Here is a 120,118-nt window from a genome sequence, read left to right as displayed (position 1 = left end):
GAGAGGAGAGGAGAGGAGAGGAGAGGAGAGGAGAGGAGAGGAGAGGCCAAAACAGTGTACCAAAAAAAAAATAAAAGGAATAAGGTATTTAAGCCAGCCACTTATGTGATATCCAGTTAGGACTAAGCATAAAAGGAATGGGATAAAGGAAACTCTGACTTCCAGTTAACAATTCTGCTGCAGCAGTTTTAACTTCTTGTAATTGTAACCGAATAGTTTCCTGGAAACTCGTAGCGGAAACACATTCAGCCTATTGAAAGGCAAGCTTTTCAAGCCAGCCTTTACATACAGCTAAAGTGAACTAAAAACTTGAGTTTATTCCATATTTTTTTCCTAGTGTATTTCATTGGGTTTTATAGAGCTATACTGAACTAAGCAGAATGGTTACAGTACTTGCAACTGTTAGCTTAAAAATAAACAAATTCTTCAATCAGAAGAAAATATATAGAGACATCATTTTCTTTCGGGAAGAAGTAGCGTGTCACCTTGTCCTTCAGAAATTAACAATTCCCTGCCCAAAAGTCTATATGACTTCAGAAAAGAATGGATAACTCTGATATAATGAGCAGTACAAGTAAGTGTCCCAGAAAACTGAGACTCTGCCTTTTTGCTCAAAAGAGTATTTTGTTCTATCAACCAGAGGAACCACAGAACACAACAGTCAGCTCCCTGAATTTGGGTATAAGGGCTGCTCCTGGTGCTGCCCCATCTCAGCATCATACCCACCAGCTCTCCCTGGAAGCTGCTGACTGACATGCCACTTTCAGTCTCTGTAGCCATTGCACAGGTTAAGTTTCCCTTAAGCTGCGCCTTGTTTCAGCTCCAGCTGTGGTATAAAACTCTAGCAGTGTATAAAGCTCTAGTGTAGAAAAGTTGATCAGGGCTGCAGCACCCCATGGAAGGGGCAGTATATTGTACTAGAAGTAATAAACTGATGCAAAATGTTAAGGAAAAGCCCACTGTAATGACTGGACATTGGAGAATCTGAACTTCAGGTAGTAGCTTCTACCACAGCCAGAAATAGCTATGAGGAGCTGTTGACACACCAGAGAGATGGGAAGCCATTCAGAGGGACCTAGATAGGCTTTGAGCAGTGTGCCCAGGAGAACCTCATGAGGTTCAACAAATCCAAATTCAAGGTCTTGCACCTGGGTTGAGGTGACCCCCATTACCAATACAAACTGGGGGATAAAAGGATTGAGTGCAGCCCTGCCAAAAAAGACCTGGGAGTACTGGTGGATGGCAAAGTGGACATGAGCCAGCAGTGTGCCCTCACAGCCCAGAAAGCCAACCATGTCCTGGGCTGCATCAAAAGCAGCATGGCCAGCAAGGTGAGGGAGGTGGTCCTGCCCCTCTGCTCTGTTCTGGTGAGGCCTCACCTGGAGCACTGCATCCAGATGTGGAGTCATCAGTACAGGAGAGACATAGGCCTGTTGGAGAATGTCCAGAGGAGGGCCACAAAAATGATCCAAGGGATGGAACAATTCTCCTGTGAGGACAGGCTGAGAGAGCTGGGGCTGTTCAGCATGGAGAAGAGAAGGTTGTGGGGTGACCAGATAGCAGCCTTTCAGTATCTAAAGGGGAGCTACAGGAAAGAAGGGGTCAGACTCTTTAGCAGGATGTATAGTGTTACATTATTAGAACAGCTAGCAGAGTTGGTGTAGACTTCACAGTAAATATATTTCCAAATTTAAAATGAATTAATTGTTCAAGCAATAATTTGCTGTCAGGTGATGTGCTGTTGGTGCCAGTCACCCATATATACAGGATGGGCAAAAATATATGTGTTTTCATTAAGTTGTTGGAGATTTTGTGAGTGGATTTTGTAAAAAATAATTACTTTCCACATGATGGCTCTTAGTGCAGTGGACACTGGCACAGAATTTCTGAGGACATCTGCTGTGATGAGAGCAGCTACTACCAGAGCTGGAAAACTGTTTAGTGTAAGCTAAGTCGTATAAGAAGTCAAGTATGTGTTTCCTGTGTGAAGATCATTTCCTCCAATACTTGAAGGGAGAGTATAAACAGGAGGGGGAATTACTATTTACAAGGGTGGATCGTGACAGGACAAGGTGAAGTGGTTTTAAACTGAGACAGGGGAGGTTTTAGGTTGGAAATTAGGAGGAAGTTTTTCACACAGAGGGTGGTGATGCAATGGAACATGTTGCCCAAGGAGGCTTTGGATGCTCCATCCCTGGAAGCATTCAAGGCCAGGCTGGATGTGGCTCTGGGCAGCCTGGGCTGGTGGCTGGTGACCCTGCACATAGCAGGGGGGTTGAAAATGGGTGATCACTGTGGTCCTTTTCAACCCAGGCCATTCTATAATTCTGTGATTCTATGATTTTAAGCTGAGTCTTTGCTTACACCTTTAATCAGGTTTTAATGCTGATCCTGTCCTTCTAATTTTTAATCCTGGCCTTCTCAGTAGCATTCTTCCTTTTGAAAGTCTGCATCACCAAGATATATGTTTCAGTTCTCATTGATTCAGCAGCTGTTAGGGCTGCCATAGACTGTCAGGGTTGCCATAACTGTGGCAGTTCAATTACTTTATTTCCTGCCTGCCATTTCCTTTTCGTATTAGAGCTGCATATGCAGCTTTAAGAAGGAGCTTTTGCAGCATACTCTACCATAGCACTCAGAGGTATGAATGAAATAGCTGACAATGTTGATAGTCCCTGTGAAAGCTTTGCATTGATGTTTGGAAGACTCTAGTGGTTTCCTATTTGTCACTGTTTGCGCATCAGTGTTGCAATTGGATCTTTAAAGCGCTATGTGGTCTGGATGGTATCTATTTACAATGCTACTTCCATCCCAGAGACATCTGAGATAATCACATCAGCTTTGGTTTGCACCTCAGATACTATTAGGAGACTAAAATAGTAAAAAGAAAGGGGTAAAAAGGCTAGAAAAGCCCACCTTCATGCTGGTGTCATGTCCTTGACCCTGTCAGCAGTTCATCCAATGGAGTCCAAGGACATGTCACGGACATGAAAATAACCATGCTTTAAGATGTTTGCTGTCATATTTGAGACAGCATGAGTTTCACCAGGGCTTTATCACTAAAGCAATTATTTTGTGTCAGGCAGCGCTAGGGTGGGACCTGGGGCTGACCACATCCACATCCAGAGGTGGTCAGGAAAAAAGAAATTGCTTTGTTTTTCTTGCAAGAACTGTGGTCATTTTAAAAGCTCTCTGCACAGATACCATTACTGGGTGCAAGTGAAGTCAACAGGAGCATCAGCTGAGATTGATATCCCCACCCTAAATAATAGAAATGCATAGAGCAGGCAGGAATCACCTTCTAGCTTCCTATGCAGTGATGGAACTGCAGGAACCTATGGCACCATAGGTAAGAAATAGGATTGTCGGTTTTGTGTGGGTGCCTCTTCTCATAACCATTACTTTTTTTCTCTGTTAAAAAGAAATGTTAGCAGGATCGTTCTGTTCTTCCAGGTAACATAATTATCTAATGGCTTGGAGCTGAGTAACAGATAATGTATGTAAGGACTGCAAGTTGTTTCCTAAATGCTGCTCAAAGCCCATAAAAAGGCTTTGCTAAGGAATGAAGTCTGTTAAGTGGGTTATCATGGATAACTACCCAAAGCTTCTCCTTTTCTTCTATGAATTCTGGCATATCCTTTAAATGACTTTTCTTCTATCCCAGCTGGAGATTGTTACAGTCAAACAAGAATTCTTCCTTTTCCGGGGTGAATCGAAGCTTCAGAAAGTAAGACGTCAACATGCACTGAAATTGAGTTTGGTCAGCTGAGTGCTGTGGGATGGAGAGCCAGTCAGTGGCTATAGGCACCTGCAGCACCTATATGGATCAGGCAGGCAATGCACACACAAGGCTGGGTAAATGTAGTGTTGGGGGTATGGCTTGTATACAGTTTATCCATTTTAGGTGCATAGGCATGTTCGATGAACACAGGAAAATCCACGTCTAGCCTAGGACAGTGGCTGAGGTCCTCCAAAGTACGCAGCAATCTTAGCCTTGGCTGAGCAGCCTCACATTGAGTTTGCAGTTTCTGTAGCCTCCCGGTCCTTTACAAAGGCATCTTTCTCCTGGCAGGTTTTTCTACATTCCCCTCTCTCTGCAGGTAATGCTGTAGTTTCCCCATTTTGGATTCAGTCCCTACATGTCAGCCCTCCCTTCCCGCCCCCAGCTTTGCTGATGTGTCAGCTTCCACGGCCATCTGCAGCTGGGAAATATTTCTCTCTAGGAATCTGTGACCAGAGCCTCACTCAAGTGACTCTGAACTCATCCCTTCAACTAACTAGACTGTCCAACTCACCTAGAGACACAGCGATGAGAAAAAACAGAAAGACGTGCCATTATTCTCCTGCCTGAAGGGCTTTAGTCTTTGCCGTCCTTGTTGCACAAACAGGGACTTCAGATTCCCTGCAGCCCTCCCTCGGTCCTGCCTCATCCTCCGCCACATGACTTTCCGTAAGGAAGTTCACCTCCTTTACTGGCCATCAGCCAAGCCAGATTTCCCCTTGCCAAGGCTTTATTGCTGCAGATTTCCCTAAGTACGGTGTCATTGCCTTTGGCATCGCAGCGGCTCGAACACCTGAGAGCAAATTCTTCGTTTGTTTTCAGAACAATGCTTCATTCTCCCCCTATCTTGTTTCTCTGGCTCATTCGGTCCCTGTTGTGCCGGAGCCATTCTTTGACAAAGAATTCCTCGGAGCGGGGTAGGGCTGTTGTCATTCCCTCTGAGCCTGCTGTGCACAACCTGCTACTGCTGGCAAACTCTGCGCGAGTGATGTCATCCTTTTCAGACCTTACACCACCATTCAGAGGCCAGACATTGTGTTGGCTTGTGTTGTTTGTGTAGAGCTCCTTCATTTATTTTTTTAAAGGATTTGAAATTTGATCCACGCTTGTCTTTCTGCTTCTGGTCCTTTCAGTCTGAGAGCCCCGAGATCCCCTCGTTGGCCTCTGCAAGACCATTGTCCTTCCTATTTAAGTTCCAGCTGGCCTAGGTAACTTCCTTTGTTTCACAAATTCTCCTTGTTTTGTTAACATTTAACCCGTCTTCCAGCTTTCCATCTCGGAATCTTTTGTTCGAAATCCAAGTAGCCTCGCCTCTTTCAATTGCTCCAAACAGTAAGACTGGATATTCAGCTCCAGACCGGCCAGCCGGTTCCAGCTATTTCACTCCCTTTAGTTACCTACTGATTGAAACATCTTCCTTAAATACGCTTCGATTTACTTTAACGTTTTTCACATTCTGTAATATTCTTCCATAATTCATCTGCCTGGTTTCAAAGGTATTAAGTGATTTGGCTCCTAGCCAGAAACAAAACTATTACCTGGCCACTTTCCATTTTGCTGCAGTTGTAGTATTGCTGTAGTCCTGTCTAAGTACATAAGGCAAAAAGAACTTTGTAACTAGGCAAGATGTCTTTCCTTATCCTGTACTGGCTCTTGTCTTCATTGCTTCTCACAGACACGGATCAAAAACTCCTCCACTTCTCTACATTTGCAGGGGTCTCCAGCGTTAGTGGAATAAAGTACAGCTCCGCTATTCTGCTCAGATGTTTTCTCAGCTTCTTCTGTTCGTGACAGTGTTTGCTCAGCAATGACTCAGAAAGAGAAGTGTGAAAGAGGTCAACCTATTTCAGGTCCACAGCCTGGAAAGGGTGCAGTTATCCACCCCAACAGGAAATACAGGACTTCCTTCAGAATGGATGATATTGAGGGACAGAGGTTATAATAGCCACAGAGCCTTGGGCTAGCACGTATGAAAAGCGACTTGGCTTAAATTAATTAAATTAATTTAGTGAAGGTAAGAATCTTCCTTGAACTGAATATTCTGAGAAGAAAAAGCATATACAGGCTGCCCTAGGAGTGATCTGAAAAGGATTTCTTCCTTTTCTGGTAACTTAAAAGCCACTGCATTGGTGGCAATAGCCTGCCAATAGGAACTGGGGCAGGAATCCTCTTGCTAGCTGCATGCTAACCTGTAATAAGTGATTTGCTGTAAAAGGTGATTTGCTCAGGCTCTAGGTGGATTAATAACTTCAGATGTATGGTTTATATATTGCTGAATGAGAGAATATAAGCCAGTCACGTAACACCTGTAAAACCACAGATACTCCAGCTGTACTCATAACGCAATTCACATGAGAGGTCTGAACACTGAGGAGGGCTGAGGAGCTGTAAAGGAATCTTCCTCTTCCATCTGAGTGCATTAGGTTTGTTTAACTTCCAAAGAACAGTCACTGAGAACTATGAATACCTGTTTCCTCGCCTACTTCTGAATAGGATATGAGTAATGATGTGAGGAAAATTTATATTTCGGACTCCTTTTCTCAGGTGACAAGTGATAGGATTTGAGGAAATGGTCTTAAGTTGTGCTAGGGGTGAATCAGACTGAATGTTATGAAAAACTTCTTCATTGAGAAGTGGTCAAGCATTGGAAGGGGCTGCTCAGGGAAGTGGTGGAGGCCTCATTCCTGGGGGCACTTAAGAGACATATGGATGTGGCACTAAGGGATGTGACTTAGTGATGGGACTCAGCTCAGGCTGATGGTTGAATTTACTGATCCTGAATATATTTGCCAACCTAGAAGATTCTATGATTCTATACCGCCTATATGTAATATTCATAGGTACTAGAGTCATACCTTAAGCATTCCAGGTGCTTTGTCAATTCTATTAATAAATCATTACTTGTCTCTTGTTGAGTGACTGCACTTTAGTGAGGAAAAGGTGGGGTACTTTGCTTACAGTAACAGGAGTCATTGGTGGAATGAAGATTACAACACAGGATTTCCTGCTTCCCCAAATACACTCTGGTTCTTCCAGATGAGGCTGCCACCTAAGCAGGTAATTACACCTATATCAGTCACACCTTTTATAATTTTCTTATCTTCATTCATGAGCTGTGATTCTCCTACTTAACTCGGTTGCGCTCCAAGTATTAATTAGCTTTGCTTTACAAAACAAAACAAAAATCAGAGGAATTTTACATTTGCGTTCTCCTGAAGTCTGTGCCAAGAAAGTTGTTAACCAAAACTCCCACAAGGCCAGTCAAAAGAGAAAAAAGCTCTGTTATAATATACTTAAATGGTGCTTAGCTCTTTGCAGACCAAAAATGGAAAAGCTGTTTAATCATCCACAACTATGAGGGCAAATTAGTCACAAGAAAATTATAGGTGCGTATATTGTGTGTGTTCAGGCAGGAGAGCTGCATGCTTAAGCAAAAGTAACTTAAACACGGTTAAAATAAGCCCATTTTCTAAGTGAGCTGCTTTTACGTGAGGCGTTAAGTAGAAGCTGTATTTGTGCTCAGTTGTGGAGGAAAAACAAGCCTGAACCTCAACTGCAAAAAAGTATTTCAGCTCAAGGGATGCATCCAGATATCAAAGGGGATGCCAGCCATGTGCACCAAGGCAATGGCTTAGATAATATTCTTCAAACTATCTAGAGATGTAAGCATGAAGTCTGAGCTTAGAGTTCCTGTGTGCTCTCAGCTGTTTTGAATGTGTATCGGCATAACGCGTTTCTTAAAATCAGTCACTTTCTCATCAGGCCTCTTCTGATCTTCACGAAGAGCTGTGTTAACAGGATCACCAGGAGGCCGGCACAGAACATTCAAGACTGGTGCTGTGCCACAAGTGTCACTGGTATGAACCAGTGGGCAGAGTGCATTACTAAATAAAGACAGTGATGCGTTATAGATGTTTTATAGATACGTGTGGTTGCATAGATTGAAGTAGGGCAGAGGGTATAGCGCAGCTAATTCAATTTCTCAAAAAACATGAGTCAGCCTCCCCAGATAATAAAGCTGGTTTGTGGACATCTCAGAAGCACCTTCTTTAATCTTTAGTCTTTTCTTTCTGAACCTCTGTGGCAAACTTGCATCATGCTTCTCACATCGTCTTGGTAATGTTAAAAAATTGCCTTAGGAAAAAACCTAAGCAGGGAGCCTCAGAAAACCTCAAATTTTCAGTTCTTATTTTTAAAAGGAGACTACAAAAGATATTAAGTCGCACAGTAGAATTATGTGATGCTGTAATACATCTCTGCTATTTTCTCATCATGCAATCTCTGCAGTGCTGAGACAGAACGACAAAGGCTGGTGCTGAAAAATGACTGTTGCTGGCCTGTTTGCACTTGCATTGCAGACACGTAATTCCATGCTCCAGGGCTGTAAGTCATGATGAGCAAAATATATGCATGTGTATATGTATTATACATTTGAATCTGAATTGGAGTTCATATGAATGTGAAAGGAGACTCAAACCTTTATGTTTGCATAATTTTTGACTACTTGTCTACACAGAGTCAAAACTGAAAAGGGAGAGGAGAGGAAAGGAGAGGAGAGGAGAGGAGAGGAGAGGGAGGAAGAAAAAGAAAGAGAAAGAACAAAGAAGTGGAGTCAGCACATAACAACGTGGTTTACAGGCAGGGGAAAATTCTGATTGTCATCTAACTGTTGACCTACAGTACAGAAAGAGTCCCTGCTGATCCCAGCAGTCATAGGTCAGGTGTTGCTCATGTCTGTGTGAGTGAGATGAAACAGCGGAGCTCCATGATCTCAGAGTCATAGCACTGGCCCACAGTCCTTGGGAAGGAAACAGTGAGGGTAACAGTGGTGTATATGAGTGAGCACTGCAGCCCCTCTGGACAAATCCCCAGCTAGAAATGGACATCTGATTCTCACTTGTGAATCTGAACTTTGGAGCAGTCTTTTTACCATCACTTATCTGTAAAGCTTATTATCAGCTTGTTCCTGTGATTGGAGCAGAGATGTTCAGATAGTTTCTTTTGTTGCTTGTGGCTGCAGCACAGCAGTGGCTGGTATCCATATCTTCAGATTCTCTAGCTTTCCTTTTTTTATAATTCCAGCTGTCTGGGATTCTCGTACTGTTTCTCTTCTAAGGAAGAATTCTTGCAAACAGTGGTCATTGCGGATCCCCTTTTATAATCTGATAGAACACCAAAGCCCCAGTTAATGTAAGGCCTCAAAATCCTTCCTAAAATGGTTGTGACCAGCCAGAGAGAATCCCGATTCATTCACTCTTGTGTTTATTTTTTTCCTGGATCCCTGTGTAAACCCTTCTCTTTTCATGAGCAGCCTAGTAAATTATAAACCTTTGTGTAAGGCTGGTCTTGCACCACTCTGCATCCATTATAATTAGGTTTGACAGCAAGTCACTAAACTAAATATTTCTGGTTGGTAAACAGAAGTTATGAAAAATTCCACCAAACCTGTTTTCACAAAGGAAAAGCCTGAAATAACCACTGCTAGAAAGTTGCTGTGTACAAAATGATGGCTTAGACACCCATGCTGAGGTTTTGTATGTATTCTGTGTAAGATTATGTTAACCTCAAGACAGCTTCTCTTGCAAAACAGGGAAGTCTGCGTAGAGGGAAGTTATAGAATAGTTATTAAACTCTATATGTGTCCCATACCTGTGACACAAGAGCTTCCCCATGGAGACAAGCCTTAGGTCACTTGACATAGGAAGTTGAGGCATTTGGCCGCTGGCACTTTTGTCACACAGTATATGAGGCCAGATCTCGATTTACAGTCTTTGGAAACTACATCATTTAATCATTTAACCATTAAATCATTAAGTCATTTAATTGTTAACCATTTAATCATTTAATTAGGCTCCTCTCCTGCCATAAAGTAGCGTGACCGGTTGACAGATTAAATATCCATGCAAAGAAATTATGGCACATCCACAGCAGCAGCCAGGTCCTTCATGCTTGGGAAATGGGAATATGCAGAGTAAGTCAACTAAATTATGAGCACCCTCACAGCAAGGAAGAGACAAAATAATCCCTTCTGGGTCAGGAGACAGCTTGGTTATGCAAGGAGTTCATCTGTCAGCAAACATTCCTAGGCACAGAACTGATCTAACAGATAGATTGCCCTGTATTTCTATCATACTGTAAATAAAATCCCAAACACTCATTTGTATGCTGCGATTTAAGGGAAAAGGGTCAGTTGTCAGTAAACCTTTCTAGGAGACAAGAACAGCTGTTGTTTAATCACCCCTTAAATAGGCCAACATCTAGAATCCCATCCAAACGTACTTACATTTGTTCTGCTTGATAAAATCATTATTTGTAAACATATTCAAATGCCCTTAATTGCAAGGGTCCTTGGGAAAGTCAGACAGGATGCTGATAGCGGGATCATAATTACTGCTTTCTCATCAAGGCCATATCAGTACCTGAGTTTTCATAATACCGTCAGTTGGTTTCTCACACTTACTGACTTTCCTGTAGGATTTGACAGCACATAAAAAGAGCACCTCACTTGCACCTTTATCTCTGCCCACTGTGAAAAGCTTTCTGATTTTTCCCACACTCTGATTAAATTCCTGAAGGTCTTCATTCAGCGGTGAGTAATCGAATTTCTGTTCGCATCTCGGTTCCGCTCTTAAAGGTCTAAAACACTCTTCTCTTGAATCCAGGCCAATGCCTTATTAATTATGCCTGTGTCTGAGAAGATCATCTCGGTTGTGGCTGTATCAGCCAGACAAAATGAAGAAATACAGTACGTGATGAAAGACACTCCCTTTATAATTTCCCACCGTGGTGAGGTGTTTCTCAGGCCTCACCCTGCATTCATGCCAGAGGTGGTTACGTGATTTCATTTGAATCCAATGATCCTCTGATTGATTTTCTTCCTTGAGTGTCTTTCAGAGGAGGGAGAAGTCAGGTTGCATAGTCTGAGTATTTAGAAAGCATCGGCCTTATATTTGCAAAGAACTTTGATACTTCCTTAAGATTGCTTATAGTAATCGCCGTTCTGGTGACTTATCAACTTTCAGTTCAAAGTGTATGTAATTCAATTTTGAATTATATTAGGATTAGCTCCGACAGCACAGTTAGATCTGCTCCCATGTTCTGCTTCTAACAGGTAGGGGTTCATTCTATTGGGCTGAAGCTGCTGATTTGGCTTTTTTTGCATATATCATTACTTCTGTTTACTATATGACTTCTGTTTAGCCATATAATCATCAGCCCAGATTTCCATTAAGCACTTTCTACCACAGAAGCACCAGTAATAGTCAATTATTATTTTTTTTAAAAATTTTTTGTACAGCAACCTCTTCAGCTCACTTCCAAACACCTCCTTGGTTTCGCCCACAGGCTGAGTCATCAAAGGCAGATTGGGTCAGTTATGGCTATGGATGTGCACGTACACGGTATTAATTGACAAGCATTCTCCAAGAAAATCTACTTCTCTGCCCATTAGGGCATGTGTTGCCCACACATGTGCACACAAACTCAGAAGGTCCTGTACAATTAAGATTTTGCAGAGGTTCATTATTGTACCTTTCCACAAGGGTACTGATGATACAGGACAGCCTCGCCTGGTAGCACAGATCATTTAGTTGCATGAACTTACAGGAAAAGACCGTGGACACAACATACAAGGCAGCAGGAATTCTTGAGGATCATTCACCGACTATTCTTTTGCTATTTTTCTTTATCCCATTTCCTCTGTTTTTTAGTTACTGTTCCACTGTGTGCACACCAGCTGGCCTAGATCCCACTGGTGTTATCATTTTTGCCAACCACTCTTGCCGTGTCTCATCCTCTGAGCTTTTTATGGGTTCTTCTTCTGCCAGTAACACATTCAAGGCCTGACAAGTTGTGTAACTCCAACTGTGCTCTGTTTTTCCCCTCATCTCTTGCTCCACCCCATGCTAATTCCTCACATTCCACCCAGCCTTCTATCACCACTCCCTTCTCTCTCTCTTTTTTTTCCCCCAGTTAATATCTTCTTTCATGCTATTACCATACACGCAGAGCAAACACAGCCTCCCACTTCATGTTAACTACGTATCCCCCCCCCACATTCCTGTTTCAAAACAAACCAAAAATGCTGCAGAGCCCATCTGTGCCGTGAATCATCCCAACTATAATGAGCACTTTCCATCTGCCTCAGTTTAGCCTTGCACTAGTTGCAGTTTTAAAGTTCAGAGTGCACCAGACTCCACAGAAATCAATGGGACTCTTTTGAATCAAGAAAGCCGTGACACACAGCCATGGCCTCCTCAGGGTGCGCCGCCATGTTGTTCCCCAGTGACACACAGCTATGGCTGCTTCAGGCTGCCCTGATGTGTCCCCCACTCAGCTTCAGTCAAGGAGTTGGACTTTACGGTCCTTGTGGGTCCCTTCCAATTTGGGATATTCCATGTTACCAAATGGTTAGGGCAAACTCGCTCTTTTTTACTTCTTATTTATTTATTTATTCATTTATATTCCTTTTAATTTATAGGGCTATTTACTGATCTTAAGTGCAAGTACTTGAGTATTAATCCCCAAATTCCCGTGGCATTTGCTCCAAAGGGGTTCTTTACCTAGACATACTTTTTATCTTTTGATGCTGTGACCCACAGGCAAAATAGTTTACCTGGAAGGAAACATGTATTTTCTGGGCTTTGTATGACATCCAAGTACAGCCTAGGAGGCAAATGATTAATTTTTACCCACACATTGCCAGCAAGATCCCTGATACAGAATTCAGCCCCTGAGCTGCTTTTCCTGTGCATATAAAAACATGGGTTCTCACTCACACTGACTGGATAACGTGTTGAAATTGTTACCTATTGAGACCCCAACTGTGCTGTTGTAGAAGGACAGAACTGCACTGAATCTGGGGATCAAAGCCATAGGTAAGCGGCTGAAAACACCTTCTTCTCAAGATACTCTCAGATACAAAATGAATCAAAGCATCTTGTCTAATGCTCGTGTTTGTGCTGGAACACTCCCTGACAAGCGAGCATCTTCCCAAGAGATGAGGTGTGAAACCAGTGCTCTGTGGACTGCAGACAGGACATCAACATGTCTGCAAGACTCCACTGCCCAGACATTGCAGGTTTTTGCTTCCAAAATCATGACAGCTTGAAATTCAGCACTTGTTTCTCCGGTTTAACATCCCGGTAAATTCTTTCACTGTGGCTTACTGTAAAATCTCCTTCCTTTTATTTATTTTTGTGGATAATAAGAAGAAAATAGTATCATCTCCCCCTCGTGGTGTGGGGAGAGGTCTCAGGGAGAAGAGAAAAAGTCCAAAAGGGAAACATGCTGAGGGCAGGCCTAGGAAGGCCCCTGCACCAGGAAGGCCTGCTTTGCCCAGAGGTGATGCCTGCTGCAGCTGCCTCCCCAGCAGCAGAGCTCTCTGTGATGGCACCACCACTTCAGACTATATTTCGCAATTTAATTACTTCTATATTTCAGGTTAAGACGAGATCTAATCCCCAGTATAAGACATCTCACTAGCTACCAGAGCAGGAAACAGAAAATAGTCCATGCAGGGACATGTGTAATGTATCAGCAAGAAGAACTGTAATCATGTTTATAACAGCTCTGCTGAATTTAGATGTGATTTATCAATTAACTGTTGTTTAGGTTTTGTGTTTTTGTGTTTTGATTTGGTTTTTTTTGTTTTTTTTTTTCCTGGTCGCAATTTAAAGGCTCTAGCTGGGCAAAATATGATGCTTTGTGTGAAACAGGTTTCTTTTGCATCCAATTTGGCCACTGTTAACATTTTAAGAGAAATTAAATAAATAAATGAAAAAAAAACCTCCCGGAATGCCTCTATCCTGAAGGCACACTGACTTCTATTGCAAATATCATGCAAGTACATTTCTGGGGTGAACATTCATTAACTTTGTGCAAGTTCTTCTGAGGGATCATTGTATTCCAATGAAATCACATGAATGAATGCAAGTATCTTTGGAATGGGTAATTATAGCCGAGGGGGAAAAGATGTATGATTCCTTCATGTGCAAATAGAAGTAAATGCATACAAAGCAATGCTACTGGGGAGAAGAACTTCCGAAGGCTTTATCATTTCTTTGGAAGCTACCGGCCTGATAAAATCATGATGTGGGTGGCCACGTGTTCTCTTAAACACAGATTTGCCTCTGAGTGTAAACATGGGAGATTAATAACCTTTACACCATGTGGTGAAACACAGATTGCACTACGATGTGGAGTGAGAGGAGGAGGATGTCTGGGAAATATGGATAGGTATCAGGGAGGGAAAAAAATCCTTAACAAACACTCCTCTAAGTGGCTTTGGCTTTTTTAAATCTACTTTTTACTAACAGTCAGTTTCAACACAGCCACACCGACATGCAGGAATGTAAGTTGTCTTCTGCATTTTAAAGGCTTAAATCTTTTGCAATCCCTGTTAGGTGTTTTGGGTAATTAAGCAACATACTCCAGATCACAAAGGTACTACTTGGCATAAATTCAATCTGAAAAAGATGGCTTATGCATGAACTCTAGTGTGCATCATGGGGTATAGATATGCAAAGTGTGTTGCTATACTTACCATGTATGCTATACAGTGCTACACATAATATTTTGCCCTTCTAATGGATTCCTTCATTAAGTATCATGTGCACTATGCTTAAATCTAATCATTTCCCTGATGCTTACTGATCTGTCCTGATTTCACACAGAATGACCCGGGTTGGAAGGGACCTCAAGGATCATGTAGTTCCAACCCCCCTGCCTATCAGGGCCACCAAACATACACCTTTACTAGATCAGGTTGCCCAGGGCCCTGTCCAACCTGATCTTGAACACCTCCAAGGATGGGGCATCCACAACCTCCCTGGGCAGCCTGTTCCAGGGACTAACTACTCTCCTAGTGAAGATTTTCCTTGTAGCAAATTAATGTCCTTCAGTTGAGTGAGCTAAAATCCAGTGAGCTGCTCAGCCAAAGACAGTTGGAAGTGTGTATTTGTAATACAAGCATGAAGTCTTGCCTAAGTCAAATAAAACACTAACATAGAACATTAAACATAAAAGCTGAGATCAGTGTCATCAATTAAGAAATATCAGAATCAATTTGCCTAATTCCCTTTTAATATGTTTGCATTAGGATCTAGTTCTGGGTTATGCTACCTACCATATGCTCTTGTTTTTCACAGGATCCCGGCCTTCTTTGAAATAAATAACCTGGCTCCTGTGACAGAGAATGTAAGGAGGACAAACCTGAGGGAGTGTTTTACTGATGTTCAAAGACAAAGCTGCCGATCAAATGCTTGGTGCTGCCCCTGAGTAGGTACGGGAATGCAGAGATGCCAACACCTGGCTTCACTTATGTTCAGTGCTTAGGAGTTGATGGGCAACTGTTAAAACAGAAGTGATGATTAAGAGTCAGCCTAAAACTATCAGTAGGTACATTCAGTCCACAGAGATAAAATGTGAGGAAGAAATCAAAGTTGCCTCTACATCTCCAGGTAGGCACTTTTTCTCAACTTTTATTTATTCACTTATTCATTTTTGTGCCTCCTGTGTGCACATCCTGCAGGATGTACTGCCATTGCTGTTCTCTTGTCTGCATTTGGAAGGGCACAGCATAAACCTACGAGGAAGCAGATGCAACACATTTCTGGTGATTTGCTGGGATAAAATAGGGGTAATTGTTGGAAAGCAGCTGGGGATGGAAGTGAGCAATGCAAGGAGTGGGAGGTTGTGACTGCCGGTGACCACCAGCTGGTGACTTGGCTCTGCTCCGAGTAAGCCAAATCCCTTAAGCACTTTGTACTGTGACTGCATCCCATTCTGGGGTCCTAGGTGGAAAACAGGAAGGTGATGTTTGAATTATGTTTGAGTTATCGAAAGAATAGTTATCCACATATTACTATTATTACACATCCATGTGGAGCTCAAGTTCATTCCTGTATTTGCAGAACGACTCATTCAAGTGCCTAAATCCTTAACAGGTAGAAAACATCTGAGCATTCTTTAAGTTGTTCATAATAGTATGATGTCACTATCAGAGGGGAAAAAAACAATATTCATTCACTTCCAAGGGACTGAGAGAAATTCTGCAGTCTCAGAAGGGCACAGGATCAATTAGGCTGTTTTCAGCTCACTGTATCTCTCTACCTTCTTCCCATCCTCCTCCTCTCACATCTCCTCCACAGAGTATGTATGGTGTACAGCTTTCTTCTTTACATTCTTCTGCAGCTGAAGACAAGGGTTGGGAACTGTTAGTTATTGAAGAAGTTATTGAAATCATTCAGTTTAACATTAACCTATTTCCAGGCATAATATTTCCAGTAGCTGTAATAGCTGCATATGCTGTACTATGAAAGCCACAGAAACCTCAGACATGAGGGACCATCGCCCATGAACCTGCCGAACTCTGATAGCACTGAGTTAAGACAGCAGATTCCTGTGTGAGGTGTTGCATTTCCATCCTGTTCTGCTCTGCCGCTACCCTTCATTCTTCATGGCAGGGGAGCACCTGACTCTTGGAGATTAATTAGTAATTAAGAGTTGGTTTAAAAACACCATGGGTTCAAAGAAGAAATAAATCCAATCATATTTGATGAGAGAAATATAATTCCTGGTCTCCTGGGATTTGATTTGATTTTGAGCAGTGTATCTAAAGAAGTTTATTTTGAACATACCAAACTGACCTCGCTAACTAGATGTAAAAAACAAATGCAGATATTTAAGCTGACATTTGAGCAGTGTCAAAGCCTTCTAAGCTTGTTCTGAGTAGATTAGCAGATAAGTGCTAGCTTTCCTATTCTGGGATATGTTCCAAGGCGAGCACGAGGACTGACAATTTCATTTAACTCCAAAGTGGACAACACTTCATATTTAACTAATGCAAATCATTTACATAATTCACAGAATCACAGAATTATCAAGGTTGGAAAAGACCTAGAAGATCATCTAGTCCAACCATCACCAATACTTCCCAGCTAAATCATATTCATCAACACAACATCCAAACATTTCTTGAACGCTCCCATGGTTGGTGACTCCACCAACTCCCTGGGCAGTGCATTCCAATGCCTGACTACCCTTTCCGAGAAGTAATACTTCCTAATGTCCAGCCTGAATCTCCCCTGGCACAGCTTGAAACCATTCCCTCTAGTTCTATCACCGATTACACGAGAGGCCAACCCCCAGCTCATTACAACCTCCCTTCAGGAAGTTATAGAGAGCAATGAGGTCTCCTCATAAGGTACTGAGTACATAATCACAGAATCACAGAATCACAGAATGACCTGGGTTGGAAGGGACCTCAAGGATCATGTAGTTCCAACCCCCTGCCTGGCAGGGCCACCAAACATACACATTTACTAGATCAGGTTGCCCAGGGCCCCGTCCAACCTGGTCTTGAACACCTCCAAGGACGGGGTATCCACAACCTCCCTGGGCAGCCTGTTCCAGGGCCTAACCACTCTCCTAGTGAAGAACTTCCCCCTAACATCCAACCTAAATCTTCCCTCTTTTAACTTAAAACCATTTCCCCTAGTCCTGCTATTATCAGCCCTTTCGAAGAGTTTACTCCCCTCCTGGGAGTAAGTTCCCTTCAGGTACTGAAAGGCTGCAATGAGGTCACCCCGCAACCTTCTCTTCTCTAGGCTGAACAAACCCAACTCCCTCAGCCTGTTCTTATAGGGGAGGTGCTCCAGCCCCCTAATTCTCCCAGTATCCCAGCTGTATTGATAAATCTGCAAGAGTGTGTTATGGTATGATGCTGTACGATACTCATTCAGTATCTGTTTGTGACAGCAAGTCCACAGAGCTGCTTTCAAAAGAGAACTTCATTGTCTGCCCAAACTCAACCTTATTCAGCAGAATATGCATTTAAGACTCTTGGATGATTAATGACTCCAATCTCCATCCATTACCAGTGCTGAACAACATAAATCAAGGGAAAACATCAAACTTGAGGCTCATGGTCCAATGTGGCGCAAGTGGTAGGAACGCCGCTTTGCAACACCAGGGCCCTGGGTTCGAATCCCCCCTGTGGCGCAAGTGGTACAAGTGCCGCTCTGCTACACAGAGGCTCGAATCCCGGGGGTTGGACTCGATGATCTCTAAGGTCCCTTCCAACCCGCACCAGACTATGAGACTATGATACTATGAGACTATGATACTATGATAAATGGGGCTCTCCAGTGCGCCCCCTCCCGGCTTCTCGCCCCCTCCTCCCGCTGTCCCTCCCCCGGAGCCCGGTAGGGTGCGCTGCCCGCTCGCTGGCGGCGGCGTTTGTCCCGTCGCGGCCGCCTTACCCGCTCGTCCCCGGGCCCACCGCGGGGTTCTCCCGGCCTCCGGGGGTTCCGCTAGCGGCTCCGGCCGCGGGCTGTGTTCCGCCGGGCCGCCGCCATGTTCACCAGCACCGGCTCCAACGGGCTCTGTGAGTAGCGGAAGGGACCGGGGGCGGGCGGCGGCGACGACGAGGGGTGTGACTATGTCGGGGGACGGGATGGGGCCGCGCTGCCACCGTGACCTCCGCGTTGAGCGGGTCCTGCCTGTGTGACTGACCGGGGGATGGGGGAGGGCTGGTAATGCTGTTAACGCCGTGCTGAAGTCACGGCTCCCGGTGAGCGGTTGTTTCCGTGCCGTAGAACTGCCCTTTAGAGGTGCCAGACGATGTGTAAAGCTGTGAGAATGAACGTGGCGTGAGAAGGTGCCTGGTTTGGCAGAGTGAGTGGGAAGAAGCGGTCAGAGCTTTGAGGCTTCTCAAAGGGGTCTGTCCGTAGGGTGTGTTGAGGACTGTGGGCATCGGGAACATCCGTGCTGGGAGAGGGGCCCGGAGGAGATGCTGCTGTGCTGGTACAGTGTACAGAGTTCAACCTCCTTGTGCTTTCCTCCACTAAACTGGTACAAAGTGCGATCCTAACTAACTCAGCCCAGATAAGACAACCAGACACCAGTCAGAATGCAGCATAAATGAGCGTGGCAGGTCAGGCCGAGGGCTCCCATAGGCCAGGATGTCACCTCTGGGTGCCTTTATAACACCTGTTGTGTTCAGTTTGAGCCGTTTAATGGTACAGTGTGGGAAATTTTTATTTATTTATTTCTTCCCAATCATATATCATAGATTCACAGAATGGCCTGGGTTGAAAAGGACCACAATGCTCATCTAGTTTCAGCGCCCCTGCTATGTGCAGGGTCACCAACCAGCAGACCAGGCTGCACATCCAGCCTGGCCTTGAATGCGTATCGTAGGTCATTTAAAAACTGGCCTAGCTGTTGGTTTTATCTGTCTCAGAGGAAGGGTTTTAATGTCTTCTCACATGTCAGCAATGCCAGTGGCTCCTGCATTCTGTCCCATTGCCTTGTTGTCATGCCTTCCAGCAGAGCTCTCATCATTAGCCATGTCAAAATGAACAACCAGTGATCCCAGAGCTCCACTGGGTGTCGGTAACGTGAGTCTGAATGGGCTCCTTAGGCAAAGTGTTCAAAGATCAAATTCAGGATCAGCTTCCTGTAAAGCCTGTCTCCTTTCAGCTGATACTCCATCACTTTTCCCCTTCTGGCATCCCATCTTGTGGTGTTTTGAGGTTCATGTTTTGCTGGACACTAAACTCTTTTAAACTATAGGGAGACTCAGACATGATTAGGATGCTTTCAGATTGCTTCACAGAATCACAGAATGACCCGGGTTGGAAGGGACCTCAAGGATCATGTAGTTCCAACCCCCCTGCCTGGCAGGGCCACCAAACATACACATTTACTAGATCAGGTTGCCCAGGGCCCCGTCCAACCTGGTCTTGAACACCTCCAAGGACGGGGCATCCACAACCTCCCTGGGCAGCCTGTTCCAGGGCCTAACCACTCTCCTAGTGAAGAACTTCCCCCTAACATCCAACCTAAATCTACCCTCTTTTAACTTAAAACCATTTCCCCTTGTCCTGCTATTGTCATACTTATATCCCGTAGCTGTCCTGATATTTGCTATTCTCCATTCAGGGTAAGGCAGTCATTGCATTATTGAGAGTCAACTGTTAAAATGGTCCTAAAAAATATCATCTCTATCTAGGCACAGACGGAGCCTCTTTTTGTTACTCAGTCTGCTCTGGAGTTGATAGCCAACTTTTATTTGTGTTAATGTACAGCTGCTATGCTGAACAAACAATATTTTTCAAGCTTGCTAGTAAGTGCAAACTGTTTCTGTGTTATTTGCCCCGAGATAACTTTATGGATGATCCCTGTGCTATGGGTGCCAGCAGATGCTGCGCTATGGTAGGTGGCCATGCAGAGAAGTTCCTTTCATGGCCTGGCTCTGTAGTTCAGTGAAGAGTACAGTCAACATTGAAAGAACATTCCAAACTTGTAAGTACTTCATCACAGATTCAGCCTCAGATATTACACCTGAGCTTGATCACTTTTGATCAACTTTGACTTTCTCATAAATAATGCTTGAATAGTTGGACCTGTGGAACGAACTCCTCCATCTTATCCATGTGTTTTCTATGGAGCTGTCTGGTGACTTTGAGCAGTGTGGTTTAAATTAGTTCTTATGTAGAGTATTTCTCACAGCTCAGTGCTTTTTAAAATCGTGTGTGCAGATAGAGAGGTACTTGAAAAATGAACAGAAAGAGACATGGATAAAAGCAAGACCCAGCAGCAAACAAGCGATTCAATCCCAGATGCCTGCAAGCCAGTTCAAACAAGTAGGAACTTTGCTAGGAGTGATATGCTGAATGCCTACCAGGCTGTATCAGGTAAGACTGTGTTGGGATCTGATAGCACACCTACTAGTGCATGACATGTGATTTTGCTGGTGGAGGTGTAAAAAATAAACACACCTGGTAGGTGTTACAGCTGCAAGGGATGGAAATCAGGGGAAAAGGGAGAACACTGTTTAAAAGGACAAAGATTGTTTGCACACAGTAGCAGAAACTTTCTATTATCTGGAGTATCGGAAGGATTGGTATAGCCCTGGGAAACAAAAAAGCTCATATAGAAAGCCCTACACAGACATACAGGAATGGCTCAGCAGGACAGCATCCTGTCTGGAGCTGAGCTCACTTCTAATGGACCCTTGTGCTGTGTTTCAGAAGCATGTTATGACACATGGCCTTCACAGCTGGGCTGTGGTGCTAGACTTGGGCTGGCTTCATCTTTATGGTTTTAAACTGGAAGAAGGTAGATTTAGACTAGATATTAGAAAGAAATTCTTCACTTTGAGGGTGGTGGGATGCTGGAACTGGTTGCCCAGAGAGGTTGTGGATGACCCCTCCCTGGTGGCATTCAAGGCCAGGCTGGATGGAGCTTTGAGCATCCTGCTTTAGAGGGAAGTGTCCCTGCCTATACCAGGGGGTTGGAACTGGATGATCTTAAAGGTCCCTTCCAATCCAAACTATTCTATGATTCTACCCGTCACATTTTGCCAGATGCTCACGTCCCATAAATAATGATACTGAAACACTGCAGTGGCTCAGCAGAGGTCAGCATGAGTGTATCAGGAATGGTGTGAGGCTCGCTGCTCCTTGCTGTAGTTCTGCTGTGTTCAGTGTTGTCCATGGGTGTGCATAGTAGAAGAGTCAGCTGGAGCTCATCTTTGGTTTTAAGGTAAAACCAAAGTCTAAGTTTAAAGCATGTCCACTTTCTACACCTGAAAATCGTTTGACTACTTTACCTACTGTGCACAGAGTATTCAGTGCAGCAGCAGGAAGGCGAGCTCTTTGAACTTACATGTAAGGGTTTCCTCTAACACAACTTGGGCATTTACCTCTCTGTGAACTTTGTGGTGCAGTGCTCACAGTTGGTTGAATATCCCCAAAGCAGAAGCACAGCGATGTGCTCTTCAGCTTGCATAACCTGAAGTGTGCTGCGTGCAGGCATTAGGAAAATGATTAAGGTACGTAAGCTGATGCTCTGTGATGTGACTAAAAGAAAAATGGAGTATCTATTCAATATTGGCTTGTGTGCATGAGTTTTAGGCAGTCTAGTGGTATCTGGGAAAACAATTTAGCTTGTACAACAACATGCTAGAGTGCAACACGGTGCAAACATGAGCTTGAGTCTGAGAACTGTGCAGCCACAGGAGCTCAATTAGCCAGTCTTTGCATGCTGTGCAAATATGGCTGTAACAGTTCTGCCACAGAGCTCGCTCATTTCAGACCACCTTGGGGATCTGTGCAGCACAGCGCTGTAGCTGTACCTGATGTCTCCGGCGTTGTGTATTAATAATAGTAGGGTAATACGCTCTGTGGCTGGGAGGAAGAAGAGACTGCTCAGATAGATAAGCACCGTTTCACTTTCTGTCTTTTCAAATGTTCCATTTAAAACAAAGATTTTCTTTCCCTCTTTGTAGCTGCTGTAGTTTGTGACTTTCTTCCTGCCAAATGTGTTTCTGCTGTAGGACTGAAATGGTTTTAAGTTAAAAGAGGGAAGATTTAGGTTGGATGTTAGGGGGAAGTTCTTCACTAGGAGAGTGGTTAGGCCCTGGAACAGGCTGCCCAGGGAGGTTGTGGATGCCCCGTCCTTGGAGGTGTTCAAGACCAGGTTGGACGGGGCCCTGGGCAACCTGATCTAGTAAAGGTGTATGTTTGGTGGCCCTGCCAGGCAGGGGGGTTGGAACTACATGATCCTTGAGGTCCCTTCCAACCCGGGTCATTCTGTGATTCTGTGACTGAAATCCTTTGGTCTTTTGGAGCGTAAGACCAAGCCAGGTCTTGCCATGTATAGTGGATGTTTTCTTGCTATGTATAGTGTATGTATGTTAAGGTTCTGCACTAAGTTCGTAAGCTTCTGGTGCAAATCCATTCCTTCTGTGGCACTCTGATGCCTGCATTCACTTTCAGACATCATGATGATTAACCACCAGAGTACGCCGTGACTTGGCAATCTGCGCAGAGCATCCCCTTCTTGTGCCTGAGCTGTGTGCCCAGGGGCAGGAGTTGCTTTTGTGAGCCAGGATATTTCATTCAGTCATATCATCCTTGCTGGCAGCAGTAACTTCAGTATTTCTGCAGGGTCTTCTCGTGTTCTATTCCGAAGGATGAGGCACTGGAGGGATAATTACAGTGGATCAGCTGACCTAAAAAGTGATCACTTGGGAATGTTCAGTCCTCACAGCTGGTGTGCTGTCTTGTGACATCTTCCATCTTCCTCCGACAGTATTATACGTATCAGTATCTTGCATTGTCCTCCCTCCATAGCATGCTCTGGTTTGCTCTCAGCTGCTGTTCAGGGCTCAGTCATGGTGATAGCAAAGACAGGCTTTACTCTTCAGATCTGATACGATTTCTCCAGTCTCCCAGAAGCACGTGGTGTCTGGTAAACAATTGCCATCGTCATGATCCCCCAGCAGTTAGTTTGTATGGAAGTGATGTGGCTGCCTCAAGCAGCTCGTTTGGGGAAGTTTCCAGATGACAGTTGAAAAAGCCATTACACATCATGTTTCTTCTGCAGCTCTGGTGTGTGTTCACTTGGGATCTGCAGAGAAATGTCCTGAGCTAACCTGAGCTTCTGCAGCCACGGCTCATCAGCTGGTGTTGGCAATGAGGTCCTCTCAAAGCCAGCACTTGAGTCTTGGGCCCAGAAGGGGTGAAGCTGTTCCCTGAAAAGCCATTCTGGAACTGCAGCTTAGTCTTGCTGCCTCTTTTGGTATTCTCAGCTGCTGCATCACCTCACCAATGAGTGCTGAACAAGCAGGGAACAGAAAAACATCTCAAAAACTCTGTTACTGCTACTACAGCTGTCATGTTTTTAATGCAGTGGCGGCTCCTGAAGCTGCGACAACGTGTGCCATCAGCTTCCCCCTCTGTGGCAGATCACAGAATCCTTAGGGTTAGAAGGGACCTTTAGAGGCTGTCTAGTTCAACTCCCTTGCAATGAGCAGGGACATCACAGCTAGATTGGGTAGCCCAGGGCCTGATCCAGCCTCACATTAAATGTCTCCAGGAACACCTCTTGTTCCTTAGCTCAGTCCTTTGAAAGTGGCAATGTCAGACAAGAAAGTGGTAGGCTGTGATGCTTGCGTGAGGGATTACAAGGGTAAGACCAGAATTTTACTTCTTAAGTGTTACCTTTCCATTCTAATCAAGGCATTTAATTTGGATGTCAGAACGCTTAGTTGCGCTGCATCCGGCCTCTTGAGTCGTTTTTAGTCTTGCAGGTTGAGGCAGGTGGCACTGGCGGTTCTCTCACTCACTGGTGACCTCACAGCAACAGTTCTTGGTAAGGATCTGTGTGGTGCTGAGTGGTAAAGCAAACTACTGGCTTATACCCAAAGATGCTTGAAAAAAATATGTTGGAAGTTGTGTTGCTTATCTGGAAGAGTTCATCTTTCTTCATTTAACTGGACAGGAATACACTTCTCAAACAGGATGATGTTTTGAGAAGCTTAAGAGTAGAAGTTTCCATTACTCATGTGACTTTCCCTGTGGGGGGCTGTCACAGTAATGGCTTGTGGTTTTTCACCTGGTGGTGTGCTGAAAAAGTTAAATACTGTCCTCTTATAATAGGGTTTCAAGTGTCTCATCTGAAACCTGAAGGGAGGCTGTGGTAAAATAATGTTTTTGCACTTTTTGATAGGGTTCTGTGATTGATTTTTAAACACATGTGAGTTAAAAATGAACTCGATATGATAATGTATTGTAACTGTCTATTAACTGTGATGTAATGTTAGGCACTGGAACAGGCTGCCCAGGGAGGTGGTGGAGTCACTGACCCTGGAAGTGTTCAAGAAACACTGAGATGTTGTACTGACGTGGCTTAGTGGGCAACACTGGTGGTAGGTACACAGTTGGACTGGGTGATCTTGGAGGTTTCTTCCAACCTTGGGGGTTCTATGATTCTAATAATGATCTGATGGCATGGAAAATTACAGTGAAATCTAAAAGCAGGTATAAAGCCTGTGTAGGAATATAAAGCCATGGAGGGATATCTAGTGATTTGTTTACTGTGTTTTTTGTGGTAGCGGGACTGTTATGCGTTATGTGATGGGATTGGTGAGTTCTTGTAAAATGTATTTAAACTCATTCAATAATGTGAAATGCCAAATGTTATCAAATTTTGGTTCAGGAATGTCTACCACTGTGACTACTCTAATGGGTCTGATTAGTCTTGGCTTTCAACTTGTTGTTGTATTCTGGTTGTAAAACTGACCTTCGCACATTAAGAAGTATTATCTAAGTTACATTTACTAGTGGATCCTGCTTCAATTTTTCAGTAATAACCTATTTTTGATGCTAGTGAGATTGTGCTATGATTAAAATCTTGGCTTTGGTGCCTATTACCATCTTTTTCTAGCGGTTCAGTCTTCTGGTATGTGTCAGGTGTTGTTGACTGTATCTGTTCAGTTCTCCCTCAGCTCCTGCTCTTTACCTCCCTTTAGTAGTTTTAAAGCAATTGTGTTATTCCTTTTGTTATCTAAGAATAGTGACAGCTGAGCTGCATGTTTTGTGGTAATACCCTGCAAAAAAAAAGCAGATGTCTGCAGATCAGCAGGTTCTGTGCTATAAGTGGGGTGTTGGGAAAGAAGAAAATACGATAAAAATTACATCTGTGAAAACGGTAGAAGTCATAGAATGGTATTTCAGAGATTTTATTCTGGCTTGAATGCCTGTATCAGTTGCCTGATTTTTTGCAACAGCTACACCAAGTTCTTAGAATAAATTGCTGCATATACTTGAATAGTTGTAACTTGAATATTTACAGTGTTTGAATAGAAGGAGGATGAATGTTGTGTAAGCTAACTTAAGCCTTCTTCCTTGAATGGTGGATTCAAACATGGTGAAGAGAAAGGATATTTATTCGCTGCATTTATTTGTAGCCTCGAGAATAAAGGTTAATGTCGAACACAAAAGAAACAACTGTTTGAACTCCATTTACATGACTGTTTTGCTAGCAAAAACAAGTAATTCATTGAGTGTTAGGGGAGCTGTGTGGGAGAGCTGATCTCCATAGGTATGGAGAGCTTTGAATAATTGTTACCAAACAATTAATTTCATGAGAGAAGGTTGAAGACAAAATGTCTGATGAATATTTAATTGTCATTAATATCTCCCAAGACTTCCTTGGGTTGGGGTGTTTTTACTATGTATTCGCAAGGGAAGTTGATCAGATAAAACTGAGATGATGCACTATTGTTTTGTAATCACCTGTCTAAATATGACACTTAAATGGAAGAGATTTTTCCTCTAAAGTTTTTTTTTTTTTTTTTCTGTTTATTTTCTCTTTAAGATAAAGCACCTTTGTCAAAGAGTCTGTTATTAGTCCCAAGTGCCATCTCGATTCTGTTAACTCTGCTCTTCCAACATTATCAGAAGTTCTTTACGTATAACCTACAAGCGATAAAAGAGGATTATCAGGTAAGGATCAGTTAATTTTCTGTGGAAAGAGACTGCAAAGTACTCTCTTCTGTGTATTTTTTCCTTTCTTTTTCTCTTCTGCTTCTTTACCTTTGTTTACTGCTGTAGACCAACTTGTTCTTAGCTTTTAAGTTACCCCAGTAGGCAACAGAGTGTAGCAGACCATTACCTGCTTTTTGTTTGAAGTGAGATCTGAAACTGTCAACATAAGCCTTTCACTTCTTTCTTTTGTCTGAGAAACGAATGTTTGTGTCATCTTTCCTTGCAGCCTGTAGTTGGGAAGCTCGCTTTGAGTGAAGAGTGACTTAAGCCAAATAGCGATGGAGGTATTTTGATATGAATGTCAGTATCCTCTTGTGCTTGGCTTTTTTTTGAGGCTGGAGAGGACTACTGTGATCAGCTGTTCTTGATAACCTGCCATTTATTTTAGTGATGGAGGACATAACTTTTACACTGCAACTTCTGCTATAGTGAATTATGAGAAACTGATTTTTTTTCTGTTCAAGGGAAGTGGTGTTTCTCATCTACAAGCCTTAAAAATCATGAGACCTAGCTGGTGATTCTGCATGTTTGCCTTTAGAAGAGTCTTCTTCTTCCATTTCTCTTTGCTGCTGAAAAACTAAAGTAGCTGTGTCTTAGTCAAAGAAACCACCTTTATTGTGTTGTAAGCATAAACATCTGTGAGTACAGAAGCTACTTTTATGGCGATGCTTTTGTGAAGTTGTATGAATGATTTTTTCTTTCCTTAAATTACTGTTTCATTGACTGGCATGGTAAACTGTCTAATAATTGTATGTCTCCAAGATGACGGAGAAAATACCATTTAACTCCTACCTGATGCTCATATTCACATAAGAACACTGAAAGAAAGTTTGTCTTAGAATAAATTCATCCATAGAAATGCGTTTAATGGAATGAAATCTTTCCGGCAGCCAAACAGGCTTTTTTGATATTATTGCAGCTGATAGAGAGGACAGGAAGTAAAGCATGCAGTGTAGGTGTATTTAATTTGGAAGGCAAAACATGTATTATTGAAAACTAGGAGATCTTTGTTTCCATAAAGTTCATGGTGTTTGCTACAGATCATCTGATGATAAAGTATATGAGAGCTTTAGACAATTGAAAGATGCCTTACATTTTCAGACCCTGGCTCTCATGGAGCACTTTAACTATCCTGATATGTGCTGGGGGGGCAATACAGCAGAGTGTAAGCAATCCAGGAGGTTTCTGAAATGCATTGGCATTAATTTCCTAGCTCAGATATTCAAGGAGGTGATGAGGGAAGATGTTTTGACTGGATCTCTATTAAAACCAGAGAAGATCTGTTGTGGATATGAAGAATAGGTGCAGCCTTAGTTGCAGTGACCATGAGATGATAAAATTCAGGGTCTTGAGAGAAGAGAAAAAGGCAAGTTGCAGGGCTGCAACCCTGGACTGCAGGAAAGCAAATTTGGAAGACACCTATGGAGTATAATATCCGTCCCAAGGAGTTTGAGTGGGATTCCCCTCCTACTCAGCCCTGGTGAAGCCATATCTGGAGAGCTGTCCTTTGTTTTAGGTTTGTGATTGTAAGATTGAACTGGGTACATCCAGTCAGGAGCTGGATCATTCGACATACAAGGAGAGGCTGGGATTGCTTAACCTGATGAAGAAGAATCTTAGGGTAGATTTTCCAGTGTGTGTGAATACCTAATGGGAGAAGGACAGTGACGAGGGTGCCAGACTCTTTGCAGTGCTGTTTATTTACAACAAGAGATGATTCGTTGAAATACAATGAATTTCACTTAAAGAGAAATATATTTTACGGTAAGTCTGATAGAATGGAGGAACAGGTTTCCCAAGTAAGTTGCATAGTCTCCATCCTTGGAGGTACTCAGAACCTGGAGATGGCCAGTTAACACCCCCCTTTAGCTGACTTTGCTTTGAACAAATATGTTAAAGTGGACAGTCTCACCTCCACCCTTCTCTGTTTCTATGAAACAGTGCCTGACCAAGTGATTACTTTTTTTCTATGAGGCAAGTGGTACTGTAAGTAAGGAGAAATCAATGGATTTTGTATACCTTGACTTTAGCAAGGCTTTTAACCCTGTCTTCCATTGTGTCCTGGAAGCAAAATCGGTGAGGTATGTACTGAATAACTGGTGGAAAATTGGTGTTGTGGTTACTGGTACAAAGTCCACCTGGCAGATAGTAATTAGGGGAGGGCTCCTCAGGGTTCATTACTGGAACCAGTACTGTTTAGTGTCTTCATTAACCACCTGGATGATGGGAAGGACTACACTCTAAGCAAACTAGTGGGTGACCCCAAGTTTGGGGTGTGAACAATATGCTCTAAGACAGGGCTGCTGTTGAGAAGGACCATGGAAAACTGAAGAAATGGGATCTTTGTAAAGTAGAAAGTCCTTCTTCTGGGGCAGAATAACTCCAGGCAGTAAGAGTGAAGACTGGAGAGCAAGTGCTTGGGAATAGCTCTGTAGAGGAGACCTACAGATCAGGTACAGGTGGTTACTCTTGTCCTACAGGTGGACGAGAAGTTATAGGAGTAACCAGTGTGCTCATGCATCCAAGAACACCAGCCAGATCCTGGGCTGTGTTAGTGAGAGTGTGGCAGCAGATCCAGGCAAGTGATCCTTCCCTGCTAGCTGACACAGTATTCCGGATGTGGTCTTGCAAGTACCCTGTTCTGGGATCATCAGTGCAAGAAACACAGGAACCCACTGGAGTGGGTCCACCAAGAATGACAGAGGGCTGGAGCATATGATGTACAAGGAGGGAACCTGGTGAAAAGCCTTGAGAAAAGATGGCAGAGAAGAGATACCTTAATCCTGTATGCAAAGTACCTGATAAAAAGCTATAGAGGAGCTGAAGCTGGATTCTGCATGGAAGTGCACTTTGATTAGAATGAGAAGTAACGAACACAAGTTGGAACTTGGGAAATTCTGCCTAGATAAAAAAAAATACTTGGTTTATTTTTCTTAACTGTGAAATTGGCCAAGTACTGCAATAAGTTGCCTAGGGAGGTTGTGGAGCTTCCGTTTTTGTGGCTGTTCAAGTCTTGATTGGACATGGTTTCAAGCAGACTGAACTGATTAAACCTACTTTGAGCAGTACAATGGATTAGATGATCTCTGGAGATCACTTAAAAATAATTTACAAAGTTTTACATTTTTATTTGTAAATGTGAGCTAAGATTGTGAAAATTGGGGGTTGGCTTGATTTAAATTGTAGATCTGTTTTAGTAGATAGACTTGATGTTTGAAAACATTCTTTCAACAGTGTTCTTGAAATCTCTATAGCATCCTAGTTCTTTATTTCCCTCGTTTAATGCTCTACTGCTTTCCTGCTGTCTGACTTTAGTCTTATACTCCTTCACTCTGAGCACAAATTCTCTGAAGAATTTCTGTGAGGGTAGAGACTTAATGTAACAATCATTAACCTTCTAGATTTGGAGACTTGTATGTGGGAGAGTGATATGCCTCGATCTGAAAGACACCTTCTGCAGCAGTCTGCTCATTTACAACTTTAGAATATTTGAAAGAAGATACGGCAGCAGGAAATTTTCAGTAAGTGCTGGAGTTGCTTTTTTCCTTTTATCAGAAATTGCTTTCTACACTGTTTCGAATCTTGTAGTCTTGGATTAATTCTGTAGTTTTTATTACTAATATTCCACATACAAATACACATTTAAGAATTTTGAAGTTAAATGGGTTTCCATAAGTCAGAATTTAACTTCATCTTGCAATCGGTGGATTATTCTAAGTTTGCATCTGTATCAGTTGAAAGTTACTGTACCCACAATTTATTTTTGGTAACAAATCAAACTCTTTTTCATTCTTCAGTATCTGAACGTTTACACCTGAATTTAGGCTGTGCTAAATATTATATTTGTCTTGGCTGATTTATTGTAGTGATTTTCTTCTTTATTAATAGATATATTAAAATCTTGTTTTTAAACAATTACATTAATTCAAACTAAACTTTCTCTTTCTAGTCCTTTTTACTGGGTGCTTGGACGCTGTCAGCTTTGTTTGATCTTCTCCTTGTAGAAGCTGCCCAGTATGTATTTGGCATCACCATCAACAGCTTGCCTTCTGGTTTGTAAGTAGCTTCTAGTGGATTGGTTCTTCTAGATAGGATTTTGAGGGAATATTTTGTCTAGGTTTGAATTTAAAAGCCTTTCTTCATGTAACCTTTTAAATTAAGTATAATCCTTTTGAACTCCAATGTAAATGTTTTGTGGTAGAAATATTTTCTAACACTCATTTCCTAATTGTGATCTGAGGTTAAGGTATTTCAGTTTTACCCATCTGACGATGATTTTCCTTTCTGTTAGCACCAGATCTATTGTTGGCATAACTGAGAAGTGGCTTATAGTGCACAAATTAGCACTGTATTTATTCAATAAACCTGTTCTATTCAATAAACCTGTAAACTGAAATCAGGTTGGTGCTGATTTCTGTCTTAAATATCAAAGATAGCTTAACTCTAATTTGTATATTTATGTTCACTTTTAAATGACTATGCAGTTATATGCGTTTCATTCCGGTATTTCTTACATGTATGTTTCAAAAAATGGAGCATATTATTTAATTCAGAGTTTGCATTTGAAGTTCTTAAAGTTTTAAGGTATTTAGTGGTTGAGTTTTGCGTGACCTGTATATGATGTTTCTGCCATTAATAACAGGAGGTTTATCTGCTATGGTAGAACCGTAGAGCTTGCAGAGCCTTTGTGGCTAAGAGGCATGAGCCTCATATAGACTTGAGTTTCCATGTGTCACATGCTCTGAGGTAGTAATGAAAGGTCTTGAGGCAAGACTTGAAATGCTGAGCTTGATGCTAAGATTACGGAGTTCTACTATTTTGGTATATCTCTTGAAAGTACCAAAAGGCTGATCTAATAGCAAAGATAAAGCATGTGTGAAGTTACAAAAATACATTTCTTGTGATGTGTAAGTATTCAAAAGAAGTCTTTAAGTCATACTCATATTGGTTAGGAGAGAATGAAGCTGATTTTAGAAGTGTGGGATATACAGTAGTTTAAGATTGTGAGGCTGTGCAAATATAAACAACAGATGATACCTCGCATCACGTTTTTTCAGTGTTAGTGCTTTATTACACTAATGGTTATTTCTTGTCTGGCAATATTTACAGTTTGTTAAGGTGACAAAAGTGGTGGGCAGTTTAACACTGATGCTAAGTTTTAGTTCATTTCAGATTAACAACGACTTGAGCAAACGTGAAGAGGTGCCATTATCATTGTACGTCTCTCATAGTTACACTGCAACAAACACCTGTTAATTCTGGGCATAGAACGTTTTCCAATGTAGCCAAAATTCTGGAATCTGGAAGGATAATCACTTGTTTGCATTAGAGAATCCCTCTAATGTTTTTACTCTTTTTTTTTATATCATTTCGCTGTTGATATTATTGAGTGATCTTACACTTGCAGTTCGAAAACTCTTCCTGCGCACACTTCGGAGGTAATTGCGATAAAGGATGACACTGATGACTCTAGCCTGAAATTGTTTAGAAACAATATAGTACAGTATAACATCCAAGCAAGTGCTGAGGTTCATGAGAAAGGTGGTAAAGGCGGCCCATGGATTGTAATTTGTACCTTCATTCAACATCATGAGGGCGAAGCAAATGTGGAAGGGTACAAAGCACACAAGTACTTGAGCAACCAAAGTAACTATGATTCTTATGGATCTCTCCTTGGCCTTAGGCTTCAACTTGGAAGTCTTGCCGTGGATAAAGTTGTAAATAATTACTAGGTAGCACCCCATCATAATAAGCAAGGGAATCAAAAAGAAAAATATCAAGCGAGAAAAGTTCAACATATTTACTTCCTTTAAATGGATGATATCGAGCATTTTCATGCAGGTGGTGAAATTGCAGGCTTTGTCTGGATCAGAACGTAGAAAGAGCAATGGGGAAGTTGTTGCAAGGGTCATTATCCAGATCCCTGTACAAGCCAGAAGAGCCTTTTTTGTGTTTTTCAGTTCTTTGACATGTTTGGGCTGCACAATAGCCATAAATCTGTCTACACTTATGAAAGCAAGCAACCACAGAGCAATGGCTGGATAAAATACAGTGAAAGCACCGATAATCCGACAGAATATATCTCCAAAAGGCCATGTTTCTTTCGCATGGTAGATTATCCGAAAAGGCAAGGAAAGTATAAAAGTTATGTCAAGTAATGCCACGTTCATCATGTATATCGTTATAGTGGTTCTCTTCTTGGTGGTGCAGCTGAAAACCCATAGTGCTGTGGCATTCACTACCAGTCCTACGGTGAATACAAAACCGTAGAAGACCAGTGATGAAATCCTGTATTCTTCAGGGTAGTGGTTCTCAGGCATCGTATCGTAATTGGTTTTAGGAATAGTTGTTGCACCCCATTAAAACCCTGAAAATGGATGAGATAGGAAAATTATTCTCCTTCAAGTAAAAATTTTCTTCAAAAAAAAATTGAGAATTTTTATAGAATGAGGCTTAACAATGAGATTGCAGTGTCTGGTGGGAAGAATTGTGCTACTTTTGTTGCATTTTCTGACTATGAATACTTACTGCGCCATAAGGAAGTGTGTGCTGTCAGACTTATGAGAAATAGTTTTGATAAGGTATATTAATTAAATACAGAATTACTTAAGAGGAATGAGAAAGTCAGGATTGCTCAACTATCGTTGAATGTGTTCCAGTAGCTGGTAATTAAATAGAAATGGCTCTAATTGAAGTAGGAGAACTATTTTCTAAAGAAAATATTTCTTCAGCTTGTCCCTATTGAAAAGATTAATGACTAGTTATTAAAAGGAAGAAGTGAGCGTGACATGTAGTGACATTTGGACATACTAAGTGATGTATTTATATTGCATTTTAATTGTGTGGAAACTACATAGATCTCAAAAGGATATGGGCATGCATGCTGTTGCTCTTAGAAGACATTAAAAATCTACCTTAATAGCTCTGCAGGTTGAATAAAGTCTTTATTCCCAGAGCTTCAGAATGAACCATCCTGTGTTCCTTCTTTCAGCTGGGAGTCTGAAATCTCAAATTTCAGACTCAACTGATAAGATTGTCCCCCATCTTACTCTGGAGCCACTTGAGGAAGGCAGGTGTTATCTGATACTTGCAGGGGTGTTTTTGTGAGCCCACCCTTCCCCCTCTTTCCTGGCTCTCTGACTTTGCACAGGGTTGCTTCTCTGGTTTGGCCTTTTACCCAACCCTGTGGCAACTTTCTGAAGAGGAGGAGGAAAGAATGAGTTAGTTGTTTGACTGATCTTCCTATTTGTGACAAGCATCTGAATAACTCCAGCTGCGTAATTTCACAGAATCACAGAATGATGTGGGTTAGAAGGGACCTCAAAGCCCACCCAGCCCCAGCACTCCTGCCATGGGCAGGGTTGCCCCCCACCAGCTCAGGCTGCCCAGGGCCCATCCAACCTGGCCTTGAGCCCCTCCAGGGATGGGGCACCACAGATTTCTCTGGGCAGCTGTGCCAGCGCCTTATCACCCTTTCAGTAAAGAATTTCCTCCTAACATCTAACCTGAATCTCCCCACTTTTAGTTTAAAGCCATTCCCCCTTGTCCTGAGGCAGCAGAACCTTCTCAAGAGAAGAGGGATGCCGAATTCCTGTGTGCTTATCCCCCAAAGTGCAGAATGCATTGAAGTAACAATTCTTTAGTTCAGCTTCACTATTTTATGCCTTTGTTGTGATGCATACCAGGCACTTTTTACAGTGGTATAGAAACTTCCCTACTGGATTGAAACAGTGTCTATTCTGGGTAGATGGCATATGTGTGACAGAAAATATTGTAGCACTTGCTTGTAGCACATCTGAAATAATACTGTACTGTCCCAGTTTTATTACTGTTGCATAAATTTATCCACATTTTGCTAGAAAAAAATCCCACACATTTAGATAAGTTCTTTTTGTGTTGTTGGAAATGATTCAGAAACAGTTTTTCAGCGAAGCTCTGTGACTGTGTGCACTCATGCTAATGTTTAATGTTAAAAATATTCTTACAGTTGTGGAATTCAAGTCCTCATAAGCTTTAATTTAAAAAAAAAAATCTTTTTTTTTCCCCTTGTATTTTCTGTTGCTGATAGTTGTTTATGACATGGTTAATTACTACCAATATCCAGATCCTGAATGCTTTGTAAACTGGATACTAACATATAAGACAGGTAAAAGAATGCAGTTTTTGTATATGAATGCTGGTAAGTGACACGAGTTTTGGTTTTGCTCCCCCCTTTGGACTTGCGGTCATTGTAGGCATTTCCAGTCAGGACTTGTTTCTGTAATAACTCGCATGTTGATGGGAAGAGAGGAAGCTGAATCTGGTTTGAGCTTGTAACAGGAAAACTGGGGCTGCGTGGCTTATTTGCAGGTTATTTCGAAGTAGTGCCATTTGTTTCAGAGAATGGATGTACTCTAAGAGAAAGTGTTTTGATACTTTTTAATTTAGCTTACTTGCTGAAGCCAGTGTTGCCAAATATTGCATGCTGAAGTGCATGTCAGCATTGTTGTTAGGTATTTATTGGAAATTTACTTCTTAAGACTCCAAAATTTGACAGTTACATAGTTGAGAATCAATTATGTTTGGGGGAAAAAAGAGCCTCTCTGTGTCTGTACACAAGTACAGTGATTCAGTTGTTCTTGTGTTTTTCTCCCATCAGTACTTGTCTGCCTGGATTTCAGGTTGACGTCTCACAGGTCAGCCCAAGTAGGTACTCATGTATCTCTGGTTGGACAATTTTGCTTGGGTTGCTGTACTTCATAGTGGGAGTATTTAATTATTTCTGTTTATAAAAAGCGCTTCAAATCATGGAATCATTTGAGTTGAAAAGGACCCTTAAAGGTCATCCGGTCCAGCTCCCCTGCAATGAACAGGGACATGCACATCTAGATTAGGTTGCTCAGAAGCCTTATCCTTGAATGTTTCCAAGGATGGGGCATCCACCACCTCTCTGGGCAGCCTGTTCCAGTGCCTCACTACCCTCATTGTAAAAAACTTCTTCCTTATACCCAATCTAAATCTCCCCTCTTTTATTCTGAAACTATTTCCCTTGTACTATCACAGCAGACCTTGCTAAAGAGTCTGTCCCTTTCTTTCTTATTACCCTCCTTTGCTGAGCAGCCACTCTCAGGTCCCCCCAGAGCCTTCTCTTCTCCAGGCTGAACACTTGCTGAACAGCTCCTGGAATTACTGGTTTCCTGTCTGTGCTAATCTTGAATTATTGACCTGACATCAGTCCATATGCTATGTCAACATGTTTTATACTTTAATTATGACTGAGGTTTGTAGTAACTAATAAGAATTGTAAAGCCTATCTAGATTCTATGAGCATGAACAGAGACTTTCAGGGCAAAACTAGAATTAATTATTTTTCTTCAGAGTTTTACTATAAGTAAATCTCATTTAAAGGATTTTCTGTATGTCTATCTTCCCAAACCCTCATTTCTCCCCCTGCTTTTTTTGTCTTTTTCTTTCCCTTACATTTCCTCACATTTCATCAAGGAGGACATGACCTTCAGTAGAGAGATCAAACAACAAGGTAGTTTTGTGTTCTTCATTTAATGAAAGTGACTACTTTTTTTCTTTAGTGGTAACACACTTATTGTTTTAGTTATTATATATTTTTAAATTCACTGTAAAAATCCTGAACAACAATGATAGTGGGACTATTTCTTTATACAGATACATTCATTTTACTTTGAACAGTATTTAGAGAATGCTGCTTATAGTTCAAAGGCATTAAGTGCACTAAAGAATTACATTCCAGTTTGTTAGTCCCAGAATATATACCTGTGTTCAGCTTCTGAAGACAGAAGTAAATCTTAACACTACACATATACATCCAGGTAACGTTACTGATGCAAAATAATGGTTTGTGACTTACGTTTTGCTCAGTACAAAGTGTCTGCTGCAGTGCTTGTTTCATAGTCCCTCATCTGTCGAAGCTTTGGACTTCCTCTTTTCTGCTCAGCCTCACTATGCTATAAAATAGCTCTTCACAGCAGGAAACAGTGACGCAATCTAGATAGTTTTGAGCTTGCTATTGGTCATACTTTAAAGTGTCTCGTCAATATTTTGTACGCATACAAGTTAACTTGTAGGATCTGTGACCTGGTAGTTCTCATACCTTATATAATATTTTTAGTGTGCCCAAGCTGGGCAATTATACTATAGATCATTTTAAAATACACTTTGAGTCATTTGTGATAAAGGCCAGGCTGGATAGGGCTTTGAGCAGCCTGGTCTAGAGGGAGGTGTTGGAACTAGATGATCTTAAAGGTCCTTTCCAACCCAAAACATTCTTCGATTCTATTGTAAAGAAGCCTGCTTTGGGTTGATGTTTTTACACAAGGATAAGGGCAGGAATACACATTTTTGTTGTGAAAAGTTTCTAATTAGCACAATGCTGAAGTATTCTCTTTAGACTGCAGCCGTTTTCATGGAAATCCCCATCCCATTTAGATTGGCTGGGGTAGTATTCAGCCTGAAAGTGACAGGAGCTCACTGTGTTTGAAGTGAGAAGTTTGATTCGCTGGCAGACATTGCTTGGTTTATATCTGCACTGACTGTAATTTACTAATGCCACAGCAGTGCCTTGCAGTCTGAAAAATAATAGCTCTCCTATTTAACAGCTTTGGAGAAAAAGGCTTTGTAAAGAGTGTTTAGCCATTATCGGAATGGAATAAACTCTATCAGCTGTGTCCCAACAGACACCTGTGGTGGGATGGAAATACTATCAGTAGCTAATAGCTAAAGGCTGCAGAGTGGTCATCAGTGACAGTTCTCAGACTGCCATTAGGACATCGAATTAGCCCACAGAGAGCTTGTTACTTCTGTTTGCCTCCATTTTTTCCCCTGCAAATGAAGTGACAAGAGATACGTGTTGAGGGATGGAACAGTGGTATTTTGACCTCCTCCTGACATGCAGTCTAGAATTTGCCAGGATTGCAGATTGGTTCCAGGAGCAACCAAGTCCTACATCTCAGATGGAGCCAAAATCAGGTTTGTTTGTAGGATCACCCTTTTTCACTGACTTTAAGTGTAATGTCAGCAGGTGACCCCACCTAGCGCTAAAAGTAACTTCTGTGAAGAATAGAATCATAGAATCATAGAATTACCCAGGTTGGAAAAGACCTTGAAGATCGTCAAGTCCAACCGCAGCCTATATGCTCTGTCCCACGGTCTCGCAATCTATCTCTGTTCAGTGGGCTTGTGGTAGTGCATAGATATTTGCGCACGTCGGTGACAGATGACCTAACCACAAGGTGGGGTTTGATATAGTTTCCAATATGTAGATTGGTGGTATCTTTAAACATCTGGACTTCCCTTTTCAGATGGACTGATAATTAAGTTTTGTAATCATTTCAAAGATCTCTCAGGTGCAACGAGCTATAAATCCTGCTCAGTCCATCCTATAGAAATACCATTAGTTAAGCACTGCTTAATATTTTTGGGTTAAAGACTATCTTAAAAAGATGCATTTTACCAAAGAATGTGTGAAAGACTAAATAATGTTGAAAACTGAGTGGCTTTATCCTTAGCATAACAACTCTGGAGCATGCTACACAAGAGTGAGTCACTCATGCTGTTTTCAGGTTTAGTGACAGGTCCTTGAAATCCAGTGACACAGATATTGTTGAAAGGCTTAAAAAAAAGAGCTTGCAGCTCCTGAAAAAGAATACCCGGCCTTTTCAGCTCCTGTAGACAAGAGCATTTTCTTTTATAGTAACCAATCCACAAAACTCCTGAGGTACTTTCAACCTAAGCTGTGCTATGGGCGTAGTTGAATAAGCAAATGGGGAGACACTGTTCCCCATAGCTAAAGAGAGAGCACAACGTTAATTCTGGGTGCATGCTGGGTGTGAACATTTGCACTGGCTGTGGTTTGGGAGAGGTAGCTGGTCTCTCTGCTGTGCTGCGTTCCCCTGGTGCTGCAGCTCCTGTTGTAGGAAGCACCTGCTGCTCTTTCTGTTTGCCTCTTGTTCTGCACTGTTCTGTCAGCTAGAGATGAGTGTCTCACAGTGGTTTTGCTCGGAAGGGAGTGTTTACTGAAATGAATGCTCAGTTCCATCCAGGGCTGGTGTTTTGTTTTGTTCTGATGTTCAGGGAGAATGCAAGCTTCTGTTAAAGCCACCTTTGAATAGTTCAAAGCCAAGCCACTGTGCTTCATGTCTGAGAGTAAGGCAGGGTGCATGTGTGGTCTGCTGCCCTGACTTCACTAGCAGCTGCTAAAAGAAGTCAGTCTGATCACTTGCAACGACTTCAAAGCGCATCACTGAGGGGATTGTCTTTATGCTGTTGTTCTTGCAGGAGGCAGGTAGTGTTTGGTTTTCTTTCTCGGTGGTTTACTCATAATACAGCAGAGTGTATTTTGCCTGTCTGCTTACCACATCATGTAAGCAGAAGTTCTGCACTGAAGGGGCAGAATAATTACCCTCTGCTTTGGCTTGAGCTTGTGTTCTCCGTTTCTTTCTAAACTTGGCATCGTTTGGACTGGTTGCAAAGAACGAACTGAAGCTACTTGCACAGCCAGTGGTACAGGAAGCAGCTGTCCCCATGAGCCAGCCTGTTCACTTACCAGCCTGCTGTTGTGGGTGAGTTCACAAATGCAATTTTGGGTTCCAGTTCTCAATCATGATGAAACCGTGCCTCGTTTTTTATATCTGTATTGTGTTGTGCCATGGTGAAGGTCATGAATGAGAATAGACCACCAGTTAAGCATTGTGGTGGCAATAAATGCATAAATTTCTTGCAGGTTTTTTTTTCCAGCTTTGGCATGTGCGTGTTGCTTAGAGGCTGGGTTCTGGCATAGCTCTCCCTCTCCTCTTGTGCAATGACATGGAGTAAATATAAATGCTGTGTGCAGCAGAGCTGATGGGATGGGAAACAGAGCAGCTGAAGGGGGCTGCAGCACAGCTAGCCATACCTGGCATGTTCTGCTTGCTGTCGTGTATTGCTTTCATTCTGGGTTTAGCTAAAATTCGGCATAGTTTGAGGAAGGAGTTCTGGTTTTCCCTTTTGTGGAATATACCAATAGTGAAACTGCCATTCTATATTTCTCCTAAGGTTTTGTTTGTTTCTGTGCAGCCAGGACACATCCCATGTCACTGAATACCTTAAAAGTACGCGGTGCATCAGATTGACTGTTCTTCTCGGAGGCATCAGCCCTTGAAAGAAGCACTATTTCAAAAACTTACTGAGATGTATTGACATTTGCAGCTCTGAGATGTCTGGTAGTGGACTAGAGACAGCAGTTTGTTACACTGCAGCATTCTCACCGTCTATGTAGTTGCGTATGGTTGATACTCCTTCCCTGGAGACTTCCAAGGTGAGGCTGAATTAGGCCCTGAGCTACCTGATCTACATGAATGTCTCTGTTCATTGCAGGGGAGCTGGACGAGGTGGCCTTTAAAGGTCCCTTCCTACTCTAAGGATTCTATGATATTACCCCATGCCAGATACCAAAACAGCTCCATGCTTGTTGATGAAGTCCACGTTGCCTTCTGAACTGATTATGCAGCATGTAATATTTTTACTGTTGAAGTGCTCAGGTGCGTAGGAGCAGTGTTTCAAAACTCAGTATGCCTCCCAGGCCTGGAGTTAGTGTTCCAAAAGAAGTTTCATTATTGAGAGCTGTTATATTCAAGACTTTCGATGATGTCTGGTGCAGAAGGTAGGGAAAATCATTTTGACTCCTCCAGAGCTCAGGAGCTCGGACAACCTCTGCTCACTTACCAGCTGGAGGGTATATAATTATGAATTAAATAATTAAAAAGGGCTCCATATGCTTTAGCACTTCAGTGAAGTGCCAGTAATCAGAGTGAGCTGCAGAATTAGAACAAGCAATGTTCTTTAAGTTCAAGGACACCTTTCCCTGTGTGGCATGCCTGTGCATGGTGCCCAGCCCTGGCAGGTAGCTTGCTGTCATGAAGTGACAGTCTTCTGTCACTCCTGTGCTATTCCATCCGTGCCACCTGTCTCTGGCACAGATTAATGAATACAGAGATGTGTTGAGGTCACAAAGCTTGGTTTGCTGCAGTGGGTGAGGGTGAGCTGATAGGAAAAAAAGAGGTATTCAAGAGAGGAGGGGTTGTTGCTAACCATATGGACAGGCCAAAGCAGCTCAGGTCCTGCCATGGAGCAGTGGGTCTCTGCAGAGCAGGGTTGCTTGGTGTGTCCTCAGCACTGTTCTTGGAAAGGAGTGGGGGATAAGGTGAGTGCAATGCTCGGGGCATAGAACAAGCACCTGGGTGCTGGGACAGGTCCAGCTGATGCTGAGAGCTGGCAAAGCAAGACAGCAGAGTTGGCTGATGGCAAGTGGTTTCAGAGAAGTCACTGTCTTTGCACCTGACATGCAGACGTGCCATTCTGTCTGTCCCTTTTTGCTGTTAATGCTATGTGAAAAGTGCCAGTGGAGGTACGCTACTTAAATGCATGATGAATGCTGATTATTTCTGTGCCATTCTTTTTTGCACTTCGAAATGAACTTCTGCTTTAGGCAAGAAATGAAGGCTCTTAACACCTCTTCCATCATATCCCAAGTCTGTATCTGCCCCGTTAGTGAGCTCTATTCTTTCTTACCAAGTATTCATTAACAGATCTGAGAGAGAGAGAAAGAGGTGAAACTCCTGAGGTTTATTGCAGCAAGGAGCCTAGCAGAATAAGGCAGGACGTGGATTTTAAGTTCAATAATGTAAGCACTGAGTTTCTTTGTGAAACCGTTGTATTAGTAAAGATGGCAATAAGAAAAGAAAGACGGGTAAAGCAAGCTTGTGTAGCTGTCCTTTTCTGAACACATTCATCCTATGCATTTTCATTTTTGTCACAGAACATGTGGTATATTGTTAAACAGAAAATCCTGAGTTGTCAAACGGAGGGCTGCCAAAGCAGTCAGAGAACTGGAACATCTATTAAACCAGCTGAGAGGGCTGGAACTGCCCAGCCTGGAGAAGAGGAGGCTCAGGGAGATCTCAGATGTCTATAAACACCTGGAGGGAGGTGCACAAAGAACAGAGACAGTCTGTTCAGTGGTGCCCAGTGCCAGGACAGGAGGCCGTGGGCACAGACTGTATCCCAGGAGGCTCCCCCTGCACACCAGGAGCAGCGCTGCGCTGTGCGGTGCCGGAGCACTGGCACAGGCTGCCCAGAGGCTGTGGGCTCTCCTCCCTGCAGCTCTACAGAAGCCACCTGGCTATGGGCCTGGGCACCCTGCTCTGGGTGCTGCTGCTGGAGCAGGTGGGTCCAGAGCTCCCTGCCAGCCTCAGCCATCGTGTGAGTCTGTGGTTGTTTTCACTTGTTTGTAACTAAGCCCTGAACCGTGTGATGGTGGGGTTCAAACGACACTGCAGCAGAAACAAGGGAAAGTGTAAGGCTCTATTTTGAATTAGACACAGTGAAGGAAGGAAGAAAGGGCAATAAAGGTGAAGAGATGTGGAATGTCTCTCAGTTCCTTCTTCTTTCTGATTAGACAGCATGTGTAGGTAATCAAGAAATAAACCAGTTGCCTATAGTGCTTAATATTAACTAATGATGTATTTTATTTCCAAAATGATAGTGTCACAATTTCTTGGCTATTTAATACAGTACCTTCTGGTAGTGGTGTTGAATCTGTTTCTCTTTACTGCCATGCAATTCATGGCTTGATGCTTATATTGCCTGGTGCTAATATATTAGACAGTTGGAAACAGCATCCAGTAAGAGGCGGTGTGAAATGCATTTTGACATACAGTGTGGTGATGATTAATTACTGTGTCAATGCTGCCATCTATGGATCTTAAGCTAGTGTAGCAACAGATCTTTGGCACAGCAGAAAACAGGTATAACTAGGTCATTCCTTTAAGCACCTCCAGTATTTAGCCAGTTATGCAGGAAAACCAATTATAAAGACTGAAAACCATTTTGACCCTTCTGGGGAAGCGAGCTACCTCCTTATTTGTAAGCTTAGAATTTGCAGTTGTGAAATTGCAGATTCTTTTACTGTTCAAAGAGTTGTATTTCTCATCCTGCTGCAAGTCACTTTCTTGCATTTCTTCATTTTTGAACAATAACATACAGTCCTGGGAATGAATTGTAGGTGAATACATTTGTACTTACAGTCTGATTTTACCTTGTAGAAGTGGAGAATTAGAAGATGCTTTGTTGAGGAAGGGGAATAGAAAGGGAAACAGTGTCATTCTTCTGGGGTTATTATGTAACATAAGGGAAAAGATTAATAAATTAAACAACCTTGAGCTTTTAAAGCCAGTCACCCACAGGTTTTGTTTTATTTTGTTCAATCTGATGAGTCTCTATCAAAATTAGATGTGGTAACAATGACTTTCTTACTGCAGCACATTGTTATCCTGGAAGACCGAGTGTTTGCATTCTAAACACTTAAATTGTATTATGAAAAGGAATTATACTTTCTTTCTTACTGATGGAAATAGGAGGCCTCCTTTTTAGCTATGTAGCTGATTCTTAAAGGTTAGTTTCAGTCTACCTGGGGGTAGTTCTAAGCTTTTCTTTCTTTTCTTACTGTCAGCATGGTGTTCTTTATTGACTTTTTTTTTTTTTTTCTTTTTTTTTTTACCTCTTCTCTTCCTCTTTCGGGAAGCAGCAGCACCTTGTTTGTTCCTGATGTTCAACCCCAATGAAGGAAGACAGGAAAGTGGAAGTCCCTTTGGAATTCAGAAGGAAATCCTGTAGCTAATTGTAGATGTCTGTGCCAAACAATTCTGAACAAATGATCATTTGGGCTATTGTTTGTAACTTGGCTTACTGATGGTAGTGCCCCACGTCACTTTCAAAACAGTCTTGTAGTAGTCATTGTGCTCTAAAAATACCAGTTGTCTGGTACTGGTACAAGTTCTGCTATGAGCTTGGATTGCTAGAATGTTTCTGTATTAAGGATCTAGTATCCTCTTGTAAAATAGGTAAAATGCCCCTCACCATTCCAAAATGAACTGCTTTCATTCAGATGATGAGCTTTGACTCTTCCTTGATTCTCCTCTGATCCGGAGGGCAGTTATTTGATTGGGGTATCTAATTATTTGATTGGTGTAGGGGAAGGAAGGAGAGGAAGAATGGGTAATTCGTCAAAGCAGTTGGAGATGTTATTGGTGTTAGGGAATGCTGTGTTGTGAAGATAGGCTTTAGGAGCTGGGGTTGTTCAGCCTGCAGAAAAGAAGGCTGTGGAGCAACCTCACTGCAACCTTTCAGTATCTAAAGGGAACCTATAAACAGGGGAGGCAACTCTTTGAAAGGGTAGATAACAGGACAAGGGGAAATGGTTTTAAGTTGGATATCAGGGGAAGTCCTTTACTATGAGAGTGGTGAGGTGCTGGAACAGGCTGCCCAGAGAGGCTGTGGATGCCCCGTCCCTGTAAGTGTTCAAGGCCAGGTTGGATGGGGCCCTGGGCAGCCCGGTCTAGTATTAAATGTGGAGGTTGGTGGCGCTGCCTGTAGCAGGGGGTTGGAGATTGATGATCCTTGAAGTCCCTTCCAACCTGAGCCATTGTGTGATTCTGTATTACATGTTTTTGTAACAATAAAGTGTATATGTTTGCTGTCTTAGCGCAGAGAGGGCGATTGAGTAACTTCATGAAGGAGGTCTTGTATGGGTGGATTCTTTAGAACTCCTCTTGATATGCCAAATAAGTTGATTCACTAAGATCAGTGGTTTTCTGAGAAGGCACAGTTGTATTATTGAGTCTTTAACAAATAAATAGGCATAAGGAAAGAGAGTGTATATAGGTGTAATAAGAAAACTACTGTGGTTGCTCCACTGAGGTATTAAGAAACTAGAATGTGTCTTTTTCAGAATTAAAGGACTTTGCAGATCCTATGTGCAGAGAACAAGAATTTTCACTGTGCCTTTATTTCAAAATGTCCTCCTTGCTTTTATTTTATGCTTACTAAATGTATTAGTTGTGTGTAGTCATCGCTTTTGCTGCAGACACCTGGGTCTGTAGTTGGGAAAAGAAAAAAAAAAAAAAAAAAAAAGATGATTGTTTGGTGGTCTTAATGGGGAAGTATTTTTGCGAAGAAATCACTTCTTTGCCACAGCTTTTCTATTTTGTTTCTGTTTTGTCATGAACCAGCTAAATAGTTTCCTGCCAGCAACTTGGGCCTTAGAATATCCAAAGCTGTCTGTGTAAAAAGAAAACATGAACTTCTGGTCAGGGACCAGAACTAAGTGTGAAAGGACTTAACAACAACAACAAAAAACCCACCAGACAAAACTGACAACAACAAAACCACCCCAAAAATGTGGGAAACACTGATTTTCATGTACGGTGGAACAATCAAACTGTGTAAGATGAACATTAAGGACTAGTAAAAAGAGGTTTGAAAAAATGTTATGGTATCTGTTACAATGTTCTGATTATAATGTGGTAAGTTATGAGAGGAGATTTGATTTCTGGCCTCAAGTTGCACCAGGGTAAGTTTAGGTTGGATATCAGGAAACTCTTCTTTACAGAAAGGGTTGTTAAGTACTGGAATAGGCTCCCCAGGGAGGTGGTTGAATCACTATCCCTGGATGTGTTTAAAATCCATTTGGATGTGGTGCTCAGGGACGTGATTTAGCGGAGGGTTGTTAGTTAGGGTAGTATGGTTAGGTTGTGGTTGGACTCCATGATTTTTAAGGTGTTTTCTAGCCTGAGTGATTCTATATGATTTTCTATATCTAAAAGTCTCACCCAAGAAATGATGAATTATGTTTTCTGTGAAAGGTAATCAAGGAGTAGCCAATTACTGTGCTGTTCTACAGAATTACACTCAAAAACTTGAACAGAAGACGTATGCATCATGTCTCGGAAGTTAGCTCCAACGTATTGCTTCCATGAGAATGTGCCATAAGAAGCAATACAGAAGTAGCTTCTGCGCTTGGCAGCGTGGTCATCATGATGTACTGTCCTTTGTGGCTCTGCTCTACCCAAGCTTTATGCTAAATACGGAATCTGGTGAAATGTCGTTGTTTAGTGCTGAACTTGGTGGGGAGTTGGGAATATAGACCCTCTTCAGCTTATCATGTAGCTGAATGTTCCCTTGCTTTGCTTGGCTGTGGACTAGGTGATGTGTTGGCTGGATGGAATCGGGAGAGTGCAGAGAACTGGTGTGTCTGTGCTGCAATGCAAGGCCTGGAAGCGCAGTAATGGGTCAGGTGTCAGAGGCTGGAAGGGAAGTCCATAGTTCTCATTTATTTGTGATGCCCACCCCCCCATCTAGCTCACACAGCTGTCAAACTTACCTGTGCAAATAGTTACCCTATGCCTCTTTCTGCCCTTCTGTTATGATAAACACAGAACAGGTGAACTTACGGGAGAATCAAGTCCCTCTCCTAGCTCTGATCCTCATAGAAACAGGATTTTGACTGTTACCAGGTTATACTTTCTACTTTCTACTTTCTTCTTTCCCCTCCCCCCCCCCAGACTTGGAGGACATTTTTACTCATTTTTACTTCTTGTAGGAATCATTCTGCTCTGCCTGAAGTTTCTGAACCTTCTCACTTGTGGATGGATGAATGCCAGGACCAAAGCAAGGAAAGCAACGGAGCTTGTAGCTGGAGGGCAGAGGAGGGACTTTGTCCCTCTGTGGCTGTACCACGAGATTCATGTTTGATTGATGGGTTGCTTGTTGTTAAAGCACTGGTTGCTGTAGTGCCAGTAACCTTTGCCAGAGGAGGGAGACTGATGAGGAAGAATCCTATAGCCTGTCTGACAGGGTTCTACACGTTTTGTCAATACAAGCCCTGTACTTAAGAGTAATAAGAGACCGAATTACTGTTATCAGCCAAAATCTCTGCCCTATGCAAAACTGTGCTGTCTGAGATGTTAAGTTTACTTCTGTGTTGCTGATACCAAGCTTCTCAGATGGACACGTGCACACACACAAAATAGATAGTTGGATAATGTTATTTCAGAGAAAGGAAGTTGGAGGGGATATTTTGACAAAGAAAGTGTTGCAAATGGTTGAATAAATCTGGAAACAAGGCAGTACACCTTTGAAAGGTTTTTCCTTTTGTTTGGAAATGACCTTTGATGTCATCAAGTCCAACCATCTGCCAGACCTACTGAGCAACATCACTAAATGATGTCCTGTAGTGCCACATCCCCAGGTCTCTTCAGTGCTTCCAGGCATGGGACCTCCATCACTTCCCTGAGCAGCCTGTCCCAAAGCTTGAGGAAATGCAAAGAAATTCCTTGTAATAATATTCAATCAAATCCAAATCCTACCCTGACACAACAGCATTTCCTTGCATCCTGTCATTTGTCACGTGAGAAAAGAAATTGACACGCCCCTCACCACAGCTTCCTTTCAGGTAGTTGTAGAGTGCAGTAATGTCTCCTCTCAAGCTCCTTTTCTCCACTCTAAATTACCCCGGTTCCTGCAGCCTCTCCTTACAAGTCGTGTCCAGTCCCTTGACCGGCTTCAATACCCTTGCACACACTGTAGCAACTCAGTATGGTTCTTGTAGTGAGGGGCCCAAAACTGAATACAGCACTCAAAGTGCAGTCTCGCCAGTGCTGTGTACAAAGGGACAGTCACTTCCCTGGTACTTTTGGCTGTCATTTCTGATGCTGGCAGACGCAAGCTGAGAGTATTAAGTGGCGTTTGTATCTGCAGGCAGGCACTTAGAAAAGTAGGTGTCACCACTTCCACACTTACCTTATTTGTTACTTCTATCAGTCACAAGTGACAAGGATGTTATAATTAGAGCTCTGTGAAGTAAGTGTGATTATTCAAGTTGGAAATATTTTTAAGGGGAGAGAAACTGGCTTGCGCTGCAGGAGGTTTAATTGCTGCAGTCAGCATTCTGTAAGTAGCTTATGGAGGTAAATGTTACGTGAGCCTTGCCAGCTTAGTTAAATATTGGCAGCTATCTTAACTCTTTCTAAAAATAAATGAGTTGTAGCTGGATTTATGTACTAGATAGTTTTAAACAAAGATAATTAGAAGAACCAATAATTGTTAAAAAGGAACTGCACCACGTGTACTGTTCTGAGACTGCTTACATCTCTGAATGGTTTAGTACTTGTCTATCAGAATCAGAGCAGCAGATAGAGAGGAGTATGGGATTGAGAAAAAAGAGCAAAAATAAATGGATGGTTACTGTATTTTATATTTCTACTCAACTTTCTGAAGTGAAAATGGATACTTTCTCTAAAAGTGTTAAGAAGTTGCTATATTTCTGCATATTTGTTGGCCGTCCTTATCACCCTAAAAGATGGGAGTATTCATAACAATCAGATACTATACTTTTGTTTTCTTACAACCATTGCTTCATCCCAGTTCCTCTGCTTGAAACTCTCTCAAATCTTAGGATAGCTCACTGTCACGCTCTCCATGACCAGCAATTTGCTTGCATTTTTTTCCTATATTCTCTTACAGCGTTATCATTAGCGGTCCCACTTTGGTTCTATTTTCAACAGAGATTTATTCCTTTAATTTTTTAACCTAGTCACTTTGGTCTTTTTGAAAGAACCCCTTTTCTTTTTGGAGGGAAGGAATTGTAATCATCTTAATCATTCTGGTGTTACAGTTATAAAAGCAATAAATGAAATACCAAGTATTTTGCCTCAAGGAGGGGCTGCTTCCTTCTGCTTCCTTGTAAGGAAGGCACAAACACCTAAAAGCAAGCAGCTATTTATTACTAGCCAAGAAAAGATAATAACAAGTAGTGAAACCTTATGTCTCTTCTGATGCTGAGATCCCTGAGTTGATAAAAGCATCGGGTGGACCTTTGGTCAGAGCCTTTCTGTGTGAGGTTCACCATCTCTGAGATAACCAGTGTTTCTGCACAGTCTTTCTCATGGTGCAAACTCTGCCATCACTGGTAGCAGGCAAGTCTTGAGTGATGACTTAGCTTTTCAGACTCCCTTGGTTGATATGCTCTATTATTCTTGTCTCGTTAGTAAAGCTACAGTCTTAGAACAAATATGCATAGTCTGAATTTCATATGGAGGAGACAATACGTTATACCTGTGCTTATGATTAAATATGCATTGACTACATGTACACTGATGAGTTATGCATTGCCCATGGTTAATTAACATTGGTTAATTATGCTATTAATTGGGTACACCTTGATTGAGTTCCATGGTGTCTATGAGGCATACACCTGGATTAGTGATTGTGTGGCTCACTCACTCTTTATGGAACAGTTGTCTACTGCTGGCTTCTATCACAATGAAACAAATAATAATTGGTGAAGTTACTTCTGCAATTTGATTCAAAGTTCTGCTCATGTTTTGATATCTTATGGATCAGAGAAGTGTTGCTCTTCAGGCAGAGGTCACTTAAGACCCTAACCTTCTTAACTGCTCTGCAATTTTTGGTGCGTCTTACTGATACACCCCAATGTTTTTCCCCTCTTTGCAACTGCTGTCATTATTATCTGCATGGAAGAGTTTGCTGCAAGTAAGTGAATTAGATGAAGCATAAATCATAGTTCTTATTTTGAGCTGTTTTATTGGTTTGTTTTGATTTTTGCGATGCTGGAAAATTCTAAAGTGAGTACCAAAAATTTCTTCCGCCCAAGCGTGTCTGTGGCCAATGAGGTGCACTTGTTTCCTGTTTTTGCTTGGAAATAGAAAGTGACACCTTGTGAAAGAGGATTAGAATCAGATTTCTGAGAAGAGAGTTCAGAGTTCAAACCCCATCATTTTGCCCTGACATTCACGTCTCTTTTGACAGAGGAAATAAGGTAATAGTAAACGTTGCTCTCTCTTAGAAAACTGCTTCAAACTGTAAAGGCAAACACCACTTAAAAAGGAAGTTCTTCAGAACTGATCTTAGGCTGCATGCTGAAGAAGCTTCATCTGTTGTTAAAAGCACAGAATCTGAGAAAGGCTTGGATTGGAAGGGACCTTAAAGCCCGCTCAGTCCCAACCCGCTGCTGTGGGTGGAGCTGCCTCCTGCTGTATCATGGCCCATCCAACCTGGCCTTGAGCACCTCCAGGGGTGGGGCATGCACAGCTTCTCAGGGCAGCCTGTTTCAGTGCAAAATACATTGTGTTACTAACTCTTCATTGATTTCTGCTCCAAAAATATTTTAATGGACATTGTTATTACGATTCTAATCATGAGTCATTTGATTTAAGTGTGAATTTGCATGCTGTGGCACAAAAAATACTGCAGGGGGTTATAGGATGGTGGTGATGCTCGTCTCCTTGAATGGAGATGCTCATCTGTACAATAAGTGCCCACTCATCACCAGCAATGAATTAACTCTATTGGGAATGCAGAACTGCAGCCAGAGGAATGGATTTTTTCCAAATTCAACTTCCACACACAGCAGAAGACTGGAGGCAATGTATAGAGTCCTTTAAAGAAGGCAGTAAAATGAGTTTGGGCAACAGGAGGCATTTCCCTGACCTTAAGCTCGCTATCTGTGATGGTCCATGGAGTCTGTCTAGCTGTGTAGGTTTGCTTAGCTGTGGGCAGCTTCCCTAGTGCTCACGTGTACGCAGAAGCTGCTTGTGGCCAAAGGCATGGGTTGAAGGCACTGGCTGGATGACTTTACTGGTGCAGGGGGAAAGCAGAAGATGATGAAGAGATATCCTACCTTTGCCCGGAGGTTAAATCTGCTCATTTTGTAGTCATTGCTAGTGTTAGTGGTCACTAGTTCCACTGCTGCTGATGGTATCAGAGCATGTTGTTTCTCATTCTGCTGTAGCTTGTGGGTTAAGGAGGAGTTAAAGATGAAAGATCCTTTGGTGCTGTTATACAAACATAATCTGTTATGCCAACAGATTCAGATGGCTTGATATTTTTTTTTTTTCTCCACAGAACTGAGATACTTTGTTCCAGGCCACATTTTTGTTAGTGATACACAGTATGTTGTGTTCTTAGAGACCTCTAGCCAAATGTCATCTGATAAATTACATTGTTTTTTTGTCTAGAGCAAAGCCATGAGGAGAGATAATGAGATGTTGTCAAGAATCTGAGATATACAAACAGAAACCGAATCACAGAATCACAGAATGACCCGGGTTGGAAGGGACCTCAAGGATCATGTAGTTCCAACCCCCCTGCCTGGCAGGGCCACCAAACATACACATTTACTAGATCAGGTTGCCCAGGGCCCCGTCCAACCTGGTCTTGAACACCTCCAAGGACGGGGCATCCACAACCTCCCTGGGCAGCCTGTTCCAGGGCCTAACCACTCTCATCATTTAGGTTTGACAACTCTTATATCCAGTCCAACCATCCACGCAAAGACCGAGTCCACTACTAAGCCATGTTCCTAAGCACCATCTCCTTAACGTGTTTAAACGTAACAACAGAAAAGTACTTCAGAAAAATACATATATTTATAAGCACAAAGAACAGAATCATATAAAAACGATTATAGATGGAGAGACAGAAGGCAGACTTTCTGTTTGTTTGACCAGAAAACATTGCTCAAACAAATGGTATCTCTCCAGGCTCTAAATTGGATTTTCAACTTTGAGCTCTTGTGGAGTTTTAAGTGGTGATTTAGGACAAAACCCAAATAATGGAATCATCCCGTACTTTATCTAAACTAATATGACTATGGGGCACAGGGATCCATGTTGTTCTTACAACTAGACAGAATTATTGTAACCTTCCATACTTATAAATTGCAGTATGAAGGTTTCACCGGCTTCTTAGCTGCTGCCAAAACATTATCTGACTGCTTAGTAGCCTCGTAAGTTGAGAATAAACAGTTTTCAGCATCTCTATATTTAAAGTAGGCTGCATCGATGTGCCTTCTGCTAACTAACCACAACTTCCCTCGAAAGTTACATGCCACAGGAAGGATGAAACTGCTATGTCTAGCTTATTAGAGTGAGGAACATATTTCTCCTTGCGCTTGGTATAAAACTGCATACTTTTCTGGAGAGGGTAGGATAACCACAAATGTTGCTGCGTTCAGCACAGGTGCAAAGCTTGCTTTTTTAGTTTAGCACTTTGCACAACATCTGTCACAAGTGAGGAAAAGAAAAGAGGAAGAGGAGAAACTCATGTTTTTGCACTGAGGAAAAAAAAAATGAATGCTGCCTTTTGGAAATAAATCTAAGCCGTGTCTTGACCATTTAGGAGGATAGCAGTGACAATGAGCTTAGTGGATAACACAAGGCAATGTTTTCAGTCATTATTTGCTAGTTTTACCCCAAGAACAGTGAGTTTCACAGTACTCCAAATATGGTCTCACACGTACTGAACAGAGAAGGATTTCTTCCCTTGATGTTTGTTCTAGCATGGTCCAGTATGTATTTGGTTAAGAGGCCCCAGTACTGACTCCTTTTGAACTTACTGTCACCAAGACCCCAAGCCCTGTTTGCCAAGCTGCCCTGTATCCAGTCAGTGTCCAACCTGCTGTGTTGTTGGATTGCATGTCAGGTGCAGGACTTCTCATTTGACTTCTCTGATTTGTTGAAATTCTTTTTAGCTTGTTTCTCCAAACATTTGAGGTCTGGTTCTTCTCTATTTGACCTGATTGAGCAAAGTGATCCAAATTTGGCAGTAATGGGTTGGCGTCTCATTTCTGTGAGTCACCTATGTGCTGCTGTGCTAGGGAAAATAAGATGGTGCACTCTTGGTTTCCTTTGTGTAGAGATACCCTGCTCTCCTCTGCCACCAGCCCTAACACATTCAGATTTGCATTTTTTTCTGTTTTGGCTTTCTTTCCTTCAGTCTGTAGTTTGTATGAAGTGACCAATAGCTTGGGATTCATAGGAAAAGAGATTAGATGACTCGAAGGAAAGAGTTTAATTGCATGTCTGAAATCATGAGGGATGTGGGTGGGGTGAACGTGGATTCAACATGTTCATTCATTTCCAGTATGGCAAATGGGGGACTTCAAATGAAACTTGCAGGTGCTGCAGGCAAAACGAATTGGCCCTAGACAGCATGCACGGAGTGGAACTTCTTGTTTCAAGATGCTACAGATCTTAACATCTTATGTGAGTTCAAAAAGGGGGCAGACAAACTGATGGAAGAAAGATTGATTGTGGACTGTTGTATGCAAAGAGAAGATATCTGCCTCAAGAGGTCCAAAGTTAGACATTGCAGGAAACCAAGGCAGAATTCTGAGAGGAAAGAAAAAAAAAAAAGAGGAAATATGTTTGAACATTTATTACAGAAACTCTAGTTTTTCTTCAGAGAAGAACTGCAGCTTAGTTGTGTTCATTTTGTACCGTAGCCTTAGTCTGCAGTTGGGACTAGGAGATATTCCTCTAATATTAATCTGATATTTTTCAGGATTCTTGATGTCCCTTCACCTGAGGCAGCATAGAGAGATACTGCTAAAATACAAACTGTTGAGCTTTGTCTTGAGCTCTACTTCTGCTCTGTATCACAGGCCTCCAGGCAGAAGAGACAGACTACATCCATGCTTTTCTGGTCCTCCGAAACTCCAAAACAATAAGGCAGAGTTTCCTCATTCTCTTCAGCTGTGCCATGTTCATTTTCACTTTATTAGAGGTTCATAGTTTCCATGGAGTCTATGCAATCCTTGCTTACCTGAAAGCTTTTGAATTTCAGAACTAGATTAGTCTTTACTGCAACCTTTTTATTCTAATAAGCTGGCTGGTAAAAGAGGAGTCATTAAGGAGCTTCAGGATCTGTGCAGTTTGTGGTAGCATGTTTACTATTTCACACAGCTGCTGCTACTGGCTTTCGCTAAGAGATGAGCGTAGCTGGCAAGTTCCTCATCTGTGTATCTTTCAGGACAATAATTGGTTGCTTTTTAAGTTTTCTCCCATTAGCCTTTACTAAGATCTTTCTAATATCTTTGTTTCTGTCCAAACTGAATGTCAGTTTGTCTCCAGACAAGATTCCAAAAAGCCACTTAGTATTCAGATATCATGGGTAGGTCCTCCTTGCAGGAATCTCCCCTAATGGTGACCAGATGCTTATGTGTTGCTTGTTTTTTTATTCTCACCTATGACACTGTCTTTGTCAACTTGCAAGTCCTTTTCTTGGAGTTGTTGTCTGTCCCCATACTGATAATGAAATCCACGAGTGGATGGAAACACCCAAACAGTGTTTGAGGGGAGTTTGAATGTGGAGGATAACTGCAGCTCTGTCCATTTAGTCAGTGAGCATGCTAACATAGCTTCCACAGATGAAGTTTGTATATCAATGTCTTAGAGCAGGGCTTCCATATAGGTCTGTACGGTGGCTTGATGCTGTCCAGCAGTTAAACAACTGCACTGCTGCTGGCTCATTCTTTCCTCCCAGATGGATAGTGAAGACAATAGAGTAAAAGCGAGAAAACTCATGGGTGGAGGTTAAGACTTGAATAAGTGAGAAAAAAACAAGCAGTGCAAAAGCAGTTACTCACCGCCTACCCCAAGCAGACTGATGTCCAGCCAGTCTCTGAACAGACACCTTGGAAGGCAAAACACCCTGCCTTTCTCTTGCCCTGCTTTTTCAGTTTTGTTGTTTAGAGACCATTACTGTGTTGTGTATCAACAGACTGCATAATATGAGATCATCTCAGTCCTGAAAGGAAATGGTGCCTATTTGGAGATAATTGTGTCCCTTCTGTATCTTGCACTAATGCATCTGTCTTGTTAGAAAAGAATTCTGCTTTACTTTAAGACAGCGTTCCATGATATCTCAAACGAGAAGTACTTAAGTAGTTTAAAGTTCCTACATGTGAGGAACACTGGCAGCCAATATTTTCTGGACACCTACTAGTCCAGTAATGTTTGCTAAATGTTATGTGCTACCTTTGGAATTACTGTCTACCAATCTTCATTTTGCTCCTGGAATTTGCTGGTGTGAACTTCCTCAGTGTTAATGGCCAACCTTCTTTCAAAGGAAGAAGTCAGGATACTTACTTTTAATTGTTCTGTTTCAACAGTCTGTTTATGTGTTCAGAGCCCTTTCGCTTCCTACTTTCTCAGCATGTTATATACTCAGTGTTGGAGAGCAGAAGAGATACCAGATACAGTTTTACTCCCTTTATTCACGTGTGTGAGGTATGCAGGAGGAGAGGGACCTGAGGTGTGCTTCGTTGGGTAAAGATTCTGTTCTAAAAACATTCCAACAAAGAATACCAGTGGAAGGGTGCCCGCAGAATGAGTGGGAAAAGGCTTCTTGAAGAAAATCAGTCATTTGGGAAGAGCCGCAGTCTTTTAGAATTACTGGCCTCCCTTGCTCCCATGCAGCAGCTTCTTACCACCACCCTGGTGACGGCACCACAGCACAACTGGTAGAAGAAAGACAGCTCCTTTGAAACAGTCGTAGGCCAGCTGAAACCACCACTGCTACCTTTGGCAGTTTCAGATTTCATATATAACAGTCTCACTGATATAGATTAGTGTGATCTGTTAAGTACTGATGAGCATTGAGGGGAAGCATCAGCTACCTCAGCTGTAAATTGTCACTTTGTCTGTAAGACTTTTGTCAGGAAGCTGAGCTTAACTTTTAAGTTTTTATTATTGTTATATTATTATTTTTGTTTTTTTAATTGTTGTTTTGTTCAGTATCTGAGAAATATTAAAATAAGGAGAACAAAAGGTTTTTTTTTGAACCAGTATCCAGCCAGGTCAATGCTCTGAGGCTTATTTGAGCAAAAGCAGTATTTTTGTATGAAGTTAGCTGTTTGTTTTTAAAATCACATCAACATTCTCAAAGTCTGGACTTGAAAATAATGGAACTGCTAACATGAGGAAGCAGAGGCAGAGAAACTGGCATTATCAGTACTTCATTTCTGCTTAAAAGTGAGTAAATGTGTGTATTATGTGACGTGATGCTGTGATATATACTTGAGTTATGGTTTACAGATTTCTAGCCTTAAAGGCTTTTTGACAGTAGATACATGCCAGAAGTAAAAAAAAATAACAACAAACCAACAGACATTAGTAAAAAGAGTTTGTAGTGCTATGGTGTTAATACATATAGTTTATTTTTACAACTTCTAGGCAATCATGAGTAGTCTCTGGTTTTACCGAGTTATCATTTATTGACTCCTACAGCAACAAATTCTTAAATAGTTTATTAAAAAACACTGGCAAGAACAGAACTGCTGTAATATACAGAATTAAGTGAACTTCTCATGTTAAAAACAAATTCTCGTATTCCACTTTACTGTGGCAACCAACATAGTGTCTTCTGGAACTGGAGATTAAATTTTGACAGTCTAAGTGGTATTTGCTTTTTCTTTCCCATTATAAAGGTATTAGTAATTAATTTTTCCATACTGCTGTTCAGCTGCAACCCTTCTGTGTTTGCAGGTAGGCAGAGGTCAACAAGCGAGGAAGGAAGAAATTGCAATGATGGCAAATATAACTGTTTATTTGGTGACTTTTCAGAACAGTCTAAATGCTGGAGAGATATAGCTGCAATAAATAACATTTATTCTGACATCTGGCCTACCTTTTGCCAGTAATTATCAGGCATTCTTTAAATTTCTTTTTTCATCACATGGTGCAATTACCAAGCTGTGTTGGCAAGTGAAGGTATATTAATAAGGCAGAAGACAAAAGAAAAGACATGGGGTCCAGAAATAAAGCAGGGAAGGAAATTGACACGTTACGGAAGGGCATGACTGCAGGAACCCAAGACCCACATCCTGGATGTATGTTGGTAGTCAGCCAATTCCAGTAGGATGTGTTTATGTCATTTGGTCTCTTCAGGCACCATTTCAGTGTACCCAAATGCATTCCAGATGTGATCTGTGAAGGCACAGTGAAAAAGTTTGTTCTTTCCCAGACAATCCCGCTGAACCCATTTGTCGATTATAGAATCATAGAATATCCCAAACCAGAAGGGACCCATAAGGATCATCAAGTCCAACTCCCAGCTTCACACAGGACCACACAAAAATGAGGCCCTTTGTCTGAGAGCAGCATCCAGATGCTCCATGAACTCCAGCACTCAGGGCCGTGCCCACAGCCCTGTGCAGCTCATTCCATGCCCACCGCCCTGTGGTGCAGACCCTGTCCCTGACCCCCAGCTGCCCCTCCCCTGACAGCTCCATGCCGTTCCCTGTCGCTGTCACACAGAGCAGAGCTCAGCGCTGCCCTCCGCTCCCTGTGAGGAGCTGCAGCCGCCATCAGGCCTCCATCAGCTCCTCTGCTCTGGGATGAGCACACACAGGGACCTCAGCCACTCCTCACGCATCTTCTTCTACAGACCCTTTATCATCATTGTAGCCCTCTCAGGTAAACAGTGCTCATCCCATTAAAGATAATCTGTTGAATTACTTTTTGGTAGCTTCAACAGTGAACTTTTATTCCTGTTTCTAAAACATCTGTCTTGTGTCTGAGACTCAGACCTCTGCAGAAGAACTGAAGAAGAAACCTGTATCCATGTTCTTTTAACCAGAACAGTGCACTTTTTGTGTTTCAGTCTCTAGCATGAACTTATTTCTGCATTCATAAATAATTTATATACAACTTACAGTCTCTATAATACATACTGGAACATACTGGAAAGAAAAGTTCTCCCTTAGAAGAAGGATTCAAGGGTAACGCACCTTGAAAAGACTGATTGAATGTATGGAGTACAGTCAGTATTGGGAGAAATTGAAGAGTTCATTAGATTTTCATCTGTTATATTTGACAAAAATATCCCTGTGAATTTTCCAGTAAGACATACGTAATCTATATAGTACTCTATAATCTATAAGTACTATAAAATGCACTTTTAACTCCAAGTGACTATAATCGAAGCACTTGCAGTAGTCAAACTGTGCATAAAAGCTGTCCATTTTATTTAAAAATTTGATTGCTTGACTTGTGTGATTGAGATAATAAACACATGGATACTCTTGTAGCTCAGAAGGAGCTCTTGTAATTTTCAGGTGTGCTAGTTGTTGTGACTCTGAGTTACAAGCTATTTTTGGTGCATCCAGTTAAACTGAGTCAAGCCTTTTCTTGAGTTAATGACATCCAGGAGTATGTATGTATGTGCAGCATGGAAATCAGACGTTCACAATGGTGTGCATTTCCTGGAAAAAGTAATGACATCAGTCAAAATGATGTAGGTAGGAAGTTGTAATTTTGAGTCTTCCTGCTGTCCTGTGATAGTTCTTTTTCGGTCGAACATCAGTCCTTGATTTCCTGACATCCTGAGAAACAGAATCTTCCTGAAGCTACTGTACAGGGAATGCTAAGAATTGTTACTGTGGACCCAGGATTTTTAAGCCCACTTCACTGCAGTATATTACAGACTTGATTTTTCGGGTAATTTTCCATTGGAAGATTTTGCAAGTACCATCATTTGTGTTTCTCCCACATCGCGTGAGCTTTCTTCATGGTGTGATCTGGCAGCACTTGAAATTGATACGCTCACTTGTCGCCTCAGAATTTTAAGTACAGTCCTTTTGTATCCTTTGCATGCAAAGAAATAGATGAAAGGATCTAGACAGCAATTAAAATTCATCAAAAACACGGTATAATGGAGTGACTTCTGGAAAATTTGGTTTTCATTGCATAATGGTTGATACTGAAGCTTCTTAATCATGTGTTGTATGATTGCAACATGATAAGGGGTAAAGCAGATGATGAACACTATAATTACAAATAGGATTGTGTTGATAGCTTTTCTGTTTATCCCAGATTTTTCAGTCAGTGGATTTTCCTTGGCCGTTTGAAAAAGTTTGCAGCTAATTTGAGAATAACAAAACAGTATAATTCCAAGGGGAATAACGTATCCTACTAAACAGGCGGCAAGAAGTATAAATGGTAAATGGGCTATTTTTTCAAAGTTTGGGTATTCCATACATGTAGTCCTTTCATTTTCTTCATGTGTCATGGGCTGTATAAGCAGTGGGAAAGTTTGGCTGAATACAAGAAACCAGATAAATACACAAATGCCCTTGGCATATTTAATCCTTCTGATCTTGTATCGGAATGGATGGACGACGGCGAAAAATCTGTCGATACTCAGACACGTCATGAAGTTCACACCTGCGTAAGTGTTAATGTAAAACAAGAGAGCAGTTATTCGACATAATGCTTCTCCGAACGGCCAGTGGAATCCCATGGCATAGTAGGCTATCCTTGTAGGCAGGGCAATACAGAACAGTAGGTCTGAGAGGACGAGGTTTGTTGAATAGAGGGTAGTAGAGTTTATCTTCTTTCTGTTTTTAAAAATGACAGTGAGGGCAATCGTGTTTCCGAGTACTCCAAGAACTAAGATGAGGCTGTAGAACACAGATAGGATTATCCTTGCTGTATCCTTATGTTCATACAAGTCACAGGTAGAACTGTTTGTCTGAGAAGTTGTGAAAGTGTCCATTTCTGCAACTGGTGTTTCTGCAGGAAGCTCAGTGGACCTTACGTGGAAAAAACAAAAGGGGACATTTTGTAATAAATGTAGATAAACTACTTCTGCATAGCAGTGGCCAACCTATATTAGAAAAAAGCAAGAATCTAAAAAGCTGAAATGAAACTTCAGTATGGTGAAATACTTTTTAAAGCCTGCTTCCAAAAACAAACGAAAAAATGACTTTCCCTGGCTTTTATATTTTGATTGCAACCCTTTTACTACCAAAAAAGCAACAGACAGTGGGCAAAATAATATTCCAGAGACATCATAGAAACATAGGGAGGTTTGGGTTGAAAAGGACCTCAAAGATCAATCATCCAGAGCCACATCTAGCCTGGCCTCGAAAGCTTCCAGGGATGGGGGACATCCACAACCTCCTTGGGCAACCTGTTCCAGTGTGTCACCACCCTCTGTGTGAAAACCTTCCTCCTAATATCCAACATAAACCTCCCCTGTAATTCCCCGTGTACTTGGAAGTGAAGCTAACAGACAATCAGGAGGTAGACAACTAGTGAAACCAGTCTGAGAGGAAAAAGGAGTCTGAGGAAATCACATGATAAATGATTATATGAAGTTCCCAAGGGTCAGATATAAAAACAAAATCTTATAATGTATTACAGTTTATTTTTAGGCAGTTTTTTGTTCCTAAGGATTCACTTTGCAATGGTTTACATTGTTTGGGGAAACTAATTTTTTTCAGTGTTGTGCTTATCATACTGGCGTTAATAATAGAATCGTAGAATCCTTAGAGTTGGAAGGGACCTCTGAAGGCTATCTAGTCCAACTCCCCTGCAATGAACAAGGACATTCATAGGTAGATCAGGTTGCCCACGGCCTGATCCAGCCTCACCTTGAAAGTCTTTGGGGATGGGAAATCAACTACATCTTTAGGAAACCTGTTCCAGTGCCTCACCACCCTCACTGAAAAAAACTTTTTCCTTATATCTAACCTGAATCTACCCTCTTTGAGCTTGAAGCCATTTCCCCTTGTTCTGTCACCACAGACCTTGCTAAAGGGTCTGCCCCTTTAGAGACTGAAAGGCCACCATCAGGTCACCTCACAGTGTTCTCTATGCTGAACAGCTCCAATTCCTTCAGCTTGAAAATTATGTGATTATAATTATATGATTATAATCATAGAGTCATTAAAGACTTGGAAAAGACCTCTACAATCATGACGTCCAGCTGTCAGCCCATCCTGCCATACCACTAACCCATGTCCCTCAGTGCCACATCTCCATGTTTCTTGAACACCTCCAGGGATGGTGACTCCACCACATCCCTGGACAGCCTGTTCCAATGCTTGAATAATAATTCAGACTATTTAATACTAGATCTAAGAACTGACTTTGGAAATCTAATTCAGATATTGTTTATATACATAAATTCCTAAGACTGCTACTTCAGTCTCCTTTCAGTGGTGCTGCAAAAGAGATATAACTGATCTGAAGTATATTGCATACGTTGCAATTTAGTAGATTTTAGAAATTGCTTAATCTGCATAGTCAGAAATGAAATGTGTTGGGGTACTAAGTTGTCGTTGTAAGGATTTATGAGTGCGTACAGTAGTTCTGAGTAGATGGAGTGTTCTAGAATAGCTGAGTTAGGCCTGTAGGTTAAGAGTTGGTGGGCGGGGGGTTTAGGTAGATGTGTGTACAGGTTCTCTCGTGTGCATTGGGTTTTGCATAGCGGGTGTACACGTCTGCGTGGGATTTAGGATGGTATATAGGGAGTGTGACACAGCAATAAATTGAGAGAAGACATCATGGCATCCATGTTTATGTCTCTTCCCAGGACTGTAGGGGTCCCGGGATAAGTCGGGTTAATTGGCGGTTACATCATGAAATGGAAGATCTGCAAAGTGGCGGTGACTTGAGGAACTTAAAATATTAAAAATCTGATTTAACAGAATTTCAGAAGTGGAAAGGACCCTGTCCTGTTGATGTTGCTTCCAGCGCAGAATGCTTTGCACAGCGCAAGTGTCAGAAAGGATGGGGGGCATCTGATGTTACTCCTTGAGCAGCTGTTCTGCAATGTATTACCTAAAGTCTGAAGAATTTAGCTAATAAATCAAAGTGAGAAATGTATTGTTGATTGGTACAATCCTTAAGGTATCTGTCACTGTCATGGTATTCCTTCTTAGTTGGCCTTCACTCTAATTGTCACCTACATATTTGAGCACAGTGAGTTTTTAAAGAAAATGCATTTTAAAGAAAATGCAGAGAATATTCATGTAGAAGTCTCTCAACACTGTTGAAAGCACCATAACTTCAGAATTATATGATGCTCTATTCATGTACTTAAAAAGAAAGAAAAAAAACCCTGAAGAAGTTATTCTTATGTGTACTCTTAGGCATGCTCCCAGCAATGTTGCTAGCTAGTCCCTTTCAGATTAATTCAGGCTGCTTGTGTTGTTATGACTGTAATGGAGAGAGGTAGCTACGTTTCTAGAGATAGTAAATATTAATGCTAGTTGTGATATCAGACATCTTTTCCATCTGAGTGACTCATACAAACTGTCAGCCTGCTTATCTGCAGTTATATGGGTTAAAATAGGAGACATGATTGCTCCTACTTTAATGCAGAACATTATCTGGAGATAAGAGCTGTTTAAACTGAATTTTAAATCCATCTGAAATCTTTAATTAAAGTATCTGGATTATTTCTGAAGGATTTCCCTTTCAACAGTCAGTATTTATGAACAGCTACAACGTTCTGTACCTTGAAGAAGACTTCCAGTAAAATATGTCTCTGTTTTTTGGGTTTTAATCTACACCTTTTATGAAGTATTCATTACCTTTTTATTAACTTGTGGAAGCATTAAAAGCTTTGTATCTTCTTTCAAGTTTGGTCAGAATTTGGCTTAGACTGGCAGAGGCAAGGAAGGTCCTCTGTACAGAGTAAACCTGCAGATAGCTGGTGATGGATCTCAGGTTCCTGATCGCAGTGGACTCAATGTAGTAAGATACATGAGTAAGTTACGTTACATGTGGTAGGAAGAAATGCAGCATGCAGATACTCTTATCAAACATATACATGCACAGGCTGTAGGATAGACAGGTGAGAGGTTTCTGATGGATAAATTAATGATGTTCTGATTCTTAAACATCTCAAGGAAATAAATAGCACGTCAAGAAGCATGAATTGAACACTCCTTTCAGGGTGGGAAGTCAAATCTGAACTGGGAGTATTGTGACTTGAAAAAAGAAATTGAATTGCTAATTATCAGCTCTGTGACTGCTGTTCAGATTTAAGAATATCTCAAGTACCTTAGTGTGTCTCTTACAGGAGCACGTAGCATGGCTTGGTTTACTAAAGTATAACAGGCTGCTTTTCGTAGAAAGTCATTTGGGTTTGTGTAGGCATCTGGATAAGAATCAGTGAGGTAGTTCAGCTTGTTCTGTTTCTCTTATTTGAATGCTTCTGATCACTTGTTCAGGTTCCCAACACGTCTATTTTCTACTCACCTCCCTTGATATTTAGGTAAAATAATTTCTTACACAGCTTCTCTTTGCATATGCCTAAGGTGTGTGATAATCTGTTTTATTGCTGATGTGCCTCCCAGATGCACACATTGGTGCTCCTTAAAGGAGAATGTCAGCAGGTTCTTCTGCTGGCTGTGGGTGTCAGCCCTGGGCAGGGGATCCATTTGATCTTCCGCTATCCCCAAAATATTTTGTATATTAATGTAGCGCATGCATTTTACAGTACTCTAGGTGAGTAATAGTGTTCTGTTTGTATGTAGGTATTTATGGACATTTTTGAGCAGTCACCATAATGTCTAAGTGCTGCATTTCCTGATACACTTAATATTTCTTATATATCCATCTTGGAGCTCAAGCAGATGATAAAGTTGCAGCCCTCTGAAGATTTAATATACATCAGCTGAGCTTCTTTGTACAGCTGAGCTCTCACTGTTGTTAGGTCAACTCTATTGTTGTCAGCAAGTTTTTCAGCTTTGCTTGTCAATCTTGAACAGGGCTGCACTTAAAACAATTCCTTCATAAAGAGTGCCTGGACTATTAAGTAAAATGAAGTTATTTTGAGGCTCATGTTTTCTACCAGTATCAATATTTTTTTGCAGCCATCCTTTGTGATCTGTTACATTTACAGAACATACGCTGTCTTGCACAGAATGTATCTGGAAAAATCCAGCACTGGCCCCAGTTTGGGTGGTACTTGTGTTCTGAGATTTTTAGAGCAAAACTGGAGAGTGTGACCTCCTCATTGCTGCAAATCTCACACCAGCAGATCAGTGCATTGACTTGATTCTTAGTGGCATTACTGAGTTACACGCCCTAGTAATACTTTATGAGTATGTGAGTTAATTTACTTTTACCAATTTAATAACTTTGTAAGATATTGCCATGTTTGTTTGTTTTTTTTTCATAGGGGTACATGATTGGAATGCATTAAGTATTTAAAATTCTTGTCTCATTATCAGTACCTCTGTCAGTATTGTTTGTAGAGAAAGTTGTCTAGGTTTGTACCCTTTTCTTCTGAACTCTGCAGCTATGCAGGGTTCAGTGACACTGATAAAGCTCTAGTGCAGAAAGACTTACTCACCGATATCACAAGAGGTCAGTGCTAATGTTTAGTTATTTGTGTATAGATCCCACTAGCTATTCACTTAAAGCATATTTTCCGTGAGGATGTTTGGTCTTGATTTGGAGGATTGGAGAGAAGGAGAATTAGCCCTTTGTACTGCAGCAGTGTTTAGTCAATCTCCCCACTAAATCGTGGTCATCTCTTATTTAAATTTCTCCAGAAGCATTTTGCAGTTGCTGCTTTTGTTAAGCCTTTCCTCTTGGAATAAAGACTGCCTTATTAGTCCCTGTCCACCCCCAGGAGTGTTTACTCAGTCTCACTGTTTTGACAATTCAAGGTGAGCTTCTCAAATGTCTCACAGCGAGGCAGAATAATCTTGAGACTTGTGCCCCCACTCCAATTCAGTTCCAGTAAGGGAGAATGGGGTTCCAGATGGCTCTCACCTTCCACCAAACATTCTCACTACCGTGACCCCACTTTTTCTGCTCAGTGGACTGTGTGTCTGAAGCAGAGTCGGGCAGCATTTACTAGAGAGCTTACGACATGATCTACCTGTGATCTTCAGAGCTTCCTGGATTCAGTGGGTCCTGGGATAACTGCAGTCTATGGCATGGCCCTTGTTCTCTGCTTCTACCTGGGGGGAACGTGTACCTGGGAGAGTATAAAATTAATATTATGCCCAGGCCTCCAACCAGTGCCATTTTTTCCTTGCTGTTCTGTTACTTGTCCTCTTACAGTTTTAGTGTTGCATTTGCTTTCTGATAACGAGTGGAAAATTGTTGAAATACAATTTTCAGTGTGGTTTTTTCTGTAGCCAGTGACTCGATGAGATTTGTTAGATAGTTTACTTTTAACCTGTCCTATGTGGTTGATGAGTATTTTATAGTAATAATAACCACTGGGAAGCAGGTTGTGCTCCTTATAAAATTTCAAATGTGTTACATCTGTGCAGGTTCCTTCAGCAGCCAGATAGGTAATCCCATAGAAGAAGGAAATTAGTTTTTCTAGGAGATTGTTTTATTTGTGAATATTCATTATTCATATGTTTCATGTTTATAGTGCAGTCTGCAAGGGCCCAGCTCAGAGTAGATTCCCCACTGTGAAGGCTGTGGCTCCAGCCTGGATGCGCATCGCCCCAAGCCTGGCTTCCTTCAGATGTTTACCTGTGATGGCCCTTAAACATAGAATACTGTGTTGCATTTACTGAACTATGGAAGTGGTAAACCTAAGATATAAGCGTACAATTGTAGTGTTACAGACTTAGATTACATGGTTTAAATTATGCACAAGCAGTGATAAAAGCTCTCTCCATGAGCTAAATGAGTTTTCTCCTTGCTTTCATCTCCTCCTTTTGGTAGAGGAGCACCATCTGTGGGATTTTTTTGTTTGCATTTTTGTTTTATCTTGGGTTTTTGTTTTTTGCACTGTGGGAAATACTGTAAAAGGCTTTAACTGTGTGTTGTAATCTAATGTGTGATTTGTCTTTCTGTCTCTTTAATAATTTTTACTCGTTGAGGTAAATCCCCAGTCCATCTGTCCACTATCTAGTGTAAGAGGGATATAATTATCTCCTTGGTGAGGCATGGCAGATCATGGATCTGTCCTTGCTCTGCACATAACATGGTTCCATCACTTTGAGATGGACGAGTATTATTTCTTTAACAAACTGTATCGAGGGATAAAATTTTGGGGTATGCATAAATGATTTAGGAGAAATGGTTGGGAAACAGACTTCTTCTGTTTCCTTGAATTGCCTAACTTGAAGACTTTACTGAGCTCTACAGCCCTCTATGGATCAAAGTTGTATAAGCTTTAGAGAGCTTAAAAGCAGCAGAAGATGGGAAATACACAATGCTGTGGTAGTGTGTTTAATTTTTTCCTTAATTTCTAAAAGTAATTGTTTTCTTTTGACCAGTAATATTTTCTGTCTGTATTTCTTATTTATCATTGCTGTGATCCTCATTGTATTATGTGTTTCACATATTTGAGAAATGAGTTTTTTTCCAACTGTGTTACATATATTAAAAAGCATGCATGTCAAATTGCATAGCCAGATGCTTTGTTAATATGGGAAGATACATGGATCTGAGAAGGTGGCATTTGTCTAGGCTTGGGACTACACGTGTCTTCATAAAAGCTGAGAGAGGAGACAGGCGTTTCCTAAAGCTTCCTGTTTCTTTCTAGTGCTGAAATTCTCATTTCTTTTAGTACATTATTTTCAAAGCCGTTGGGTTTCATGTCCAACCTCACAGGTAAGCCTGATGACTGGAGCCTCAGGTCACTACCTGTGGCTGATTTTAGTGGGATAGTTCCAGTCTAGTACTTTTTTCTTAGTATAAATCCAAATTAGTTGGTATACTAAAGCAAAAATAAACCAGACTATGGAGAATCCGAAGTGTTGCATGAGTAAAATTCTCTTACTGCTGGGTAAGAAGAATTAAAATATTCTTTAAGTGAATTCTGTAGCAGAATTTTTGGCTGCACGCTGTATGAAATCTTTATGGTTCAGCTTTTATCCTTTTATCTATTATTACCTGCTTTACCAAACTGCATAACAACTGCATTTTGTATTCTAAAATAATAACAGTTACAGTAAAATAAGTGGAATGGAAATGAAAGAGTTGAAATGCTACATAAATAGTTAAAGGCAAAGTAGAGGACATGTATGTGTCTAGCTCGTATCTGGATCTTTCTTTCCAAATGCGATAACTATGAAAAGTGTAAGAATTATCTGACCTAAATCATATTGACCAAAGACACATGTTAATTTTTACAGCAGTGCTGGTGCTGAGATTAACCTCCCTCCAGTTCACCTGCCTAAGTCTACTCAGTGTGAAAAGCACAGGGTCTGAAACATGCCATATAAATAAAAGCCACTAACAATTGCACTCCTGCAAGTAAAAGAGGAAAAAACGTTCTAATGAGATACAGACTTCATATCTTAGAAACTAGAAAAATGCAAACCTTGAATTATGTATGTATTTATGTATATATGTATTCTGAAGAAGTGATATATGAAGCTGAGCAGGTGCTGGCTTTAATCAATCTCAGAGATTAAAACTTTATAACTGTAAGTTAAATTTATTATTCATTGTGTGTATCCATACTCCTCAGTCTAAGAACAAAGAGGGTCAAGACTTGAGCTGTTAAGGATGAGTGGCCAGCTCAGTTTTCAGTACCTTTATCTCTGTTTTGGAGGAGCCATGTTAATCTCAGACCTCTTCTGTTCTGTGTCCAAGGGCATGCATACATCTATTTTTTTCCTGGTAAATTCACTCTTACTTAACAGCCTGCCTAGTTTTACCAGTATAACATGTAAAAGTATCATATTTAACAAGAGGGTGTTAAGTCACATTGCTTGTAATATTTATTTAGTTTTGTGGCATGAAGATCAATAATAAGGGGAGAGCTATGATTCAGAAAAAGAATGCCTCCTGAAAACTTTGAAAGAAAGGGTAGAAGAGGAATTAGCTCCTAACATTTTGGATTCATACAGTGCTACAATATTCAGACATGGGAAGAGTGACAGAGGAGCTCTTGAGCTGACTAAGTAGAGGCAAGGAGCACATACGAATGGGAAAGCTGCGGATTCATTACCACGGCACAGATTTATTTTAAGGCACAAACCTAATATTAAAGTATTCTGCAGGGTTCGGCGAATGACTTGAGAACTTCAGAGTCCCACTTGCTCCTTCAACAGCAGTTCTTTTGCATTAGTGTAATTTAAATTACTTACACTAAACAAAACCCTGAGATAATATAGTATCAAATATTTCTTTCTGATTGCCAAATTAATTAGAAATATTCTGAAGAGAAATTGGTATTATAAGAAAGCATTAGAAATAACTTGATGTTGTGGATCATCTGTCTTTAAATGAGAACTAGCAAGAAGCATATTAAGATAGAAATATAAAATCTGACAGATTTTCCTCCGCAAGGCTTGTCTCTCCTGCCACATGAAAATGTTCATTATAAGGCAAAAAGAAAGCATCTTTCTGGAGCTGTTTGCTGGCATGAAGAAAAAAAAGATATATATCATTTCTGTACTTACATATCTGCAGCTTCTTAGATCCTGTCAGCAGTTAGTTATGGGCATTAGCAGGATAGCCTGACTGTGAAAGTTTACCCTTGCACATTGTTTTCAAGAGTGATTACGTGAATCCCTTTTGTGGGAGGAGTAGATTTTTTTTTTCATGGGCTTCAAAAAAAAACTTGTTTGTGTGCTGGTCTTGATTTGCTGGCTACTGTCGTATGGGATGTGAAAGTGTCTATTTTTAATTCTTGTACAATTAGTCTGTTCAAAGAGAGTAATTGGGAGCACCTCCCCCTGACCCACAAGTTGCTCATTACTGACTGACATAGAAGGGACTTTACCCAGAAGTTTGCTTGACCGACTAAAAAATCCTGAGTGAAAAAACCTTGTTTGTATGACGTCTGCATTAATAAAAAAGAAGGCTTACGTTTCTCCTGGAGTAGAGTCGTATGATCAGTACACACTTTCATGCTGGTCACTTCAGATAAGATCTGACAGCCCAGGAAAACCTCAGACTTGAAACATATTATATCTCGATTAAAAGAAGGCTTAAAGTTAGTTTGGGGTAAACAGCTGGATCATCAGTATGCACTTTCAAATGAATCCCTCTTGATGAGATCTGACACAGCGCGAAAAAGTCGAACTAGGCGTATTGATAGGCTGTGTAAAAACAGACGTCTCAACAACCCGCGTACATTCCCAGCACTGTTTTAGTATCGTAATGATGAGGCTTTACGGAAATGCCCTTTAGAAATACAAGAGGGAGCTGAAGAACTTGGGTGGTTCTAGAGATTAGTGAGGCTGTGTGCCTGAGTAACTTGATTGCATTCTGAGCAAGGTTACGGATAATCATGGTAGTAATACACAAGTAAGGCAAATGCATTAAAATAAATAAACGGCTTTTAAAACGCAGATCTGATTCTGATAAAAATATATTGATGCATAGAGATGGGAATGGGGAGAGGAATGGAAGGCCAAGTTGTGAGGTAACATGTTGGTACCTGGAAGAACTTTGTTTCTGGATGTGGAGCCCTGATCTGTCAGTGAAATGGCATGTTAGCTAAGAGGCTGAGATAGATCAGAGATGATAGATGGAAACCCCTGCCCTTTGCTGTTAGAAGCAGTGGCTGGGAGTTACCTGGGATTTTCCCCACAAACTCTTGCTGATCATTCGTGACTGCAAAAGACAGTTTGTGTTTCAGGTGGCCTCGTTTAGCATCCTGGTTCTCAAAAATGAGCAAGCGGGCACGATGATGCTGGCGTTGGTGGCTCCAGCCAATGAAGAGATGGAACGTTGCTTTGGGAAGGCTCAGCTGTGCTCGCAAGACAAACTGCTGCTGCTGCTGCCGTGCTAGAGATGTGCAGAGATCAGATCTCCAGTAATGTATCCGTCTCATCAGGAAGTCTTAAGTAACTGCAGATTTAGTGACGAAGTCAAACCTTTTAAACATACCTTTTTAAATATATTTTAAATTTTAAATATTTATATTTTAAATATTAAAATACCATTTTAAATATTATCTTCATCACAGAGTAAAATCTCTTTAAATGAAGCAATGAGAATCAACTAATGATTCAAGCACAACCACATAGGGAACTTGCTCCTTACGTCATAAAATAATGCCACAATGCGGTTCTCTGTCCAGCAGCAAAAAGTTATGGTAGAAGTGAGAAATTTCTTGAGACATCTTTGCTCAAGGACGGATATTAATAACACAACTTCACATTAAGGGAAATGTTTATCTCATAGTAGCTTTAGCATTATAAAAATAATACTAATACGTGCTTCCTGTTTTGATCAGATAAAATTAAATGCTACGTTTTTTTCATTAAGATGCATTACTGGATTGTGCCCACGGAGCCACACATGTACATTAGCCACCATCCGGCCTTATGGGATGTTAATTGCTTGGGCAGAATGGCACAGATTGCATCCTTCCACTCCATCCAACTGTTCCAGAATGTGAAAATCTAAACCAAAAAGTGTCAAAAAGTGTGATTTGTTTGTTCTTTTGCCATTGGAATGCACAAGTTTACTGGCATGCAGGGAAAGTAACATTAACATTAATACACTAAGATGATACTTTCAGAGATGGATACATTAAAGCACTGCAGTTTGTATTTTGACCGCTGTGTTATGATGCTTACGATAATTCATTTTTTGGTCTCCTTGCTTAGTCCGTGCCTTGTTTTAGCTGTTTACAAAAGATACTGGATTTATTATTCTGTATCTAGACAGGTACTATGCAAGGTCAGAAGTGACTTTTGAAATTACACAATTTGTTCATGGATCAACCAGAAAATGAACCCACCCAGCCTGAGTCCCAGTTCAGTTTCTTTACTGAAAAACTGCCTCTCCTTCCAAAATTAACATCTTTTTCGAGGCAGGTTCAGGTGTCTCATGATGTGAAGCTGAATCCTGTCCTTTTGTGGACAGACAGTGTTTCTTAAGTGACTTGAGTTTGAGGAACAGCAAGTGATGACTTCTTGATGAGTCATGGTCTTACTTGCTGTCTGCTCTCCAGACGCCAAAGAACATGTTTTAGACTAAACTGGATAAAGAAGACGTAGTTAAAACACCCAAGCGAAATGAACTTGTGACACAAAAAATTTCAGTATAGTTATTTGTCCATAGTTCTTCAACAGAATAGCCATCTGAACCCCTTTGGTGTTTTCTTATGCCTCCATATGTCTTCTGCCTAGCTCCAGTTTATGTGCCAGACTCAAGTGAGGGGTTCACTGGGAGTGCCTGCCTTTTAGGCTACAGCCTCCTCTTGCTTGCTGAACTCAAACTTGGGTTAATGCAGTCAGTCACAAAAGCAGAGCTGCCTGGTAAACTGTCACTACCAGCCACTTGATGCAGATGTCTAACGCAGAGCAGCAGCTGTCAGTGAGTAGGAGGAGGTAGCTGACTATATATCATCTAGTTGACGTCGTTACCAGGGATCATAGTTGTTGCTGCGATACTGTCCTTAGTTGGGACGCATGGTTTGGCCAGCTGTTCTTGTACCTCTCAGTTTCATTGACGTTCCACAAGACTGGTTGGTTTTGTGAATGTCTGCATGCTAATAATATTAAAGAAAGAACAGGGATTATTATTTTTTTAAATCATTATAGTACCATAAGCTGAACAAGTGTTCGGTGTTCTGCAAAAATTGCTTGCACGAGGGCTGCATACTAAGAATGCCTAACTGAAGGATTTTTATGTTAATATATTGTAGCAGACTGGTATAGAGACAGTCTCTAGGTCAGCCTGCAGATACTAACAGGGATGCAGAAGGGTTTTGTGAAAGAGTAGTAGATAATATCTTGAGCTTTGCACAACAAAGGTTGGGGGGAAGTATCACTAACTGACATTTGTAGAAAGCGATAAGGGACAATGGTCACATCTTATTAATGATAAATAAAACTGAAATCAGAAGAAAGTCTTTTGCCAGCAGAAGAGGAAAGTACTTTATTAATCATCTTGCTGATGGTAAGGGAGAGAAAAGAAAACGTTACTGGTTTTAAATGGAACCAAGCAGCTTATGGAATAAATTGATTCATAGTCTTTTAAATCTAAAGCTTTTCTTAGGAGCAGTAGATGCCTGAATTCCGTTGGTTCATTGTTTAGTGAAGCCAAAGTTGCAGTTATTTTGCTGAGATATCACTGAGAGCTGCAAGCTCTCTTTCCCCCTCAAGATGTGTGACTTCACTTAATGTTTTTGTTTGATTGTCTTGTTTGGGGTATATTTTTCCCCTCCATTTCCCTGCATTCCTACAAAATATTGGCAGTCAGATACAGAATTGGGTAACATAACCTACTGGTTTTCTCATGTGTGGCAGGAAGTTTGTGTGCAATAGAAGGCGCTTATCGTTCTGGGCTCCATCACTGAGAGGACCACAGCTGTCAGGGGCTGTCATATATCAGGGAGCTACCCAGTTTTAAGGAATGTTATCAAGAAAGATTCACATTTTCAGAATAGAGGCTTCTACCTTATGCATAGTTTGGCAGTGCCTGGACAGCCTGTAGGAATATAAAGCACTCAACAAACTTGGTAACTTGAGTTACTGATAAAGCACTCTGTTTTACTCTCTCTGTATTACGTGCCGCCGTTTTTAGAGCTGATATTTTCAGTCTCCCAAAAGAACTACACGGTTGTGGGTTTGTCAGGCAAATGTTTTTGTAAAGAACTTAAATAATGTGAACTAAAGAAAAATACGGTACCACAGTTAGTAAATGGAGTGAGTCATTCTCAGTAAAATAACAGGTTGTTTCTGCAAATCTGAATCCCACAGAACTTCCATTGACAACAGCAGATATTTTTGCAGAAGTAACATGTAGCTCGCTACCCGTCTGTTCTTTATGGCTTAGAACCATTGTTTCCTATGCATTGTTCACAGACTTACTAATATTAAATGTTTTAATCTGCTTTTAATATTCACCCTCTGAGTAACCCATTTCTCTCAGTGATGAATCCTTATCCTTGTGTCTTTGTCAGAAATCTCTACACTAATGGATATGGGTGTTTTTCTTCCAACCTTATTGTTTCTTCATTTTTTTTCCTCCATGAAAAAGTTCCCTTCTGTTCTGCTGTGTTGTTTTTTGTCTCTGCACATGTTGAAATCTAACATGCTACAAAATGAGGATATAATCATTCCAGAGCCTACAATAGGCCTTTGAGGTGGACACCCAAAGTGTTCAGACTTGAGAATTTAATCTTTTGGGGCTTAGGGTATTTTGTTCTGTTTGAAGATGTTATTTTGTAACCCACGTGACTGAAACTAATTTGCTAAACATGAGGTGGGCATAAAGTGAGGTTAGAGTCAGCATATGTTTGCGTCTGTGTCTTTTCTTTGCACGTGAATATCTCAAGTTTCTAGTAGAAGCTAATTGGCAGGGCGTTAATTAACCATGTTGTTCTTGATATTGTTTTAAGAATAAGGAGCAAAAGGCTGAGGCCGGGATCCCTGAAAGTAAAGAGGAAAGGAAGAGAAAGGAGGTTAGAAGAGATTAAGAGAAAAGCAAAGAGAAGAGGAAAGTGAAGGAGCAGAAAGGACTAAAATAGTCCTTCAAAAGAGTAGATACCAAATCTGACCATACGTTGCTGAACAGTTAATTAACTCAATGAAAGTAGTTAAGTAACAGCCCTTAGATTTACAGCAAGTGTGGTGGGTCAGCTTTGGCTGGTCAGCAGGTGCCCACCATGCTGGTCTCTCACCCTGCGTCTTCAGTAGGATGGTGGGGATAATAAGATGGAAAACTGTGCAGGACAGGGAAGTCACTCATCAGTTACCATACAGTTACAGGCAAAACAAACTCAGTTTGAGGAAGATTAATTTATTAGCAATTAGAAATAATATATAACAAAAGCAAAATTAAAAGCACCTGCCCTGAACCCTCTTCTTCCCAGGCTCAGCTTCTTTACTGGCTCTTCTACTTCCCCCAAGCAGCACAGGGGGACCAGGAGCAGTTTGCAGTCCTTCCCTATCTCTGCTGCTTCTCCATGGTCACTCTCTGCCCCTGCTTCACATGAGGATCCTCCCACAATGCTGTCCTTCTAGAACTGATCCTGTGTGAGCTTCCCACAGGCTGCAGCTCTCCAAGCACTGCTCCAACACAGCTCCATACTGTGGGGCCCACCCTTCAGATGGCAGTTCCCCCAGCCCTGGTGTCCCTCTGTGGGCTGCTCTCTTTGGGCTGCAGCTCCAGACCAGGCTGCTTCTGTAGGGCTATCTGTGGGCTCTGAGCTCCTTCAGGTCCAATCCACTCCTGCCCCATGGGTTCCTCCATGGCTGCACATGGATATCTGCTCTGTGTGGTGTTCATGGGCTGCAGGAGAGCCTGCTCCTCCGTAGGCCTCTCCTGGGCTGCAGGGAGCTGTTGCTCTGTGTCTGGAGCACCTCCTGGATGGAGGTGCACTGACCTGGATGGCTGCAGGGCTATTCTCTCACATTTCTCACTCCTCTCTCCCAGCTGCTGTTGTGCAGTTTTTCCCTTCCTTCAGTCTTCTCTCCCAGAGCACACCCAGTGCTGTTCATGGCTCTGCTCTGACCTGGGGCAATGCTGGGCTCTGCTCACAGAAGCCACCACTGCAGCCCCCCATTACCAGTCCTGCTATGCAAACCCAATACAGATCTCTCCAGTATTTAAGAGCATCGTGAGAAAGGCTTTGGTTATTCACAGAATCATGGAGTTGTTTAGACTAATGCTAAATAATACCTCTGGCAGTCATTTAGTTCAATCTCATGTCTGGAGTGTGTGCAACTGGAACAGGTTACAAAGGTCTGTGTTCATTTGAGTCTTGAATATCTCTGAGGATGTTGTCCTAACGACCTGGTAAAGTACTGAACTATCATTACCCTCTGCTGGACTTGATCCAGTACATCAATGCCTTTCTTGTAGTGAAGAGCCCAAAAGTGAGCGCAGTGCTTAAGGCTACTTTGAAGTCTTGAACTGGATCTGATAACTACACACTTGCTATTACAACCCAAGGCCATCTCTGCAAGGGTGAGATCCTGACTAATAATTATTTTCCAGCTTCTTTTGTGAATATTTGCTGTCTAGAAATTTTATGCTGCTGTACAGGGTTATTCCAACCCTAGCAGAAGATTTCACACTTGCTTTTGTTGAAATCTGTATGATTCTTGTCAGCCCGTTTCTCTGTCAAGATGTACCTGAATGTAGCCTTGTGTTCCAATGCGCTGACTGCTGTCCATAATGCCAGTCATTTCATCATAGAAACTGATCAGATTGATCAGACATGGGTTGACCTTGGTAAATCAACATGGGCTATCAGTTTGTCCTTCACATGTCTGGAAATGGCTGCAAAGAATATTGCTCTGTAACTTCTCTGGGGACTGAGATGAGGTGTGTAGCTTCCTGAATCATCTTCCTTCCCTTGTTGAAGATGGTGACAGCATTTGCATTTTTCCACCATGACATTTCAGGGGTAATGAGAACAACTGGCAGTAACACTGACCGTCTCCCTCTGTGCTTGTGGGGTACCTGGACGGGTATTTGTAACACCCATTTATAACAGATGAGAACTCTTTCTAAAAATCTCAAGATTATTAGGTATGGAGCTGTATCAAATACTGGACTTTGAGTTACTCAGATCACTACCCTGATCTGAGATGGTGCTTTCTATGTTTTCTGCTGAAATTAATGGTGAATATTAAGACAGAGGGAACCTTTAAACATTTTGTAATCTCTTTCTAGAATGCAATTCTAGGCATGAGAAGTTCCCTTTTGTGCTTTCCCGTGCTATGATCGAGTGCACTCTTGCGTGCAGAATCTCTTAATCTGAGTCACTATTTATCACAAGAAGAATAAAACCTGAAAAGCGCGCCATGATTTTGGTACTCCTTCAGGTAATTAGGTAAGAAAAGAAAGAATCACATTCTGTAGACAGAAATAATTTATCCTGACTTTTCTAAGAGCAGAAAAGTTCTCTTTGTTTTTCTTCTCTCTTTGCTTATAAATCCTAATTTTCTTTGGCGAATTTTGTCAGCAATGGAAGCAGTTCAAATGAAGAGTTATTTTTTATGTGACAATCGTGTAGCTGTATCTATCAACCCTACAGCTTAAATAATGTGGATGCATTTTAAGAATGTGCTATGTGTGTTTGTACAGGTGCTCTCAGTTTATGTAAGGGGGATCCTCTGTACATTGTACATCCTTCAGTAGTTCCTGAGTTTGTGTCCTTCATACATCCACATGTACCTGACTTTATCTGAAACTAATGATACTGAAAATGTTTCTATTGTCCTTTATCTAAACAAAATTTAAGTCCTCAGAGGGTGAGGTTTTCAGCAAGCTGAATTTCAAATACAGCAATCAAAATGATAACAAATTATTCTTAAGCCGCTGCCCATTAAATGAGATATTTGAAATGTCTACTTAATCATTAGGCTTTCTTCGTAGCTGAGGGTGTTGTATTTGTCAGTTATCCAGGAAATGAAAGTTTTAATATTCAGACCATCATTTCACATAGCATTATGCCTATTGCTAGCTCCCCTGGAAGGGAAATGGATTTCTGAGCGAACACTTCAAGTTTTTTGTATCCTGATTTATGCCGTGTGCGGAAATCCCATAGAGAGTAATAAGATCCCTGTCCTGTAAAGGTCTTTGGAAACTGTAAGTCTTGAAGCTTTTGATAAACTGGTAATTGATGTAAAATTCTGCTTTGATCCTGGTTGTGTCGGTGAGGAGCCAGCTGGGATGGACGTGTGCTTTGCAGAGCCCCTCAGCCCAGCTGTTGGCTGGAGCTCGATGCCTGTGGATGCACCAGGGAACATTACCAGGACTGCTCAGATATGAGGGGATGGGGGGACTTCAAGTGGACAGGATCTTTGTTTTCAGGATGTAGTAACCTGGGCAGGGCAGGATTCTGGCAAACCTGTGCAAACAGTGCTTTGAGTTGGAGGATGTTTGGTTACAGCAAAGGGCTAAGCTCTGTGGGAGGTAGGGAAAAGGTCTGAAGTGAGGGCTGATAATGTCTTGCTTACAGATGTGCCAGCCGCCTATTAGAATCTAAAAGCATTTTCCTTCACTGACCTTTTTTTCCCATCTCCATCATAGATGTTTCTGGGGTCACAGGTGTCGCTGGCAAAATGGAAGTTAAATCAAGCTGTTGATTATCCTATTGTAGATGTTGCATTCTGTTTTCAGTACTGTAACACCTTAAAGCTGGGTGAATAATGGGAGATCAACTTCATATGTGATATACTCATATTTAATCCTTTTGCCCAGATCAAATACATTTTGTTCTGATGCAAAAGACTTTTTGTGGGCTGCATTTTATAGAAACAATCAGCTATTAAAGCAAAAATGTTGCCTTCTCTGCTGCCTCTTCTCCTGAATACTTGGAAATCAGATGCTTTCTATCACCTGTTTCTTCTTGGAAAGCTTATTTACCAAAGAGTAATAGTAGGTTATTTGGTAGTGAATGTGTTATCCTGAATGCCACAGATTACCGAGTCACCAGTTCCCAAGGAAGACCCTTCTTTGCAAGGCAGTGTTATATTTGTGTTCATCATGTGTACAGGGTTAATTACATTTTGTTACATTACAAATTATATACTGTTATCACTCGTGTTATTAACCATCTTTGTCTTTCTATTTGCAGCTTGGGTCCTGTCTTTGCTCTATTTGTACCGTTCTATTGCTCCATTCCAAGAGTGCAGGTGACACAAGTACTAGGCTATTTTTCTATTACAAACAAGACATTGGTCTATATACTGGGTTTACAGGTATGGTATGTACTTACTTGTTCATCTTTTAGTGACTTAATAGCAGTTAGTATTTCTGTATGTGTAATTTTGGTGCTTCCACATGCATGATTATGTCTAGACAGTGTTTTCCATGAACTATAACACTGAACAATATATTCTGACATATATTTTGGGCTGAAGTGGTGGGCAGATTATCTGCTATTCCACTGTTATCAGTCTTGATTGTCATGCATAGGAAAACATAATATTAAAGTTCTGTAAATTTGAGGGGGATTCAATGAAATGAGCCAGGTGAAAACAGGTCCTGGTACAAAACGCATGTGTATTTTTCACCTTTTTAATCTGCTTGCATTTTTGTTTTTATTTTTGTCTTGTCTGATATTGCTCAAGCAGAGCTGTAGATAGAGTACAGTATTTGCTATGGTTAAGACTGTTAGTAATTAACCAAGGATTTGGTTGAATTACACTTTTATATAAATTTGCTATTTTTATGCCAAGCATTGCCTTGTAACAGATAATTTAATGTAACATATTGCACAGCACTTTCAAGTAGTGTTCTGTTAAATGTGAATGGAAAGATACAGGCACCTGGTTCAGAAATATGTTAGTAAGCCCCCAATGGCCTAGAAATGACTGTAATGTCATGATCTGAATTATGAATCAAGAGGTGTGTGAAATTATGAGAAACTGTACTCATTTTTATATATTCCAGGGACTCAAAAATAGCTCTAAAACTAGCAGTGGAAAGCACCATAATCACACGATATGGTACAGAGTATTTTAGAATGAGCGGTCAGTTTCAGAACTGTGGTTCCTGCTCTGCTTGAGCGTGTCATTCACCTGCATTGCTGTTTAACCTTTGGATTCTGTTGATTTCTGCTCCAGCACCGTGTTTTCTTGATCCATATTGTTTCCTCTCTCCCAAAACTCTCTACACCGCTATTACTCCAATCCCTGTGAAAACAGTGATACTGTCTGAGCTCTTTTCCACTGTGTCCCTTGCCTCTTGCTTTCACACATACAAGACCACGTACTCATCACTGCATCTTCACAGGGTCTTTCCCTCTTTCATGCAGAACTATCACTGCCGTCACACAGAGGTCAAAGGAAACTCATTGGCTTCTCCTCATTTGTAAACTCTGCCCTTATCTCAAGTCACTCTTTCCGTAGTAAGCCTAGAGAGGTGTTCTCACAATTCAGGCAGCATCTCACAGAGCTATTTTAGTAATCAGTATCAGTCTAATTTTCAGCCTGTTTTCCCAACTAAGAATAACCTTCTCCAGGTGATGAGTCACGTACACTTTACTAGAAAGGGTGGACCACCCTGTTGGCGTATCTAGATATTTTTCTTTTAAATTCACTTTGACCAGTTTCTGTGATTTCATGCCTGTAAGTATGTCATGGGGTGAGCACTTCAGTTCTTTAATTTTGATGCTCATGCTTCATCGCTCTGTGGCTGAATGTCTAAGAGCTTCACTTGCACTGCCCAGCCTGGAACTCTTCTCCTTCTGCTGCTGAGTCATTTCCTTTGCTTCAGTCTGTCTTTCAGACTTGTTTTTCTGTGCAGCCTATAACTGACATCCTGTTATACTTAGTATGCTGTATGAAAATAAAATGTATTGTTCTATAGAAGAAGAACAATTGCTGAATCCCTGTGGGTTTTTCTTTTTTTTTTCCCAGTTCTACTTTTGGAATGTATATTTCTTAACTTTAAACATAATTTTCACAGAAATAAATATATGATTTTCCCCATTGTCATGATAGGTATGTAGCCTATATAATGTTGTAGGTAGTAGCTCAGGAAACATCAGCTATGTAAAATGAAAATCTTTAATTGCTACTCTTACCTTCTAGCTCTTAACGTCTGGTTCCTACATCTGGATTTTAGCCTTAAGTGGATTGGTAAGTCTTGCTATTTTGAAAATTGTGTCATCTAAAACACTGTGTTATATGTACAATCAGTGCAGTGCATTTGGACTCAAAGGAGAGCTGCAATTGCTAAGGAATGTTTTTGATTATAACAGTAAATAGAGAATTTGTCTTCAACTTCAAAAGTGTGAAGCACTGACTGGCTGGTGATAAACTGATATACAACAAAAGAGGTGGGTAGTATTTGCAGTTTACCAGTGTTATCTGAGCCCTTAATTAAATTTACTGTCTCAGTCCTAGACCCAAAGATATAAAATAAACTTTTGTGGAAACGTGGTATAAATTTTGTGGTATAAATACCCATTACAGTACTGTTTGCTTGTATACTTTACCCTGATGTTCATACTTTTTTAGCAGGCCCAAGTTTATTCCAGAAAGCAACTTCTAACTTTTTACTGGTGGGATTTCATGTTTTGTTCCCCTCCTAGAACACATGCATATACCCATTTCATACTGTGACAAAGGCAGTAGGAGTGGGAAATCACTTTATTTGTGTCATTCAGATAAAGTTGATGTGGTCTATCTTTTTCCTTTCTGACTCTGTTCTTAGTATTAAAGCATTTACTGCTAAAACACATTGTACTGACTTTTTGAGATTGTTAAATGCTGATAAGCTTTTTGAAAAAAAAAAAACAAACAACAAACAGATTAGGAGCTCTGCCTTTGATTTATTGACTCGAAATGCTGTTTGCTTTTCAAGCAGTGAAACTGCCTCCTCTTCCAAAGAAGATCTTTTTGTAAGAACGTGTAGTGACAGGACAAGGGGAAAGGGTTTTAAACTGGAAGAGGGTAGAGTTAGGCTAGATGTTAGGAAGAAATTCTTTATCATGAGGGTGGTGAGACACTGAAACAGGTTACCCAGTGAGGGTGTGGATCCCCTCTCCCTGGAAGCATTCAGGGCCAGGCTGGATGGGGCTTTGAGCAACCTGGTCTAGGATGTGTCCCTACCTATAGCAGGGGGTTGGAACTGGATGATCTTAAATGTCCCTTCCAACCCAAACCATTCTATGATTCTGTGATTATTAGATTGATGCAGTCTTACAAATAACTCAAATTCTACCCTTGCTTTTAGAACCTACTGATTTAGGTATACTTGGAGTTAAATTTCTGTGAATATGTCACATATTGCTACTACTAATTTAGTGCTTTGGTCTCTTACCATTTTTGTGTACTCCAAATGCTCTGTGAGCTAGAAGAAGGACTGACATGAATGATGGAGATGTACATGGTTTAGTCTGCTCAGCAGTATGATCTCACCATAAATATAGATGAAAACAGCATAACTAACAAACAAGAATTCCTCTCCTGGAGACCATCACATTCCTCTGAGCCCAACTGAGAATCTGTGACTTCCTCCAAACACTCTACCCTTCCTGTTACTCTTCTAGCTCTTTTAATAGCCCTTCCTTTTGAACAGGTGTTCATTATGGAGGAAAGGAAAGGAGGGGAAAAGAAAAGGAAAGGCATTTCAACCCCCTCTTTCCTGGTAGTAGGAACTGTGTGTATACTTGGTTATACAGACGTTGAAAGAATGGATCAAGCATTTTTTTTCATTCCAGTTCTTATTTAATTGCCTTTTAATGTACAGTTTTAGTCAGCTGTATCATGCAGCCCTCTTAGGATTCTTTTTCATGAATGACCATTTTTTAATTGCAGGTTGACAGTATGTTCTACGTAGGTATAAGCCCTCAGGAATAAACTGAGCTTTCCGTGTGTCACAAGAGGGCTTTAAAAAGATATTTAAAGTTTCATATTACTTCAGTCAGGATGAATTAAGTCATCATCCTGCTCTTTTCAGTCTCAGTTTTTTTTTTTCTGCAATGAGCAGATATCTGCACTCTGCCATAATAAGTGCTCATAAGTAACAAGTGCTGCAGTTTGAAAAAAAAAAGGTTCATGTTATGAATTTCAGCCATTCTTACACAGCATATCTATCATATTTTTGTGAATAGGAAGTCTCATTTTCTCATCTGTTAGTGATGATAATTTGACATCTCTTGAGAAAACAGATAAAGGAGTTTCCTAGTTTATAGGATAAGGGCTGTTTCCTAGTATATTAAGTAGTCTGAAGAGGAATGTGAAACTCTTTAAGGGCACCTTTTAGCACTATAAGTGTAGATTCTAAGTAACACATATACGTGTACAACTACAGAACTACTTGGGTTGTTGGATCAGTGTTAAGTCATTCCAGCTACCTGTGTATATTTGTAATTGATACTGCTATTGGCATTATCTAGCATACTATACTAATTAAATTTTCACGTTCTTGGAGAACAGGCTTAGCAAATACACAAATACCAAGTCAGCTAGATGTGAAATGTAGTCACTACTTTCCTGCTAGTTAGACACTTCACTATTTTTCTAAAGACCACTTATGCATGCATGTGACTGAATGTACGCAATGCTGTTCTGTCATTTAGCTTTCACTGCACTTCTGTCTATCTGGAATATTAAAATGGACTGTGCCTGCATGATCTCTGAATTATTTTCAGTTTACCACTTTCTCCTCAGGATGTTCCCATTTTCAGTTCATTGTAATTCTCACTTTGTATATTTTTAACACACAACGAATGTTCTTAAATGAGACCTGGCTTTTTGGTTACAAGACGTGGCACCACAGATTTCTGCATTCATCCTTGCTAATGCTCTTCTCTATAAATGTCAGGATGTAAAAGAATGGCGTGAGTTCATGTTTTCTGTGGTTTTGAGGGATCCATCACATTTAGAAAATGTTTTTGTGTGTGTTTGCGTATGTATATGACTGTAGCCATATGACAGGTAGGCACTGTTGTAACATGCCTGGTGATAGGGAATTTTAGAGTACATATTTGGTGTTATCAGAAGACAGAAGTTGTGTTGTGGCTGTCTTTGACGTAAGATGTGTCTTCCTAGGTCACTAACTTTGAATCAGCGTATGAATATGCTGTTCGAGTCAACCTTTTACTCTCCAGATGAAATTGTAGTACCTCTTAATTTCCATTCTTTCAGAATGCCATTGTGGCCCTAGTAGTTTCCATTGCTGGTATGTTGTGTAAGCATGCTGTATAAATACATAGTGTTTATTTACAACAAACAAACAAATAAATAAATAAAATAGTATACTGTGAACAAATTCACGTATCTTGAATATTCACATATATAATAGGTAACGTGCATTGTTAGTTTTCTTCTTGTTTATGGCTCTAACTTAGTTTCTTGCAGTTTTCTTTGCCAGGTATATACCATGCTTGGATCATATAGTCCAGATTTGTTTCTTATAATAAGTCTTCTTAATGTCATAAAACTAGGGAGCTTCAGGTTAGAGGTGCAGGTATATCTTGAAAGTCAGATGCAGCCTTATTCCATTTCACTTGAACCCAGAAGTTCTGTAATCATTAGTGTTTCCCTGCAGTGCATATCATTTAGTTTAGTGAAGATCAGAAAAAAAGTTGACTTTTTGTTCCTTAAATCGATTGAAACAGCTTAGAAAACAGCATCCATTTGAACGTTGTACTGGATACATACACATACACTTAATGTAAGTTAAAAGATTAACTTTGTAACTTAAAAAATAGTCCCCAGGTCCTCATCTTATATTTCTCATTGGAATACTTTTGCAGGAATTAAATATGACGTTGTGTTTTGTCAGGTTGTAGTTCTCGGATGGTTTGAAAAGTTGCACCGAGGTTGACATCTAGTCCAACCCTCCAAATGAGGCAGTCAGCTACAGTAGGTTGTTCAGCACCATGTCTCATTAGATTTTGAGTATTTCCAAGGAAGAAAATTCCACAGCCTTTCCAAACGACTTGTTCTATTTTTTTACCATTTTCACAGTAAAAAAAAAAAAAAGTTTTTTTTTTCTTGTGTTCTGATGAAATTTCATGGACTTTAATTTGTAACCATTGCCTCTTGTTCTATCACTGAGCACTACTGAGAAGAAAACGGCTCCCTGTCTTCATTCCCTACCTTCAGGCTTTTGTATTCATGGATAAAATCTCCTGTGTCTTTTCTTGTCCGAGACAAGCTGTTCCAGCTCTCTCAGCCTCTTATCCTGTAATCGTCATCCTGGACCTGTGCTGGACTTGCTCCAGCCAGTCTGTATCTTCCTTGTACTTAGGGCTACAGTGCTGGGCTCAGTATTCCAGATGCATCCTCATCAGAGCTGAGAAGAGAGAGGAAAGATCACTTCCCTTGACCTGCTGGCAGCATTTCAGGAAGTTCAGCAGTAGAGCAAGAGGGATTAGGAAATGAGGAAGAAGCATTGTCTGTCTGTTTGTGCTAAATTCTGAACAGGTACAAATATTTATGTATCTAGCTAGATTTGCTGAATCCCACTCGAAACTAACCTGAGGTGGCTGCATTTAGGCAATGGTTGATATTCAATTGAATGACCATAGGTGACTGACTTTGAGATGTGATCTGTTCACTTTTTTGACTTGATCTCCTTTGTGGTGGGAACTTAGACACCTTGCTCATGTCTGCACAGCTGGCTGACACATGTACTCCTACATCAGGTAAAGCATCTGAAAAGAAAAATAACTGGTTAATCTGTCATACAGGGGATCTGAGTGTGAAAGCGAGGTCATATTTGTTTGTGGAGGAGGGTATGCTGATTCTTCCAGAAGAAGAAAGTATTGGGAAAGGAGAGGAGAAGGTAGTGTCATAAGATACTCTATTTTATCCATGACTTCTGAGATCCTGTAGAAAAATAGATTTTAGCTTTCAGTGTGAAGTTTTCACTTTCTCTCTAAGATCCAAGGAAGAATTTGCGTGCACGATGTCTGGTCCACATTGCTAATTGTGCCAGTTGGTTCAGGAGGTGCCGTACTGCTTCCTGAACCTTTCTTAGCTGCGCACTTACGTGCCTACAGTGCTGCAGTTATCTCAGGATGAGGTGAGCTGTGTCCTAGAAGCACCTGCTTCTTCACTGATTTGACAGGGAATCCCTGGGAGTTGTTCAGTTGAGTGTGTATTTTGACTACTTCTGCTGTAGAATGATTCATATCTCAGCAGCTTCTATTTCTCTTTGTCAACTATAAGGCCAGCTTTAAATTACTAACTCATATGTAGACTTCTAAATCGTAGATGTCTGCATTGAGGCATTGACAACCTTTTAACAGGAACATTAAAAAAAAAATCAAATCATGGAATCACAGAATCATAGAGTTACTCAGGTTGGAAAAGACCTCAAAGATCATCANCCGCATCCTAACTATAGTACCCTAACTCTAACAACCCTCTGCTAAATCATATCTCTGAGCACCACATCCAAACGGCTCTTAAACACATCCAGGGATGGTGACTCAACCACCTCCATGGAGAGCCTATTCCAGTGTTTAACTACCCTTTCTGTAAAGAAGTGTTTCCTAACGTCCAACCTAAACTTACCATGGCACAACTTGAGGCCATTTCCCCTCTTCCTGTCACCAGTCACCAGTGAGAAGAGACCTGCTCCGCTCTCACTGTAAGCACCTTTCAGATACTGGAAGAGAGCAATAACGTCTCCCCTCAGCCTCCTCTTCCCCAGACTAAACAGCCCCAGATCCCTCAGCCTCTCATAGCCTCATAGGGCTGATTTTCCAAGCCCTTCACAAGCCTCGTTGCCCTTCTCTGGGTTTTTAACAGTATGATTTATCTTGCCTGTAGAACAGCAGCAGTGACACAAGGAGAAAAGTACTAGTTAGGATAGGTATACTGTGCTGAAACAGCAGTACATCTTTGCCTGCACATACTGAAAAAGTGTTTTGAGAAGTTACAGTGATTGTGCTTGGCCCTGAAGGTAAATAATTCTGTCAAGCTGTAACCATTATGCAAAATAATTTTTCATATAATTTTGATACCAATCTGCCTTCCTTTTCTCTGTTGGATTTGCTCTTTGATTTCAATCAAGTAAAGAATTTAAAACATCTCATTTAGTAACGGTGCATGTGTGTCTTTGTCTTGTAAAATCTTGGAGAGCTTCCGTGTTTGGTCTGCCTAATGAAAAAGAGAAACTACAGCTACTTCCTTTTTCTTAAAAATGTCTCTTTGGAGAGACGTGAGGGAAGGGGAGAGGAAGTTGACCTTCCTTATTGGGATGGAAAGAGAATGACTAAGGTACATTTTATGTTGCTAGCCAAAAATTCTCCATTTTTTTAGTGCAAACTTAACCGCCACATCTTCCCTTGCTAACTTTCTAGAGCCTATAACACTCTGGATGACCGTCTGTTTGGGGAAAGTAGCTCTTTAACCTGATGTACAGTGTTCAAATCAAGATACAGCTATATCATCTTACATTCACTGAATAAACAAAGCTGTTTATTTAGACCTTAAATACCAGAAATACACTACATCCATGAGAAAAGCTGTCATAAGAAGGAACTTTATACTTCATCAAAGCTTTTTTTTTTTTTTTCTCTTTTTTTAAATGACACAAAGTTCTGCAAATGAACCAGCTAAAAAAGAAGTTCCTTGGAAATAGCTGACATTAAGATGAATATGTGACACTAAACCAGACTGAATCACAAGATGTATTTTAACTATGGGTGCCTCCATTTAGGGTTTATTGGAAGTGTGTAAATAGGTATCTCTTCATCACTACGTGAAACTTCTTGTAAATTGCATGAAGCTGAGCACAGTATTTGAAGTTTTTACATTTACATCTAATAGCTTTACAATTGGAGTAGTAAATCGAGGGAAAGAGGAGTGGGAGTGGCTCTTGAGGTCCTGGCAAATAAGAAGGTAACGAGATGGATGTAGGCCTTGTACACATAGTGCCTTTCGCAGCTGAATCTGTCCTTCCATCTGTTTTTACTTACAAAGAGTTGCAGTCTTGCAGTTGCTCTGCACAGTTATTAGCCTACAGTATGTTTCTTGGCAACTATTTGTAGAAGATAAACAGATAAACAGATCTGTCTTCTTCCTTCACCAGGTTTGTTTTATTTCAGGTTTTCCTCTGAGCTTTATATTGTCAGATTTCTTGATCTTCTACTCTGTGAGCACAGAAGATCCCCTCCTTGGGGTACGCAATGAGTTTCTGACTGAGACAGGACAAGGAAGGTCTGAGATGTTAGTCTGCTGTTGGAGAGAGTGAGGAGAGAGAAGACAGCCCTCTGCACCTGGTTCTGCATTGGCCATAAACCAGCCATGCTACTCCAGTGAGCTCAGTAAATCTGGGAAGGGAGATAGGTGATGTGTGTATAAGTCTCACACTTAGCATGCTCCATCTTAGTGTCTTACCTAAAATTTAGGCTCATAAAGCCTTTTCTTCAGATTAAATTCTCTTGATTGACTATCTATCTCTACTTAGAAAAATATGAAAATATACATTTCTACTTCTGAGAGAAGCAATTCCCGAAGTACTGGCACAAAGACATGCTGGTGCTGTCCTGTTTGCTGCATTTTCTGTATTGAGTTGATATGGGAACTGTTTGTGGTTAACATGTTCAGACATGTGTCAAAATCTGTCATACATTCAGGGAGATGTAGATTTTCCTATCACTGCTTGCACTGTATTGTTCTCGTGACTTTCTGAACTCTTTATAGATTATGGTGCCCTGAAGCTTTAGACCTTCACAGAGGACTGTAGGTGTTCAGTGGGCAGAGATTAACTGTTGGGAGGGACATCTGAAAGAGCTGAAGGAATACTGGTGTGATGTCTGACTAAGTATTTTGAGAGTGCTTTTTCTCTCCTCTACCTTTCTTTGCAAAAATTCTGGGACCAAAGGCAGAGCCTGGCCTAATGATACAGGGTGGGAGAAAGGAAAGTACTGTGGTGGCTGCAGTGCTGCTTGTGATATTTGCATCTCTGAAATAATCAGATGAAATTTTATGCAGATTTACAACCAAGTTCCATAGTTCTTGCTACCTTCCTGGTAGCCATGCAATCTATATTTTGAGTGAGGAACCTATATGACTCCCATGGTAGCCAGTGGCAAATTTCTGAGGTACCTTCATTGCTTGGTAGGTACCTAAAGTACTACATGCCAAAAGTAGAATCACAGAAGTGATATGACTACTGCTCTTCTTATGTTTTCCTTGAAGACTGTACTTCTATCTTAGTTTCCAGTTGATGTGCCCCAGCTTTAGTCATGGGTTTACAGTCTTCTGGAACTGTTCCACTAGAGCTGAGGAGAGAACTGAGGTCATGAAGAAGCTTATGTTCCAGTGCCCTGTCATTCCTGGAGCCCTTTGAGAACCTTTCTTTAAATACGGACAAGTTTTGTTAAAAGCAGCCTTCACTAAGATGCGTTAGATGATGGTCTTCCTCTTGTCAAATCTCATTTAACTCCTTCATAGCATGAAAAGATAAGGGGTTGAAGGCAGTCTAAATGTTTTCTTTCTCATTTTAGAACTATGGCCTGTGTTTGGCGTTACATCCAACCCCACAAGAAGTCATAAAATATGATTGAATAAAAAGAAGATCAGTATTTCCCACAGCAGAACTCAAATTGTTCTAAAAAAAATTCTGAAAGTCCTATTTTCTCACTAGATTATTAATAACAACCTTGTAAGTAATTTGAAAGCAAAGTTGCAAATGGTGTCTTGGGCTCCATCAGAAGAGGGGTGGCCAGAAGGGGCAGGGAGGTGATTGTCCCTCTCTACTCTGCACTCGTGGGACCCCACCTGGAGTACACTGTGTCCAGGTCTGGAGCCCCCAGTACAAGAAGGACAGAGATCTGTTAGAGAGGGTCCAGAGGAGGGCCACTAAGATGATGAGAGGACTGGAGCACCTTCCCTACAAAGACAGTCTGAGGGAGCTGGGCTTGTTCAGTCTGGAGAAGACTGCAGGGTGTCCTCCTTACAGCCTTTGAGTACCTAAAGGGAGCTTATAAATAGGAGGGGAATCAACTCTTTGGAAGGGTAGATAATAGCAGGACAAGGGGAAATGGTTTTAAGTTGAAGGAAGGAAGATTTAGGTTGGATGTCAAGGTGAAGTTCTTTACTATGAGAGTGGTGCAGTGCCAACACAGGCTGCCCAGAGAGGTTGTGGATGCCTCGTCCCTGGAGGTATTCAAGGCCAGGTTGGATGGGGCCCTGGGCAGCCCAGTCTAGTATTAAATGTGCAGGTTGGTGGCCCTGCCTGAGGCAGCAGTTTGGAGATTCATGATCCTTGAGGTCCCTTCCAACCCAGGGACTGATTCTATGAAAGGCAGACTAGTGAGGTGACAGAACCTGTGAGGGAGTTGTTATTTGTTAAGGAATGCTTGCAATGCTTCATCATCCTCAAGGGCAGTCTTAGTCTTCTCAGGTCAACGTACAGCATATTCTGACCATTTCCTTTACTAGAAAGCAAAATCTTATTTGAGTAAAATAAGACTGGTTTCGGGTAGAATAAACCTTTCTTAACGTGATTGAGAAACAGACACTTGGTTTGGAGTGAAATTCAAAAAAAAAAAAAAAAAAAAGAGAAAAAAAAGAGCAACTTTCTGAGTCACGGGCAGTACTGTACACAGATTTTGAAATGTAACAGTCTGTATTTGTGAGGAAGTTGGAGGTAAAGAAATCCCCTGTTCTTGGTTCTTGACCGGAGACTCTGGGTACAAACATTAAAATGTACATTTAAAATAGAAAGGCCATCTGCAGCTAAGTAAAGTAAATTTGCTGTATTTAAAGGGTTTGTTTTTTTAACGTTTCATTTTTGCTTTTAGATTTCTGGGATTTGCTACAATAGCAGTATATTACAAGTTCATCGAATTCTTTGTGTACCCAGCTGGGTAGCAAAGATATTTTCCTGGACTCTTGAACCAATCTTCTCATCTGCGGAACCAACAAATGAAATCCGAGTGGGAATGGGAGCAACAGTCGACATCCAGAGGCAGCAGAGAATGGAGCTACTGGATCGTCAAATCATGATGTCTCAGGTTGCCCAAATGAGGAGACAAAGGCAGCAGCAGGTACTGATACACACTCCATAAAGATTATGTTTATGGGAAACATACGTTTTCAGTTTGTCTATTTTATGGTCCCTGCTCCTATCTTGTGAGGATATCGGTACTTCTGGCATTTCTTTCACCAAAAGTCAGCCTGAAAGGTAAAGTGCCTGCTTCTCTATGGTCTTTAGTAAGAGACGTTGGTGAAAGTTAGCAAGTTTTCTGACTGTTCTGAGTATTTCTATTGTTTGCATCCTTTTCAGAGATAACATGATAACTTTTATTTGCAGACGTACTTTGAATAAGGCTTGCGTCTTTGAGAAAGTTCTGAAATTCAATCATCTAACTCTCTTACGGAGGTCAACCACAGGAACTTTCTCTGCTGCATTTAGTGTTCATCTTATTTCCTTACCAAATGGAATAGCGGAGCCCTTTATTTTCTCTGTATTACTCAAGGCAGTGAAAGACGTTCACATACTTTCTGTTGTAAGGCAGTAAAACAAGGCAAACAGTGTCTCAATTAACTTCTTCCTATACCTTAAAAATGTACGTTGCTGCTCTATTAAACTTGGTAGGCAGTATGGGCCTTCTGTTTCTCAATGTGAGCATACATTGCTCAGAATTTTGTTTCAGCCTGATAATTTGTGATTTTTATTGAATTCTCTGCCTGAAATGCAGCTTTGTACTGATACATGAATTCTTACTACGTTTATGGTAGCTTAGCGCTTGTAGATATACCTGTGTTACCTTCAATATGTTGACAGAATTAGATGTAGGATAGCGTGAAGCTTTGGCTTTGGCCAGTAACTAGAGTGTATATCTTTATTTCCTTGGAATTTGGTTTTATTCTGTTTCTTAACATTTGATCTGAATAAATTGTTCCTCAGGTGGAAAGACTCCAATCTCTATCCCCATTAGAACATTTACCAGTTTTAATATAAGAAATGAACTAGAAATAATTCAATGTCAGTGTTCTGTTAGAAGGTGTTTTGAAGGTGTCTTTTGGGCCACAAGCTGTTGTGAAGATTCAGCTAAGTTTCTTCAAATAAGAGGAGAAAGAAATTGCCAGTTACGAAATACAATCTTTATAATATATTTTGAACTGCAAGAAGTGTTAAATAAGTTCAGAACTATAAATGATAAGAGTTGATAACGTTTTCTTCTTATCCTTCTCCTTTCCTGGGATTACAAACAGGGAAGTTGGCAAAATGTCTTTTCACTCTTGTCTTCAAATAGAAGCTTTTTAATAAAATATGGAGGAGTTTAAGTAAAATAAATGAGTGTTGTTTGAGCAGCGGTGACATGGTTTACCTTAAACGTTGGTGAAACTCTTTCAAGTCTCCTACATGGCTGGTCTTTAGTGCTGCATTTTGTGATCTGATTGTGCTACGTTGTGAAACCAGTGAGCAGAAGGCAAAGGAGTCAGTGTGTGAACGTTTCAGAAAGGTTCTTCAGAAAAGATTTGTTAGGAAAGCATTTACCAGGCTTTGTATATGACTCACAGAATTGACTGGATATCAACAAAATCATGAACAGTGCCCTTCACAAAAGTTGAGATGTAATGGTACAGAAGGACAAACAGGATAATTTCAGTCTCAATATTCAGAACTCAAAAACAGTTTTCCAGATTGTTGTAATTGTGCAATTATTTTGCTTTTAAAGGCTTACAGAGGTATAATTTGAAGACATCACACTGCAGATGGAATTTAGGTGGTAATCGTACCTGTGGGAGTGATGCTGGTAAAGAATGCCAGTCAGTGTCATGGGGAGGTTTTTTGTGTAACAGTAATAAAAGCTGTGAAGTGTATCAGGCAAGTTATCAAATACAAATTTGAGTTACACTGCAAAAGAATATCGTACAGGTCTTTGGCATCCCAATATGATGTCCGTAGGTGAGATAAGTTAATGTTTTCTTTCCTGCTTTCCATGTTGTTTGCCAAGGAAAGGGAACCTTAACTTTCCTCTGCACGTCATCGTGCAACTATTTTCTTGTTATCCCTTGGGCAGGAATTCTGTTTGTTCCTCCTTTACTCTTAAATTCTTCTGTTTGGGAAGAGACAATGCACTTTCCCTATGTATTGTTAGCATATAGGAAACACAAGAACATGACCTGTGGTTTTAACCTGTTGTCTTCAGGACAGCCTCTTGTCCTGCACAATGTAGTAAAGTGTCCTCTGGCTGTAAAGAAGCCCCTTTCTTAAGTGGACCCTTTTTGTACTAAACTCATTCTTCAGGTTCTTACAAGAAATTCTGAAGAACATGAGCCTAATGGTACAAAAAGAGGAAAAGCTTAAAAACAACAGGGGGAAGAAACTTTCTTAACTTGTTTATACATTAGCTCTAAAATGTAGAGGCTTATTTATTTATTTTTTTCTTTTTACATTCTTTTATCTGAAACAGTTTATTTTGGACGCTTTCTATAGGAAGAAAAAAACAAAACCAAAAAGAGCACAGAAGAGCTCTTAGAGCTTTGCCTTGCCCAGTCTTTCTCTTGCAGAAGTGTTGCCTGCAGGATGCTGAAGCAGAGAGGTGTGCGTGTGACTGCTGGACTCACAGCTTCCAGGAGCAGGTTGAGTGAGGGACACAGCTTGAGCATAAGCCAGCAGCTTCGTGACTTGATGTACATCGTTTTGATTTAGCCCTGAGATGTGCAGTGGTACCGTGTCTGATCGTGTTGTTAGAAACTGAAAAATTACCTTACGTTGCTAGTTTCGCAGGGGAGTGTGGTTACACGGTGTCTGATTTTTGTCTTGCTTTCTCGTTGCTATGGATACAGTTCTTAACCAGATGGTGGTGTGCATGTTGAAAACTTTCTGTCCTTTTTTCCCTTCCACTGATAATCCTGACAAATTCTGAACTCGTCACAGGGGATTACCGAACATCACCTCCATCCTCCATCTGAGGCAGTGAAATAAGATGTGTGCCATATGTATTCATACCCTCAAAAAATAGCTGCCTGCTATGTTTTGCTTTTTAAACCCTAGTTTCTTAATTCTTTCTTTCTCTTGTCAGTCTTCTTTTCTCATTTTTGTAATGTATCAACTTGTTTTCCCTTTTTCCGTAAATCTGATCTCTTTTCTTTCCTTTGTATCATTTTCACATTTTTATTCCTCACTGTATCATTTTTCCTCCCAAATTTTCATCTCTTCCCCTTCATTTCTATTATTTCCCATACTTTGTGTTTCCTCTTCTGCATTTTTCTTTGCTTTGGAGAAAATTCTTTCTCATCACATCTTACCCATCAGTTGGCATTTGCACTGCATCCTGAAGGCATCGATGCAACTTCCCTTTCTCTCACTCCAAACAGGAGGTAGTTGATATCTTCAAGCACTATTTTATCCTTTTGATGCGGTAATATCAATGGGACTTTTTGGTCTTTCTCTCCTGACTTTTGCATTTCTGAATCTGTTTCATTTCCCATCACTTTTCTGAAGTTTATCCTTCTGTAACCCAAATGAAAGCCCTGATGGGAAAGGGGAAGAAGTTGCTGTATGTGTGCACTGGGGTGCTAGATGGGAGCCAGCCTGACTTTCACTTCCCACTGACAAGCTTGGAGGGAGGCTGCAGATAACCAAACTATAAGTAGATGAGGGAGGAGTGCGTGCGAGATGTTGCTGGCTGCACTGATATCACAGGGTTATAGGAAGGTTGTGGAAGATTACAGAAAAGGTGGTCAGCACCTTCTGTTGGCTATTAGATACCACTTCTCCTTTTAGAGCTCATTCCTGTGCCCATTCTGTATACGGGATTGGAGAATGAATCCTGGTCCATTCATCTTAAAAAAATGCTCTCGGTATCCTTCATTCACATTGAACATGTTGCAGACAGTGTTGCCTGCATCTTGGTTTCTCTTAACTTTCTGGTTCAGAAGAGAGTTTCACTGAGATGTTCAAGTGTCTGTGATAAGCCTACAGCAATATATGAAAACCTTTTCTACCATTTCCTCTACTTTTAAGCTTTTTTGGGGGGGGAGGGGGCTGGGTCTTTTCCCTCCTGTCTTTGTTTTTCTGTTCCAACTCCTGGTACTTTTTAGTGAGGCCAGACCCCCTTTGATTCATATCTCTGATTCCCCTGCTTGCAGAGACCAGACTTCTAATGTAACAATGCTGCTTCCCCTAATTGTTCACTCACTGGATGTCTTCCTCCTGGGACACTGGAGGGATGCTCTGTGGGGAGATTCATTGAGTGTCTTTATTGTTATGGGGCGTCTCATATCCTGAGAAATTTGCAACTTACTTATTTTGTGAGCTAAGGACCGAGGCTAGATCACTGATTTACCTTTTGGTTATATTTAAGTAGTAAACTTCTGACCTCAGAAAACAGAGTTTAACAGAGCAATGACTTTCCTAAGACAAGAATTCCTCCTTAGGAATGTTGTCCTTACTCATGAATCAAATCCCTCAGTGAATATACAGACAGTCTATTTCTGCCATCTCAAAGAAGAGCCGCATCTGAACATATTTCATTTTCACACTGACGCAGAGAGGTGCTACTTTAGCAAAGTCTTCTGAAATAGCCTGAGAAGCTTGAGAACCAACAAGTGCTTCAAGAGGCCCCTTGGGCCCTGAAGGTGTCTTGCAACCTTTGCACATTTCCAGGGCCCTGGAAAGTCTCACAGAACTTTAGATGGAAGGAGCTCGTTCATACTGACCCGTAGATGTATGTATCATTGCTCCAGACAACTTTACCTGAATAAATGAGGGAGGTTTTCAGCCTAGTGTGACACAAAATCCTTTTCTCTGATTAGGCTTCCATCCCAACTGATCTGTGTTACCTATATGTACTCTGGGATTTTGTGGCATAATTGAATAGGGAGTGTCTTTTACAACATTGCTATAAATTTTAAACACAACTATAGGTGGGATACTCATAGAATAAAAGAGTTACTTGAGCTCTGATCTCTGAGCTGTGTTTCTACAGAGTTGACATCATATTTTTATAAGTTCTGTTAATAAGTGATGTAGGGATTTATTCCAACCTATTTACACTGCAGCAATAATCACTGTGGCTAAATTGAGACTCCATCTTCCCTTGTTTGTTCTGGACATACCATCAACCTTTTTTCTTTTCCATTTTTGCAAAGAAAATTATACTTTTTCAGACCTCATTGAGCTGTTAACTCATCCTTTGCTTTTTGGCATTCTTTTGGTCTTTCCAAATCTAGTTTGTTTGGTTGCTTTTTTTTCCCTCTGTAATGTTTTAATGTTTTCTCTGTGTTGAGAATAATGCTTATTTTTACTTCAAAAGGTGAGCTTTATTAATATCCAGACTATTTCTTCTATACTTTATATTTTCTGTCTTCTTCATGGAAACCAGCAGTTCCATGAGTTGTCAGACGCTAGTAGTACTACTAGAATAAGGTGAATGCATCTCATTAACAGCCAGTTGTCAGAGTCACAAGGCTCACTGCGTCTGACTCCTACTCCTCAGTAGCACTCCTGCCCTCACATTGAACTATCATTTTCTTCTTGGACTCAATTATTCAGTTCTCTTTCTGTCTGACTGGGCTTCTGAGCTGTAGCCTTTAGGCAATGATTAAACTTGAGTTAGGGTTTGTAATCAATTTCCCTACAGAAGCAATGGTTGGACTGCTTCCTAAACCAAAATGAAGCAAATAGAGATTATGTTTGTTCTCCTATGTGATTGTTCTGTGCTCTCTTACTCTGACAACTGAGTTTGAGGCAATCCCCATTAAAAAAGCTCATGGCATAAAAATATCCCCAAGCATTGAATTCTCTGTTGTCTGATCTCTTCTCTCACCGTCCACAGAAGGCAGGTTTCTTCTTAGTTGTTTGTGTTCTTCCACCTGCAGCTTAGCACGAGCCAAATTAGACATCCAGTTTCGGGGCTGAGAAGTCAGTAGTTTTTTCTGTTACCTTTCATCTGCACTGAGAGAGTCTTGTTTGGAAGTCATTTCTTCCTCTGAGTCCCTTCTTTCATAGCTCATAGAAGATGAGAAGCTTGTATTTCAGATAGTGCGCGGTCCGTCTTGGTATTCAGTTTTTCTGATTGGAACTCTGATAATAGCTCATAACTACTACAGAGCTGTGTCACTGGTGGTTTCTAAAGCCTGTTGAAGCACTAAAGATGGGAAGGTTTTGCCAAGCAGTATTGCCAGTATGTCACCTTGAATGTTAACTTTAGGTTGTCAACAAATGGAAGCTCTTCTCATTTGCAATTGAATCTTTGCTCCCTTGAGTGGGATACTAATCTTTCTTTTTTTTTTTCCTCCTATGTGTTGGTAGACTGGCCCCTTATGTACCCAAGTATGTGTTTATGCTACTGTATTGGAGAATCTGGTTTTGAGGTTTCTTTGTACCCAGTGTTTGCTAGCTAAGCTTCTCAAATCAAAACAGTTTTGAAACTCTTAATTTCTCACTTATGTTTGAAAATGTTTGTGCACAGGAAGTGAGTGAGGTATTATTATCTGTCTAATCATCCATCATGCTTTAATAAGTCACTTGTCACCGGTTTGCATCCAAAGAGCCAAATAAGAAGGGGCAGAACTGCCTTTGTTTTGTCTAAAATGTTTAAAATGGAGTAACAGATGGTTTCCTTCAATGCCTTCAGCATTTGGCACAGCAGACTGCCACACCCTGGTTATCTCACTTAGCGGATACTGAAGGACCAACATAAGAACGGCTCCAAATCATTCAATTACTTAAAATTTGGGTTGTGATTATGACTGATAGCTGATGTAGATGTGACCACATGTGTGATGTTGCAGAGCCCAGTTTGGATGAACTGCAGCTGATATAAGCATGCATGAGTGAAGTCGGAAAGTCCACAAATGGAGATGCTTTGAAAAGGTGGTTGAAGCCTTGCCTCTCCTGCCTAGACAAGATTAAAATCCCTATTTATTAGTGCAAACGAAGTATGAGAGCCCTGCTCAACGCTTTCCTAATGCTGGGTGAACGAGTTAATGTCTGTTCTCAAAAATGCCATCATTCAGCATCTGACTGATATTAAATGTTTTTCTTTCTTGGTGTAGCAATCCATCAGTTTCCAGCTGAGCTATTGCATCACAACGGTACTGAAATGTGAGTGTTACGACAACGTGCAGTTTGGTACAGAATAGGTGTTTAACCATACTGTAATGAGTTGAATGCAAAGCTATCTGACTCTCCCACTGTCCTGAGCTAACTTGCAGTTTTGAGGAGCACCTTCATAGCTTTTCACTTACTACCAGCTAGTTGTGTGCCTGAGTCATATAACAGCACCCTTTCCTGTAATGTGTTGCAAGCAGACTACAAGGCCAAATGCTTGGGCATGCATGAGTACACTAAGAAGTAGTCAAAACTCCCTACACCTCCCTTGAACACAGTCGCAGAATCAGCCATGCCCACTCACCTCCCAAGCCACAGATAGGCCTCCCATTTGGCATCTCTGGCATCTGCTACTGTGAATGCTTCGTGCCTGTGCTGAAGTCCCTTCCATTGTTTCTCTAGCTGCTTCAGAGGCCAGACTGAGGTGTTCCTCCTGGATTTCAAAGGAAATAACCGATCAGGCTTCAGAAAAGACCACATGTGGATTTGTGAATTTTTGTGACACACGAGATCCTCTGGGAGAATGCAGACATCAAAGCTCAGGATACAGCAAATAAGAGTTGGAGACAGAGTCTCTGGGCTAAGGAGACTTGTCTGTGGCATAAATTTCCAGAGGAAATTGGAATATGTTTAGAAATTGCTGCACTTCTTTCCATGGTGAAAAATTCTTTCCATCGTTCCAAGTGATGCTCACAGCACAAGTATGATTACATTCCTGCCTCCTTTCAAAAAGGAATGTTATTAAGGTTGGGGGGAAAAAAGAAAAAAAAAGTTTAAGATGAAATAAACCCCCAGAATAGTTTTTACCTCACAAAAAGAGACAGGCCAGACATTTTAATAAGTCCACTGGAAATTTTACCATTGCCATTGATCTTTTTACAGTGTTCAGATGCTGAGGCAGCTGGTATCAGTGTGTCATTCGCGGCTATGTTTTTTCTTTATATTATCTGTACATATACTTTGGGGTCAATATTTTTAACGAAAAGATTATGTCTGAAAGGCAATTCTTTTTTGTTTCTTAGAATAAATCTTTATATCAGTGAAGCATTTATACCTGCACCAAGTAATGGCTTCTATGCAGAGAAGCAAACTCTAAAGATGTTACTTTTAAAGATGAAATGCAAAGCGATTTCCTTTTTTTTTTTTTTTTCTTCTCTCTTTTTTTTCTTTTTTACTGTGGTTGTTGTGTTAAGAAAAGGTGAACAGGACAGATATCAGGAGGTGTTTCCTGTTTGTGCAAACAGATGGCAAGTTGGCATTAACCATGTACATGCGATAGCACTATCAAAAAATCTTAACCACATGAAGAATTATCAGAAGGACTTCTATAAGGCATTTTCAATTCTATTGAAATTTATCTAATTGTAATACAAGCACACGCGATAGTTCCTTCAGTGAATATTTGGTAGTGGTCTGTAATGCATATTTATTTGTCAGACTTTGCGTAAGAATATGCTACGGTAAGTATGTAAACGGGAAGCAGAGTTTCCCATTCAGAGCTGCCTTCTCTGAAAGAGAGTAAGGAGATGGTGTGAAAAAATAGTTGTGTAATTGGGATTTCATAAAGTTACACAATCAGACATTTGCTAGCTCTGGACTGATATGAATATCTTGTTTGGTAGGAAAAGGGGATACTCTTCTCCTTGTAAACAGTATTGTCCTAGACACCATTTAGGGGAAAGAAAAAAATATCAAGGATGTGACCTAACAACTTAAGTACTGATGGTTACCAAGAATAATTCATCCATATAGTATTTCCTTATACTATTTTCTGTCATGGATAGATGCCATTCTCACATTCCTTTACATTTACACATTCCTAATGCAGTCCTCCCTCTCATTGTTTGGTCGCCTGAAGCTTGTGACTGATTTGTTTTCCTGTAACAGAAGTTCTGACATCACCAGTGTTTTCCTAATCCATTTTTATTAGTGATGTAACAGAGATCAATAGATGGTCTCATTGTTGGTTTGTTTGTCTCCTGTCAGATAGTCACAAAGAATTTGCCATCAACCAGTTCACCCAGTCATTGCACTACAAGCATCAAAGGAAACTACTGTTTTCTTTAGTTAAAAAATTGCAACTGTAGGAGGAATAGAGTGGGTAAGGCTTACAGACCTCTCCTTAAATGTGTCCATCATCCTTCTCTTTAGCTACTGAGTGAAGCTGTCTTTTTGACATGAGTTTTCTCTGATGACGTGTGGAAGACTATGTTGCAGGCAGAATTCAGGGCCCAACCACCAGTTTGTACAAAATATTTGTATGAATGGTAGTTTGTAGACTGGTTTTCCCAGTGATTGCCTTCCTCTGGCAGAGGAGCAGAAAGGTTTTACAAAGTTGATCGTGAAAGATTTGGACTAAGAAAGAAGGCATGAACAGTAAGTTTTACCTTTGTGTGGGTAACGTGATGAGTGATTTCTGTGTGCCCAGAGCACTGACTGGGGAAAGCAGTTGGTTTATCAGTTGTGATCCTAAGCACACCAACAGGCTTTCTAGAAGGTTTTGTTGCTTGTACTGAGGGCCACCTCTGTCACGGTACAGCTCTTCAGCCTGGGAGCAGACTTGTTAGAAAGAGCTGTGGTTGGAAACATCTGTGAGATATCTTGAACCAGTCTGGTTGTTAGCTGCTTTTGAGTACAAGTCCAGGTTCTAAGCCACTGTTTTGACTTCTGGCCTTAATCTCAGACCTGCATCATCATTGTGGATTTGCTTGGTGTTCTGAACTTTTGGTTGACTGTGGTTACCATCACAGGTAATACAGCTTTAGCTTTTTTCAAGTCTCCTGTAAAAGGCATACTTTCACATTCTCCAGTAGGGACTATTGGATGGTTTAGAAGAATTGCTTAAGTAAATTCAACAGAATGGATATTTTCATGTGAAATCTTCCTGACCTTTCTCAGAGTAAGTGTCTTAGCATGGTCAAAAACCCCTCTAATGCAGAATGTATCATAATGTTGTGAACAGAAAGTCTGCAGAATAATGTCTTGGAGACAAGGCAGAATGTTGATCTGGAAATCTCTGCACATTTTAACAGGAATTTGAGAGGTTGGTTTAATTTAAGACATTTTTTGCTCTTTGCTTTGAATCAAATTAAAAACCAGATCTTAGTATATTTCTGCTGTGACAGTAACATTGTCCAGAAGTTACCCTGCACACTGGAAGTCCTTAGCCTTGATCTCCACTTTCTATGGATCTGAGGCGTTAGCGGCAGTTCCTGCTGTTTTCTTATGTTTAGGGAACGGTCCGCAGTAGCGGTTCCTGTTGCAACTCCCTCAATCTCTGCTCTTTTAAATCTGGTTTTGTATATGTCCATCATGTGATTAGAGGCAAGCCCATAAGGAGAAACAACTTCCTTGCATTTACAGATCAAGAAGCATAATGCACGTGGCTTAGGTGCAGTCTGGGAAATAATCACAGAATCACAGAATTGTAGGGGTTGGAAGGGACCTCTAGAGATCATTGAGTCCAACCCCCCTGCCAAAGCAGGTTCCCTACACCATGTAGGGAACTGTGTATTCTCAACACAGAGAAATAATACTCAGTTGAGAAACAGATCATCCAAAGTAAGTTTTAATTAATCCTGAACATCAGTGTTCACACTGCATTAAGACTTTTGGCCTTCACTAGTTGTGCTTTAGATATTCTTTCATCGTTAATATAGTCAAGAGCTGATGTTTGTCACAATTTCCCAAAGTAACTGAAATATTCTGAGGACAACTGAAAAGGATCCTTTCATGGGAATTTTGATCCAATTTGCCTAGTCTGGTTGTTATTTCTGGGAGAGAGTTAGCATGCTTTGCCTGGAACTGTTCCGAATTCATCCATCCATATCTGTAGTTCATCCAGTTATCCATAATAAACGATGCAGTTACTTTATTAGGGAATTTGGATTTCTTACTGCAGGTAATGCATTTGGTGCGCATTCATTTAAAACGTATTGTTAAGTTTACGATAAAAAGGCAGATGTCTTTGTAGTGTTATGCATCAGCATGCAGTACAGGGTGCAGTAGGTAGCTTGGTGGTGAAGCCAAGAGCACAGCTGGAAAGGTACATTTATTTCAGTCTTTGGATGCATCAGCATAATGATAAATTAATGCATTTATCGTAGATTTTATGTTTAATATGCATTATTCTCTATCAATTCTGGTGCTACAAAAAAAGTGCCGTGATCCCGCTGGCATTTTTCAGTCCACTAATTTTATATGAGTGACCCTTGGAAGTGTTGCTTTCTCCCCCTCTGGTCTTTGAAAAGAACACACACAGGCAAAGCAGCATCGGTGCCTTGTTGTTGCTGAACTACAGAGCTTAGTAGGCTTCCAGAAATTCAAAATTAATGAATTAAAACTCAAAATTCTGAGCTGGTGGAAACTAGGGATGGGGAAGTACATGACATGTGATTTTCCAAGGCCACAGAGGAGTGCAGCTTTGTCAGTAGGAGGTATGAGATCCTTCTCCAGGTTTAAACTAGAAACCAGTTCTCCTTTTTGCTGCACTGTACTGTTTGGCTAACGCAAGGCTTAGGTGAAATCCTTTAAGATAAAACCTTTTAAGTAGGTGCTTAGTGCAGCGCATAAAGTAGAAATGTGGGTATGTAATAGTGTCTTAAACTCCAAATTGCTGGTAGTGGAAACTTTGTACTGAAGATGAGTGGTGACTCATAGCTGGTGCTTATCTTCATAGGGAAGATGAACTGTACTGTAAGGGACTGGAACACTTTACAAGCTAACAGGTCACATCTCATGACTCCCCAGCTGCTTTTTCAAGTGTGCTCTTGCACTGCCCCCTGTGGTGTCTGGGCTGGCTGGGCCTCTCAGGGAGACAATGGAAGAGAACAAAGGAAAGGGCAGGAAAACGAAATAAAGGATTTTTTTTCTTGTGTGTGTGTCTGGGAGCAGGTTAAGCTGCTGCTGCTGATCTGATCAAGCAGGGAGCTTTTAATGCTGCAGGAGTACATAAAGACAGGAAGAGCCCCAGCTGAGAGAAGAAAAAACTCTCCTAAGAGGAAGGTCTTCTGAGAAACGACAGCACAGACCTAAAATGGAGCAACTAGAGGAAGGAAGTCCTTGTCCTATATATACTGAAAGGGAGGGGGATCTTCTCCATAGTAACAGAGGGAGCGGGTCAGGAGGAGAAGGACACCAACTGCATTGCAAAGAAGAGGTAGCGAGTGGTGCTGCTCTTGCTCACTTACAGGTTCTGGTGTTATATCACATCCCTTCCAGAATGTTTTTGAAAGCTCATGAAAGGAAGGTGGATCATTCCCCGGCAATGATAAAGCTTGCACTTTGCATTCATGTCTTGCTGTTTTAAGGCTTCAAGCTGAGTTGTTAAAAGTTTCAGTTCGGTGATTTATGCCATACTTAAGTTACTGCTGTGTATTTATGTTATTACCATGTAGTCAGAAAATGATTTGGCACTGGAGCACAGCCAGGTTTTGCAGTGGTAGTAATGCACTGAAGTTAGGCAAGTCTGAAAGTCTGTTACAGTCATATTGGTGTCTCAGAAATAATCACTGGCATGGAAAGTCTATCACGAGTGTCCTGCAAGTTGGGCTTGTGATCAGCAGCGTGTGCTCTGAATTTCCTGGTGTGTTTTTGTGGATGCAGTGAAAAGAATACTTGCTTTTTCTCCCTGCTTCTTTATTTCACTCATACCCATGTAAAGCAAGCACGTGCAGGACACGCTGTGGCATCCCTTGCCAGGCACGTAGTCTGGCACAAAGTCACAAAGAGAGCAGGCTCTTCAGCCTCAGAAACCTATCACTGTAGTGAGCCATGTCATCCACAATGTATGCAAAACACGAAGCATTAGCAAGAAAAAAGACAATCCTTTCTTCCTTTGATTAGCACTTTTCCTTAGCTTATAGCAACCATGTCCAGTAGCTAGGAAAGAGGTAACAAGTCCCAGTTTTCACTTCACAGAAGGCTACAACAGCTCTTGTTGTTTGAGGTAAGCATTTTGCTCAAATGTTTGCCTTTTGTATTATGAGGGGTGGATGGTCTTTATGTGTAAAAGTACCTGTAGTCCTTTTTGAAAAGACTAACAGCAGTGTCTGGTTTCAGGGTGGGATGATTAACTGGAATAGACTGTTTCCTCCTTTACGTCATAGACACAATGAGAATTATCAAGATCATCACCCATCTGATCAAGACACGCCTCCACCTACCGAGGTTTCTGAAGAACAGGTAATTTTTTAATATTTCATTAAAAAAGCTGTCAAGAATTACCTCTGATTCTTTTATTGCCTGTTGTGACACAACTTCTTGATCACGCAGCAGCAGAAAGAGAAATCTCAGTTAACAGTCACAATACAGGGACAGTGACTTGTCATTGTCTTTCCCAAGTTGCATATCAACTTGGGAATTACTACTTTTATGTGCAACTTTTCAGCCCTTATATTTAAAAGTTAGACAGTTTCACAAGCGGGACTAATATCTTTTTCAAGGGAAAAAAAAAAAAAAAAAAGGAAGGATAGCAAATAGATTTCATCATTTTCCCTGTAGACATACAGCTTTTCCTTCACTGAGATCTCCTGCTTAAGTTTCCAGTTTGGTCATGTGGCTGTTTGGAAATAAAAATGCTCTGCCAGCCTTGGGCTGCAGCAGGCACTTGTAGGGTGTTTCCCTGTATTGTATGGTTGACTGATTTCATGTACCGTTGCCACAGAGAAGTTTGCCTTTTCTGCCTAGTATAGGTTTAGGCCTATAGTGTAGACATAGACTTTTGTAGATAGTTTGTTGTCTCAGAAGAAAGGATTTACTAGGAACTTTAAGAACTGAATATTAATCTTATTAAGAAATATTAAGAAAAAGATAGGAAGAAAGAGAAGAAAGAAAGAAAGAAAAGGAAATCCCCCACTAAAGAACACCTTCTGAGACCAGTCTAAAATTCTGACCAGCCCAAAAGCCCATTCAGTGCCAGGAATAAGGTGACAAATTCTGTATGAATAAACTGTGCTGTGGGGCTGGAACTCACATATCTGTTGTCAGTCCAACTTGTGCTGTCTTCTGACCCCAAACCTGGCCTGGGCTTAGCTGTATGAAGGCACTTCAGTATATGCTTACATGTTTTAATGCATTGAAGTTGTAGAGATCACCTGGTTGCTGCCATCTGAAGTGCTCTTTGGTTGCCTTGCAAGGTAGAGAGTTAGCCAAGCACCTTTGATTTGTCAGATTTGTGCTAATAAATCTGTAAATCATCTTAATGGCAGCAGTGCAAGGTTTGTGCCTGTTCTTCAGGTTCAAATTTGCGAGCGTTAACAAAGTCTGGTAGAAAAAAATCTCTGCTTATCTTGTGGATTTTGTAGTACCTTCAATTACTGTTACCAGCGTATAACTCGGTTTCCTGGTGCTGGATTCAACTTCTGTGGTTGAAATGTAGTCAGATAAAAAGAGCTTTCTATTGTTAAAATGTATTTCCCATTGTACCCTCCGGATGTTTCTGCAAATGGGAGCATTGAAACTCCATCCACCGCTTCTTGAAAAACAAGGTTAGAATTCACAGCCACTGCCATAAAAACCTTTCGTCCGAATTGTATTGCTGTGGTTAGCTTTTATTTCCATTGCCTGGCCTCTTTCTCATAAAAATAGTTGTCTTAGGTGAAAAATCAGAAAAAGGGAACTTCAGAAAGTTACTGGTTATGAGATCCAGGTTGATGTTGCAGTGATGTTGAAAGTAACGACTTGTTTCTCTCTCTACGAGAAGGTGAGAAACTGACTCTGGGTTGTAAAACGAGAAGGGGAAATGCAAACAAAGATGGTAGTGTTTTTTGTATTCTGACAGCCAAGGTAGCAGCTTTCAAACATTTTATAGCAGCATATTTAGATCAAGAGAACGAGAACTCCCACCTCCGGGCACACTTAGCAGGGCTGTGTTTCTCAGTAAGCCGCTAAAACAGGGGAGATTAAAAGTCCTGAATACTTTCTCCCAAAAGGCATTTCAGATGCTATCACCCGTTGCTAATGTGTCCCAGGATGCAAAGGGCCACAGCTGCATTCCTGCTTGCTTGGTTCTGTGCAGAGGGCTCCATGCCAGCCTCCAGAGAGCCACCAGGACTACCAGGCTACTCTTGAGCCTGCAGCTCCCACCTCACAACCCACATGCATGCAAGAGCAGGATATAGAGTGCCTCCTGCTGCCCCTGGCCGCGCTTAGTTCTGCATGCTGCCCCCTCTCTGAATGATTAAATATAAAAGTGAATTAGTTACATTGTGACTTTCACTTGCGCCTAATGGAGAGTCACAGTTTTCAAGTGTAAATTGAAATTTAACCATAGATTAAATGTGATGTATGTAGTTTTTTTTTTTAACATGTAGTAACTTGTGGTACTTTGAGTATCCGTTAGCGCAGAGGAAAAGGTTAGGTGTCAAGAACATGTTGTTACAGAGAAGAATGATAACTGGTTACTGATAGCAAAATTGATTCTCCCAGTGTGCCCATTTCAAGGTAATTCATCCATCACATCATTGACTTGCCGTGCTTTAAAAACATTTGGAATCCTTCCCTGAATTTTACTGAACCAATTTAAGTATCTCACTGCCTCTGTTTCAGGGGTAGCTTTCAGGTTGCTTGTAAAAATCACCCAGAGCAAATGTTTTGGGCTTTTTTAATGACCTTTGTAGAAGTCAGGTTTATTTTCAAGCAAAGCACAGCTAAGTGCATGTGGAGAGGTCTTCCTGTCTGGTATGGATTCCTCTATTGGGTCGGTGCTGGGCTCTGGAGGGCATGTTCTTCTTAAGAGCAGTGAGCCCTGGGGTCAGGCTGCCCTTGTCATGTAAGGTGCCAAAGTGGAAAACAGAAAAAATGCCAGACAGACAACAAAGCTTCCTTTCTCTTTCACTCTTCTTTCAGAATTGGGCCAAGGTTGAAAACACAACAAAAGGATGGTTCTGAACAAGAAATCACAAAGCACTCATCTCACTCTCTCTCTTTGGCAGTGTGTTTAAGCGTGCTGTCACAGATAAGTCTTTGTGGTGGTGCAGAGCTGTGCTCACACACTCTTCAGACAGATAAGCTTCTGAACACGCTGATCAGTGGAAAAAAAAGTGATCCCTGACACTGTTGCATAGGTAATGCATGCATCATCTGAGTAAAACTGTGTTGTTTCAGTAGTTTTATGCTATTTCTGTTTCAGGTTGCACGACTTATGGAGATGGGATTTTCCAGGGGAGACGCTCTGGAAGCTTTGAGGGCTTCAAATAATGACTTAAATGTAGCCACTAATTTTCTACTGCAGCACTGATGATTATGTGAGTGATGAAGGGACTCTCCCCATGGGTTTGTATGTGCCTGAAGAGGACATAGCCACCTGCTGGACGGACTGACACAGGTCGGCCCTGCTGCGCCGGCAGGAAGGAGAAGTGGGCTCCGCGTGACTGCTTAGTGAATGACATGAGCTGTTCCCAAGCCTTTGAATCAACTGGTGGTTTCTATTCTGGTTATCCTTTTCAGAGTAAATTTAGTTTCTACTTATTACTGGATATCACCTAAATTTATTTTTTAAATAAAGTAGGTGTTTTTTTCCTTGTAAATCATCATTAGACATGTTATCGAGCTGAGTGACTAAGAAAACATGCTCCTACAACCACAACAACCAGATGTACCCCTCAAGGAACGCTGTGTTTTCTTTGTTAACCCATCTGATTTCTCTAGCTTACATGTTATGTTACAGTACTCGATTTCTGACTGCAGTAATAAGGTGTTCAACGGTCACTTCATGTTCAACTTACTAAAGTATTATGGGATTATTATGTCACTCCAGAAACTTTTATTAATGCCTGTAATATTTTGTTTCCTGAATTCCTTTTTAAATAAAAATTGTCATTCAGCACATAATAACACACAGATAGGATACAAGGAAATTCATATGGCGTATTACAAGCAATGGTAAGTGACCACTGTACACTTAAATTTTGCTAATGGATTAAATTGCTGTTCAGACACAGGGCATGAGGATACTCACTGGAAGCAATAAAGGCAAATTGAATGATATAACGAGGTCAGAACTGCAATAATTTGAATGACATCCACGTCTGATTCAGGCAGACTTCTGTATCAATGGATGTGTGCTGTGTCTGATGTGCCACGTTCGTATTTTGAGGTGACTACATACCGTCTTCAAGGAAAAATATATAAAGCTATCTTTTTTTTGTAGTTCCAGTTTTCTACTTTCAGAGTTGTGGGTGATCCTCATTTGCTGAATCCTCTCTGTCTGAAGCAGTTAATGGCAGATGGAGTACCAGCCATAAGAGTGGTTCAGAGTAATGCAGGAGGCGACGGGACACTGCTGCCAAGGTAGCATAATACTGGCTTTGAAGTTTAGATGGATAAATAAAAGTCATGTGGCTTGACTCTCAATCACTGCTCATTGTGAGCACCTCAGGAGCTTTAGGAGCTGGATATGACACCAAGCTGAAGTAATATGGTATTCCAAACTGCAACTCCATACGTGTGTCCTAGGCATTTAATGTATGTTGTGCATGTACTTTTGTTGGTACATTGGGTATATATGTGTCTATTTATATATTTATATGGGCATATTTAACACATACATGTGTTCAGAATAAGATACAGATCCTCAGGAGCATAACAGAGGCTGTAGTGGGAGAAAAGGGAATGAAGTGAAAGAACACTGGAAAGAGAAGGGTGTTTGGGAAGTCCAACAGGACATGTGTGTACCATCTGTGTAGTCACACTTTGCCTGGAGTATTTGCTGGGGAACTACAACACAATATTTAGAGACCGAGAGATATGTTGGTTTTTTGTTGTTGATGTTTGTTCAAGGGGTTTTTTTAGTTGACTGATAAAACTGGAAACAGTCCTTTGGCATCCAAGTTCTTATCCAGCATAACATCAGACTTATTCATCTTTAGGCACGTAGCATACTTATGTAATAAAATAAGTGTGGTGTGCATGTGTACCTGTGCCAACTGGGGGTGTTTCTATGCCCAAATAGCTGGAAACTGGCTGCCTAGGAAGGGCAAGTGTCAGAATATCTTCTAAAAACAATGTGTAGGCAACCATGTGAAGTGCTTTGAAACAAATAGGTGTTTTAATTTTGAAACATACAGACCCTTCCTCCACAAGTATTTTATTGTAATTGGCAATAAAGACTAACACATTATTTCAGATGTAAAATGTTCTCTGAAGGAAATAAAGGTCCACCTTCCCCTGGTGGGCTGAACAGAACACATGGACACATGCCCTGTTCTGAGGACAGGCACAATGAGCATTTTTTCCATGGAATTTTAAAGCATAAAAGAAGCATCCTGGGCACACTGGTGGATATTTTCCAAATCTCAGACCTTGACTGCTGTTATCTATACAGAGAGCATCCGAAGGCCACACTTTGGAAAGCCCCATTTCACAACACATAGTCAAACATGAGGGGTGAAGTTCAGGTCTCAGTGATGTCAGCTGGAAACCTGATTTCTGTAGAAGAGTTTCTTGCTCAGAATGCTCCCAGGGTTGTGATTTACAATCAGGAGGAAAAAAGAAAAAAAAAAGAAGTGGTGAAAGGAGGGGTCCCTGGTGCTGCTGAGCAGAGTTCCTCTTTCCTACAAGAAAGCACCAGAGCTGTGGAAGACCTCAGTCTCCTCTTGATTGTGACACAGCTGTGAGCATGAGGAGCGTGGTCCTTCCAGCCTTCTCAGTGCATGCCCAGTGCAGCTTTAAATGTCACTGTGCAGTTCCTTTTTGAGGAGTGACGCAAAGGTATGTTTGGGCAGGGAGATAACGCAGCATGCTTTTCTATGGAGAGGATTTTAAGTCCCCAGGTAACAGTAGCTGCTTTTCAGACTTCTCTAACAGCCTGGGAATGTCACTATGAGACAACATCGCAGTAATTTACAGGGGACTTTCCTAGATAGCTGTGGGGCTTGGAAATGCACCCACAGTTGTTTGTGTTTGTGGAAAACTGCCTGGTGAGCAGTTCTCAAGCCTGAGCTCTGTGCTGAGATGCAGTGTTTGGGCTCTACCTCACCCAAACTTTTCCCTTTCCCGTAGCAGAGACCACCTGCTGCTGAGATGGGCAGGTGGGCACCAAGGGCTGCTACCTCCTGTGTGAGCCAGAAGCCTGTGATGGACATCTCGTGGCTTCTGTCTGAAATGAGAACCAAGCAAGCAAGTGTGGTGCAAGGTAGTATCATAGAATGGATTCATTTTATTTCTTGTATGTGTACGTGTTCTAAATGAGATTGACTTTCTTTAAGCAAGCAGTCATAGAAATGAGTTTTATATAAAGGAGCATAAACACTGTTTTATTAGGAGAGGCATGTGAGCACACAAGCACTGTATGTGTGTACATATATATGCATACGCACACCTATTTTATTGTATGCATGTATGGGTTTCTATAAAACATACAGTGCTTGGTTTAACACTTCATGGTATTCTGTTCCTCCTGTGCTCGGAAGAGGGGCCTTGGCTGCAGAAAGGGCACTCAGCTCTACTTTGAAATTCAAGAGAGTGTGCACCACTGGGTGTTATCGGCCCAATCATGAGGCAGGGAGTGGTAGCGGGGACAGGGGCTGCATGGCTGAACTGAAGGCAGCATCTGGCCTTCTGTCCAGAAAAATGTAAGCAATGAACCTGGCATTTAAGTTTAATGAAGACATGAGTGAGATGGGGGTCAGAGGAACAAGAGAGAGATGACATGAGCATATCAGCAGTGTGGCCACTCCCCTGATGTTATCTTGGCAGGTGCCTGCAACTGCAGGCATCCCTCATCTGATGGCAGCAGCGTGGTGCTGGGTGCAGGCACTTTTGCACCAAGAAGGATGTCAGGAAGGGAGCAAAAGATGCAGCAATGCAGTTACCGATAGGAGCTGATAAGAGGAGGGATGAAATGTTCTCAGTGAGTTCACACACGAGTGAGGTGAGTGGCAGGAAACACGCATATCTGCTGCCACACAAACGTGCTGTCTGAGGTGAGCATTATGCAATGAATGAAATGTAGAGAAAGTGCTCTGTGCCCATGGGGGAGGTTCTGTGATCGTCTCACTGTGGTGAAATGCCCCATTTTCACACTTCTGTACCAGCTGTGGAGCAGAGCACCAGGAGTGCCTCCATAGGAAGGACAGAGTGGAGTAACACCTCTGCTAGGGAGCCCCTCCTTGCAACCCCTGATCCTCTACTGGACAAACCCACAGCCACCAACCTCATGTGCATGGTGGCCTGGCTCCCAGCAGGCTGCGTGCTGGGGGTCCACACTGGGCTCCTTCACAGTGCTCAGACCACAAATACCCCTCAGTTACTGCCTACAAGCTCTTCCATGACCATTGTAATGTGCTTTTTGGAACACAGGCTCCCTTCAGGCCAGCACCGAGGTTAGACTGCTGGGTGTCGAGTACCCTGCAGGGCTCTGCTGGAGGTCCTTCCAACCTCAGGTACATCCCTGAAGTCACCTGTGTCAGGTGAAGCTGTTGTCATCCAAAAGATAACTCATGCACACTTAAAGGGCTGCACACACCTGTATTATTAGCCTTCAAGCAAGAAATGTTACTGCCTTCAAGAACGAATTCTGTTAATCAGAAGTGTCATTAATGGAACTGCTTTAAAGTTAAGCAAAAGAAAGCTGTTTTTCCTCCTCTTCATATCTCTGTGCATCTGTCTGTCCCTTCCAGCCTCCAGTACAAGATCAGGCACCATGAAATCTGGTTCGCTTGTGCCAGCCCTGTAGTCCAGCAGCTTCAGAGTGGAGCTGTGGAGCTCCTTGGTCACACCAACGTTCTCATTGCTGCACAGGTTTTGATGGGAACCAGATGCCTCAGGGCTCTGGTGAGGGTCATGTATGACCGGCCCTTAGCAAGGCCCCAGGAGCAGCCTGGTCTGGCTCATGTCCCAGGTCCTCAGGTTCAAGGGAAGGTCAGATGAGGCGGTGCAAGAGCATCATCAGTACCCTTTATGGGGAGGGTGGGATGAAGATTTCCTAGGGAACATTGCAGGGAACCGTGTGCCTCCTCTGAGTGCCATAAAGGGGACCAGGATTTGCACACACAGTGCCCACTTGCCACCCATCCCATGCAGTGCGTGGTGGAGGGACGGCAGCAAGCTGCTCTTCATCCCTGCAGGGAAGGAGGTGCAGGCAGCAGCTGGGTTGGTGCTGTGTTGGATGTGCAAGAGCCCCTGGTTCCAGGCAGAGAGCGGTGGGGTCTGATCCTGCTCTGCAGCCCGGCCCCACTGCTGCTGCAGGGAATGGTCCACGCGCTGCCAGGTGGAGAGAACAGGAGGGTCATGCTGTTAGACAGAGCTGGAGCCGGGCGGCTGGCTGTTGCTGTTGCTCTCAGAAGGGGTCTTGGCAGTGGAGGAGGTAGCCATGGAGCCGCTGTTCCTGAAGATGCGGAGGAGCCTCCTCTTATAGCCTCGGAAGGCAAAGAAGTAGATGATGGGGTCGATGCAGCAGTTGAAGTTCATGAATGCCACGGTGACTTGCAGGGACATCTTGAAGGCCTGCTGCTCACGGCAAGATGGCTGGTGGAGGATCTTCCTGACCATGAACTGGACGATGTTGATGTGGTAGGGGCTGAAGCAAAGCAGGAGGGCCAGCAGCACCACCAAGATGACTGTGAAGGCCCGGCGGTGGTGCCCATTCCTTACTGTCAGTGGGTTCTCCTTGGCGGTCTGGCAGAGCTTGAGGTTGATCTGCACGTAGCACGCCAAGATGATGCCCACAGGCAGGAAGAAGCCGAGCACACAAGCCACCAGGAGCAGGTAGGGCAGCTTGGGAATCTCCTCGAAGTTGAAGTACTCCATGCATGTCAACTTGTCGCCCATCTGGCGCGTCATGGGCCGCAGCAGCAGCGGTGCTGTCTGCAGGAACACCAGGAACCAGACGAGGGCGCAGACAGCCCTGGCACGGCTGACCCTGCGGGTCCTGCCAGGGTGCCTGGTGCGCACCACAGCGACGTAGCGGTCCACGCTGACGCAGGTCATGAAGTAGATGCTCACATAGGTGTTCATGTAGAAAACAAAGGCGGTCAGCCGGCAGAACCAGTCCCCGAAGGGCCAGTTAAACTCCAGGACATAGTAGGCGATCCTGCCAGGCAGCGCCAGTGTGAAGAGGGCGTCGGACAGAGCTAGGTTCACCAGGTAGAGGTCAGTGGAGTTGAGTTTCTTCTTCCTGCGCTGGAAGGTGATGCAGAGGGCAAGGATGTTGCCGCAGGCGCCGAACACCAGCAGGGCAGTGTAGAAGAGGGAGAAGGTGACCTTGGCGGAGAAGTAATGGTTGTGCACGTTGCAGCTGCTCTGGTTGGAGGTGAGGTTGGCAGGTGTGAACGTGGCCACCACTGCAGCCATTTTCGAGCGTCTTGTGCACCTTCACTCTGAGGATAGGAACAGATGTGAAACCCCAGCAGCAGGAGCAGCACCCTCAGGGCTGTCCCTTCGTGCTCCCCGCCACCCCCCAGCCTCTCCCTCCTGCTCCTCACCACCCCCAGCAGCACGCAGCCCGAGTCATTTGGAAAAATGCATCTCTCGTGATTTCGGTGTGAGCGGCGCAACAAAGGCTGTGACTCATTGTCTTCTTTCTGCTTCTTGTCACCATCTCTTTTTTAACATCCAAGCACTACCAGAAAGGATGGCAGTGTGTGGGGAGAATAGTTGCTTCTTGTGCAAGCAAGGTCCCAAACTCATCCTGTGGCGGTGAGATCATTGATTCATCACCATGGGGGCAACAGGGAGATGCATTGAGAAAGCAGCTGGATGGAGATGGGGCTGGGGGAGCTCTGGGTGGGCAGGCATGAGTGGCAGGGGGCAGAAGCAGAAACAAAATATTCAAAGAAAAGAGAAATTCTGGCCATCCTCCTGCACACAGTGCCCCATGCCATGCAAAGATGTGAGCGGAGCGCTCCCTGCTACCAAACGACACAACCTCCTTCTCCTCGATGTGCATCGGGCTGTGGGTCAGTGCCTCCTGAGTCCTCCATCACACTGCCCTATTCCAAACAGCCCCATCCATCCGCATCCCATCCATCCCTGCCTGTTCCCTTCCAATCCATCCCTATCCCATCCTGCTCATTCCATCCACCCCTGTCCATTCCCATCCCACCCTTCCATGTCCCATCCATCCCATCCATCCCCACCCTATCCATCCCTCGCAACCCCTGCTCACCTCCTGCTGCTGTTGTGAGGTCACGTCCCGTGTCCTGTTGCTCTGTGGGCACACAGCCCCACGCCACCTCCCACTCCTGACGGCTGAGGTGTGAACAGACAGAGAGACACAGACACACTGACAGACACGGGCGCACACCCACCCCGCTTCCCCCTCCTCCCCTTCCTCCTGCCCTGGCTCAGTGCGGACCCTCCCTGCAGGGCTCCTGCAGTGTGAGTGAGCGCCTCTCGCTATTGGCTCACACTATAAAAGCACCGGGAGGTTTGGGCTTTTTTTCCTTCTTAGATTTAGTAAAACTGTGTTCTCGCTGGGCTTTTTTGTTTTTCTTTTTTCCCCTTTCTCGATGTGTGAGAGGCATTTGGCTGCTGCGGGGTTATTCTGGGTAGAGGATGATAAATGACTGAACCTACTCAGCAATCACTCCTGACATCTCAGCCGACTTTGGGTTTTACTCTGAAAACGTCCGTGAGGACACAAAATGCAAGTGAGCCAGGAGCACAGCTCCAACCCTGCCTCGTGTGCTCAGCCACAGAAGCCTGATGGCACCCCAACAAAGCCTGGACAAATCCTGGTGCAGCTCATAGTGTGGAACCTCCCAGGCTGCCCCTCATTGCACTTCTGGGGGCACAGCTCACTCTTTCGAGGAATGCAGAGACCATCAGGCGCTGCTTCTTGAGACACAGACTGGAAGCTAGATAATTTGCCCTTAGTGTAAGAATATCTTTATTCTTAGGCTGCTGCTGGTGGGATGGGCTTCCCCATGGGTGCCATTTACTAGAGATAGCTGGAGCTTTTAGATCCCTGGAGGATTTTATTTGCTTCACAGTGGTTTGGGGGTTTTTCCTTGGTGGCGGTGATGATCTGGCTTGTTTTCTTTGTTTTCTTCCTTCCAGAAACTCCCAATTAGCCAGGAAATTCCCACCAAGGGGCATTCAGGGTGCTGCTGGAAAACACTGAGGCCAAGAGAAGTCGAGGTTAAGGTCACAGTTAAATTTCCTTTTGTTGTAGTAAAGCTCAACCAGTTCTTTAATTGCATAATATTTGTGATGTTCTACAACAGAGCAGCATTAAACTCCATACTAATCTGTGTACTCGTGGATGGTGAGTCACACATATAGAAATTACACAGTGAATGGTGTTGCCATGAACTACTATGACTTAAAGACTAATAATGAAAATCTGCTTGCAACCACCTGTGAATGGATATACTTCTATTGCTCAGGGGTCTGTATAGCTTGAGGGGAAGGATCTGCTGTGGAGACAATATTCCTTAGTAAGACAGGGGCTTTCTACCTGCATGGATGGCGTTAAGCCACTCAAAGCTGAATGGTTCTCAGGTGTCCTTGAGCTTCTCCATCATGGCAATGTCCAGGCTTCTGCTGAGTGCACACCAAGAGCAGATTTGGGACTGACCTTTACTCAGAAGGCACCACAACACCAGGATGGTGGGCAGAGGCCAAAGATCTTCTGAGGGAAGGAGAAACCAGAGGAGGGATGGGCCCTGCTGGCACCACCAGCCTCAACCACAACCAAGGAAGCCCAGAGGTCCCACGGTTTCTTCCAGGACCAGTGCAGATATGCTTGGGAATGAGGAGGGTGAAAACAATGAGCTCCACCTGATTTTATTTCTTTTCAGTGCAGAAGAAAGGAAGTGGCTTCTTCTGTGCAAAACAGACTCCTGCCCTGCATGCAGCAGGTGCAGCCTACAGGCGTGCAGCCCAGCCCCACCAGCTGCATGGCCCCACCACGCCCTGCCATGCTGCACCCACTGCTCCTCCAGGCCAGAAACTCCTCTGGTGAAGCTCCTGCCACTGAAGCATCCACGAGGTGGGGCCTGGCAGCTCCAGGGCAGCCAGAGATGCAGGACCCACCATGGATGTGGCCCATTCAGCATGGTTCCATGTTGCTGTTACCCACCCTCCTGCAAGCTGGCCCAGGTATTCTGGAGCTCCCTGCCACCCTCTCTTGGAGGCCTTTTCCCATAAGACAACGACTATTATTGTTGCCCAGTAGAAGGGACTGCCAGTGACTCCTCTGGGAGCTGGTCGCTCAGGCCAGTGTCACAGATGTCACCATGACACAGCTTCTCCGGGATGGTCTGCTTGTTCCACTCATGCTTGGCTCCATCAGTCACTGCAGTGGCTTCTCTATAATTGTAGAATTGTTAAGGTTGGAAGAAGCATCAAAGATCACCAAGAGCCACCATGGTCTCCATCTCCGTCTTGTACCACAGGCTGCTGGGCCTTGCTCCTCAGGCCCAGAGCCCATGGGATCACTGGGGAGAGCTTGCAAAGGCCTCATACATGAGGGCACCAGGCTTGCTGCACTTGTGATCCCCATACCCAAAGCAGTGGTGCTCGGAGAGCCTGTTCCAGTGCCCCAGGTCGAGCGGGCAGAATCCCCTCCTGCCAGGTGCCGCAGGAAGCTTTGCACTTTCTTTCCATTGTATCATCACCTCTCCTGGCTTCCTCCCCACTTAAGCTGTGGCTGCTGCTTTTGTCTTCAGGTGCAAAAACATTGTCAGGAAGCTCGGGGTTTAGAAAGAAAATCTCCCATCCAGGTGCTTTTGGTTTCAATGCAAGAGGCAGGGATTTTCCCCCCGTGTAAATGGAGCTGACATGTGCTTCAGGGGATGACGCTGAAGCCCCCACACAGTGTATAGGATCACTGAGGGGCAGCACACAGCGCTGCTCAAGACCAGTTGGCTGCAGGAGGTGTCCCAATGCCCGGCAGCTCTCAGCCCTGGGCTCCCAGCTGGGAGAAATACCTGGGAAATTCGCATGATGAGGCAACTTCCTCTGCTGATGGTGAGCGGTGCCGGTCCCACGCCGCCCCGCTGCTGAGAAGCTCCATTTTGATTCTGCAGGAATGAGATGAAAGTTGTCTGCGTATCTGATTTTTGTGGTTAAAAACAATGTATAAACGTTTGTTTGAAAAGAAAGCAATCAGAAGGCGGGTTTGGAGATCAGAGGTCCTATTTTTATCTGTTTTTCCTTGCAGCAGGGCCGCACACGCTATGTGTGCACGCACACTTGTAAGGTGCAGCTGTGGCACCAGGGAGAGCAGGGCAGGACTGGAGAGCTGGGCTCTGCTTGCTGGGAAGCAGCTCGCAGCTCCAGTGGGCATGGTCCTCACCTGTGCAACGTGGTGTAGGGAACCTGCTTTGGCAGGGGGGTTGGACTCGATGATCTCTAAAGGTCTCTTCCAACCCCTACAATTCTGTGATTCTGTGATTCTGTGGTCACCTGGGTGCAGCATGGCACGTGGGCTTGCCAATGGCATCTCCTGAGCTGTTAAATGTGGCTTGAAGATGGCTTCTTGGTACCTTGCTGTGGGTGAGGGGCACCTCATAGAATAGTGGAATTGTTTGAGTTGGAAGGGACCCTTAAGGGCCACCTATTCCAACCCACTGCAACAAACAGGGACACCCACAGCTAGATCTGGTTGCTCAGCGCCCAATCCAACTTGACTTTGAGTGTCTCCAAGGACACAGCATCCACCCCCTCTCTGGTGAACCTCTGCCTGCGCCTCACCACCCCTGTCATAAAGAGCTTCTTCCTTATATCCAACCTCACACTACACAGTGGTTCCCAAATGGCCAAAAGCTGGCGGCCATGTCCTTGTGAGCACCCTGCCTCATCAAGGCGCTCTCCCTGAGGGGCCTGCACCTGCCTGCAAAACTGCTGCCTTGTTGTTTTTATGTCTGAAAATGGAATGTTTCTCTTGAATTATAGTGGGAGAAATTGCTAACCTGTTTTTTGGTAGAATTTCCCAGCAGCATTCATCCCCTAGCTGTGTTTCCACAACAGCCCCAACCCAAACAATACCTGCTGGGCCAAATCTGGTCAGAACAGAAAGACGTCACATAACAGAAAGTGCTGGGGAAGCGTAACCACAGGGCGTGCTGCAGCCCAACCTCCTGCTATGCTCCCAGAGCAGAGGATGCTCCTGTTTGTGCGTGCGTATATGCACATCTCATGTAGACTTGTACCCAGTTCTGGGTTCCGCAGTACAGGAGAGGTGTGGAGTTACTGGAGAGTCCAGCAAGCGGCCCTGAGGGTGATGAAGGGACTGGAGCATCTCCCCCATGAGACTGTATCCCAGGAGGCTCCCCCTGCACACCAGGAGCAGCGCTGCGCTGTGCGGTGCCGGAGCACTGGCACAGGCTGCCCAGAGGCTGTGGGCTCTCCTCCCTGCAGCTCTACAGGAGCCGCCTGGCCATGGGCCTGGGCACCCTGCTCTGGGTGCTGCTGCTGGAGCAGGGGCTGGGACACAGGGACACAGAGGGCCCTGCCTGCCTCAGCCAGACTGGGCTGTAGCCCCGCCGATCACCTCAGACAGACAGAGCACTCCATTCAGCAGCCCCACATCCCTTCTGTCCCTCACAATTCTGTGCATCTACCCAAGGAAATGTCCCATTTTATCAGCACTGATTTTAAATCCATACATTTAATCAGATTGTGGGGTGTTTGGGTCTTTTTTGTTGTTGTTGTTGTTGTTGTTAATGCCTTAAACATCTGGATTACATTGAAGGATTTCTTTTCCAGTCTGCAAATGATGCTCTTTAGGGCTTTACTTACAAGACCAGACAGACAGATCTTAAAACTTACCACTTTAAACTACTGCTGGATCTGATCCCTTCCACACATTCATTATACACCTTTCCTTCTCCCTGCTCATCTCCTGAGCCCTCACTGCAGCTGGTCTCCTGCCTCGTGCTCCCACGAGTGTGGGATACCAATTGATGTCCTTCATAGTGGGTTTCTTGCTTCCTGGGGTTTCACTCTCTGCATGTGTACTGATGTTTCAGCCACTGATTTTAATGAAAACACTCATCTCCCTGAGCTTGTCTACAGCAACCAGCGCTGCGCTGCTGTCACACGCGTCATTCTGAAACACTCAGTTGGAGGGAAGCGTTTGGTTCTTCACACCCCAGATCAAAGCCTGACCTCAAAGTTGTTTAAAAGTCGTGGTTACTTTTAAATGATGTTTAAATGCAGGAACAGAGCCCCATCCTCAACACAGCTACGGTGCCTGTGCTGTTATGGCATCCCACCTGCTCTTTAGCATTGCCCAGCTTTGTTGTGTGCCCGCTGCAGTGTCACCTGGGGCTGGCACCTCTGCAGAGGGCAGCATCTGTGTCCTTGTGCATGCAAGGCTCTGCCATCAGGGCCCTCCTGTGCTTGTGAGCTCGGTGCTGCTGGAAGGGAGCTGGGACCACTCCGGGTGCTGGTGGTCAGCATCATGATGGGTCAAAGCCGATCTGACAACAAACAGGAATCACACAGAATAATTCTAAAAGGACAAAGAAGCAAAGGGGGTTTTTGAGGGAAATCTGAAAGGGACAGTAATTTCCCATCTCTCCAGAGCTGTAGTCATCTGATTACTTCAGTTGGCCTTGACCATTGATTACTAAACATGGAACTTCACAAGAGATGACCAATGTGCCTCTTTAGCTCTTTCTGAATGCACGTCCAATCAGGCTGTGACAATAGAGTCATCGTCCTGATCTGACATGAGCACAAACTTATGGGAAGGATAAAATCAGTGCTGTGTTGGCTGAAGTGCTTGGGGTTTGCCCTGCAGTCTGGTCTTAGCTGAGTGGGCCAGCAGGCTGCTGGGAGGTCACAGGAAGAAGTGCAAGGGAAGGAGACATCCTATTCCTCCTCCCCCTCGTCCCAGGCCCACCTGGACCAGCTGCCGCCCTCACAGGGTTTTCGCTGGGTTGCGGAGGAAGAGCAGCTTCCCCGCTAGAGGTCACCGTTTGTACGACGTAGCGGGCGGGCTGCGGCGGGGCGCTGCGGGAGGGGTTCCTGGGGCTGGAATGGCTGCCCGATGCAAAGAGGGGGGGGGAAAACCTCAAAAGGCGATGGGTTCTTGGCTTACTTTGTGTGGATCTTAATGTGCTGCTCTTAGTCGTTAGCTGCATGACTAAATGTTTGAATGAAATCTAATCACAGTGGTGATCTCAGAATGGCCCGGACTGGAAGGATCATGAAGCTCCAACCCACCCCAGGCAGGGCCACCAACCTCCACATTTAATACCAGACCGGGCTGCCCAGGGCCCCATCCAACCTGGCCTTGAACACCTCCAAAGAGGGGATGGGAGGATTTCCCTCTGCCCCAGGGCTTCCCCAGCCTCCTTCCTTTGATGCTTTCACCGCCCTCGATTTCGGGCCTCAGCCTCTGGGGGCTGGTGGGCCTCCATTTGCATGCCTCAAACCTTGCTGGGTAGGGTGAAGTCTGAAAGTCCCCGCAGTGGTCTGAGCTGGGTTTCACTTTGAATGGCTGGGTTGCCTCAAAGCCAAACTGAGACAAAGCCTCAGTCTAACTTGCATTGAGCTCACGCCTCGGACTGTTGCACCTCGTTGCTTATTGCTAGAGAGAAATCGATTGCAGTCCTTTCACCCCGCCATCACTCCCATTAGAAACCAGACACAACACCCTCAGTTTTGGTGTGAAACTGTGAGCTGGGTTTGCTGTCAGCGGCTGGCTCTGCATCTTGCTGATGGAAACGCCAGCAGAAAATCACGGCTGACACTGAGCAAACCCACTCTTGCTTTCCCTGCAGGTGCTGCCTGTGTGGGGAGGAGGCTGCACGGGGCCATGCAGCACAAGGATGGCACTGTCCTACAGGGACCCCGGCATCCCCCATTGCAATCAGTGCTCTTGCAGCAGGTGTTTCTGTGTTCCCAGAGCATTCCAGCTCACTCTGAGCTTTGAAGGCACATCTTAACAGCCTGCATTTGTGTCCCCCACCCTGGGTACAGAGCCCATGTCACCAGGCACCGGGTGGGCCCCAGTGGCCAAGCAGTGCTGGGCTGCAGCAGCTGCACTGCTGTCACTCTTTACTTCCGTTAACATTAGTCATCATGAGAGCAAACGTTGCTTCCTGGTACATAAAAAGGTGCTGGTGCGGCTGCTGTGTTTGAATTTATAGTCAGGGACTGTCCTTGTAACACAGATAGAGAAGGAAGGAGGAAAGAAGCCAAAAGGAGGACACACACACCTCTATAAGGGCAGCAGGGTCAGAGCCCACGTGGTGCCTATGCTGCCCCACACCCCATAGCCAGAGTAAATGCTGCTGCCTTTCCCAGGGCATCTCCTTGGCAGGTGGAGCACATGGAGCAGAGGGAGGTGAAGGTCCAGAGCCATCCTTTGCTCACATGCTCCTCTCATCCAGCTGGGTGTGAACTCAGCAGCCGCTGTCCTATGCGTACTAGTACAGCCCAGCTGAGGACTGGTTGCTGCAAGCTGCAGTGCTGGTGCCCAGCCCCGTCCTTTGCTGGGCTTTGCAGGGGCAGATCCCAAGTGCTGGGCTGTGTGGTGTTCCCCTCTGTGTGCTTACGGGGAGATCTCCTACAGCAGCTGTGGAAAATCAATAGCAAAACGTTGCTAATAAACCCTGCGAAGCGTAGGACTGAAGTTATCAAAAGCCAGTGTGGCTTTACTGCATTTTATGCCAATTTGATAAAATCTGCTTCTCATCTACCCTTGGAGGTGCATGAGCAGAGTGAGTGATTGAAAGCAGGCCAGGAGGAGCCCGAATGAAAACCCCACTGTGGGTATGGGACAGACTCCAGTACAGGGAGGCAGGTGCTGATTAGAGACCATAAACACCTGAAGTGAAATAACAGGGTGAGTTGAGGCGATGGAACACGCGCTGCTCTTAGGAGCCATACATGAAGGTGAATTGTGAGGAATTGCAGGCTGATAGGAGACTGCTCCCAGCACCAGGTGGCTACAGAGGGGCTTTTCCACACCGTGTTTGCTATTCAGTGAGGTCTGGGGAGTATTTCTTAAGCCAAGGTTGACGCAGACCAAGGATCTTGGTGCGGTTCCGCTTTGCGTCGCTTCTGACTGCTCTGTTGATAACCACGGTAAGATCTAAGCCAGGAAAAGGCTAAGAGGTAGCACAGGGGCTTGGTTTTGTTGATAGAAATTCACGATATTCTGACAGAATGACTGTGTCGAAATACAGACGTACCGCATGAACGTTCATCATGTGAAACCATCACATTTATCCAGTGAGCATTGGTGTCTCTGGATGCGGCACCAACACCCAGATGTCTCCAGAGCAGCTGTCTTCGTGTGAGAAACTAATTTAAACTCTAACATTGTTGATGGAGACCCAACCAGTGGAGCTGACTGCTTCTGGAGTCTCAGGTGGGGAAAAGAAAGCAGGGCAAACTGAGCATGGGAGCGGTGTTGGGTACAGCCCTGCAGCTGAATCAGTGAGTTTTGAAAGAGAGCAGCTCTGTTGGGTTGTGTTTCTTAAATGTGAGACATAATCCCGCTCTGATTGGAGTCAACGGGAGTTTTGCTGTTGACTTCAGAGGGACGAAAATCAGGCACTTTGTCTGCTCCAGGCCCGACCCTTTTATTTGGAAAAGTAACTTTTTAAAACACACTGTTTGCTCTTAAAAAGCTACAAAGTAGAGCAAGTAATTACATTAGGCTGTACCTGAAGCTCCAGAGAATTAATACAAAGGCTGCTCGGCTCTCACTAACTTTCGCTGTTAGTTTTACTAGCGCCATATGCAGCCCTACCTTACCCGCTTGTTTCACTTAGGGAACTCATTGGGGCTTTCGTTGTTTTCTTTTAAGAGGAGCTTACAATATACACAAACAAGAGCTCTAAGGAGTGGGGACCAGCTCGGTGGCCCATATGGTGTCCGTATCAAAGAGATCGGAGTAGGAGCAGGTCTGCTTGTTCCGTGACCCCATACTTTCTGCAAACATTGCTCTCATTTGGGGCTGTTGAAAGGCTGGGGATAGGCAGGAAAGGGTTTGAGGGCACTTTTCTATAGCTGGGAAAGGGTGTGTGCAGAGGAGGGATTTTGCTAGAAAAATCAAATCCTGTAGTTTTCACACCGCTAATCCTGAGGCAGGAGAAACGAATGTGAATTTGGCACCAGCTGCAAATCATACAGACAAGACTTCACATGAAATCCAAGGCGGGGATTGTCTTCCAACAGATGGCTTTGCTTGAGCAGAGGAAAAGTTTCCGCATGCAGACTGGCTCAGTCTGACAGACAGGATATAGAAGTAATGTCTGAGCAGAGAAGGATGAGGGATT

The 120,118-nt window shown here is 42.4% G+C and overlaps 4 protein-coding genes and 1 long non-coding RNA gene across 7 annotated transcripts; 1 reads left to right on the top strand and 4 right to left on the bottom strand.

Moving 5' to 3' along the window:
- Positions 1-13,429: 13,429 nt before the first annotated feature.
- On the bottom strand, positions 13,430-18,157 carry LOC107307990. The gene is made up of 2 exons (XR_001552588.2): positions 18,043-18,157; positions 13,430-15,973 (listed from the first exon to the last, which is right to left on the bottom strand). It is a non-coding gene; the product is annotated as an uncharacterized LOC107307990 (long non-coding RNA).
- On the top strand, positions 18,045-106,053 carry UBAC2 (UBA domain containing 2). 2 transcript variants are annotated; one of them, XM_015851527.2, is made up of 9 exons: positions 18,045-18,167; positions 25,952-26,079; positions 29,523-29,642; positions 30,071-30,177; positions 76,024-76,147; positions 77,984-78,031; positions 87,667-87,912; positions 100,995-101,117; positions 104,065-105,370. In XM_015851527.2, the coding sequence occupies exons 1-9, from the start codon at positions 18,137-18,139 to the stop codon at positions 104,170-104,172; spliced, it is 1,035 nt and encodes a 344-aa protein (XP_015707013.1). In that variant the 5' UTR covers positions 18,045-18,136; the 3' UTR covers positions 104,173-105,370. The 2 variants fall into 2 exon arrangements, with proteins under 2 accessions (XP_015707013.1, XP_015707012.1); XM_015851526.2 differs by lacking the exon at positions 18,045-18,167 and adding an exon at positions 19,995-20,089 and having other exon boundaries at positions 104,065-106,053.
- On the bottom strand, positions 31,165-36,105 carry GPR18 (G protein-coupled receptor 18). Its single transcript, XM_015851529.2, has 2 exons — positions 35,984-36,105; positions 31,165-32,488 (listed from the first exon to the last, which is right to left on the bottom strand). Exon 2 carries the CDS (start codon positions 32,439-32,441, stop codon positions 31,482-31,484), a length of 960 nt encoding a protein of 319 aa, XP_015707015.1. The 5' UTR covers positions 32,442-32,488; positions 35,984-36,105; the 3' UTR covers positions 31,165-31,481.
- On the bottom strand, positions 54,941-67,047 carry LOC107307985 (G-protein coupled receptor 183-like). Of its 2 annotated transcripts, XM_032442019.1 has the most exons (3): positions 66,932-67,047; positions 63,433-63,531; positions 54,941-58,339 (listed from the first exon to the last, which is right to left on the bottom strand). In XM_032442019.1, coding segments are annotated over exons 1-3 (1,215 nt in total). In that variant the 5' UTR covers positions 66,934-67,047; the 3' UTR covers positions 54,941-57,225. The 2 variants fall into 2 exon arrangements, with proteins under 2 accessions (XP_032297910.1, XP_015707011.1); XM_015851525.2 differs by lacking the exon at positions 63,433-63,531 and having other exon boundaries at positions 66,932-67,043.
- A 45-nt stretch (positions 106,054-106,098) lies between the features above and the next one.
- LOC107307988 (G-protein coupled receptor 183-like) lies at positions 106,099-111,145 on the bottom strand. Its single transcript, XM_015851528.2, has 2 exons — positions 111,040-111,145; positions 106,099-110,251 (listed from the first exon to the last, which is right to left on the bottom strand). The coding sequence occupies exon 2, from the start codon at positions 110,223-110,225 to the stop codon at positions 109,170-109,172; it is 1,056 nt and encodes a 351-aa protein (XP_015707014.1). The 5' UTR covers positions 110,226-110,251; positions 111,040-111,145; the 3' UTR covers positions 106,099-109,169.
- Positions 111,146-120,118: the final 8,973 nt, after the last annotated feature.

Source organism: Coturnix japonica, chromosome 1 (assembly GCF_001577835.2).
Source record: "Coturnix japonica isolate 7356 chromosome 1, Coturnix japonica 2.1, whole genome shotgun sequence".
Classification (NCBI taxonomy): Eukaryota; Metazoa; Chordata; class Aves; order Galliformes; family Phasianidae; genus Coturnix; species Coturnix japonica.
The sequence above is the reverse complement of the archived record's forward strand: the minus strand, read 5'-3'. Positions and strand labels throughout refer to the sequence as shown.

What these genes read in the sequence shown, in the direction of transcription:
- UBAC2 (XM_015851526.2), top strand. Translation starts at nt 20,029, where the DNA reads ATGGCCTGGCTCTGTAGTTCAGTGAAGAGTACAGTCAACATTGAAAGA. An exon ending in ACGGCAGCAGGAAATTTTCA is followed by an intron (nt 29,643 to 30,070) that starts GTAAGTGCTGGA and finishes TTCTCTTTCTAG; the next exon opens with TCCTTTTTACTGGGTGCTTG. An exon ending in CCGAGGTTTCTGAAGAACAG is followed by an intron (nt 101,118 to 104,064) that starts GTAATTTTTTAA and finishes TTTCTGTTTCAG; the next exon opens with GTTGCACGACTTATGGAGAT.
- GPR18 (XM_015851529.2), bottom strand. Translation starts at nt 32,441, where the DNA reads ATGCCTGAGAACCACTACCCTGAAGAATACAGGATTTCATCACTGGTC.
- LOC107307985 (XM_032442019.1), bottom strand. An exon ending in GGAAGCTCTGAAGATCACAG is followed by an intron (nt 58,340 to 63,432) that starts GTAGATCATGTC and finishes TTTCCACGTAAG; the next exon opens with GTCCACTGAGCTTCCTGCAG.
- LOC107307988 (XM_015851528.2), bottom strand. Translation starts at nt 110,225, where the DNA reads ATGGCTGCAGTGGTGGCCACGTTCACACCTGCCAACCTCACCTCCAAC.